The sequence below is a fragment of the Podarcis filfolensis genome, assembly GCF_964270895.1.
Source record: "Podarcis filfolensis genome assembly, chromosome: 14".
Classification (NCBI taxonomy): Eukaryota; Metazoa; Chordata; class Lepidosauria; order Squamata; family Lacertidae; genus Podarcis; species Podarcis filfolensis.
In genome coordinates this window covers 473,944-595,961 of record NC_139616.1, presented here as the reverse complement: position 1 = coordinate 595,961, position 122,018 = coordinate 473,944, and the positions used below count along the sequence as shown (strand labels likewise).

General features: G+C 44.2%; 2 protein-coding genes across 9 annotated transcripts; one reads left to right on the top strand and one right to left on the bottom strand.

Moving 5' to 3' along the window:
- Window positions 1-15,080: 15,080 nt before the first annotated feature.
- Window positions 15,081-25,350, top strand: CRABP1 (cellular retinoic acid binding protein 1). Its single transcript, XM_083587131.1, has 4 exons — window positions 15,081-15,387; window positions 17,195-17,373; window positions 20,398-20,511; window positions 24,986-25,350. The coding sequence occupies exons 1-4, from the start codon at window positions 15,318-15,320 to the stop codon at window positions 25,034-25,036; spliced, it is 414 nt and encodes a 137-aa protein (XP_083443257.1). The 5' UTR covers window positions 15,081-15,317; the 3' UTR covers window positions 25,037-25,350.
- Window positions 25,351-34,668: 9,318 nt separating this feature from the next.
- On the bottom strand, window positions 34,669-105,559 carry SIN3A (SIN3 transcription regulator family member A). Of its 8 annotated transcripts, none has more exons than XM_083586252.1 (22): window positions 103,655-105,081; window positions 102,612-103,298; window positions 78,938-79,159; window positions 78,173-78,349; window positions 75,600-75,706; window positions 73,715-74,003; window positions 72,902-73,150; window positions 71,263-71,415; window positions 70,567-70,725; window positions 69,465-69,548; window positions 68,624-68,742; window positions 67,976-68,186; window positions 48,640-48,756; window positions 47,687-47,925; window positions 45,701-45,884; window positions 44,545-45,109; window positions 43,074-43,243; window positions 42,468-42,641; window positions 41,188-41,280; window positions 39,343-39,437; window positions 38,135-38,342; window positions 34,669-37,684 (listed from the first exon to the last, which is right to left on the bottom strand). In XM_083586252.1, the coding sequence occupies exons 3-22, from the start codon at window positions 79,124-79,126 to the stop codon at window positions 37,454-37,456; spliced, it is 3,813 nt and encodes a 1,270-aa protein (XP_083442378.1). In that variant the 5' UTR covers window positions 79,127-79,159; window positions 102,612-103,298; window positions 103,655-105,081; the 3' UTR covers window positions 34,669-37,453. The 8 variants fall into 8 exon arrangements, with proteins under 8 accessions (XP_083442378.1, XP_083442379.1, XP_083442373.1 ...); XM_083586253.1 differs by having other exon boundaries at window positions 102,799-103,298; window positions 103,655-104,112; XM_083586247.1 differs by lacking the exons at window positions 102,612-103,298; window positions 103,655-105,081 and adding an exon at window positions 105,535-105,559 and having other exon boundaries at window positions 38,135-38,447.
- Between the last annotated feature and the right edge of the window lie 16,459 nt (window positions 105,560-122,018).

The window sequence follows — 122,018 nt, the reverse complement described above, 5'->3', positions numbered from 1 at the left end:
AAGGAGGAGGAGTTTGGAAGCTTAATTCACAATTTTTTGTTTCATCTAAACCACAGTTCCTTGAGTTTGGCATAACAAGGAACTGTGGTTAGTTCAAACTCAGGAGTATGAGCTGCTGATTCCCTCCTTGCACAAAGAAGAAGAAAGGAAGCTTGAAATCTAAGAATCAAGGTTGGTTTGCATGCAATGGGTTCCATAGTTTAGCAATAACTATAGCTAGTTTCACCTAGTCAGCTCCATGATGCCTGATTTGAAACTGGCTTGTTTTGAAACTACCCAAAGCTCCTGTTAAATGATGATCCCCAGTTTGGATGAAAATGACAAGATGCATTTAAGGGAAAGCAAACCCCAAACCTTCCAAACTCCCCTTCCAAGTCAGGTGGGAGAGAGAGCAGAGAGGGGAGCCCAGCAAAGGGTCATTCATTCACATACTACTAAACTCAGGTGACGTTCCTTGTAAATAAGTTGGGAATTGGGAGGAGGCCCTTCAGATGTTGGTGGACCATCACTTTCATCAGCCCCAGTCAGCCTGGGACCAGGGAGAATGAGAGGGCACCACACGGCCTGCCTCTGGCGAGAGGTGAATAAAATATGATGTCTCTGGAAGAGCACTTGCTTTGCCTGCACAGGCTCCCATGTTCAATCTTTGGCATCTTCAGGTAGGTCTGGAACTGTCCCTTTCCTGAGACCCTGGAGAGATGCTGCCAGTCAGTGTAGACGATACAGAGTTGGGTGGGGCAATGGTGTGGCTCAGTTTAAGCCAGCCCCCTTTGTTGCTACCTGAAAATAATCCAACCATTCACTTCCCATGCCTCAGCAAGGTAGGCAGCTTTGCACAGCAAACTTACATTTCTATTTCTGCTTAATGTGTTGGAGCAGACCTTGCTTTAGGAGGCAACAGACGGCATTTTCCTTTCTGAGTCATGTCACATTATGACGTTGCCATCCAACCTGATGCGACAAGTCCCAGAGTTGCTGCATGTTCTGCCAGAGCCATCTCTTCCCTTGAAGGAATGAAATCATATGGAAAATTATTTCTTCCACCATTTGAATATGCTTTAACACCTGAATTTTCAGCAGTGTCAGAAAGATAATCTGGATGCATTTGCTTTCATTTCATCCCATTCCCCAGCTAATGGCCCAGTTTACACTGGTTTTCCATTGTAAAAACAAGCTAATGTGAGCTTAGACACTTCAAGTATGCAAGAAAAAGATTGGAACATTCTGCTTTTGAACTAACCACCATACCCTGTTACATCATATTTCAAGGAACTGTGATTATTTAAAACAAGCTAGGATCAAACCATGGTGTGATATTCTAGTTTGTTAACTAATTATGGTTGGAACAAACCACAGTTCCTCAAGCTTGGATGTAACAGGGAACTGGGCCAATGACCTGTCTGGCTATAAGTCCAAGACTCAGGGCAAGTTCATTACTGTGATGTAGATGATGTAGCTACCTCTTGCATCGGAAATGGCCAGATGTGTTGAGCTGCTGTGGTAGCCAGTATCTGCATTTCTATCATTCTGCCATTGAATGGTTTTGAAATGCCCCCCTTTCTTTGTTGTAAGCAGCTTTGAGCATGTTTGTTTTGTGGGAAAGTGGCATACAAATAAAATGGTTAGGTTGGTGGGTGAATTAGAGGATTAGTCCCCTGGAGTACCTCAGTCTCTCCAGCCTTGCAAAGCCAAAGACTGCAAAATGATGTGAAGACCCTTTAGCCTGGTGTAATATGCGGTTACTGACTCCTACTTGCCTGCATAAACAGACTTAACCGGAACCCTGAGTTCATGCTGCTAGTGAGGGTGGCATAACTGGTTTCCAGTAGCTTTTACCTCTTTGCCCTTTTCCCCTGTTTGTGCTTCCTAGAACAAGCAAGGAGTCAGGCGGCCGATGACTCCCAGCTGCAAGAAAAGCCAAGTGAACAGAACTCCCCAAATGGAGATTTTAAAGCCTGTATCTTTGCCAACCCGAAGATGGCACGATCCTTTTTGTAAGGAAACCAAACCTTTTCTTTTTAAGTCATTTAGAACCTGTTTCCATCCTTGTTATACTGCCAGCAGATGGAGACTTGTTTGCTGTAACTTCTGGAAACTATCTCATTAAAGCATTCACTTATTTGCAAAACTAAGTGTCTGTGATGTGCATTCTAGCCCAAGTATTTTCATGGGGAACATTAGTTTCAAGGTGGGTGAGGGCAGATGTAAATCTAAGTTTTCATATGCTTGGAGCAATCACCATTGTGCTTAACTCTGCAAATGGAGAGTAGGGATCTGTCTTCCAAGCCTCTCTCTCCAACATTGCCACCTAGGCAGCTCTTCCAGGACGGTGGAGTCCAGCCCCTCTAGGTCTGGACAGTGCGCTCAAGGCTTTTGTTGCCTCTAGATCACTGCAGAGGAAACAGCTCTGGCAGATGCCTCTGGCAGGGTCCCTTTGAGCTGTCCAAGGTCCTGCACCTGCATGCTCTCCTCTTGACTTTGACTTCCTTGAGAGCTCACAGAACACTCACAGAGCTCTACTTTAAATGGTTTGGCTTTTGAACGAAGGAAAGGCTTATAGGACACACCAGTAAGTAGAGACAAGAACTTTTCTCTCTTAAGCAAGGACAGAACAGCCACAGAAAACTCCTGGCTTCATCCAAGCTCTGTGCCTTCAGGAAGGACTGAAGCTCAATGGTTGAGGGCTTGCTGTCCACACAGAAGGTCCCAGGTTCAAGTTCCAGCATCTCCAGGTAGGACTGGAAAAGGCTTCTGCCTGAACCCTGGAGTGCCAGTGCCAGTCAGTGTAGACAATGCTGGACTAGATAGGCTGATTAATAGTCTTAGACAGCTTCCCATGTTCCCATTAGTGACTAAGCCATATAAGGACTCTGTCCACACACCTATGGGAGGCATCTTACCATTTCTAAGGTCAAAATAAAGCTATGCAAAATAATTCAGAAGTGTAGAGTTTGTGCATCTAAATGTCAAGCATGCCCCCCCCCCGATTGCAGGGAAAGAGACAAGGACCAGCTTCAGACTAAATTCTACATTCTGAGTGTCTTAATCAAGTCATCCAGGATAATGGTGCCTCTTTTCCTCCACTTCCAGGCTGGAGGATGCATCCGGATCCTGTTTTTGTATAGCCAGGGGCAAAAGCTCTGTAGGAGGCCTGCTAACCAGATAAGCTACTTTGCATCTCTTTGTTGCTCCTCTCCCTTTCTCCCACCCACCCAGCACAGCTGCTGCATTTCCAGTGGCTAATTGTAGTCATTCATGATAATAGCAGGGCCGTCTTCAAAAACGAGCATTAACGAGCTGTTCATTAATTGTCATTGACAAGAGTCACAGCAGCCGCTGCAGCCCTCATGAAGCAGCTGAACACGAGGTTATTACAAGAAGCCATTCTTGCTGGATGAAGACGGTCCCATGGCGACCGTGGTCGGTCTTGGCTTCAATGAAGTTGCAGCTGAAGTCCTCTGGCTGGGGATGGGGGCGGGGGGAGACATATGTGACCATTTCATTGTTCTTTGCTCTCCTGCAATTTCATGCACCTCAACGGTCCTGTGGACCACAGACTGCCCCATGTTCTGCTCCCTGGGCCAAAAGGAAGGGCCATGAATCAGAGAATAAGAGAATTGTACAGTTGGAAGGTGACTAAAGGGTCTTCCCTGCAATGCCAAGTTCAAAGTGTTGCTACTTGCATACCAAGCGCTTAACAACTGGGGACCAGTTCACCTGTGAGACCCCCTTGCCCCATACAGGCCCTCTCAGCTGAAGTGACACAGGTGCATTTGTAAGAAATCAATATTTTAGTATGGTGATACCTGTGCTTTGGAACTCCCTGCCTAATGACATTGCTGTGTTCTTCTCAATGCCTGTTTAGATGAGCTGACCCAGAACAGTTTATTGCTGGTTTTACTATTCTGAATGTTTTAATTGTTTTCACTAATAGTTTTATTGTTTTCTTCATTTTGCAAACTGCTTTTGGGGGGGGGGTTAAATAAAAAAAAATACTCAAGCGGTATATAAATTTTATGAAATAAATAAAATAAAAATAAACAGGCATAGCCAAGCCCTGGGTCTTTTATGGAATATAATGTCTAAGAAAAAAATGTGATCCATTTTCACATGCTAAATTGGCTTTCTGGGGAAACTCAACTTTAAAAATTAGGAAAAGATGGGAATATTTAAAAATTGGATGCAAGCGGGCAAAATGAGGAAGATGAATTTTATACGCAGAGTGGTTTAAGAGACAACTATCTATCAGATGCATCCCAATGGCAATATCTGCAGTTACAACATGTTGTAACAACAATGTTTGGACTGGCAGCTTTTTCAGCCTCTGAGACACCAGAGATATTAGAACAATTGATAAAATCATTTTGAACCAAAAAACCAACTATCATTTTTATAGATATTTGTTATTAATAAATTAGTTCGATATGCAGACTTTGCAAAATGATTGGAATGAAGAATTGGTTGTTCCTAGAGTACCTGAGACAGTGTCCCACTGCCAAGGTAGTATTGTTGTTGTTTGTTGTTGTTTAGTCGTTATTTGTGTCCGCCTCTTTGTGACCTCTGGTCCATGGGGTCACAAAGAGTAGGAAACGACTAAACGACTAAACAACAACAAACCTTGGCAGTGGGACACTGTCTCAGCCTCGATAGCAGAGATATTAATGGATCTAAAACTAAGACTTATGCAACAGAAAGTAATATTTAGAATCTATTGGATTCCATTATGTTTGTATAAAAAAGGAGTGTCTGGTGTATGTAGCTCTTTGTTGGAGATGGAATAAGGATAATGTCTCTTTGAAACATATGTTCTTACAGTGTCCTATTCTCACCAGGTTTTGGGAGAAAGTGTTGGACTGTATAAATTTGAGTGTATGGGAAAACTTAAATGTTTCAGAGGAAAATATTATTTTGAATTATATACCTATTATATGGAAATTGGAAACAGAACAACAAAAATGGATTCTATGCACCCTAACTGTAGCCGAAAGCCTGGTACTGATGAACTGGAAGTACAAAACTATGATTCCCTTTAACCAGTGGTTTAGAGACCACAGCTCTACCCACAGCTCTTTTACAGAATACAGTTGGTTATTATATAGGCATTAGCATATATAAGAATCATATATATATTAGCATATATTGTACCTTCTTCTCTCTTCTTTCATTATATTTTGCACAAACTTTTAAAAACTTTAAAATAACAATAATAAAAAGTCCTGCAAGTACAAACAGGCGACTCTTGATTTCCTGTGTCCCACTCCAAAGGGCATTAGACATCAGAATGTAGGAGCAACCCTGTCAAAATTGCTCTTTTCAGAATATCACAGCCTCTTTGATATTGGAAACCACTCATTGGTTGGTTGGTTGGTTAGTTGGTTTATACTCTGCATTTTTCCTGATGGGACACAAGGTAGCTTATAGATAAGAACAAGACCTGTTAGAAAAGCATAGAAAAATCAATCATTAAAATACAATTAAACATTGATAGAATGAAAACTATATACATCTATAAAGGTAAAGGTCATTAAGTCCAGTCGCGGACGACTCTGGGGTTGCAGCACTCATCTCGCTCTATAGGCCGAGGGAGCTGCCATTTGTCCTCAGACAGCTTCCAGGTCATGTGGCCAGCATGACTAAGCCGCTTCTGGCGAACCAGAGCAGCACACGGAAACGCTGTTTACCTTCCTGCCAGAGCAGTACCTATTTATCTACTTGCACTTTGACGTGCTTTCGAACTGCTAGGTGGGCAGGAGCAGGGACCGAGCAACGGGAGCTCATCCTGTCGCGGGGATTTGAACCGCCAACCTTCTGATTGGCAAGCCCTAGGCTCTGTGGTTTAACCCACAGCGCCACCCGCGTCCCTATATAAAAATGTGTTTAAAACATACCAATAATTACAGTAAAAAATATAAAACGGGGATTAGAGATGGACAAATGTGTCAATTTTGGTTTCTTTCAGGTTTTCATTCTTCCAATCTGAAATTCAGTTCTACCCATTTCTTTTTTAAAAAATGAATTTTATTAGAATGTATAAAGTAAAATCAAGAAGCAAAAAAGATAGAGAAAGTCGGGGGGGCAAAGAAAGAAGGAAAGAGGAAGAGATAAAGGAAAGAGAATAGAAAGAAAAAGTGGAACGAGGGAGAGAGAGAGAGAGAGAGAGAGAAGAGAAAAGGGTGGGGGAGAGAAAAAAGTTAAGAAGCTAAAGAACTTCCAATTCTTCATCTGTCTGCTATATATAAACATTATTCACTTCACCCTCTCCAGTATAACACCTAATAAAGCTACTTTCTAGAAACCATTACCTTCAATTCTCAAATCCAAATGTCATCTTTTCCGCCCACATAGTTCTACCCATTTCCTGATTGTCATGATCAATAGAATTTTTTTAAATTGCAAATCATGCTGAGTTTACAGAGGAATGCCCCATCGCGCTTGTCTTATTACGCACTGAACATGGATGCTTAAATCTGTGTAATTCAAATTGCTTCTAACAACTGAGTTGGTTGGGTTATTATTATTAATTTTTAAGACATTCCTCCCTCCCTGTGGGGATGCAGCAGATCTTTCCAAATGCACAATAATTGAGATAATTGGCTGATGTGGTTTCTAATTAGGATGGGACAATCAGCTAACCTTTCACTGACAAACCTCATTTATGGAGCTCAAACATGAAGGGGCGCTTGGCATTAGATCTGCTTTTTATAGTAGATTATCCTGTTTCACATCTGCATTCTGTTTGTGCCTGGGCTCCAGAAGACAAAATTATTATTTATTAATATTTATTAAATTTCCATACCACCCTTCATCTGAGGATCACAGCACAGTTTACAATATAATAACAGAAAAATGCACAACATAGTAACAAACAAAAACAATGCCCCCTCCCCAGTTTAAAATGCCATAGATTGCTTAATTAGCCAAAGGTCTGGGAGAAGAGGAATGTTTTTGCCTGGCACCTAAAGGCACCCACCCCTAGTTTGGAGTGTCATTCCAGAAGGATACCATGGTCGATGGTATTGAAAGCCACTGAGAGCTCAAGGAGAATTAACAAGGGCACATTTCCCCTCTTTCTCTCCTGACAAAGGTCACCAAATAGGATGACCAAAGCAGTTTCTGCACTAAAACTGGACCTAAATCCTGACTGAAATGCATCTAGAAAATTGGTTTCCTCCAAGAGGGCCTGCAAAGATTTCCAGCACTTGATCTGATCTCCATCTCCGCCCCCCCCCCCACCAGCTGGACCTGTGGCCTCAAGTGGACTTCCAGACCAGGACCTGCCTGCAGCTGTGCAAGTAGGGCAGGAACCAACACCCTGGGCGGGTAGCCAGCATTGGAAACACCTGCCTGCCTGCCCAAGGTTGGGGCTGCCCCGAAGGAGTTGTCCCTTTGGGGGCTGCCCTTTGGGGGTGGGATGGGGGGTGTTGTTTTATTGGGGATGGGGTTGTTTTAAATTGTTGTTAAATGTTATATGTTAATTTGGATTTTGTATCTGGATTTCACATTAAACATTTTTAAAAAACTTCCCTATACAGGATTGCCTTCAGACAGCTTGGAGGTCAGATAACTCCATAGCCTCCAACATTTCTCCAATAAAAATAAGGACATCCTAAGGAAAAGTGGGACATTCCAGGATCAAATCAGAAACCAGGACTGCTTCTCTAAATCAGGGCCGTCCCTGGAAAACAGGGAGACTTGGAGAGCCTGGTATTTGTGGGCTGGGGTATTGTTATTTAGGGGCTTTGCTGGGGAATGGTTTTGGGGTTTTTTGTATATATTAGTATTGTTAACTGTTTTAATTATTTTTATTATGTACCTTGTCCTTTTTACATTGTACTTTACGTTGTGAACCACCCTGAGACCTATGCGTATAGGGTGGTATATAAATTCAGTAAATAATACTATGGTATAAAGGTGGTTTTCGTTGTTTGACCTTCAGTTGTTCTCAAATATTTTGAGGCCACTCCTCCTTTGGTTCCATAAACTCAATCCCTGTGCCCACTCCCCTATCCTATAAAAAACATGAACCAGAATAGCATGTTGCATGACCCACTAAGGAACATAATAACATCATGAAATTCCAAACACTAACAATTGCATATTGATTCAAAATCCAAATAAATCTATTCAGTTGAATTAATTCAAAAAAACTGATGAACTTGCCCCAGTGACACCAGCTTTTCAAAGCCTGGTAGTCATTTATACCTCCAGCCCTCCTGCTACCCCTTTGCCTCTTAGCAGCCCCCTAGGGACACCACTCACCCGTGCAGTGCTGCTCCTACCTACTTAACTAAATGTCTTCAGGGATATTGAAGGAAGAAGTGCAGTATAATGGTTAGAGCGTTGGGCTTTGACCTGGGAGACCAGGATTCGAATCCCTACTCAGCAAGTAAGCTCACTTGAGGTGAACTTGGGCCAGTCGCTGCTTCTTAGCCTTGCCTGTACACCACCTGGACCTCCTTGAAGAAACCTGTCCTAGCATAGTCTGCAAATTTTTCTTCCCCTAGAAAAGTGGATTCCATGTTTCCACCTCATTCTCAGGGCACTTAAGTTTTTTGTTAGCACTTATTCATATTTCCAGAGAGTGCAAGATCACGCTTCCTTTCACACAGTCCAGAGTCCAGGGATGGTCTGCATGGATGGATGAATCAGCCCCTTCCAGTTTCTCACCATTTCTCATTTTCCTAATCTTAAGCCTTCCTTCCCCACATTTCCAAATCAGTTTGGGTTCATTATTATCATTATCACCCTCATCCTCATTAAAAGCACTCATGAAAATTCATCAGCATTTTAGTGCTAACTTCCTGTAATCTACATGCTTTTATATGCAGATTTGTCTAATATAGCGAAGCTATATTTGTCCAAATAGCAAAGCTATTTCCCCAACTGTAATCTTTATCTTCTCAAATGTTATCTTCTCAAATATATGCATTTTCATGCACACCTAGTCTGAGCATTTTTGTACACACAAAATTCAGAGGAGTGTGAGGTTTGATGTATGTATGTGCTGTAGTCTGCATGTCTTTTTCTGAACGTATGGATTAGGTAGGTTGCCTTTGGATGCAAACTTATTCAAATTTCTCCACCACCTGCTAGTAGTCTGGGTTCATTTTTTGTTCCTATGGGAGGGTCAGCTGGCAGCATGCTCAGCCAGGCAATGCTGCAGCCTAAATGGCCCACTCCAAGCCCAGAGCTTTGGCCTGGTGAACTGCTGGAAAGAGGCAAATGGAATCCCACTCCAAGGCTGCCTTCCTCTGTACATGTTCCTGGATGAAAGCCTCAATGAACACGGTGGGACTTAGCCCCTGAGTAAACATGCATAGGATTGTGTTGCGAATCTGGAAACGAGAGGATGCAATTTGTTCTTTTTTGTTTTCTCTCTCTTTCTCTCTGTGTGGTTATTTATGACATCAAATGGGAGGGTTAATAATGAAAATAAAACAAACAAACAAACAGAAAATAAGAATGGGGGAAATATGCTTTGCAAACAAAAGGGGGAAACTGGGGCATTTGGGTGATGTTCTTTTCCACAGATGTCCCCTGAATGTGTTTTGTGACCAGTGAACCATATGCAAGATCAGAGTAGGATGTTGCACATTGGAAAAGAGAGAGACGAGTCACCTTCCTTCCTCCCCTCCTCCTTGCCTGCAGCCTTCCAGTCAATTTTGGGGAGTCTCAAGACACAGCATTAAGGGTAGTCAGTTCTGTTTAAACATAGACAGTGTCCTTTATGTTCCCCCAGCCCTGAAGGAGGCAGCAGAATGGTCCCATTTCCTCATGGATTTGTTTTAGGAATACTGGGGTCACTTCTTTCCTTACGGGAAGAGGAGATGGGAAGGTGGGGGCAGGGGCATTACCATATTTGGCATCATCTGAGCCAAATGAAAAAGTAGGGTCTGCCTCCCTCGCTCTGAGATTTCTTCTCCCCCAATTTAGTTTCTGTTGCACCATTTTTAACAGATGAACAAAGCATTCCTGATGAATAAAATATATGCAGAAGCATTGCAATTTATTTATTTATTATTATCACCTTTACAAGATCACACATAAGAAGATTCGCAGATTCTGGGCGGGGTCGGCTAACGCTTTCTCTGGTGCTTTGAGCGCAGGGCCCCCTGCTCTGCCTGATGCCCCAAATGCAAAACCTAATGATGCGGTGACATTTTAATGAGTGTCTAATAGACCATATGAAGCATGAGTGTGGCTATGCTCTTCCTTCCTCTCCCATCGGGTTACATTTCACCCATTGTCACGTAGGGAGACCCACCGTCAATTTAATTTGGCAGCTAAATTTACAACAGCCATTTGCTTTCCAGATGTATAATTTATTTGTGTCACAGGTTATTTATTAAAATTCTCCTCCAGAAACCCCACCCCCGGCAGCCTTTGCACCTTAATAACTTACACATGCTGTTTTCTTCTGACCCTGCCTCCCCTTCCAGCACGCACACGCACGGGCACACAGCCATCTTAGGCAGTTCCGGGATGGTCAGTCAATAGACACAGGGGGATACTTGGGGTCCCATTATTGGCCGCTGATTTGGATGGATGATGGAGTGTCCCTGGCTCCATCTGTACATATGCTCCTTTCCTTTGTCTTTGAGACACTTTTGGGAAGATGGATGAGATCCATCTGTGGAGGAAAAGGATGGCCTGAGGGGATTCAGGTGAATAAAGAATGGCAGGGAAGGGATAATTTGTGGAAAGCAGAGTGTTCCTAGGGAAAGTGGAAGGGAGGCCATTTGGTGGCCCTCAGAGAGACCAGTATCCAACAGTGGGCATCTTGATAAAGATATAGCTAAAAATTAGATAAATGTCCTCACGCTCCTGAAGAATGGCTCAATGCATTGGTTAGAGGTGGGGGGGGGGGAGTAGTGAGAAAGGAACTTGATCCAGTTCACATATAAAAGCAAATCAACCTAATTTGCACCTTCCCAAACAAAATCCTGCAAAATCTGCACTTTTGCAATGCCTTTCTCCAGCCAAGTAATGAGTATAAAAATGCATATACTAGGGGTAAAAGTGGGCCCTTTTAGTGAAAATAATAGAGAGACAATCATTATATTAGGGGACATATAACTGTTAGGTACTGTTATAACTGTTATAACTGTTAGGGATGCGGGTGGCGCTGTGGGTAAAACCTCAGTGCCTAGGACGTGCCGATCGTATGGTCAGCGGTTCGAATCCCCGCAACGGGGTGAGCTCCTGTCGTTCGGTTCCTGCTCCTGCCCACCTAGCAGTTCGAAAGCACTTAAGTGCAAGTAGATAAATAGGTACCGCTTTATAGCGGGAAGGTAAACGGCGTTTCCGTGTGCTGCACTGGTGCTGGCTCGCCAGCTGCAGCTTCGTCACACTGGCCACGTGACCCGGAAGTGTCTTCGGACGGCGCTGGCCCCCGGCCTCTTGAGCGAGATGAGCGCACAACCCTAGAGTCGGACACGACTGGCCCGTACGGGCAGGGGTACCTTTACCTTTACTAACTGTTAGGTAAATATGCTTTGCAAAAATACATATAGTAGACAGAACTGCATACAAAAACCTGCAATCAGGAGAAATTTGCACTAAAATGATGATGAATTTTCAAGTGAACTTAAAAAAGCTCATGTGGAAATGTGAACCAAACTTAAGATTTCAAACATGAGAAACAGAGAGAATGCAAAATTGACAGCTTTACTCATTTCTAGTGTTGGTGCAGGGAGAAAGCAGCTCTCTGTGCCAAAACTTTCAAGGGGGAGGAGCGGTTCCATCCTTGATTGACAGCACAATGGTATCAACCGCTATGGCTAAAGTTTCTTTTTCTTTCTTTCTTTCTTTCTTGCTTTCTTGCTTTCTTGCTTTCTTGCTTTCTTGCTTTCTTGCTTTCTTCTTTCTTTTCATAATTACTGCCCACAGATCTTGAAGAGGTTTACAATAAGGAAAATCTAAGTATGTTATAAAAAATGCTCTTCAAGGGCAGCCCCAGGAAGAGTGCATTGTAGTAATCTAGCTGGGAAGAAAACCTAAGAGAAAACAAGCTTCTGGAAGTCATTAGCACTGGGAGGTTGTTTGGACAGTTGCTGCTGAATTGGTCCAAAGAAAGGAGAGGCCTGTAACACTGTGGAACAGAGCATGGAGATTTGGCTGTGGGTCAGTAACTAACGTCTCCCCTCTGTCATGGATCCAGGCCTGATTGGCACATGTTTCTTGCCTGCTGACTTCATTACTGCCTTTTCCTGTGCGTTGCTCTGCTCTATCCCAGCCGCCGCCACCATCATCTCTGCATATATTCTGACTTTCAGAGGATGTCCTATTTAATTAATGGTAATTTCACAGTCAACAGCTTTTGCGTTCTGCATGAACAGGGATAAGCATTGCCAGGCCATTGGGGGGGGGGGCTCTTTCATTATGGTCAATAAGGACATTCATTAGTCATGGAATCATGATTCTATCATCAGATGCTAGGCCTTTGATGCGTGCTTCATATTATGCTCAAGCAAACCCTCTCTTTGTGAAATTCATTTCCCTCTCCACCCAAATCTGTTAGCAATGTTTAGAAAACCAATTAGAGCCATCTTTGTTCTTCTCTCATGCTGCATTACAACTATTTGGCTCAAAGAGGCAGTAAATCTTGACTTGTTGATGAAATGTCCATGCAAAATGCTCTGGTATTTTCTGGGACCTCATATAAGGAACAGACAGATCTCAATCTTGATGTGTGCAGATGATTTAGTGCTCTTCTCTCTTTCCCAATTGGACCTCAAAAATCTTTTGGAGATGTCCAGCAAATACTGTAAACAGGAAAGCCTACCTATAAATTGCTCTATGACAAAGTTCTTCATTTTTGGCAGACATGGATCAGCAGCCTATAGAATAAATTCACTCATTTAAATAACTGGGTGTACTCTTTAATCAATGCCTCTCTGGGAAGTGTTATACGGAGGCAGTGGAAGTCAAAGCACAGAAAACCATAGGAGCTTTCCATAACTGCTTTCCATAACTGAACTCTGCCTTGCTCTTGAATAAATGTCAACTAAGGTATTGGCTCTTCTGGATAGAATCCAGATGGAACCTGTAACTAAACAGAAACATCCAATTTCCCCCCATGTTATCCATTATTGAGAGTATTTTGGAGCTAGTTATCTGACCAAACTCTCAGCTGCTTCCTTAAGAAATGCCTTTATTGAGTTGTGCTTCCAAGTCATGCCTATTGCAGTCTTGGATGGTTTCTACAAGAAGGTTCCATATGCAGGCAGACATTGCATTTGTGGTCAACCTCAGGTGGAACACATCACTCAACATCTGTTAGCCTGACCCAAGAGATTGCTTTCTGAAACCTATGTTCACACAAGCAAGCGGGTACACCCTGGCAGAAATGGTCCATTTTCTTTTGAGTGACAATAATAGCTTCATAACACAGAGAATGGCCCTCTAAGCACTGACTGCAAAAAAAAAAAAAACCACAGGAAAAAGGAGTTAGGTAAAATCACTATATACTGTGGTGTTGGTTCAGAGGTTTCATTTATTTGAGTTTGTTGGTGTCTCTGGCAACCTCTGTCTTACATCCTGGATGTTGGCTCATATTATGGATATATCATGATCTATATTTTTTGGTGTGTTAGGGGACGGGCAGTATCTCTGACATTGTGCTCATTCTTGGGGTAGTTTGTCCACCTTTGGCTCCTACCCTGCACTTAGCTCACCTGTGGCTCCTAAAGCTGTCAGCAGCCACACCCTGGGAAACGTTGACTGGCTGACTAATCCAGGTGAGGGGAGCTGATGGGTCTCAGACCTTCAGTGATGTAAGGGCTTCCTTTGTGTGTGAAGACAGGCTCCAGGGGATTGATGGAAGGAGACCATTGGTGGACCCAATGGTCAAGCAGGCGGTTTCTGCCCATGCTGTAGAGGGAAGAGAGGGGCAGAAGGAAAACTTTGATCCTAAACCTCTGCTGCCTTGCAGCTATACTCACTCATGAGAAAGGCTTTGGGAGTAAACCCAAGGAAAAATCTGCACCTGCTGCTTGGCAGGAGATCTTCAGGAGAAGAAAAGCCTAAGGAGTAAACCCTGTGAAAGTCCCTAAGAAGGTTGGATGGTGCCTTGTACGCTTCCTTCCAGCAACTCCTGCAGCCAAGCGGGTGCCCAACATCTTGCTCTGCTTTCCTTTGGACAGTGAGGCTGGCAGGAGGGTCTGGTGGCCTGGGGAGGTCACTCTGGTGCTGCACACGCTGCAAAAACAACAGAAAAAACAGTGCAGGAGGCAGCACTCACGAGGTTGTTTTATTAGTACTGGTGTTGTGTATTTGTCATGGCCTTTGGCTAGAACAATAAACTGATAATGTAGTTTTGGCAATCCACCCCTATAGCCTTCTATGGGAAGAGCCCTGCTGGATCAGAGCGGGCCAAGGAGCAGGACCTGAGCGAAAGGGCAGCTCCACAGTCGCCATTCACAGCACCTGATCTTCAGAAGTATACACTGCCTTTACTTTTATTTTATTTATATACCGCCCTTCATCTCAGGGCGCTTCACAGAATAAAATACAAGGTTAAAACACAAGTGAATAGTTAAAACGAAAACAACAAAACAACAAGCCTCCCACAAACACGTTGAAAAGCCCGCTGAATATGAATCCGCCCAAGGCTTCCGACAGCCAAGGCGGCCCAGAGCCACCAGGGCTAGGAAGCCCCCTTTTGCCCTCTCCTCTGCGGAAAGGCCGTCGAAGTTCGTGGCATCTCTCGGCATCCATGGTCCAGTCCTTGGGGAGGGGGAGGGCAGACACCCACCTCTCCTGCCCCTCCTGGATAGTGGCTTCCCCTCGGCTCCCGAACCTCCCTGCCTCGGTCTCCCAGCTGCAAAGGCAGCCACGATTGGCGGGGGGGGGCGGGTGCTGGAGAGGAGCGAGCGACTCTCCTTTCGGGGAACCCCCAGGCGGCAGCTCCCGCGCGCAGGCTGGCTGCCCGAATGGCGAGGGGCAAGGGATGATGGATGGGGTGGGTGCTTCTGGGAACGGAGGAGGAAGGCTGCGGGTGGGTAGGTGGGTGATGGATGGGGGGGTGAGGGGAGAGAAGAGGCAGATGGATGGGTGGACGGGAGGCCCCCTGGGGGGGAGCGGGGGGGTGGGCAGAGCGGAGAGGCGGGGAAAGCGCAGAGACACTTGGCCACCTCGCAAGGTGCCTGCACAGAAGAGGGAGAGAGGCAGAGAGAGAAGGAGGCAGAGAGAGAGGGAGACACTCAGACAGACACAGAGAGAGAAGCGCCCGACGCTGCCTGCCTGCCTGCCTGCCTCGCTCGCCTGCCCTTCCCCTCCTTCGTCGTCGGGTCTCCGGGGCAGCTTCTTCCCCAGCGATGCCCAACTTCTCCGGCACTTGGAAGATGAAGAACAGCGAGAATTTCGACGAGCTCCTCAAAGTCTTGGGTGAGCAAGGAAGTGCAGCCTTGGCTGCTGCGCCCGGCGCTCCGGCAGCGCTTGGAGGGGCCGGGGGGCCGGGAGAGGCTTGGCCGGGGGACTCCAGGGGGCGGAGGGGCTCACCCATTCCCCCCACCCCCAGAACACCGCCCCCAGGTCACCGGCCAGGCGGACCCTCGTGCACACGTTTACACGGGAGTCAGCGGCGCATTGGAGAGCGGGACGCGACTGGAGTCCCTCGTGGCCGCCGGGTTCCGGGTCTCCCCGCGTCCGGGAGCGCGGCATCGGATCCGGACTATCTCGCTCCCGGGTCGGGGAGAGTAGCTGCCACGCCCCGTGGGGCTTTACTCCCAGGTAGAAGGTGAACGCGGTGGGTTGAGGCGAGTTTACTCAGAGGGATCGCCGCTGTGCTCACCGGGGCTTACTCTCAAGTAAATGAGCGCGGGGAGGGGCTCAGGGGGAAAATCAGCGCGGGGGGATTCTCTCTCCCTCTCTCTCTTTGGGGATCGTTTTAGAAAGGGGGGGGCAGGCTGAGCCTGTGTTCCTGCAACGTTTACATGAACACGTTGAGACTTACTCCTGCGAATGGGCGGATCTGACAATTTTTGTTTCTCTCGGTTTTTCCACTCTTAACTTCACATTTCCACATTTTTTTAAAAAAAAGTCGTCTTGAAAATTCATCCTTTTTTTACTGTGACTTTCTCCTAGTATACTCATGACTCTATGCTATTCTTGCAAAGCAATTTCCCTTAATACAATGCCTTTTTGTATATTAGATACCTGAATACATGCCTTTTTAACACACACTGGACTCTGGGATCCACCTCTTTGGGTTCAAATCCCCAGTCCAGAGAACCACAGTGGAGATTCCCAAGGATTGCTTGTGTTGTGGTTCTTGCATTGTTTCGGGAAATGGGAATTAAGGCGGTTGGCCTTAACAGGTGGACTGAATTACATGTCTGCCCCATCCCCACTTTCCCCAACCCCCATGTCCACAGCCTCTGCTCGCAAGCCATTGGGGAAGGGCCCTAGTTAAGCCTTAAAGTACCTGCCTGGCAGGCAGAAGTTTGCAGGCTCAGTCCCCAGCATCACCAGAGAGGGCGACGAGAGACTTCCTGCCTGGAACCCCAGAGAGCTGCTGCCAGTCAATACATGCAGTACTGAGCAAGATGAACCAGGGGTCTGACAGGGTCGGAAGCGGCGGTGCTTCTGGATGCCAGCAGCTGGAAACCACAGGGGAGGAGAGAGCACTCTTGTGGGTTTCCCCCAGAGAGGCATCCGGCTGGCCTCTGTGTAGAACCCTACACAGAGGAGGAACAGCCAAGGGTCATCTAGTCCAACCCCCTTCAATGCAGGAATCATAACTAAAGAATTCCTAGCAGATGCCCCAACCCCTGTTTGAAAACCTCCAAGGAAGGAGAGCCCCCCACTTTTCCAGGGAGTCCATTCCATTGTCAAACAGCTTTTATTGTCAGAAAGTTATTTCTGATGTTCAGTTGGGATCTCCTTCCTTGTCATTTGAATCCATTGGTTTGGGTCCTCCCCTCCAGAGCAGGAGAAAACAAGCTTGCTCCTTCTTCTGTGTGACAGGACTTCAGATATTTGAGGCTGGCTATCCTGTCACTTCTCAGTCTCCTCTCCTCTGAGCTAAACACACCCAACTCCCTCGACCATTCCTCATAAGGCCTGGTGTCAAGACCCTTGAGCATCTGGGTTGCCCTCCTGACCCAGCAGGCTCTTTGTGGTCGTCTTATGTTCTTTCGGCAGTTAACTTTGTGTTCAGCATCATGGTTCCTCCTCCTTGGTTTTTGCCCAGGGGTCAACGCCATGCTCAGGAAAGTAGCCGTAGCTGCTGCCTCGAAACCACATGTGGAGATCCGCCAGGAGGGGGACCAGTTCTACATTAAGACCTCCACCACCGTCCGCACCACCGAGATCAACTTCAAAGTCGGCGAGAGCTTCGAGGAAGAAACCGTGGACGGGAGGAAGTGTCGGGTAATAAATAACCGCTGTGTGTTACTGCCTTATTCATTTAAGGATTTTGTACTCTGTTTCCCCACTCTATCAATTTATTTCACTATAAAAGTATTCCTATACCACCATCTCATAAAACTTCAGGGCAGTGTGCAACAATCAAAAACACTATTAAAAACACAAATGATTATTCAATGGTTGATTTAGCAGCAGCCTAGGACTCAAAGCGGCTTGCAGGTAAGAAAAAAAAACATGCAAAGCGCACCATTTAAAACAGGTTAAAACTTCAGAGAATAGACATGCTGAAACAATAGTCACAGGGCAAAACCCACCTGAAATCGAGCCATTTCCACCTCACCAGAGCTGGGCCCCCCCTGAGGTGGGTGTGAAGCTCCTCCGTCAGGCAGCGGAGGCACCAGAGGAGCCCAACCCTTGGGGTGTTGCTGCTCATCTCCCCTCCCCTGGGGCAGAGAAGGCAAGCGGCAGTGCCTTGCAGAACAGACTGGCAAGGGTGGGTGTGTTCTGGTGACAACAAAAGTGGGGGTGAGGGGGGGCACGGGGGCACATTCCCCTTTCGCCTCAGGTGGCCAAACAGGATGGGCCGGCCCTCCTCTGAACATCTGGAACTCAGCAGGGACAATGCCTTCCTGATTTGTAACAGGAGGCGGTTCCACAGAGTTGGGCCCACTGCCCAGGAGGCAGGATACTCTGCTATTCATTTATTCGTTATCACATTCTTATCCCACCTTACCTCCAAGGACCTCAAGGTGGTATATGTGGTTGTTGCCACTCCCCATTTTACCCTCACAACAACCCTGTGATGTAGGTTAGGCTGAGCTCCCAGCAGGACACTCAAACAACAATCCCACCTTAGAATTGTAGTGTTGGGAGGTACCCCAAGGTCTATGATTTTATGACTCAAATGTCATGTATTAATGTATAAACAGAGATGCAATTCTGAGCTGGCTTTCAGAGGTGGAAAACAAGCTCTGGCTCTTTCCATCAGGGCTTACTCTGAGTTGTGGGGTGCTGACGTGATTTTCTGGGCCTAATGCATTAATCGTGTTCCCAGCAGACTAGTAGAGACTGTTCACTGCCTCTTTGCTAACCTACTTAACAGGGTTATTGTGGGGGTCAAATGAAGAGGGGGAGAACCAGGCACACCACCTGGGAGGAAAGATGACATATATGCAAAGCTGAGAGGCGTCTTGTCATCTGGGCAGTCCAGGACCTCCAGACACCCTGCCCAGGCTTGCACCCCACCTTCAGTGCTGCTAAGGCAGAGATTTGACTTCACCCTCGGAGATGCCCTCCTTTGCCTCTTGAGACAGACCGATGCCAACAAGAGTTGGCATGCAGTCCAACACTATGCTGCCCAAATCAATCAACATCATCATGGGGGGAGGACTAGATGACCCTTGGGGTCCCTTCCAACCCTAATCCAGGGGTTCCTTGCTCTTGCCATCAGCCACATAAGATGGGTCCTTTAGAGAGTTGGGACAGATTTCTGAGAGATCATCCTGATTCCAGGGGCAATTAAGGACCATAAAGGCATTGCTGATTGGGATCTCTCCAGTCCAGAGCATTTCTTATTCTAGAAAAGTATTACATCCTCAGGCTGCTACATTTTGATGTGCCGGGATGTGTTTTATCTGTTTGTCACTCAGGGGTGCCAACTTGAATAAAATATTGTGGGGACCAGGTAAGGTCCACCCCACATAATGGATGGTATGAGACAGCACTTGAATGGCAATGAACGTCAGCTTTGAGGGGGCCCAGCCCCCTAAAATATTTTGTTGGGGGAGGCAAGTCCCCACAGCCCCACTTTCTCTTTTGTGTTGCGGGGGGGGGGGAGGAGAACATCCTGTTATCTTTTATAGCCTTGAATTGATGAGCCTGGATCACACCGCCCTGCATTTTGTTCTAGTTTCCTCAGCAGCAAAGTGTCCCATGAATATTAGGACAAAGGCATTGCTACCCCCAGCCCCCCCGCCTCGCCCCTCCCATTGTTGTCTCTTGTTTGTTAATCAGAAATTCCTTTCCTTCTGGTGTTAGCCTTTCGTGGAGTCAAGTTGAGAGGTACAAAATAGTAACAATAATAGCCGTTAGGGAAAGTGGATGGCTCCTCATGGATCCTGACATACAAGAGGCCATTTGCTACCATTTCTCTGCTTCGGCTGTTTACACAAATAAATTTTGCCTGGTTTTTGGGACTGTTTATCCAGCCCTCTGCACCCACCACTTTGAATTGCTGGCTGTCTAGTGGTTTGAGTGGCGTGAGGTGACTGGTGGGTTTTAGGGCAGGGAAAGACAACCTCCAGGCTGCTGCACTTGGGGGCTTTGTAGCTGACCCCCAAGCCTCTGTCCCTCCTCAATTTCCACCTTGGTTGGGGTGTATATGTGTGTGAATAGTTTTGGAAGGCTGATTAGGACCCTACCCTGGCAAGCGGGTGGGTAGAGGGGTCCAATCCAGTTTGGCCCCATGCACCTACCAATTGCACTACCAAAGGAAAAAACAGTTAAATGGATCAGGAGTGCCCTCTGTGACCAATCTGCTGCACTGCTTGGGAAGGGAAGTCCTGGCAAGTGAAGCCTTTTCCTTGCTCTGTTCACTCTCACCTGCATGCATAGCACAGGTGAACCGTAGCAAGGAGGAAGAACAGCTTTAGGATATGGGCAGTGGGTCCCTTGCTCTGGTGTGGGCCTGGCCAGGTGACCTTCACACCTGCAAACATATCAGACCAAACCAAAGCCCACCCCAAATCTGTTTCATTCAGCTGGTAGTGGCGCCTCTGTCACTCTCTGACTGAGCAGATGGAAGCCCGCAGAACTGTTTTGGCATCACAAATGAGCAACTATGAAATGGATGACATCCAGTTTCTGTGAGGGAAGGTAGCATTGAGACTTTGATGGGGGCAAGATGAAGATTGAGAAGACAATGCTGTTTAATATGGATTCTTTAGGCTTGTCATGAAATAATGCAGCTAATCCCTCCCCCCCCCCGGATGTGCGGATTGTGTGTGGGGGGGTACTCTTTGCTTGCAGAGTTTAGCCACTTGGGAGACTGAAAACAAGATCTATTGCAAACAAACTCTTCTGGAGGGAGAAGGCCCCAAAACATACTGGACGAGAGAACTGGCTGGAGAGGAGCTGATTTTGGTAAGAAATTTTAATTTTACAAGGTTGGGTCTTGATGGTAAGGGTGGGCTTTCCTGGTACATAGAGAAACCCCCTTTCCCCTGTTGTATTCATGCACTGATGGGAAATGTGTGACCCTCCAGATGCTGGTGGACCCCAATTCCCATCAGTCCCAGCCAGCATGACTAATGGTCAGGGGTAATGGAAGTTGGAGTCCAACAAAATTGAAAGGGCATCATAATGTCTTGGAGCAATGCTGCATTTTTTTGGGGGGGGGCAATTAACATGAAAGTCTTTTGCCAAGGGACCCACCAAACCCAGGGTCAGCCCAGTAGGGAGTGGCGGGAGTCCCGCTCCCCTCACCTACAGAATACCCTTTGTTGTAAAAAAAAAACAGACCCAGAACCCTCTGCATTAGAAGTGGCTCCATCATGTCTCTCAAGATCTTCAGTCCTAACCTCCACTTTATTTATTTACTTAAAATATTTACAAGCCTCACTTTCATAAAAAATATAACAAGGCAAAGTACAGCATTCAGACACAATACAACAGCCATAAAAACATCAGAAATACAGCAAGGGGGGGAGGTTGGTTAAAAAGTTAGATTGCAAAAAAAAATATTTTAAAAATTGTCTGCACAGTTGTTGATAAAAGATTCCAAAATGAAAAGCAGGGCTGACTCCTGCTGGACGGGAGTTTCACAGGACAGACGAAGTTTGGTCTTTGGTAAAAGCCAAAGGAACCTCAGCCTACACACACACACACACACACACCCCGCCACAAGTGCTGCATCAGAAAAATGCTGTGGTTGAGGAGGAGCAAAAGGACTCAGGCGAACCTCCAAGGTCCTCGGAAGCTCTGCTCTTGCAACTTCTGTGTCAGCCATAGAAATCTAAAACCTTTGGGAGAGGGAGTTTTTGCGGATTTTTATTTATTTATTTCATAAAAGTTATATGCCACTTGACTGAAAAGAAAAACACCCTTAAAACAATCTACACTAAAAACAAGAGCAATTTACAACAATAAAACATACAAAAAGTTTTAATATGAAAACATTAAAATTCACACCAGCATTTCTTAGCACCTAAACAAGCATCAGCAGGCAAGCGCCAAAAAGAATACAGTGAAGGTGCCTGCCTAAAATCAATAGGCAGGGAGTTCCAATGTGTAGGCACTGCCACAATAAAAGATTCACAGTATTATGTGGCACCTGCAGGAATGCTAATGCCACTGACTGAAGCAGCTGAGTGGGCAAATGTGGGGGCAAGGCCACCTTGTAGGTAAACTGGTCTCAAGTGGCACAGATTTTGGAACACTCTCCCCCCCCCACACCCTCCGAACTCTACTATGACCCATTTTCACAGGAAAGAAACTACCACAGGTTGCCAGGTATTTGAATATTGAATGTTTCCTTAGATAAATTACAAATAAGTTCTCCTTCCCCACCCACTACACACACAGACTTTACTTTCCTGATGAAAGCAGCCTGAAGCCAAATTTTGCAGAGTTCGTTCATTTTTTTAAAAAATAGTTTTATTAATTTCCAATATATAACAACCACAAAAAAGAGGCGGGGGGGGGGAATACAAAAACAAAATCCCAACTCTCCCCACTTCTCCCTTCAGAATGGATCAATTTAGTTAAATTTTGCCAAAGTCCAATCTGTGATTTTGGTAGTTGCTATTCTTCAGGGTTATCAGTAAGGTGTTTTATAAAAGAATGCCAATTGTCTACATAATTTGTATTATTCAGTGCATGTAATCTCTTTGTTAATTTTTCCAATACAGCAATAATGAGAGATACAGAGATGGTTCAATCCTTTCCAATTCTGTGCCTCTAGTAGGCGTGCCGCTATTAAAAGAAAAATAATTAGTTCTTCATAACAAAGTTCAGATTGCCCTTTAAAAAATAGTTAACAATCCCAAACTTGAAGTACATTCCACATGTTACAGCTTATTTCTGTAAATCCCCTCTGCCAGGAGGGCTTTCTGTGTTCACACATCCACCACATGTGAAGTGTGGTACCTATACTACTGCAGCCTCTCCAGCACAATGGTGGGGTAGTTTTATTAATATAACTACACCGTAATGGTGTAGTAATTTAAATGTATCCAAGTTGAAACTGATTTAGCCCACAAATTATACCAATCCACCTCTGCAATCTCTATCCCTGGATCAGATTCCCTTTGTTGTTTCACGGAGTTGCATCCTCCAATTGCTAACTCATTAATTATTTGATAGAGTATACATACATACATACATACATATATAAAATAAAAAAATTCAAAGGATGTTAAAGGTATTGTGGCATGCGCTTTAATTTTGGTTTGATATGAAATACTTTATTCATTGACCATAAAGCTGTTCCCATTTTTCTTGTTGTTTGTTAGCTGAAGCATTTTCAAATAAATAAATTAGTCAATAAAGGTCTTTCTCTCTCCATTTCTGAATAACAGTCTTTTCCTGTTGTATCAAAATTGGGTGCAGTACAAAAGGTAACAATGGAGAGACTGAGGGAGTTAATGAAGGTGCCCACATCTTCTTGCTTTCAGAGCTGACTTTGTGCATGGATTTATTAGAGAATCAAAAATGTTTTTATTATGTATTAAACACGGTAGACTCAGTACTCTATATATTTCTATCAAACTCCATTTGCTGCCATAGTTTCTCATTTGTGTTGTGTATTATTCCAATTGCATTTTGAATATGACATTTTTATAAATGAGGTAGAGCAAGCTCCCTACCCCCACCCCAGACTGCAGATAGATCACAGCTAATTGTAATCTGGGTCTTTTACCCTGGTGTACAAAGTTTACTATCATCTTTTGCCTTTTAAAAAAATTCTCAGTTGAAATACAGATGGGTATAGTCTGAAACAAAAAGAAAAATTTTGGTAGAACCATCATTTTCACTGAGGACCCTCTTCTCATCCTTTACTTTCCTGATGAAAGCAGCCTGAAGACAAATTTTGCATAGTTCACAGATCACACCAAGGGGGAAGAAAGGTATCTCCAAATCAATTATCATCCAAATCCAGAGGCTTTTGAGCAGTTTGAAAGAAAGATTCATAAGCCCCCTCCTCTCTCTCTCCCTGAGGGGAAAAAACCATGCCTCAGCTGATTAAAGCCAGTGAGCTGTGGGGCACGGATGAATGAGTGAACATTTTTATAAATGGCATTGCAGAATTGTGAAATTGAACGCGGCTGGTGAGAAGGTTCAACACACAGTTTAGAAGCTTTGATCTCTAGTGGCTGTGACTTTTCAGACTTTGTCTCAGCTGAGCCCAACCCTAATCCCTTGAACATTTCCACACCCACCCACCCACAACAATCTTAAGGATGATATAAAAAGCAGAAGTAGCCATGCTGGCAAATTGAAAAATCCATATTCAGGCAACACGTTATCCCAGATCCACATCAATGCAATACCTTTATTAGGTCACTCAAAACATTACAAAATAGGGTGTCGGCTTCGGGGTCCCTGAGAACTCTTCTTGATGTAGCAGCCATGGAGTGTGCTGGCATCTAGCCAATCTTAAGAACTTCCGATGGTCGTTTTCCAGGCACCTGACTTCAGTGGGCCCTTGTCAGGGGCCGAGTCTTTCATGTGGCAGGTCTGCACTGTGGAACTCCTTGCCAAGTGGGAATCTTCCCTGCTTCCTTTTAAAAACTGTGCTCTTCAGAGAGGCCTTGGGGGTTTGCACTTGTTTTTAACAAGTTTGCTAATATGCTGTTGATGCTTTCACTGATATTGTTGTAGTGCTGTGTTTTCACAGCACCATTATTTTTCTATGAAAGACAGAAAGAAATAAAGGGAGGAGGAAGGAGTTTCAAGTTGCCCTCAAGATGACTGAGAAAAACACACAGTAGTAGCTGGTCCATGCCTGAAAATTCTGGGTAGCATTCAACTAAATTTTACTCAGTTACCCTACTTAAATTAATGGACCCAACCTAGCCATCTTCATTAATTGCAATTGGTCTACTCTGAGTAAAACTTAAGTTGAATACTGCCCATTAAACCCAGGTGTTAGTCAGATCTCTCTAAGAGGTCCTAATTCTATGGGTTAGCTCAGTATTAACATGGGTGTAGCATTTAGTGACGCGGGTGGTGCTGTGGTCTAAACCACTGAGCCTCTTGGGCTTGCTGATCAGAAGATTGGCGGTTCGAATGAGTGCCGCAAGCCCAGAGTCGTTTGCAACTAGACGTAACTGTCAGGGGTCCTTTACCTTTACCTAGCATTTGGTGAAAAGTGCTTGTGTTTTTCTAATGGGGAGCAGACAATGATGATGCTATCATTCCTTGCCCTTTCTGAGCAGACCCCCCTTTTCCTCATTGCTCTTGCCTATCCTTGTGCCCCAGTCCCTCTGGGCCCAATCCATGTCACTACCCAAAGCAAGAGAGCAACACCCTGCCACTTCCTGGCAACAGAGGGAGTCTTGCACCCTTTCTGCTGTCTGATTTGCTTGGAAGTGTCTCTTTTTCTGTTCCCCTCCAGACTTTTGGTGCGGATGATGTCGTATGCACAAGAATTTACGTAAGAGAGTGAAAAGTACCAGCCACCATCGAGCGGGTGGGGGATGAAGAGATGGATTAACAAGCAGATGTTGTGTAAGAGAAATCCTGTGCAGTAAACATCCCTGTGTGTGGCCTACAGAGCAGCCTCGTACGTGACCATACATGTCATCTTGAATCCCAGTCGACCAGCCCATGCCTTGGGCTTTTCACTCTGATTACAAACCCTAGTCCCATTAGAATTGTGTCTCTCTGTGTGCTCCTCATCTCTTTTCCATTCTTTTACTTTGTGTTTTGTAGTTTACAAATTTGTATGATTTGAGCAGTAATTAAATTTATTGAACATAATGCCCAATGCTTTGAAAGGGTTCCCCTCCTCTTCTTTTCCCTCAGCACAAGGAGCACAGCATTCCAGCTAGCCAATGGGATGTCGTGGCTATTGTGGATGAGGGTGGCCCAAGGCTCAGGCCTCTCCTTGAGCTGGAGACCCCTCAAACCTGCAGGGTTTCTGAGCAAGAAAATGAACTGATCAGTCCTAGGAAGCTCTTAGACTGAGTCAGGCCAATGGTCTCCCTAGGATCAGCATTGCCTACTCCGACTGGCAGCTGCTCGCCAGAGTTTCAGGCTGGGCTTTTCCCCAGCCCTGCCTGGAGATGCTGGGGATTGAACGTGGGGCCTTCTGCATGCCAAGCAGATGCCCTGCCACTGAGCCAAGGTCTGTCTCTTGTCCGAAGGCTTTCAGTTCCCTCCAGCAATGAAAACTTCCAGAGTGAACTCTGCAGGGCTTTATCAATAGTGAGGCTGGTGGCACCTTAGAGCAAAGGGTGCCAATGTGGAAACCTCCAGATGCTGCTGGACTCTTCTTCTTAGGCGATTACTCGTAGCTGAGTAAGATTGCCTTCCATAAACACGGTTTTAACAATGAGTCTGTGACTGTGGAGGCCAATTCTGGACCCGCACGTCCTTCCAGTGGGGACTACAACTCCCATCAACCCCAGCCAGCAGGGCCAGGGCTCAGGGATGATGGGAGCTGTAGTGCAGCAACATCTGGATGGCCACAGGCTTCCCATCCCTAGGTTTACCTTGGGCTCCTCCAAACCCTTTGGCTCTGCAACACTTCAGGCATGCTCTACCCCAAACGAGAGACCAGAGTAGCTTATCATAGCCCAGCTGGGGCAGATTGAATGTCCCTCTGGTCCAGCATCCTTGACCCAAAGAGTGTCCAATCAGATTCCTCCTGGAAACCCACAAGCAAGGAAGGCAACATCTCTCATCACTGACTTGAGCCTCCTACGTCCAGGGAGCTATCACAGCCAACATCATTGACAGACCTACCCTGAAGCGGCCTACTTCCCCATTTCAGAGGCATCTCTGACAGCAGCCACTGCCCCATCTAATGCTGAGCTAATTGTGCCTTGGATGGAAACAGGGTTGGGAACCTGCAGCCCACCAACGCTCACCTTGGGCCTGCAACTGGGGCAGATGGGAGTTGGGAATCCAGCCACGCCTGCTTCCCATCACCGAGGAAGTCTTTCTTTGCACAGTCCACAATTAACTTAAGGAATTTGTTGTCAAAAGGCAGTGCTGGAAACCTGTGGTCCCTACAGACAAGATAATATTTTTCATCCCTGTTGCCTAGAAGATTACAGCTCAGCATTTAGAGTTTGAGAGCATTTAAGGACAAAGCACACTGCTCATGCAGTCACTGTACTTGCCAGGGAGCAGCAGCACACAAGCTTTTTTCTGATAGATCCACTTGCTTTTTTCCATGGATTACCAGCTGCTCAATTGTGCTTAATCTCCACAGCTTAGTTCTTGAAAATAACTAAGATGCAATCCTGAGGAGGTAAACTTTAGTCAGCAGCTGGGGGCTTGACACAACAGACAGCGCTGCCATATGAAAATTAAACAAATCCCTGCATGTAGAAATCTATCCCATGAAGAAGCAGCAACCTATGTGTCATGTCAAGAAGCACCCAAGCATCACCGTCTCTCTCACACGGTCTTTTCTCTGGGAATCTCATTAGTGGTACCATGGCAGAGCATTTGGTCGATTTAACAGCAATGTGAAAATGACTCTGCAAATGTGAAATGATGTGAATATCTAGAATCATAACATACTTGTTCCCATCCACTGAAACCTTTGCACCTCTCCATGGATAAAAAACATACATTTAATCTGTTATCAGTTTCAAAGCCATCCAAAATGTATGCCTCATGAAACAAAATGAAGGAGAGGGAATGGTTTCCTTGGGTAGTTACCCCACCCAAACCCATTTTGTTAAGTGTATTTTATTACTTTTATACATGTGCTAAACATCATTTAAAATACAACAAACAAGAGCAGCTAATCTGTCCTCTCTTGAAAGAAGGTGTAATAAATAGCAGCTTAAAGTTGGAACCATACTGAGATCCAGTTTATAATGCACGTTAGAGGCTCTGATCCAGCAGGTCTGGGGAGGGGATTTAGAAACTCACTTTGATGTAGGAGGGCAGGGCACAGCCTTCTGCAGACCATTGTGGCCATCTAGTTCAGTACTGTCTGCACTGACTGGCAGCAGCTCTCCAGGATTTCAAGCAGGGTTCTCCCCCAGCCCCCATGATGGATGCTGGGGTCCAAACCTGGGACCTTCTGCATTCAAAGCAGGTGCTCTGCACTGAGTTGTGCCACTTTCCCACTGTGTGAAAATTGCTGCACAGCTCCTTAAGCCGTTTGACATTTTCTCTTGTTAGGGCAAACTGCTGCCTCATCTACTTTTGACCCTGATCCCTTATGCAAGGGGAAGTGCTTCTCCACTAATTCCAAACAATGCTGCATACTAAAACACTCACAATAGGAGTACTGGCCTGTTAAATTAAGTTTGAATTCATTCAGAGTATGTTAATTTATGAATACTTCAGAGACAGCAATTATTAGGGTTTCCCCCCTTTCTTTTTTGCCCAATGCTTGCTGTTAGGATGTCAGCATAATTAGGGGCTAGAAGCAAGCAGCTAATCTTCAAGCATGCTGGAAAGAGGATTGTTTGATGAAGTGCTGTGTAATCGGGCACAGCTCCTAAAAATGCCTAACACCTAACGAGTTTAAGGACTTAGGATACTCGCTGAAAACCACTGCCTGTAATACCCCAACTGCGAAGCACAATGGGACACAGGAAGATGCTGGCTGAGGCAAAGCAGGCAAGGTTTGGCTAGAGTTGCAGCTCTCAGACTTGAATAACATGCTGACAAAAGGCATCTCTTTTTTAACACACAGCACAGAAACAACACAATAAGCCAGGGGTCCCCAAACTAAGGCCCGTGGGCAGGATAAGGTCCAAGGGGCTCGTTTATCCGGCCCGCAGCAACCCCGGCCACCCACTCTTACTGGCGCTGCGCTGTGCGGCTGCCCACTTCCGGGTCGGAGGAGCACTGGAAATAGCTTGTGCGCATGTGCAAGCGTTGTGCACATCCGGGTTGGAGGCCCATTTCTGGTGCACATCCGGGTTGGAGGCCCATGCACATGCACACAAGCTATTTCCGGTGCTCCTCCGACCTGGAAGTGCACCAGAAATAGCGTGTGCATATGGGCACGCGCTCCCCCACCCTCCACGCAATTGGCGCTGGAGACACAATCGTTTTGAGGTCACAATGAAATACACAATCGCTTTGAGGTCCTCTCCCCTAGCATGGAAGACGAAGAGCAGACTCCATTTGAGGATCTCTCCCTCATTACAGTCGATCAGGTATATGAAGACGAGCAGCAAAGTCAGTCCTCAGGGAATGTGCAGGCGACCTTGGAACGGACAGCTCACGGAAGAACCCCGACCAAACCTAAGAGGAGGCATGTAGTGGTGATAGGGGATTCCCTACTGAGGGGAACAGAAGCAGTGATCTGTGGGCCTGACAAGATGTCTCGGGAAGTGTGCTGTCTCCCCGGGGCTAAGATCCAACATGTAACTGAACGACTGTGTCAGGGAACTGCCGCGCAGGGAAGGTAGGTGGAGACTAGGCGTCAAAGAGCTTCTTTGCTGGAAGAAGTTCAAGAAACGCCCACTGACGGATTCTGCCAGCAATTGAGACAGCCACGGGCGAGTGGCTGTCCGGACAGAAAGGGTTCATTCAGGCAACCCAGCCAGGTGTGGCGCCAATTTACGCACGAGCAACCCCTAGAACCATTACAGACTGCAAGGAATCATAAAACCCACTGACAAATACCCCTTCCTCTTGGTTCATGTGGGAACCAATGACACTGCAAGCAATAGCCTCCAGAAGATCAAAAGAGACGAGGCTCTGGGCAGGAAATTGAAGCAATTAAATGCACAAATTGTCATCTCATCTGTCCTCCCAGTTGAACGACGTGGCCCAGGGAGAGAGGGAAAAATAGTGGAAGTGAACAGCTGGCTTCGCAAATGGTGTAAACAGGAACGGTTTGGATTCTTAGATCACGGACTGCAGTTTCTTGAAGATGGACTTCTGGCAAGCGATGGGCTGCACCTCACAACGGTTGGGAGGAATGTTTTTGCCAAAAATCTCAGAAACCTCATCAGGAGGGCTTTAAACTGACTAATGTGTTGGGAGGGAGACAGTGCTCCTGAAGGTAGGAGTCTATCAATTGATGAAGATGATCATCCAAATGTCATAGACCAAATGGAGCAAACAGCACGCAGACCTAGTGGTGGGAGGAAAAAATCCTTAAATAAGAGACACGGGGGAATGATTAATGAACTTCAATGTCTGTACACTAATGTGCAAAGCATGGGAAATAAACAAGATGAGCTTGAGCTCTTGGTACAGCAAACTAAATATGACATAATAGGCATCACTGAAACCTGGTGGGATAAGTCCCACGATTGGAATGTAATAATGGAGGGATACAATCTATTTCAGAGAAACAGACCAGACTAGAAAGGAGGAGGAGTGGTGTTATATGTCAGGGATGTGTATACCTGTGAAGAGATCCAAGATTTAGAACCTCAAAGCCAAAGTGAGAGCATTTGGGTCAAAATTAAGGGAGAGTAGAATAACAGTGACCTCATTGTGGGAGTTTACTATAGATCCCCAAGCCAAACGGAGGACATAGATGATGCCTTCCTGGAACAGATGGCCAAGCATGCAAAAGGAAGGGAGATAGTAGTAATGGGGGACTTCAATTACCCGGATATTTGTTGGATGTCAAACTCAGACAAGAGCATAAGGTCAAACAGATTCCTCACTGGCCTTGCAGACAACTTCATTGTCCAGAAAGTGGGAGAAGCAACAAGAGGAACAGCCATTTTAGATCTGGTCCTAACCAATGTTGATGACCTGGTTAGTGGGGTAGAAGTGGAAGGATCATTAGGCGCGAGTGATCATGCACTTCTGAAGTTTACTATACAGCGGAAAGGAGCAGCCAAGCATACTAGGACTCAATTTCTTGACTTTAAGAAAGCCGACTTCATAAAACTTAGGGAAGTGCTGGGTGAGATCCCATGGACAGTAATACTAAAAGGAAAGGGAGTTCATGATGGCTGGGAGTTTGTTAAGAGGGAGATAGTAAAAGCACAACTTCAGGCAATACCAATGAGACGGAAACATGGAAGGTGCCTAAAGAAGCCAGGGTGGCTACCTAAAGAACTTTTAACTGAGTTAAGATTAAAAAAGGATGTGTACAAAAAATGGAAAAGGGGGGAAACCACCAAAGAGGAATTCAAACAAATAGCCAGCACGTGTAGACACAAAGTCAGAAAAGCTAAAGCACAGAATGAACTCAGGCTTGCTAGAGAGGTTAAAAGCAACAAAAAAGGCTTTTATGGGTATGTTCGTAGCAAAAGGAAGAACAAAGAAACAGTGGGGTCACTCAGAGGAGAAGATGGTGAATTGCAAACAGGGGACACAGAAAGGGCTGAACTCCTCAATGCCTTCTTTGCCTCAGTCTTCTCCGATAAAGAAAACAATGCCCGACCTGAAGAATTTGGAGCAAATGATTTAGCAGAGGAAACACAGCCCAGAATAACTAAGGAGATAGTACAAGAATACTTGGCTAGTTTAGATGTATTCAAGTCTCCAGGGCCAGATGAACTGCATCCAAGAGTATTAAAAGAACTGGCAGATGTGATCTCAGAACCACTGGCAGTCATCTTTGAGAATTCCTGGAGAACAGGCGAAGTCCCAGCAGACTGGAGGAGGGCAAATGTTGTCCCTATTTTCAAAAAGGGGAAAAGAGAGGACCCAAATAATTACCGCCCAGTCAGTCTGACATCAATACCAGGGAAGATTCTGGAGCAGATGATTAAGCAAACAGTCTGTGAGCACCTAGAAAGGAATGCTGTGATCACCAATAGTCAGCATGGATTTCTGAAAAATAAGTCATGTCAGACTAACCTGATCTCGTTTTTTGACAGAATTACAAGCCTGGTAGATGAAGGGAACGCAGTGGATGTAGCCTACCTTGATTTCAGCAAGGCATTTGACAAGGTGCCCCATGATATTCTTGTAAAGAAGCTGGTAAAATGCGGTCTTGACTATGCTACCACTCAGTGGATTTGTAACTGGCTGACTGACCGAACCCAAAGGGTGCTCATCAATGGTTCCTCTTCATCCTGGAGAAGAGTGACTAGTGGGGTGCCACAGGGTTCTGTCTTGGGCCCGGTCTTATTCAACATCTTTATCAACGACTTGGATGATGGACTCAAGGGCATCCTGATCAAATTTGCAGATGACACCAAACTGGGAGTTGTGGCTAACACCCCAGAGGACAGGATCACACTTCAAAACGACCTTGACAGATTAGAGAACTGGGCCAAAACAAACAAGATGAATTTTAACAGGGAGAAATGTAAAGTATTGCACTTGGGCAAAAAAAATGAGAGGCACAAATACAACATGGGTGACACCTGGCTTGAGAGCACTACATGTGAAAAGGATCTAGGAGTCTTGGTTGACCACAAACTTGACATGAGCCAACAGTGTGACGCGGCAGCTAAAAAAGCCAATGCAATTCTGGGCTGCATCAATAGGAGTATAGCATCTAGATCAAGGGAAGTAATAGTGCCACTGTATTCTGCTCTGGTCAGACCTCACCTGGAGTACTGTGTCCAGTTCTGGGCACCACAGTTCAAGAAGGACACTGACAAACAGGAACGTGTCCAGAGGAGGGCAACCAAAATGGTCAAAGGCCTGGAAACGATGCCTTATGAGGAACGGCTAAGGGAGCTGGGCATGTTTAGCCTGGAGAAGAGGAGGTTAAGGGGTGATACGATAGCCATGTTCAAATATATAAAAGGATGTCACATAGAGGAGGGAGAAAGGTTGTTTTCTGCTGCTCCAGAGAAGCGGACACGGAGCAATGGTTCCAAACTACAAGAAAGAAGATTCCACCTAAACATTAGGAAGAACTTCCTGACAGTAAGAGCTGTTCGACAGTGGAATTTGCTGCCAAGGAGTGTGGTGGAGTCTCCTTCTTTGGAGGTCTTTAAGCAGAGGCTTGACAACCATATGTCAGGAGTGCTCTGATGGTGTTTCCTGCTTGGCAGGGGGTTGGACTCGATGGCCCTTGTGGTCTCTTCCAACACTATGTTTCTATGACACCGGCCCGAGGCACGGTAAGTTTGCTGACCCCTGCAATAAGCTGCCTTGGAAGAAGGGAGCAATCTCTTCTCCCACGTTAAGCAGCCTCATCATGCATCAGCTGGGGTGACATTCCAAAAGGTCTGTCAGCTCCCACTTTCCATGCTGGCTACGATGAAGAGCAGGCATTGAGGAATGTGAGGTCCTTGGTATATATAGGGGGGGGTGCTGGTTCCTCAGGGAAACCTGTTCAGGGGGTTCCATATTTGAAGGGAGTCATAAGTTTGGAAAGCTGTCTCAAGAGGCTCCTGACTAAGTGACTCCATCTCAGACTTGGCTTTGGGACCAGAGTTCAGAGTCTCTATGACTTGCAACTTTGCTCTTGCTGAGCCATCCGGCCTTTCCTCCTCCATGTCACAGTCTTGGCTCACAGTTGGTGTCATGACCCAGGTATGTAAAGTGAGAAACACCAATAACATGAAGTGTCATAGAATCATAGAGTTGGAAGAGACCACAAGGGCCATCGAGTCCAACCCCCTGCCAAGCAGGAAACATCATCAGAGCACTCCTGACATATGGTTGTCAAGCCTCTGCTTAAAGACCTCCAAAGTGAGAGGGAGCAACAACAAAAACAGGGAAAGCAAAATACTGATTATCAAATATTGCATTTTTTAGATTGTGCACAAATGATTTCCTCACCATAAGAGAAGCAGCATCTATAGACAGAGTCTGGCTTAAAACAAATTGGAAATTTACAACTGAGCACAATCCCTCTTGCTCCCTCCTTTCCAGCTGTTGGGGGCCCTCTGCTGACAGTCTGAAAATCTGCAATAATGAGCATATCCCAGCCCAGTCATTTCCATCCTTGCCGAATATGGAGTCAAGATGGTGACCAGCTTAGTGATGAGGTGCAACAGGGAGAGTAAATGGCTATTATGTGCTGCTTGCTGAATATTAAACCTTTCCATCTAGGAGCAGACACTTCGGACGCAAGAGACAGCAGACTTGTTTGTGCTGTGCCAGAAAACTTCCCAGATAAATCTGCCTGGCTGCTACTGAAGACGATGGACCAGAAAATCCTGGTCTAGTACCAAGGGAGGGGGTGGGGAAGAGAGATCTTTTGAGTTGAACTGCCCCATGACAGCACCTCCCTATTCCAAATTTTAATCTAGACTAGACAACTACTTTTAATATTTGCAGCTATGGGACCTCCACGTTAGAGAAAACAGGCTAAGAGTGCTGAACTGAAGTGAGAATCTTCCACAGGCTACTTTGTACCTCCAGTAACGAGATTCTACCTTCCAGCACAGCACGTAGCACATCTACACAGATCTCCATTTAGTTGTCTTTTAAGGACGTGAAAGCCAAGTGTCCAAGCTAAAGGCTCAAAAGGGTGGGAAGGGATCTGAATGGAGGGACTGCGGAGAAATTCTTCAGGAACCTGTTTCGGTTGCACTTCCTGATTCAATACGCAAACCAAAACACAGTTAATATTTGAAATCTGCACTTCTTCCAATTTTGCAATGCAGTTCCTCCAACCAAAAAAGAAAATTTGTACAAAAAGGGTACATTTGGGGAAAGTGCGTACAAAGAGAAAGTCAGTGAAAATAATGTACACAATGCATTTTAGATGGGAAAATTGCTTGCAAAAATGCATGTATTAGGCAAAATCATGTACAGTCAACCATACATCAGGAGAAATGCACACAATTTTGTGTGTGAACTTCCTAAAAAAAGAATTACAAAACAAATGTAGAAATGGAACAAATGGAACTTTGAAAAATGAGAAACAGACTGAAACTGAAAATTGCAATTTGCCAATCTGTACTTAGATGAGGCCATACTTCCAATTCTAAAGGGGACAGGCCCCTATCAAACTTCTTCAAATCAGAATCAGAATCAAGTATACCAGCACCTTTGTACCATATCTGACAAAAGGGAATTACAATCCCAACAACCGAAAACATTTTTGCTCACTGTTGCGCTTGTCTATTGAAGAGAACCAACCCGCTTTGAGCAGTTTTGCACACCAGAGGCAAATGCATGCAAGTCAAGAGCCCAAACAGCACTTTTCAAGTTCACCCAATCAAGACCTCACCAATGTTTTTGGCCAAGTTTGATCAGGAAGGACCACCAAATCTGTACACGAGTAGCCCTGATATTTTAATGGAAATACTGCACTACAGTCAAGTTTACAACATCTGTATAGAAATCACATGAATAGGTGGCAAAAAGGTTCACATTACAGAATACAAAAAGCAATTTAAAATAAGAACGAAAGTATTTTGCTATTTGTACAGGCCAGGACTAGGAGCTTGGAGCTCAGATGTCAGACATCAGGGTTGGGAAGGTCAGGGGGTGGGGAGAGAGAAATGCTGCATTCTGAAATCCTGCTACAGGAAGGGCAGTGGCCTCCTTTATTTTGCAGCTGCAGGGGTTTTTCTTACCCTCAAAAACACTGGGTGAGAAAAAAATCCCACCCTGCTCTACCTGTCTTGTTCAAAATGACACTTGGGCAAAGTGTTTTATCTTCTAACTTGGTAAAAAGGTCTAAACTGATAGTTTAAATATACACAGAAGAGGTACATCTGAGAGGCTGTCGAGAGTGAGGAGCAGGGGAGCAGCACAAGCAAAATGGAACAGGACACAGTAGTGTTGTCATCCCCCTCTTTTAAAAGGGCAAGGGAAGGAGACATGGGTAAGTTAGCTTATTGCTGGCATACCATAAGAACTCCCCAGCTGGGCTCCACTCCTTGCTTTTACCGCTGCAGGTCACATTCCCCTGTGCAAACCTGCCTCTTACTGCAGAGGCCCAACCTGCGCTTCTACACTGTTCTCTTAAGCTACAGGGAAGAGAGAGATACTTGCACAGGTCCTCTTTTTCTCCTCTCTAATTTCTTTGCCTTGGACCGTGACAACACTGTTCTGAGAGTGTGGACAGCTACTTGCTGGGATACCTGGAGAGATGTAAGTTTGGCAGATTTGGGGAGAAGACAAATACCAGCAAGCCATATTTTTAAAGGTCTCTTGGCTTTGTCACTTTGTACAAGCAACCAACGCCTCCTTGGAGGAGGGCACAAATGTTAGGTTCATTGCCATTTACAAAACCCACAGCAACTTTTTTTAAAGAGAGACCTTTATATCTTCAGTTTTTGTTCGTGCCATCTATAGTAAAAAAAAAAGTCCCTGCTTGTGTATGTTACTGGTGAAACCACAAAAGGCCACCCCTCTTTTTTCCTATGGTCTTGCATGTGCGCTCTCTCGCTCTCTCTCTCTCTCTCACACACACACACACACAAACACTCTCTCTTCTCTCTCTCTTGAGCAGCTCTGTCAAATACTGGTTTGGTATTTAGGATATTTTCTTCAACAATGAGAAGAATCACACAAGAAAGCACAATCAACCCCAAACTAGGGAGCTCAGCAACACTTTCAAAAAGTGCAAATTCTCTGAGCTGGAAGACTAGGTGGATAATAAAAAAACTACCCAGCAAAACAATCTCCCCAAAACAAACAAACAAAAAGAATTTAAAAATTCTGATATATATTATCATTCATATATCACATAGGCTGCTTAAAATACGAGTCATGTAATCCCACTACACACAAATTCTCATTCTCTCTCACACGCATATCCTTTTTTCCCTTTCCATGAAGAATTTTTTTTGTTGGGTTGGATGCCTCCCTGCCCGCAATTGGTAGCCATACATCTCTCAGAACAGAGTGAGGGAACCAGCAAGAACACATCTTTCTCTGGTAAGAACCAAGATGTATTATTATTATTATTAATAATAATAATAATATTTTTGTATTTTTGTATTTATTTATTTTTTACAAAAAGGAACAAGTTTCCACACAAAGCACTACAATGATAACTCCCTTTGGTAGAAAGTGTAATAAAAATGTCTCTGTCACTCTCATCTGTAGGTACTAAAACCTGAACCTGAAGCCACCTGGTACTAAGGTACACAAGAAGCTAGTATAGTTATACTAGCACATCAAGCATACTTTTTCTTTAATAAAAAACAAAAAAATTGACAAGTATGTACATTTATTTACAAAAAAAGAGGGGGGAAACCAGTTTAATATAGGTTGTTGCTATTGTGAAAGCTTGTGTTGTCTGTATAGGGGTACTGTGTAGGTGAGAGGAAGTGTTTGTGTGAAAAGCTGGTGCATGGCACTAAGAGATACTAGTAAACAAGCAGGTTCAAAAAAACAAAACAAAAAACAAACCCCAAACAAAACGATCGTTCCACTGGCACTGGAAAGGACTGACCGATCTTAAATGGTTTGTGTTAAGTCAGGCACCCAGATAGCAAGGAAGGAACTGGAGAGAAAAGAGAAGAGGGCAGCAAACTCAAGAGCCAATGTTTCCGCCATCTGGACTGCTGAGCCCTGAGAGCCGATGGAAGGTTCCAGAAAGTCTGCTGCCTACTCCTGTTGAAGCTGGGGACTGGGCATTTTGGAGATTCCCAACCAAGATACTCTGGCTGCAAGACTTTTTTTCCTTTTTCTTCTTGGGGAGGGGGTGTTCAAACGCACCACATCTTGTCAGGCTATTCAAAGCCCCCAGTTGTCACTGATGCCCATGTGGCTGGGAGAACGCTGCTGGTGTGTGTACAGGAAAGATGGGCTTCTCTACAGCGACTTGGACACCTCAGCGCCCCTCATGGCATAGAGCATGCGTGTGATCTCAGCCTCTGGGCAGCAGTTCCAGCTTCCGTTTCTCAGGATGGACATTTCCAAAAGTGCCCCCCCAGGGCAACGAGATGTACCAGCTATGAATTAGTCCAGAAGTGGCTGTTGTTACGGAGATAACAGCGAGGGGCTGGGGAGGAGGCGGGAGGAAGGCATCTTCCTTGTTTTCCTTGATGAACCTGCACGAAATGTGCACCCACAACTCGACCTTTTCCTATCCCCCAGAAGTTTAGGGCGTCTTGAATATTGTGCCATATTTGACGCGGTACTTGTTAATGCTCACGAAGTGCAGGTCCTCTGTGTCGCAGGTAGTGGTGCAAGGCACCAAGCCTTCCAAGCCCTCCCCCATTAGCCACTTGCTAGTTTCAGCTGCCATTTCACGGGTCACGTGCTCCTTGGTCCACCTGTCAACCCAGGCCTGGAATCGCTGGTGCAGCCTTTTGCTCACCCTTTCATGGGACTACAAGGAAGGGAGAAAACAAGAGAAAGCTTTAGTGACTGGCATTATGCAGTGAGGCCTTGGTCAGACATGCATGCCTGCTTAGCACATGTACAACCCTCTTTCCCCTCCATGTCACAATCTGCATATAGTCTAATGGACACAGGTTTTCTGCCAGGAAAAGTGGCTCCCATTACACATACTAAGTGTACCATTGAAGTGATCCCCCTTTACTGGCAACAAGGCAAGCCAGTGTATGCAGAATACAGTGAGTTCCCAGTTGATCTCCCAGTAAGATACGGACCAGACCCTGACACCTCTGGTCATAAACACAGTTGCTTTGATGAACAGTGATGCAAGCAGAGGGCTGCAGGGGGAATGAACCAAAACACCACTGTATCCTGGCTGCCTGCAGCTTTCCCTTGAGGAGAAGCCACAGCTGCTCACCCCACCCGCTTTGCTCAGGCCTACCTGATGGGCACGCAACAGAGCAGTCCTCCTGTACATGTAATCCTCCGATTTGATCACGTACACCATCTTGTAGGAGTTGAGCTTGAATTTGCACTCCAGTTTGTCCAAGCTCTCCACGTTCTCCAAGGGCTTCTTGCTGATACCCTCCTTCCCGTCCTTCTCCTGCTGCTCCCGACCCCGCTGACACTTGCGGATCCGCCTCAAGTTCCTGTAAAGCAGAGAGCCCCTGCTGGAATTAGCACCCGCCTCCCTCATCGGGCTGGACGTTGTGGCTCGCGGGGCCTGCTCCTCAAAATCCATCACACTGCTCGTGCTGAATGACGATAAGAGCGTAAGGGATGATTAACACATTTAACGTTGCCGTGGTTGCCTGCATCCTCCTCCACTTGCTGAAAAACTGCTGGGGAAAGGAGCAAATCCCCTCGCAGCAGAGTTCAGCCCAAGCTGAGAGGGGAAGGGTGATTCCCAGGCACTGGCTAAATTGGTGCTTGACCTGCACTGCGGAGGAGAAACTCCTGCTATACATAACCATCCTTTTTTCCTGACCAAAAAAGTGATCTTTGATATGCTACCAAGGCACATTCATTCAAAGAATTGCCACAAAAGCTCATGATGACATTTGCTGGCTAGTTTTTCCTCCTCAGTACAGGCAAGCATTAGATCAACCAGTCCTTGTAACCCACTCCTTTCCTCTTTGCTTGCGCCAAGCACTCGGTGAAGGGCCTTCCACCACAAGGAGAGGGAGACATAGACAGACAGCTACGGCTGTTTTTAATGTGTGGATCAGCACTTAGCCACAACCATGGGAGAGCTTCAAAGCTGTTTACAAAGTCTGTACACAGTGCAACTGCATGAAGCTGAAGCAGGGTTGTCCAAGTACATATTAGTGACCACCCCGATCTGAAACATTTCCTATTTCTGCTTTGTTGAGGTTTTTTTTCGGGGGGGGGGGAGCAGCTAAAGTCACAAGAGCAGAGGCCTACAAGGAACTCTCAGACTATTATTATTATTATTATCATTATTATTATTATTATTATTATTAGCAGCAGCAGCAGCAGCAGCAGCAGCACACAACTGCCACCATGTTCTTTCCAGCTGCCAGTTTCCTACAGTGACCCAAGGCAATGGGGCTATGATCTCCAGAGGAAATGCATGCCTCAAAATGACCCATTAGTTCTTAGAGTAATGTGCAATATCATTTCACTCACCTTGGCAGAAATACTGGCTTCTGGGCCAGCTGTTCCCGTAGTTCAGGAGAGGTAGAATCAGAATTGACATACCGATCCACATAGTCGGTCCAACGCTGAAATAGAACACAGAATAAAGAGATGCACCAATGAGCTCCCTTTAACAGAGGAAGCTTTCCTACGCTGGTACCCAAGGATGAAGGACCATGCACGCAGGCCCACTTCCGAGGAGCTTCCATTCCCCTTCTGTGTCCAGGGCAGCTGCCTACCAGCTTCATCTGGCTGAGACCCTACCTGCCTGCAGACTGTCTCGCCAGAGTGGTGCATGCTCTAGTTATCTCCCGTTTGGACTACTGCCATGCACTCCACTTTGAAGGTGACCTGGAAACTACAACTAATCCAGAATGCGGCAGCTAGACTGGTGACTGGGAGTGGCTGCCGAGACCACATAACACCGGTCCTGAAAGACCTACATTGGCTCCCAGTACATTTCTGAGCACAATTCAAAGTGTTGGTCTGACCCTTTAAAGCCCTAAATGGCCTCAGTTCAGTATACCTGAAGGAGCGTCTCCACCCCCATCATTCAGCCTGGACACTGAGGTCCAGCTCTGAGGGCCTTCTGGCGATTCCCTCCCTGTGAGAAGTGAGGTTACAGGGAACCAGGCAGGGCCTCCTGTGGCGCCCGCCCTGTGGAATGCTCTCCTATCAGATGTCAAGGAAATAAGCAACTATCTTACTTTTAAAAGACATCTGAAGGCAGCCGCCCAGAATGGCTGGGGAAATAATAAATTATTATTATTGTTATTATTGTTATTATTATTATTATTATTGATGCGACACTCATTATTTGTAAAAACAGAGCTGGGGAAACCCTGTCTTATTTGTTTTAGAACAGCAGAGGTATGTGCCACTTGGACTTTAAAGCAGGGATAGAATAATCTGCTTAAAATTACTGTTCAATGGCACAAATGTTACAACATTTATAAGTGGCAACTCACTGATCTTGGTAAGCCAAGATTTTATAGAATTTTGTTAGTGCAAATGCATCTGTAACTTTCAGGATCAAACTTAGTTCCATTTTTTAAAGAACTCACACTCCTTTTCCCTACATTGGTCACAATGAAAGCAGCCTGAACCATTTCATGTTAAGGACAATATATTGCTCTTTCACTTGTATTGCTAAAAATATTGCATTACTCACCCCAAACTTGAGGGACAAAGGGCTATAAAAAGAAATAAGATTAGACCCTTCTGGCTTTGGCAGTGATCTTTGGCAATGCACAACAGTATCTTCTATGAGTAGCCTTGGCACTGAATAATTATGTTGTGTGAACCTAAATATTTTGGAAGGACTTTTTGTTTGCTTTCAAGCCTAAGAATGCATGCAGTCATTGTTCCGCATGAAGACGTCATAGAAAAGCAATGGGCAACTCCAACTAAATATTGGAAATTGTTTGAGGTTCACCTTGTCTTGTTGTTTGTATGTAATGCTTCAAAATGCAACGTTTGGAATTAGGCACCTACTATGGCTAATGTTTTCAGCTTGCTTTTAAAAAATCAGTTATCTAGCGGTCACGAATGTTTCTGACCTGAAAGCACCTAATCAGATGAAGCCTGAATATACTGACTTGCTTGCCTTTGTAAGGAGTTGTGCACACATATAATCTACTCATATTCTGAAGATAAACAGCAGCATCTGCTTACTACTATACACAGAAAAACGATACATGGTAAAATCTGAAAAAATCCACATAATAGAACCTGGACCTATTTTTACTGCACCTGAAGCGCTTTAGTAAAAATGCATATATGTTCCTTTGATAGCTGAAATTAAGAACCACCAACCAACAGCAGTCCTTTTCTTACCTCAGCCTCAACAGGGTCATCAGAGTTCTCCTCTTCTGTGTCAAGCAACTCAATAGTTAGCTGAACATGGTCTCTGCTCTGAACAAACATCAACTGCACAACAGAAGACAGTACTTCAGTAAGGAGCTCAATAATCCTCAGAGTTTTTATTAGGTACCCAAAGCCATATACAGGCTGAACTTGGCCCAGCAATGTAAAGCCACCTTGTTAGAGATCGAAGAAGGTTCAGATAAGCAGAGAGCTCACTTGAAAAGTTCTCTGCTGGAAGTCTACAGATGAGTCAGCCACTATCACCATAGCAACCATGAATTTTCTTTAGGCTAGCAGCCTCCATCAAGAAACTGCATTATTTTGCCCTTAAGGTGAAAGTGAGGGAATTGCCCTCCCGGCTGCTAAGCCATGCTGCAAGACCAGGCTGGACTGCTGAGTCACTAATCCTGCAAATCCTTCGATTCACTGAGCTCTGGGTAGTGTGAGTGCAACTAAAGAATGTCCATGTGCAAGGGAACTAGAGAGTTGTAGAGGAGAAAAATAATTGTGAGGAGCTGGTGGAAAAAACTGGGACAGTCTATGTATCTGCAAGGGAGGTGGGGTGGGGGACAACATTTACTTAATAGAAAGAAAAGTGTAAGGGATCAGGACTATAGTTAAGCCATGCTTAAGTCTGTCTAGTGTAGCATTTGGGAAAGTGATGAAGGTGGGGGAGAAGCGAAAGGCACTCTACTGACACCCAAGAAACCAAAATGAAAATGCTAAGAATAGCAATTCAGGGAAATGGAAGCCTCTGCCTGCACACAGGTGAGGCAGTCACCTTCTTTCTATGCTTGTTCAAAACAGAAAGAGCAGCTAATTGGGATCTGACTAAATACTGCTTCTGCCAGCTTGCGTCAAATGTACTATAAATCATTAGAAAAACAACTACATATATTTCACTAGTTAGGTGCTTGTTTGACGGAGCACAACAGCTTACCTGCATGTGGCCAAGAGCATCATTAAGCAACCACTGCTGCATACAAGCCTATAGCACCTTTTGTGATTTGTCTCTATGGCACTGGAACTGGTAGGTGGTTACGCCAATTGTGGTTGCAAGGGGCGATGGCAGAAGCCAGGTGAAATACCTGGTGAATTGCTCAGTAAGCATAATGCAATTTGGAAACGTGTACATCCTTGGATGTTTTGCTAGCGACAAAGAAGATCGTCCCCATTCCGTTACCCCCACTCTAAGTACATCAGGCTCTCTCTTCCTAGCTTTGTAAAGACTCCAAGACTTTTTTTTTTACCTTAAAGCAGTTCTCATCTTGCATTAGCTGCTCAGCTTTGCGCTGGTATGCTGTCTCTACAAGGGACCGAGATGACTGTGATGACAGCAGGCCTCCGGTAGCTCCATTTCTGTTCTCAGCCAGGTACAGTTCTGTCACCTGTACACAGAGTTCGTCGCTCACAATGTGCTGAAGCTGTTGATATATCATATACAGGAGACATTACAATGCTTTCTGGTAACCAAAATTATCAAGTGCAAAAAACCCACATAAAATTGCAGCCTAAATCGTGCCAGAGAGAGAATTAACTACAGCTCACAAATGGCACATCATCCAATAGCAATTCCTTCTACGGGTAACAAGTGTGGGTACAAGTTAATTTTTGTGTAACTTGATAAACCACTTAGAGGCCTACTTTGGCATTAAGTGCTATATAAATCAATCACTCGCTCAAAATAGTTAAGACAAAAAGGTAACACAACTTCCTGGATTTCTCATCCCCATCTCCTCTGGTAGACAGATGAGGTTCAGCAGTAAGTGACTGAGCCCTGAACTGGTTTTCTAGAGCACAGCACTGACAAGGCCTGTTCTTTTTTGAAAGCCCCAGATCCCCTGTCCCCTCCTCACCTGTCTAACAATACTCTGAATCAGCTTGTCCATGGTGAAGGCAATGTAGGCATGGATGGTGAACATCTCGCGAAGAGAGTCCTCATATTGCGAAGAGTCCATGTTGCCGTCCAGCAGGTTCCGCACCATGTCTAGGAAAGCTGGGTAGTAATCTTCCACATCGATATCCACTAAAAGGGGAAAGAAGGATGCTCCACGTGAGACCTGCTTCTCCCTCCCTCTCACCACCTGGCCATTAAATGTTGATATGGGCCAGTAGGAAGGTGGGAGATTATATTGGAGTTTGAGAAAAAGATTTCGAGGGAGAGACTGTGATGGAGTTTGGCCAATTTTGGGCAGAGTTTGGCTTTTAGATGGTGTTCCCCACTCTACGCAATCACATGTATACATGGAGCATACCCAGGAACGTAAAGAGGGAGACACCTGTCATTACTTAAAAATGCTTGAAGGGGGGCGGCTGGGATCGATCTATCTATCTATCTATCTATCTATCTATCTATCTATGCATGCCAGTCCTCTCTTGGCCACCTATACAGTCATACCTCGGCTCCCGAACGCCGAGCTTCCTGCAGCCAATCAGAAGCCGAATGGACTTCCAGAACAGATTCTGTTTGACTTCCGAGGTACGACTGTATGTGTTTGGGATGTCATATCTTCCTTCCTTATCAGGTAGATGCAGAAGCCCATTTCCTTCTCTTCCCTAATGAGATACCTATTACTCACTGCTTGCTAGCAATGAGTTACCAAGATTTGAATCTTTCCATGTAACTGCTGAAACTTGCATTTTTTTAATATAAAAAAAATACTTTGTCCAGTTTTATTCAGTACCCTTTTAACTTTATTCTTGTCTGGGTCCTTCACTGGACTTAGCATTGTATCCTCTATTTCTTAGCTCTCAACTTAAAAAATAAACAATAGTTTGAACCATTTATTGTTGTTTGGGTTATAATCATCAACCCATCCGGTTGAAGTTTTGGGGACATCAATCTCTGGCAGCAGAGGCAAACAAGCAACAGGGAAAGGAGAAGAGCAAGAGAATAGGAGTTATCCCTCTTGACTGCAGAGGAAGACCTATCCAGCATTCTGCTTGCAGGCAGTTCAGGAAAGCTTACTGGCTGGACAGAAAAGTTACAGTCCCTTCCATTCCTTGCTCCCAGAGCCTGGCATTCAGAGCTATACACCTACTGCATCTGGAGCCTCCACATAGCTATAGTAGCTGATAGCCACTGGTGGATAAATTCATTGAGCGCAGAGCTAACACTCATTCTAAAGCCCCTTAAGTTATTGCCATCACTCTAGGTTGTAGCAGTTGACAAAGGCCTTTCTTGGCTGGAGCAAAAGCCAAACTGTGCTGATGGGAAGGAAGATGGCTCTTTACAACAGAAAGCGGCCCCACCACTTCTGCCTTGGAGACCATTGTCAAAGACCAGCACCTGCCACACTAGCCCCAGCCAAGTATGGGTGTACTCACTTGGCTCTTTCAACCGCAGCTGGATGGCAGGGCTGTCACTCTTGTCACGCTTGACACCCAGCACATCCCGCTCCCACTCCCTTTCCCGATTCTCCTCTTCAATCTGCCGTTCGGCCTGGTTGTATATTCGCAGCAACCGCAAGCAGAGGATCTGGTGGAGACGGAGGAAAATGTACCAGTTGTTGTTGACATAGAACAAGTTGTAGACTTCATCCATTCCACGCAGCTTCTGGGCTGCCGTGTTGCTGAAGAGCAGCTTGGCTTTAGGAGGGCTACTACCCCCCACACCATTGTGCTTTTTCACAGCCCCTGAGCCTTCGTCCACATCCATCTCTTCCTCTTCCTCCTCCTCCACATCAGACAGCTCGCCTCGCTGAGCAAAGAGCAGGTCTGGGATGAAGTGATACATGATCTGCTTGATTTTGTATTTGTCCTCTTTCTGGATGCCTGTCTGCCGCTTCACGTGGTGGATAATTAGAGAGGCAGCGTCATCCAGGATCTGTTTATCTTCGTAGGCTAAGGACAGGTGAGGGCCAATGTTATCTTCAGAAGTCTGCTCCTGCCTCTGAAAATCAGGAGAGAAAGAGCATGAAATCCATCTCCACATGGCTCTCTTCTCTCATCAGCTGAAAATCACTGCCTGGGCTGGACAGGAAAGTGCTCTACCCCGGTAAGTATAAAAAGATCTGCGCAACTAATTAAGTTTATACCAGGGGTGACCAACTTCCAAGAGACTGCGATCTGCTCCCACTATAAATAAACTGGCAGTGATCTACCCACTGGATTGACCAAAGTTGCTGAGCTTTTTTTTTTAGGGGGAAAGGCCAGAGTTGTTTTCATGTGATCAACCAGGATCAACCCACGATTGACCAGCAGCTCGCAATCGACCACTTGGACAGCTCTAGTTTATACAAAGCCACTCATCTGGAGGCCAGAGCAGACTTCATGGCACCCAAAAGGACCAGTTTCCTTGAAAGCTTTCCCACCATCGGTGCAGCTATTTCTCCTCTCTATCCGAAACCCTTTTGCCCACCTCAGATTATAGTACAGTGGTACCTCGTGTTACAAATGCTTCGGGTTACACAACATCCTTTCCATCAATTGTCAATCAGGATGAAATAAGGTTGAAACAGAGAGGGCAAAGCCTCCAACCTACCTCATCGTAAATAGTCTCAATCTCGCTAAGAAGGCTCTTTGATCTTAAGACCTTGGTGTCATTTTGTTTAAAGTTGATGCCCTGGTGGTCAAGGGACTTCAGGTAGTATTTCTCATTCTGTTCCCGCCATACTTTGTTGAATCCTCTCTGGGCTTCTCTCCACTCCTCCTCTTTCATTTTTAACCTTAACAGAAAGAAAGGCAACATGGCCTGAGAGATGAGTACAGCCACGAGGACTAGCAGGAATAAAGCATCCTGCCTTTGACAGACTTTAACATTCAAGGGATATTCAAGGCATTCGTGATTTGACCACATTCAGCATGGGAGAACACGAGCAGAAGGTGATGTAACACTGAAAATGGGCTACTTTGGTCTTGATCTCTACAGTCATACCTTGGGTTACAGACACTTCAGGTTGCGAGTTTTCGGGATATGGAGTGCCAAAACCTGGAAGTACCGGAACGGATTACTTCCGGGTTTTGGCGCATGTGCATACGCAAAAGTACTGAATCGCAACCCGTGCGTGCGCAGACGTGGTGCTGCGGGTTGCGGACGCTGCGGGTTGTGAACGTGCCCCCCGCATGGATCAGTTCGCAACCCGAGAGTCCACTGTATTATAACTCATGACTAGATCAGAACATTCCAGATTAATCACCATTGTGGATCTTTCCCTGTTTAAAAAAACATTCTCTGCCATGAACAGAAGTTTACCATCCACTCTCCTGTAGCAGCTGCTTTGCTGTAACTTCATTCGAATCCACAGCTAGCATGATGGACTTAGGTGCAGGAGATCCATGTTCCAAACCTCACTCAACTGTGCAGCTCACCACATGCTCTTGGTCTAACCTATGTCACAGGGCTTTTGTGAGGATAAAGCAAGCTAAACCCCATCCATGTATGCCACTTTGAGCTCAGTGGGGGGCGAGATACAAATGTGAGTGGTCACCAGCGTTGAGCTTCTCTGGGCCATAAGCAACGTGATGCAAGGGAGGCTGCCTTTGAGAATGGCCTGGAACTTGAGTGACTTTTGAATACAAACTGCAAGCTGGGGCTGAGTGCCCTGACTGCTGCACAGGCTCCTGGTCCAGCTTTGACTTTATATTTCTTTACAGATTGTGACCAGGTTACCTTGTAAGGACTGCTCTTTTGCATATACCTACCCAGCCAGAGATCTTTGTATGTGACCCTCAACTATGAACTCCTGTCAACATGACAGATGGCATTTTCCTTGCCTAGCTTTGGAATGTCCTCCCTGGAGAAGCTGACCTGGTGCCTTCTTTGGCATCTCTTTGGCACCGGGCCTTTTAATTTATTGTATTGATTAAGTTTTTGTCTCTGTTGTGGAATTTGAGGCTGTGCATATATAAGAAAGAGCTCTTTGATATTGGAATGGTCTCACCTGGGGGGCTGTGGACGCTCATTTCTTGGAAGTTTTTTAGCAGAGGTTGGATGGTCATCTGCCATGGATGCTTTAGCTGGGATTCCTGCACTACAGGTGGTTCCAGCTCTAAGCTTCTATGATTCTATAATTCTATATATAGTACACACACTCACTTAATGGATATGTATTTTTATATTGCCTTTTAAATTACAGGCAGCCTCCCTTCACACTTGTTCAATATGTGTGCAACCTTATGCTCGTGAATTGTGCCAAACACAGAAGGGACCCTAAAACATCATAAAGATGTCACTGAAACGTCACTAAAAGGGCGGAACGGGGGGTGGGGCGTTGCAGGCTTTTTCAATGTGTTTCAATTATATACAGTTTTAACTGGTATTTGCAGTGCCTTGGAATGTAACTCCCACGTAGGCAAGGGTCTACCTGAAATTGCTTTTTAAATTGTGCAATGAATCATCAGTCACACTGAGAACCTTGCTAAATGACAGGACAAAAATGCCACCCAAAAAACCATTATTAAAAAGCAGCACTTGGGGAAACTGAAAAAGGAGGGGGATGAGGGTGCTCCACCTGCATTTCCCAGTTACCTTTTCAACACAATAGGGACTGCGACGGCTGGGTTCTTCCTAAGCCCATCAATGATGTCAGCTGCCTTGTCAGCATATATCCTCTGCAATGCCTTGCGATGAATAACTTCTGAGGAGCCGCCCAAAGTGTTGTCTAGCCGGAATTTGGCCTGCTCCTCAGCTGATAAGCGTGAGAGTTTCTTCTGTATCGTCTCTAGGACTCTGATGGTTGCTAGGTTGGTCTCCAAGACAACATCCAGCTGAAATGGAGAGCATGCATCAGCCATGGCTTATAGCAATAAACTATAAAAACTATAAAAAATAAACAAATTCTGGCATATGTGGGAATGGGGTTCTTACATATAGTACAAAAGGCTTTTCAACACTGTGTAAGATGGTGGAAACTGAGATGAAAAGCAGAGCAATAGATCCAAACAAAACCCTTATTCACATCCAATAGTCTTTAAATCTAATTTTTTGATGGGTGGAGGGTGCTATTGTAATAGGTAATTTAATTTCTATGTGAAGCAAAACATCAAACCTATGAGCCTGCAGCTACTCACTTTCAGGAGATGCACATGGCAGCAAGCAAAGTTTTGACAAGTATTACATCTGGGAGGGTACGATAGGAAGACTATAGCAAACCACCATGATATTACTATTGTGCATTTATACAGCACTGAGTGCTCAAAGCACCTCACATACACAACCATAGTCAATCCTTACAACAACCTTGCAAGGAATGCTGGTATTATTACCCCATATTACAGAAGCAGAGGTGAGTCTTTTAGGCTCCTACTCTGTTTGTTGTGGGAGCAAGGTTCAAATTGGTGGCCTTCCTTCTCACAACCCACGCTCTTGGTTAGTGCTTTACACCAAAGCTATCAAGAACTATTCATTCATCAAAGCAGATATTAAGTCAACCTAACATAGTATCACAAGCTTCCCATGACATTAAGCTCTGATACAGCTACCTCAAATCGTTCATCCTCACACCGGTAGATGTGCTCTTCATACTGAGTCTTCTTGGAGCTCACAAACGTGGAATCTTCAGACCAGGATGGAAAGGAGACCCAGGTGTCATTCAAAACCTTAGGAGGAGAGAGAAGCATCTCATTTTAGAGTAGCCAGATACCGATAATTCTAGCTCCTACAGAAAGTAAATTCTTACAGATTTTTGGGAACTGTCATAGATGTACAAGAAAGGGCAACAACAAAAGATTTTCTGAATTTTTGATCCATTGGTCAGTTTAGTTGTAAGATTAAAAGTAATAGAAACCATCATGCTTTGAGCAAAACTCAATAGGAGCGCTTGAGCTCCACCTGCAGGACCACAGTAACAGTCATTTCTATTTCTGCCTAACACACTATAACGTGCCTTGGATTTTAAGAAGACTAGAATTTGCAATCCACACATAAAATCACATGACAGTACCTCAGAGTGGCTCTACACTTTATGAGGTGAGCACAGTTGCTATGGACGTATCGGCACTGACACTGGTGTTTCACAAAGTAAATATGCAAAGTGTAGATAACATGCACAGATCTTTAAACCCAAGTGTGCCCACGCCTGCACTTTATGCACGTTCTGTAGAAACCACTCAAGTAACACCAGTAGACACACAACAATAAAATAAGCTTTACTGTACTTGCCAAAGGCCATGACAAAATCATACCAACACTGTGAGGAAAAAGAAGTATCTATATAATTATATATAAAAAGCAGAGCCACTGCCTGAAACATCAAGATCATAAAATGCAAATGCTCGTGTAGAATGGGGGCGTCACACAGCTTGCGAGAGTTTCCTATTTAGGCCTCTGAATCTCCCTTACAGTTTACTGCAATTTTGTCCAGGTTTTTCTTACCAATCTTTCTTGCCACCAGCGCGAAGAGGGCCACGTTATAAGTCACTGGAGCATTAGCATCCCTGAGCAGCCATAGACCCCTCTCTGCCAGGGAGAGACAGCTTTCCTGGACAACCAAGGGATTTAGAAAGTGTCTCCTAGGTTCTGAGTATAGTGGGTACTGTAATAAATAATGCTGGGTGTCCTCCACTTGCAATTGCCCACAAATAAAATATCTATCTGTGTATGGAACCCTATTATAATGCCCATACAGGACAGCAGAGGGATTCCTTGGAAACACAGCTCAGCAAAGGAAGATCCTAATGAAGCTGGCCAAAGTTTAGACAGGGAGTTGGCTCTCAAATGCACCGTTTATAAGAGTAGAAACCACAGGGAACTTCTGAGGATTTGATTACTTGAAAATCCCGTTGAGATTCTGTCCAGTAGCACCAGTCCCTTAGTTGACACTTGTCTATGATCATGATCTCATTTAGCTCGTGGAAATGATAGTAATTCAAGTTACACTGAATGTTTGATTTCCACCAAAGTTAAATGTGGGACCATGTCATTGATATAGAAATAAAAAAGTGTACAAATTTGTGTTACTCCACTGGTCAATTTAAAGGGCTTAGACAAGAAATATGCACACAGACAGAAATTAATTTTTGCAACTTGAAGAAAGGTGCATACAGTTTAAGTTGCATAAGGCTGACCAAATTTGCAGTGCAAAGAATTCCTGATTTGGAGGCCTAAAATGAGACACATGTTTTTCTTATCTTAAAGCACTATGTAGATATCAACCCAGAGAAAATAACCTAATAATGATGCATTTTATTGGTCTCCATGCTCAACTCTAACATTCTTTCTAACCTCAATATAGGCCATGTCAAACTTTTTTTTTAAAGGACCCAGTACAGGTAAGATAAAGGTAAAGGACCTTTGGACAGTTTAAGTCCAGTCAAATTCAACTATGGGGTGCAGTGCTCATCTTGCTTCAGGCCGAGGGAGCTGGTGTTTGTCCGCAGCTTGGTCTCTTGAAAATGGGCACCATCTTGCCAGGGGGTTTTTAGGTGCATGTAGGCTCTTGACAAGATGGAGACCCCTGCCATAATGCCATTTCAGACACGCCCTTGACATCATATGACTTATCTTTCTTTTCCCCAAAAATTTTGTATTGGGTTTTCACAAAATTAAAACACACACAAACAAACAATCAAACAAACATATATCATATCCTTATTAAAACTTATCTTCTTAACATTGTTAACTGACGTCCTCATGTCCCCCTAGTTGGGTTTCAATGCAAATCATTTTAACGGTTTTCCAAATAAAAATTCTTAAAATCTTAACTTAATCCCTTAACATCAGTCAATCTTCCCAATTCAGCATTAAACATAATAATTCCTCACATTACTTATTTAAATCCTAGGCCTAGTTGGTAATTGCAAGCTTTTTCCAATTATTTTAACTTGATGTATTTAGCTAAATAGTCATTGAATTTCTTCCATTCTTCCTGATACTCCTCCTCATTCTGATCGCAGACTCTTCCGGTCAGGTCAGCTAGCTCCGAAAAGTTCATCATCTTCATCTGCCATTCTTCCACAGTTGGTAGTTCTTGCGTTTTCCACTTCTTAGCTAATAGTATTTGAGCAGCAGTTGTGGCATACAAAAATAATTTAACATCTTTCTTGGGCAATTCCAAACCTGTTATTCCAAGAAGAAACGCCTCTGGTTTCTTTATAAATGTATATTCCAACTTTTTTTTCAATTCTTTATAAATCTTTTCCCAGAAGTCTTTCACCTTGGGGCAGGTCCACCACGTGATAAAATGTTCCTTCTTTTTCTTTACATTTCCAACATAGAGTATCATAGTTATGATAAATCTTTGCTAGTTTAACAGGGGTCAAATACCATCTATACATCATTTTCATTATATTCTCCTTTAACATTGTACATGCGGTGAAGGTGAACCTGACCCCTTTCTTCCACAGTCTTTCTCAATTCTTGAACATTATGTTGTGTCCTACATCTCTTGCCCAATCTATCATTACTGATTTAACTTGTTCATCCTTTGTATGCCACTCCAACAGTAACTTATACATTTTAGACAGATTTTTAGCTTTAGAATCCAACAACTCCGTCTCCAACTTAGATTTTTCCGAGGCAAAACCATTTTTCTTGTCTATTTTATACAATTCATTAATCTGGTGGTAATGTAACCAATTTAACTTATCTTTAACTTGATCAAATGGTTTTAGTTTGTAGCCTTCATTATCTTCCAATAATAAATCTGAATATCTCAAGCATTTTATTTCCATATTTAACTTTTTCTGGGCCTTCGCCTCCATTGGTGAAAGCCATCTGGGCATCTTCCTTTCTAAAAGATCTTTGTCTTTTATCCAAACATTGTACAACGATTTCCTAATTACATGATTTTTAAATGCATTATCGGCCTTTACCTTATCATACCATAAATATGCATGCCATCCAAATACATTATCAAATCCCTCCAAATCTAATACATCTGTATCTTCTAATTGTATCCATTCTTTAATCCAACAAAGCACTGCTGCCTCAAAATAGATTTTCAAATCTGGCAGGGAAAATCCCCCTCTTTCTTTAGAATCCGTAAGTAATTTCTATTTTATTCTGGGTTTTTTCCCCTGCCAGATAAATCTAGATAAAGCTTTCTGCCATTCTTTAAAATATTTCACATTATCTATAATTGGGAGAGCTTGAAACAAAAAAAACATCTTTGGCAACACATTCATCTTAACTACTGAGTTCCGGCCCATTAATGACAATATTAGCTTTGACCATATCTCCAAATCGCTCTTTATTTCATTCCATAATTTCTCATAATTATCTTTGTACAAGTTCAGATTTTTCCCAGACAGGTTCACCCCCAAATATTTAACCTTTTTCACAAAATCTAGGCCTGTCTTTTCTTGTAAAGTTTTCTTTCATCATTGTCCAGATTTTTCTCTAATACTTTGGTTTTCCTCTTGTTTAACTTAAATCCTGCTACCTGCCAAATTCTTGTATCAGCTCCAGAGCTTTTACTGCACTGGAGTCTGGATCTTGTAATGTTAATACTAAGTCATCAGCAAAGGCTTTTAATTTATATTGTTTGGATCCTACTGTAATACCTTTAATTTGTTCATCTTTTCTAATCATACTTAGCAAGACCTCATAATTTCTCATAATTATCTTTGTACAAGTTCAGATTTTTCCCAGACAGGTTCACCCCCAAATATTTAACCTTTTTCACAAAATCTAGGCCTGTCTTTTCTTGTAAAGTTTTCTTTCATCATTGTCCAGATTTTTCTCTAATACTTTGGTTTTCCTCTTGTTTAACTTAAATCCTGCTACCTGCCAAATTCTTGTATCAGCTCCAGAGCTTTTACTGCACTGGAGTCTGGATCTTGTAATGTTAATACTAAGTCATCAGCAAAGGCTTTTAAATTATATTGTTTGGATCCTACCGTAATACCTTTAATTTGTTCATCTTTTCTAATCATACTTAGCAAGACCTCTAGGACCGAAATAAACAGGTCCTGGAGGTTTTGCTGAACATGATTAGAAGGGACCGGCTGGTTAAAGGCATACAGGTCGGAGCCAAACAGTATAAATTGAGAGCATTTGCAGATGACCTAGTTTTGACGTTACAGGAGCCAGAATCTAGTACCAAAAGAGTTTTAGAATTAATTCAAGAATTTGGTCAGGTGGCAGGATTTAAACTGAACAAGTCCAAAACTAAGGTTTTAGAGAAAAACTTAACATTGTTTGAAAAAGAGAAATTTCAGAATGAAACAGGTTTGACTGTGGTGAAGAAAGTGAAATATCTGGGGATTAATATGACAGCTAAAAATGGGAATTTATTTAAAAATAACAATGAGAAATGCTGGTTAGAAGTGAAAAAAGATCTTGAAATATGGTCAAATTTGAAGCTTTCCTTGATGGGTCGAATTGCAGCTATAAAGATGAATGTATTGCCTAAAATGTTATTTTTGTTTCAAACATTACAAATTGTGGACAAGATGGATTGTTTTAAGAAGTGGCAGAAAGACATTTCTAAATTTGTCTGGCAGGGCAAGAAGCCCAGGATAAAATATAAGATTTTAACTGATGTAAAAGAAAGGGGTGGATTTGCCCTGCCAGACTTCAAATTTTACTATGAATCAGCAGCATTCTGCTGGTTGAAAGACTGGCTGCTTCTTGAAAACACAGACATTTTGGATTTAGAAGGTTTTAACAACGTTTTTGGATGGCATGCATATTTGTGGTATGACAAGGTTAAAGCGCATAAAGCATTTAAAAATCATATTGTTAGGAGATCTTTGTTTAATGTTTGGATCACATACAAGGATTTATTGGAAAATAAGACCCCAAGGTGGCTGTCACCAATGGAAGCGAAAGCCCAGAAAAAGCTCAATATGGAGGCCAAATGGCCAAAATATTGGGAAATTTTGGAACAAGAAGGAGACAGATTGAAATTGCAGAGCTTTGAGAAACTAAAAAACAAAGTGCGAGATTGGCTTCATTATTTTCAGATAATGGAGGTTTACAATTTGGACAAGAAAATTGGCTTCCAGGTGGAAAAATCTAAATTAGAAACAGAAGTGCTAGAACCTAAAACTAAGATCATGTCAAAAATGTATAACTTGCTGCTGAAATGGAATACACAGGATGAAACGGTTAAGTCAGCTATGATTAAATGGGCACAAGATGTTGGAAATAACATTATGTTTGCTGACTGGGAACAGTTATGGACCACCGGTATGAAATTTACGGCATGTAATGCCCTAAGAGAGAATATTATGAAAATGATATACAGGTGGTACATGACCCCAGTCAAGCTTGCAAAAATATATCATTTGCCTGATAATAAATGTTGGAAATGTAAGGAGGTTGAAGGTACATTCTTTCACCTTTGGTGGACGTGCCCAAAGATTAAGGCTTTCTGGGAAATGATTTATAATGAAATGAAAAAGGTATTTAAGTATACCTTCTTGAAGAAACCAGAGGCTTTTCTCTTGGGCATAGTCGGCCATTTGGTGCCAAAGAAGGACAGAACTTTTTTTATGTATGCTACAACGGCAGCAAGAATACTTATAGCAAAGCACTGGAAGACGCAAGATCTACCCACTCTGGAAGAATGGCAGATGAAGTTGATTGACTGTATGGGACTGGCAGAAATGACCGGCAGAATCCGCGACCAGGGAGAAGAGTCGGCAGAAGAAGATTGGAATAAATTTAAGGACTATTTACAGAAATATTGCAAAATTAATGAACTTTGAAAGATGCTGGATTGAATTTATGTGGTCTCTAGCTGTTATGATAAAAAGAACTGGGATAAATATTCTTTAAGTTATAAAATTTAAAAAGTTGATTGGAAAATAAGGTGTTAGTTAAAAGGAATGTTAAGAGATTAGGATTTGCTGGATTAACAATTTGAACTAGAAAACAAGAAGGGGAGGTATGAGGAAGTCAAAGAAACATGTTATTGAAAATTGATATTGAAATTGATTTGTTTTTAATATTTTTTTTCTTTTTCTTTTTTGTCTGTATAAAATTGAAAACTCGAATAAATATTTATTTTAAAAAAAGGACCGAAATAAACAGCAGAGGGGAAAGTGGGCACCCTTGCCTGGTTCCCTTCTCTATTCTAATTTCCTCCGATACCACATTATTTACAATAATTTTAGCTTTTTGTTCTTGATAGAGCGCTTTAATACCATTTAAAAAGTCTTGACCAACCCCCATGTTATCAAAATTATGTAAATAAAACTCCAAGATACATTGTCAAAGGTCTTCTCTGCATCGATATACATTAACATTGCTTTACAGCTCTTTCTTGCTTCCAATTTTTCCAAAATATCCACAACATTTCTAATATTATCTTTAATATGCCTTCCAGGCAGAAATTCTGCCTTGTCCTTGTGGATATACTTAGATAAAACTTTCTTTAGCCTGTTGGCCAATATATTTGCAAAAATTTTGTAATCCACATTAAGTAGGGAAATTGGTCTGTAGTTCTTGACATTGGATCTATCTTGACCCTGCTTGGGAATCAGAGTAACATATGCTTCCTTCCAGGTTTCAGGTGCTTTGCCCCCTCGTACAATCAGATTACATAATTCTACCAGAGGTTGGATAAGCCAGTCTTTCAATATCTTATAGTATTTCGTTGATAGACCATCTGGTCCTGGTGCCTTGCCAAGTTGCATTGCGTTTATTGCCTGTTCCACTTCCTGTCTTGTGATTAGACCCTTTAGTAGGATCTTTTTATCTTCTGGAATCTTCTGCAAACCATTAATCTTAATAAATTGCTCAATTTTTACCAAGTCCTCTTTATCCTTTTTATACAGTTGTTTATAATTTTTATAAAAACATTTCTTATGTCTGCAGGGTTCTCTACAGATTTTCCATCTGTTAGAATATTTGTGATAGTACTTTGCTTTTGTCTCTTCTTTAATTGCCAGGCCATTAGTTTCCCACATTTATTTGTGGATTCAAAATTTCTTTGTCTCATCCTTCTCAACGTCTATTCTATTTCTATTTACTAACTGTGAATATTGAACCTGTAAGGCCTTAATTCCTTTTTGTATCTGCAGATTCTTTGGATTTCCTCTGAGCTTCTTCTCTTTATCTTTTAACTGGTCCATAATTATATCTTTTCTCTCATTCTGTAACTTTCTCCTAACTGAATTTTGTTGTATCAGAAACCCTCTCATTACTGCCTTGCTAGCGTCCCAAATAACCCTTGTTTCCGTTCCCTGGTTCATATTAAGTTCAAAATAATCCTTTAGGGGTTTTTGGCCTTATTAACAATTGATGTACTTCTCAACAAATCATCATTCATTCGCCATCTGAAGGAACCCTGTACAAACATTTTCAGGTCCATAAAAACTGCATTGTGATCAGAGCAAGTTTTAGGGCAAATTTCCGTTTTTGTTACTTTAGGAACCAAGTCGCTGGATATCCATAAGTAGTCTATTCTCGAAAATACTTGATTTGCATCTGAAAAAAGGGGAAGTCTTTTTCCATTGGATTTCTGATTCTCCATATATCTGACAAATCAAATTTATCAGTTAAGTCAAAAAAAGTCTTGGGTAATCTGCCAGAATTTTATACCTTTGATCTCTGAGTCCTATCCATCAAAGTAGATGCAACTCCATTCAAGTCCCCAATCAATATTAATTTGTAATCCATATATTCCAAAAGACTTGTTTACAAATTCATGAAAAAGTCCGCTTTGCCATCATTAGGTGCGTAGATTGCTAGTAACAAATATTTCTCGCCTTGTGCTGTAATTTCAACTCCTACATGTCTTCCTTCCTCATCTTTAAATACCAATTTTGGATTCCATTTTTCCTTAATATAGAAAACCACTCCTCTTTTTTTAACTTTGTCAGAAGAAATAAATTATTGTCCCAATCTTTTGTTTATTAACATTTTTCTATGTAGTCTTGTGATGTGGGTTTCCTGTAAACAAATTATATCCAAATTCTGTTTTTCCAAAACATGATAAATTTGTCTCCTTTTCTGAGGAGAGTTCAAACCATTTACGTTCCATGAATAAATTCTCAGCGCCATGATGTCAAATTAAGAGGGTGTAGCCTCTGCTCCAAACAGCAGTGGGCTCTGTAATCCAAGTTCCACCGAGTGCTTTTGCAAGAATCTGTCCTTTTCTCCAACAGTCTTTATCTTTTGCTTTCTTCCTTCAAATTTGAAGGATAGGCCCTCTGGAAATTCCCACCTAAAAAAGATGTTCATCCTCCTCAAGATGTTTGTCAAATCCGTATATTGGGATCTCAGGTTCAAAAATTGGCGTGAGATCTCTTTAAAGAGCACCACAGATTTATCCTGGATTTTTAGGCCTTTTCTGTAGTGGTGTCCCAGAATGATATCCCTTTGCTCCTTGGTCTTAAAGACCACTATACAATCAGAAGTTATTTTAGTATCCTTTTTGGGTCCGAATCTATAAGCTTTCTCTATCCAAGCTTCCACTTCCTCTTTTTTGAGGTCCCAGCATTCCACAAAAAATCCTATCAGAGACTCCTTGAGTTTTTCCTCTTCCAAAAAAGGGACCCCCCCCCTCAATCTCAAATGCAATTCTTTTCCCTTCAACTGCAGAAAGGCAATTGCATTGGCATTTTCATATCGCATCTGTTCCAAATCTGGCACTCTGTCTCCAGCTGTGCCATCCTTGTGTCATGCGTGGTTATCTCATCTTTTACTTCCTTTAAGTCAGTGCTTAAAAGCTCAATTCTTTTATCCAATTTATCAATACTTGCTGTATTACGATTAAACCTTCTCTAATGCCACTCAAGATTGCAATCACTGACTCCTCAAATTGCTGGGCTTTAGAGCCACGTCTTGTTTTTTCTGGGCGCATAATAGCTTAGGAATGTCAAGGTCAGTCCCACAGTCTGGCGCAGTGGTGGAAAATAACAATTTCCCTCCACCAGTCCCACTGCAGCCGGCCCAGAGGCTGTGTCCCTGTTCTTTCAAACAGGCTGGAAACCAAAAGCCAGGGTGGCAGAAAGAAAAATCTCTGGAGTTCCCCTTTGTTCTGAGGGAAGAAGACACTTTTTATCAATTTAAAGTATAGCCAGGCAGCTCCAGAAAGTTTGTAACAAAGTCAGTGGAAACGGAGATTGAATGCTTCCTCTTCCATTGTGAGATCACAATGGAGACTAGTCTTCCCTCCTGGGTGGTCCGCTGCAGAATGGGGAAGTCTCAATCAAATTCACAATCTTCCTAGGTTAAAGTCTTAAACACAAATACCCCCTCTACCCTCGAGGAGGGGGAGTAAAATTGCTTGCAAAGTTTTAAAAACTTTTCACTTCATTAGGGCTTTGGTCTTTGCACACCAATTCTCTCTTTCTCCAACAAAATGGGACCGACCTCCATTTTTAAGTCTCCCTTCTCTTCCAAATTCTTTTCAAATTATTTATTGTAGTTACTTACAGTTCCAACTTTTTAAGTCTTTTTTTTTCCCCTGAAGGAATTGGCCGCTCACGATCGCCAGTCTCGGAGCTTCGCTGCTTTGAAGGAAGCGGTTGTTTCCGCTGTGCCACGTCTCCGAACCTGCTTGCTTTCGGGGCTCTTACGAGCTTACCGGGGAGCAGGGGAGTGGCTGGAAGGCACCCGCCGGAACACCAGGTCCTCAGAACGCTTGATCTGAGGTTTTTAATGGGGAACCACAACGCTCTCGTGGTCTCCCCAATTTCAAAGCGCTGGGGCTCTTTCAGCCGAAAGAGCTCCCGACTGCCATTATTGGGCGACCAACCGGAAGTGACATCATATGATTTATCAACTGTGAGGTGTAACTCTTGAGGCATTTGTCACTACGGTACCCTTTGAGCGAGTGAAGACTACAATGGTACCTCAGGTTACAGACGCTTCAGGTTACAGACTCTGCTAACCCATAAATAGTACCTCGGGGTAAGAAATTTGCTTCAGGATGAGAACAGAAATCGTGCGGCAGTGGCGGGAGGCCCCATTAGCTAAAGTGGTACCTCAGGTTAAGAACGGACCTCTGGAACGAACTAAGTTCTTAACCTGAGGTACCACTGTATTTAAGGCAGGGAGGGTTGCTATTTGTGGGATAACAACTCCCATTGCCTCAGACTTTTGGGAGCTAGCATGATGTGCTGGTTAGTGTGGAGGACACTAGTTCAGAGCATGATGGGAGTTGCAATCCAAATCCTAGAGGGCCACCGGTTCACGGCTCCTGGCATCAGGGACCATATACAATATATTCCCCATTTGGAGACTTCCGGTCAGCGCCAGCGACTGTAATGGCGGATTTCCTCTGAACTCCGGAGGAAATCGGCTTCGTGGAGCTGGGGTTCTACCGCTACGGCGAAGCGGGGATCCGAAAAAAATCACAGGCGGGGAAGCCTGTGAACTGAAGGCTCGGCGGGCTCCATTTGTGCCCCCCCGCTGCAAAGGAGCCTTTTTAAAGGCTCCGGATCGGACCGAGGGTGAGGGGTGCGGAGCTGAGAGCTGTCTACCCGTCTCCGCAAAGTGAAGCCGCACAGCCAGGGTCGGAGAGCGCTGATTTCTTTACTGGATAATTGGACTTGAAAACAACTACCTGTGAGTAGGATTTTGACATATATTTGGAAAATTATTAAAGAATTCGGCCGAAACGGGAAAGGTAAAAACAGGAAGTCTGCCTTCCCGGACTGTTAACAGATCAAAAGCAAAGAGACTGTAAAGCTGTGACTAAGAAAGATGAGTTCTTGGAAGGATTAAAATCCAGCATTAAAAAGGAAAATTCCCCCACTGTTGGCAGGAACAGTGGGGAGACACTTGAAAGATATTTGCCCTGCAAGGAAAGGAAATTTTAAAATATATCTGCTGACTTTAAAACCTGGGAACGGACTGCCTATGACAGGGAAGCCGATTAGAGGGAACTGTCAAACGGAGAGTGAAAAAAAAAGTTTGATTTAGCTCTGCAAAGGATACAGTGTGGATAAAATACTTTGGAAATGAAAGTAACCTTTTGGGACTGAAAACTTGATACTAAGATACTGGGACTTTATTAGAACTTTATTTGTTATAAAGTTGCAACAAGAAGTTGGACTTGTGACCCCTAGAGGTGACTATGTTGCAATGACATTCTAGACAACAAGTACTGCTGTGGGAAAATTTCTCCTTTCCCCAAACAAATTCTCCAAGTGTGTGACTGACCTTGGGAGTGTATGTGAGTGTTATGGCAGATGATAAAAAAACAGAGTTGACACAGGAAAAAACTACCAGGTCTGGTAGACACTACAAAGCTGACACTACAAGAAGGCCTTCAACAGGGGGTGTAGCGGGCACAGCAGGAGCTGTTGCCCCACAGGTAAAATTAAAGGTTATGTCAACTGATGAACTTTTGGCCCAAGCACTGGGTAAGATTGATGCATCTTTGGAGAAGTTGGCCAATAAGGTGGAAGAGACAAATAGACAAGTAGCTGAGGCTTCTGCAAAAATTGATGTGAACACCTCAAGTATTAATTTGAATACCTCAAGTATTAATGAACTAGGGAAAAAGGTGAACTTTAATACACAGTCTATTGAAAAACTACTGGAAGAATCGGTTTCAACTAGAAAACTGGCTGAAGAGGCCAAGGAAATTGCAACTGCTGTTCAGGAACAGATTCCACCGGTATATAAAAAGTTAGAAGAGCATGATTTGACACTGTCCATGATAGACCTTGAAAGAAAGGCGAGAAATTTAAGAATAAGAGGTGTGCCAGAAAGTGAGAAAGATAATTTGGCAGAATTTCTCACAAAGGAATTGTCACAATTTTGGCAGAAGGATTTGGGGGAGGAAGAATTTAAGATAGTGAGTGCATTCAGACTCGGCAGAAGACAAGGAAAGAACAAAGCAAGAGATTGTCTGATTACCTTAAAAACAAAGGAAGAAAGGGATAAAATACTGAACCTACATTATCAAAGAACCTTGGAAATTGAGGATACCTTTGTGGAAATCTTCAAAGACATACCTAAATACATTCTGGAGGTAAGGGCCTACTACAGAGACCTGGTTGCCTTGCTGAGAAAAAATAAAATAATTTTCAGGTGGGAATTCCCCCAAGGCCTATCTTTTAAATATAGAGGAAAGAAAATAAGAATAAGGACAGTAAACGATAAGGACAAGTTTTTGAAAGATTACGAAGAGGACCTACAGAAGGAAGTGGAATCTGGTGAGGACTTATTGGTGCCAGGAAAAGGACTCTTGGAGATTAGCAAATTTGATATCTGGACGCTCCGGCTTAGGGAGAGACAAGCCACGGACAGAAGAAGAACAACAACTTGGTGCAGTAGGAGGGAAAACTAATTAACCAATCATGTCTCTGCAACTTCTAAGTTGGAATTGTAATGGACTGAACTCTCCTAGAAAGAGAAAAGAGATTTTTCATATATTAAAGAAAGAACATTTGGACTTGATTTGTTTACAAGAAACACATGTTACGAGGCTACACAGGAAAATACTTGTTAATAAAAGATTAGGGCAAGAATTTATCTCGTCTGATAAAGTTAAAAAGAGAGGAGTGGTGATCTACGCAAAGGAGAAACTTTCACCAAAATTTATTCTCAAAGATGAACAAGGAAGATATTTGGCTATTGAAATTCAGTTTCAATGAGAGAAATTTTTGATAGTAGGTGTGTATGCACCAAATGAGGGGAAGTCGGAATTTTTCAAGAAGTTGCATGAGACTTTGATGGACTTTATGGACTATAATATAATTTTGATGGGGGACATGAATGGAGTTGTATCCACTAATATGGACAAGGCGCAAAAACAGGTAGTCACCAAAGATGGTAGACTACCAAAAACTTTCTTTGAAATGACTGATAATATGGACTTGATCGATATTTGGAGAACTAAGAACCCTTTGGAGAGAGAGGGAACATTTTTCTCTGAAGCCAAGATGACATGGACCAGAATTGACCAAATTTGGACTACTAGAGGAATGGCACCAAAGATAAAAAAAGTGGAGATCTGCCCTAAAACTTGCTCTGACCATAATGCTGTAAAGATGGAGATGAAGCCAACAACAACCGGCACCTTCAGATGGAGGATGAATGACACCTTACTTAGAGATGAAGAAGTATACAACAAGGCCCAAAAGACTCTAAAAGACTACTTTGAATTAAATTTGCCAACAAATGTGGAAAAAAAAGTAATCTGGGATGCTAGTAAAGCCGTGATGAGAGGGTTTTTGATACAACAGAATGCATTAAAAAAGAGAAGGCAAAATGAGAAAAAAGATAAAATTTTGGAGAAAATTAAAGAAGGTGAGAAAAAATTGAGAGCCAAGCCAAAGTCACAAGAGATTTTGAGAGAAATAAAGGTCTATCAAATACAATATATGGAATTGATGAATCAGGAAATAGAATGGAAAATTAAACAAATGAGACAGAAGACATTTGAATCGGCGGACAAATGTGGGAAGTTACTGGCTTGGCAACTGAAAAAAAGACAAAATTAAATACAATTACAAACCTGGAAGTAGAAGGGAAAGACATAAATAATCCAAATGAGATCAGAATCTGTTTTCAGAAGTATTTCAAGCAACTATACACACAAGGGCCACAGAACGAAAGGGACATTGATGGATTTTTGAAAACAAATGGACTACAAAAACTTTCACAGGAAAGTAAAATATTGTTGAACTGTAAAATAACAGATCAGGAGATAGAAGGTGCCATTTCAAATATGCAATCGGGCAAATCTCCGGGACCGGATGGGTTGACTTCCAGATACTATAGATCTCTGAAGAACTGGTTAATCCAACCTCTGAAGGAAGTCTGCAACGAGATTTTAGAAGGGAAAAGGGCACCAGAATCGTGGAAAGAGACCTACATTGCACTTATACCGAAAACAGAGACTGAAAAGACCCAACTTAAAAACTACCGTCCCATATCCTTATTAAATGTGGATTACAAAATCTTTGCTGATATTTTGGCCAAGAGACTGAAAAGAGTATTGATTGAAGAGATACATAAGGACCAAGCGGGCTTTCTGCCGGGAAGACACATATCGGATAACTTGAGGAATGTAATTGATATTTTGGAAAAGTTAGATGTGAACATAAATACTAAAGCTGTTCTGATATTTGTGGACGCGGAGAAAGCCTTTGACAATATTTCTTGGAGCTTTATGAAAAAGAACTTACAGGGTATGGGGGTAGGCCAAGGTTTTGAAAATGGTATAAGTGCAATATATTCTGAACAAAAGGCTAAATTAATTGTAAATAATGTAGTTACGGAGCAATTTAAGATTGAAAAAGGGACACGACAAGGGTGCCCAATTTCCCCTTTACTTTTTATATCGGTCCTGGAGGTTCTGCTGAATATGATTAGAAGGGACCGGTTGGTTAAAGGCATACAGGTCGGAGCCAAACAGTATAAATTGAGAGCATTTGCAGATGACCTAGTTTTGACGTTACAGGAGCCAGAATCTAGTACCAAAAGAGTTTTAGAATTAATTCAAGAATTTGGTCAGGTGGCAGGATTTAAACTGAACAAGTCCAAAACTAAGGTTTTAGAGAAAAATTTGACATTGTTTGAAAAAGAGAAATTTCATAATGAAACAGGTTTGACTGTGGTGAAGAAAGTGAAATATCTGGGGATCAATATGACATCTAAAAATGGGAACTTATTTAAAAACAACTATGAGAAATGCTGGTCAGAAGTGAAAAAAGATCTCGAAATATGGTCAAATTTGAAGCTTTCCTTGATGGGTCGAATTGCAGCTATAAAGATGAATGTATTGCCTAAAATGTTATTTTTGTTTCAAACATTACAAATTGTGGACAAGATGGATTGTTTTAAGAAGTGGCAGAAAGACATTTCTAAATTTGTCTGGCAGGGCAAGAAGCCCAGGATAAAATATAAGATTTTAACTGATGCAAAAGAAAGGGGTGGCTTTACCGTGCCAGACTTCAGACTGTACTATGAATCAGCAGCATTCTGCTGCTTGAAAGACTGGCTGCTTCTTGAAAACACAGACATTTTGGATTTAGAAGGTTTTAACAACGTTTTTGGATGGCATGCATATTTGTGGTATGATAAGGTTAAAGCTCATAAAGCATTTAAAAATCACATTGTTAGGAGATCTTTGTTTAATGTTTGGATCAGATACAAGGATTTATTGGAAAATAAGACCCCAAGGTGGTTGTCACCAATGGAAGCGAAAGCCCAGAAAAAGCTCAATATGGAGGCCAAATGGCCAAAATATTGGGAAATTTTGGAACAAGAGGGAGATAGACTGAAATTGCAGAGCTTTGAGAAACTAAAAAATAAAGTGCGAGACTGGCTCCATTATTTTCAGATAATGGAGGCTTACAATTTGGACAAGAAAATTGGCTTCCAGGTGGAAAAATCTAAATTAGAAACAGAAGTGCTAGAACCTAAAACTAAGATTATGTCAAAAATGTATAACTTGCTGCTGAAATGGAACACACAGGATGAAACGGTTAAGTCAGTTATGATTAAATGGGCACAAGATGTTGGACACAACATTATGTTTGCTGACTGGGAACAGTTATGGACCACAGGTATGAAATTTACGGCATGTAATGCCTTAAGAGAGAATATTATGAAAATGATATACAGGTGGTACATGACCCCAGTCAAGCTTGCAAAAATATATCATTTGCCCGATAATAAATGTTGGAAATGTAAGGAGGTTGAAGGTACATTCTTTCACCTTTGGTGGACGTGCCCAAAGATTAAGGCTTTCTGGGAAATGATTTATAATGAAATGAAAAAGGTATTTAAGTATACCTTCTTGAAGAAACCAGAGGCTTTTCTCTTGGGCATAGTCGGCCATTTGGTACCAAAGAAGGACAGAACTTTTTTTATGTATGCTACAACGGCAGCAAGAATACTTATAGCAAAGCACTGGAAGACTCAAGATCTACCCACTCTGGAAGAATGGCAGATGAAGTTGATTGACTGTATGGGACTGGCAGAAATGACCGGCAGAATCCGCGACCAGGGAGAAGAGTTGGCAGAAGAAGATTGGAAGAAATTTAAGGACTATTTACAGAAATACTACAAAATTAATGAACTCTGAAAAGATGCTGGATTGAACTTTTGTGGTCTCTAGCTGTTATGATAAAGATAACAGGGATTAAAATTGTTTAAGTCATAAAATTTAAAAAGTTGAGTGGAAAATAAGGTGTTAATTAAAAGGAATGTTAAGAGATTAGGATTTGCTGGATTAACAATTTGAACTAGAAAACAAGAAGGGGAGGTATGAGGAAGTCAAAGAAACATGTTACTGAAAAATTGTTATTGAAATTGATTTGTTTTCAATATTTTTCTTTTTCTTTTTCTTTTTGTGTTTGCATAAATTTGGAAAACTCGGCATGCATATTTGTGGTATGACAAGGTTAAAGCACATAAAAGTTTCAAAAATCATATTGTCAGAAAAGCACTACTAAATGTCTGGGTCAGATATAAAGACTTGCTGGAAAATAAAACTCCAAGGTGGCTGTCGCCAATGGAAGCTAAGGCAGTTAAAAAGTTAAATATGGAGTCCAAGTGGCCAAGATACTGGGAAATTTTGGAAAAGGAAGGGGACAAATTGAGATTGCAGAGCTTTGAGAAATTAAAAGGGAAGGTGAGAGACTGGTTCCACTACCATCAAATAAACGAAGCGTTTAAACTGGACAGTAAAATTGGCTTCTAGGTGGAAAAATCAAAATTGGAGACAGAACTGTTAGAACCCAGTACTAAGAATTTGTCCAAAATGTACAATTTGCTGCTGAAATGGAATACACAAGATGAAACGGTTAAATCGGTCATGATTAAATGGGCTCAGGACATTGGTCATAATATCTTGTTTGCTGATTGGGAAAAGTTGTGGACCACCGGGATAAAATTTACGGCATGTAATGCCTTAAGAGAAAATATTATGAAAATGATATATAGGTGGTACATAACCCCAGTCAAGCTTGCAAAGATTTACCATGTGCCTGATAACAAATGTTGGAAATGTAAAGAAACTGAAGGTACATTTTTTCATCTTTGGTGGACTTGCCCGAAGATTAAGGCATTCTGGGAAATGATCTATAATGAACTTAAAAAGGTATTTAAATATACTTTCCCCAAGAAACCAGAGGCCTTTCTCTTGGGTATTGTCGGCCAAGGGGTGTTAAAGACGGATATAACTTTCTTTATGTATGCTACAACAGCAGCTAGAATACTCATTGCGAAGTACTGGAAGACGCAGGAACTACCCACACTGGAAGAATGGCAGATGAAGGTGATTGACTATATGGGCTTGGCAGAAATGACGAGCAGAATCCGAAACCAGGGAAGAGAAGCAGCGCAAGAAGAATGGAAAAAATTCAAGGACTATTTAAAGAAATATTACAAAGTTAATGAAAGTTAGAATGATGTTGGACTGGAAAGTAAATGGTTACTATTAGTAATGGTTAAGACAAGGAGAATAAGGAAGAATAGTCTAAATTTAAATTAAAATAAGGGAAGATTTGCTGAACAATCAATAAGAATTTGGAATACAGAAAGGGGAGGCATGAGGAAGTCGGGGAAGATGGGATATGAAATTAGGATATGAAATGATACATGTTTTTTGTTTTGTTTTCTGTTTTTTGTATGTTTATGTTCGTTGTATTGTGTTTATATGGAAAATAAAAATATTATATAAAAAAAATAAATAAATTTGGAAAACTTAATAAATATTTATTTAAAAAAAACCAATATATTCCCCATTTGAGCCTGCTCACATCCTGGGTGCTTGAAATAATGTACAGCTGACTCCCAAGTTACTCAACTTGGGAGTCAGCTGTACATTATTTCAAGCACCCAGGACCATGAGAGCTTATCTCAAAGATCAGGGAGACTTGGATGGAGAATATAGGGGGCAGAAAAGGCAAATGCATCCCTCAAACACTCTGGTGGTACCAGGGTGGCAAATTATGCCACAAGCACTGTTTGCTCCCTCTCCCTGCCAGAGTCTAAGGACTCTGATACAAGCAGGAGAGGCAAGGGGTGGATGGACATCTCTGCTGACTCCACTGCTGAAAAGCCTCAGAAGCGAACATGTAAGCAGCTGGCTTCCTTATAAATTTGATTAATTTGGCTTAAAGTAGAAGGCACTCTTGTCCATGTGGGAGGTGACAGCAAAAGAAGAGATCTAATGAGAAATCTTTTGTGGAAGAATGAGATCCTTATTTGGACAATTTGGGAAATATCATAGTTAAATGGAATTGCAGGCAGGATTAAAATATGAGCAGCAGAAGATGAATGATAAATTTGTAATGAAGGGAATGTGGAATAGATAAAGGTATAATTGCTGCAGGAATGGGTGGGAATACAAACACCACGGAAGAAGGGTGAGGAGTCAACTTTTAAAATGTGTAGAAATTTGGTGTAAAATTTGATGTTAATTTGTTAAAATTGTGAAAATTAAAATGAAATTAATTGGAAAAGAAATTATGTACATTTTATAATAATCTGGATATTTATTCGGACATATGGACTGCCTACATTAATTTATACATTTAAGTCAGGATTGACAGAATACTTTAATTGTTGGTGCTAGCTGCTGTTTCTTCTTTTCCTGTTATTTTTGCAAAAAGAAAGAAAGCTTACGACTTCAGTCACTTTGGCCAAAGTTGCGCCATTTTCCTCCTGCCTACTTAAGTCTCAGGGTACTGTCATTCCAAGGGCTCTTCCTCTGAACCTCATCCAAGGAAAGAATGACAGCCCAGTGGTAGCACACATGGCTTAAAGGAATGTCCCAGGCACCTCCAATTTATTATGCTGCAGCAAATGATGGGAAAGATCTTTCCCTGAGACGATAGAGAGCCACTGCCATACAGAGCAGACTCTCCTAGGCTAGGCAACTGTCCAAGCTGATGCACAGCACCTTCCTATTTTCCACTAGCATCATTTACTTCAATATGAAGAATGCTGCCTTACCTCCTTACACAACGGAGTCCGACCAGTGCACTTGGGCTGCTGGTAGCTCTTCGGCAAGGCTCTGTAGCTAGAGCCAAGTCTCTTACAAGAAGCGTAGTCTATTTCCATTGCTATCCCTTCTGTAGCCCGTTCCTTAGGGAAAGTCTCCATGTGTGCAGACTCTTTGTAGCCCAGAAAGTTTTTAAACCAAGTGAACAGCTCTGGGAATTTCCTAAAAAGAGGGGGGGAAATGGGAGAGGAAAGAGAAAAGATTATAGAACTCAATGGTTGCAGGAAGATTATCTAAGTCTTTTGTCTAAATGATTTACACATTTAGGACACAAAAAAGGACAAACTGCATTGCCATAACTTATTCTTGTTTGGAATTGTGGTTTAAGCATGCCACATTTTGCTGTGTGGATTCAGCACCACAACTATGGTTTGCAACCAACTAGAAGCAGAAGCATCTAATCTCTTCGCCTTGCAATTGGAGGAAGAAGGAAAGCAGGGGAGGGAGCAAGTGAGCCCAATGTTCACTGCAGCTAATTCCCAACTTTCCAAATCAAGTTGACTCAATGCAGCCAGTAAATTCATCTCCTTTGTCAAGCACCCCAATGTACAAACAGCTGGCAATGAATCATGCAGCCAAGTATCATTTATTTCACTTACCCCAAAAATGGAGAAACTAACTGCACAAGCTCAGCTCGGGATATCACCTCCTGATTAAAAATGACCAGGCAACGGAGGAAATTCTCATATGCTTCTGTGCTTCGCAGAGCTTTCCGAACCTTGTGGGAGAAGGAAAAATATGATTAGCAAATTGTTGAGAAAAATGAATGACAACACCGTCAATACACTGTACTTAACACCATCTCTTTGGGATGCAACATGGGAAACAATTCATAAATGGAATAAACACCTATATAAAATTTTACTGATTTAAGAGCTAATGCTCCAATTTAAACAAGCCTTGAATCCACTTTGGTAGATTATTATTATGCTGTTTTAAAGCTGGTTAATCTTAGTATCTGACAAATGAAAATGTTGTTCAGTTGCATCTGAAATTGTTTTTAAACATGAAACTCTTTTTAATAGTTGCAATTGTTTTCATTGCTGAAAATTATAATGCAAAGCCGCCTAGTTCACTTCTACTTTTGTACAGAAGGGTACTTTTTTCAAAATTTGCTGGGGTTTTGCAAATTTTTAAAATGTCATTTAGTCTCTGAAACAGTGGCTTCAAAAGGTATCTAGAAATCAGAGATCTCACCTAGTCAGGAGAAATATACAGCCGGCTGAGGTGTGAAAAGGGGCAGTGATGCAGAAGTTGTGTGAGAAGGTCAAAAGCCCCCCCCCAAGTTAGATGCTGAGACTGACAGACAGGTAACATCTGGGAGGCTTAAGGCTGCTTTCCTAATGCACACTGATCTGGGAGTAGGACTCAAATAAAAGAAAGCGCTAGAGCTGTTTGAAAACCAATGGCTGCTTCAGCAGATGTCATCCAAAGCCTCACCTTGTCAAAGAACAGAGACTCTGTCCCATGTTTTCCAGCTTCTACCACTGAAGGGTCCTTCAAACTGAGCAGCTTTGGTTTCTTCTGCAGAAAGAGAGAATGAGCCACAAAAGAGTTTCAAAAACCAGAGTCAAAAGATAATACTTGGGCTGATGCCTATTGCAAAATATTTTAGTTTTGCTAAGCTGCTGCAGAGAAGCCAGAGAAGTGGAGAATGGTATACATTACTGTTGTTTTGGTAAGGTTAAACAATGGTTACTGAAGTCATATGAAGTAGGCATGTAAGAAAACCAGTCAGTAGATACATACTACTAACTCTTCCCTGGGTTTTCATTATCAGCTTGGAAAGGCAAAGCATTAAAATAAGAATGGTGAATTACAAACACTGTTTCATTTGCAACAAGTTAATTTATCAACAAGAGTTCAACAACCTTCCTTATTTGCTGGCATACCATCCCAGGTCTCAGAAAAGATTATATGACTGCCTCCTCCTCACCCAGGACCTCAACCTTTTCTTGCAGACCTCACACAAGGGCTCCCAGATGCCATGGGACACCTTTACTGGCTGTTCCCTCACTCTCACCAAGGTTAACTCCCTGCTTAAGAGTATTTTCTCCTAGAGCAGCACAGCCCCTCCATTCCCTTCAGAAGAATTTGCATCCTGAAATGTTATTGTAATAAATAAATATTAGGAAGACAATGATTCAAAAGCTCTGATAGGCTCTGATGAACAAATGATTTTCCAGCTAAAATGAGCCCATTTGTAACTTACAACTAAGCATACAGTCAATCAGGGACCGCTGTCCCACTAACAGCTCACTCTGTTCTTGCTTTGGGCTTTATGCAGAAATGCAGCAGACCTTCCGTGACCCTCTTCATGGTCTCCTCCTCCAGCCCAATCCTACTGTTTTCAAACATAAATATGTGCATCTACCAACTAATGAAACACCTTCATGCATCCGATCCAGTGGCCTCTAGTCCACAGAAGCTTAGGCCACAATACAACATTTAAGGGTCACAAGGGACTCTGTTGCTTTCATTGCAACAGACCATTGCAGTATCTGGTATGAGCCTATTGATGAAGATGATGATCAATGCTCACCTTCACTGGAGGAGTTGTCCCAGTTGCGGCATGCCGCCGGATCTGACAGCCATTCTGATTAGGTCTTTGCTGCTTGCTGTTAAGTTGGGGCTTCTTGACTGTGCCCCCATGGTCATTTCTCACAGACTCCACTTTCTCTGCAGTTGTCTTGCTTAAAAGCTTGTTTAAACAACAATATACAAACACATTTATTGATCCCAGTATCCCATACAGGCAAATGTATTTAATTGTAATCACCCAGGCAAAGCTCTAGAGCTCAAGGAACTTGATATTAAAATGGCCTTGTTAACTGGGGGGGGCAGGGGGGCGGGCGTAGAGAACAGGACTCAGCTCACATCACGCAAGTATATCCTTTCCAGAAAGGAAACTAAGAAAATTGGCTCTTTGCCTGTGATCCTCTAAAAGGGAATCATAAGACAATTTGTTGTTTAGTCGTGTCCGACTCTTCGTGACCCCATGGACCAGAGCACACTAGGCACTCCTGTCTTCAACAGAAACCCAAATTAGGAACTCTTGCTCTGAAGTCCAATCTATTTTGTTTATTTAATTATTATAATTAAATATCCCCACCTCATTAATTAATCCCTATCCCAGTACTTCAAAAGTTACACTATGCCATAAGGAGTAAGCAGAACAGGATAAGCAATGCTCTCCTTCAAGGTGCCCCGTAAGTAACAACGTTAGGAGCAAACTCACCACAGAGCTGTTTGCATCTGGCAGGAACTGCCCAAACTCCGAGAGCAGATCTTCCTGGTTCTTGAAAAGACGGGCCACCTGGGCATAGACCTCCTGCTCAGTCAGTGCCGGTGTGTAGTTGCCTCCTGCTTCCTTGGCATTCCGCTGCTCTTTCTGTCATGAGATGGAAGAGAAAGGAAGAGCTCAGAGCAGCTGTTCTAACCAGTTTCATTCTCCTGGTTCTTTAAAGAAAATCCACAACACCTAGCATGAGAGCTCAAGAGAAAAGCATCAGATGACAAGATAAAAAGGACACTGGAGAAGTTTCCTTCCTGCCCCTGGAAGGATTCCACGGAGGGCCAGACACTTGAGAGGCACATCTGGCTGTTCTACAAGAGTTGCACCCTTTGTATGACTCATCTCCATTAATGATGGCTTTTAAACAGCATCTCTGGAGAAAATTTCCTGCTCTGCAGGTAGGAACCTTGAAGGTTTTTTTTGTTTTTTTTTTAAAAAGATATTTATTGGAGTTTTACAAAGACATGAATTTAAAAGATCATATAAAAAGAAAGAAATACAATAAAAGAAACATAGAAAAATACATAAAATAAGAAAAGGAAAATAAAAACAAATCCATTTTTGTAGCCCTAACTCGTTACCTTATTTCCTTGGCCTCCTCGCACCTCCCCTTTTTGTATTCCCATTTAAATAATCAAATCAGCAAATCCTTACCCTTTTTCGTTTATCTTAACTCTATATCTTAACATATTATAACTCCATATTTTCATCCATTTATCAATTCATTTTTGCATATTCTTATTAACTTTGTTGCTAATGCCACTTATTTTCAGTCCAACATCATTTTAACATTCATTAATTTTACAGTGTTTCTGAAGGTAGTCTTTAAATTTCTTCCAGTCTTCTTCCACCAACTCTTCTCCTAGGTCACGGATTCTGCCAGTCATTTCCGCCAATTCCATATAATCCATCACCTTCATCTGCCACTCTTCCAGGGTGGGTAGATCTTGTGTCTTCCTATACTTTGCAATAAGTATTCTTGCTGCTGTTGTTGCATACATAAAGAAAGTTCTATCCTTCTTTGGCACCAATTGGCCGACTATACCCAGGAGAAAGGCCTCTGGTTTCTTCAGGAAGGTATATTTAAATACCTTTTTCATTTCATTATATATCATCTCCCAGAAAGCCTTAATCTTTGGGCACGTCCACCAAAGGTGAAAGAACGTACCTTCATTTTCTTTACATTTCCAACATTTATTATCCGGCAAATGATATATTTTTGCAAGCTTGAAGGTTTGAAGCAGGTAGGTTTGAAGCAAAACTGAGCTGGTGTCAACTGGCTGGGGATTTACTACTTGTTATGCTTCACCCAGTCAGGACTTTTTTTAGGCAGAACTTGCCGGAACTGAGTTCTGGCACCTCTCAGGTGGGCGCGTTCAGGGTGAGTTCCGGTACCTCTTTTTCTCGAAAAATAGCACTGTGTTCAGGGTGAGTTCCGGTACCTCTTTTTCTAGAAAAATAGCACTGCACCCAGTAATCACCTTTTCCTGCTTTGCTTGACAAGCCACTCTTTTCTTCTATATAAAAGTGAATATTGAAAAGGAAAAGGGTGTCATTAAGACTTGTGCAGTTGCCCACTCACCTGATAGGTATGGAGGATCTCCAAGAAAGCCTTGTAAATGTCTGGCTGTCCCTGGAAACGATTCTTGATCTTATTGACGTAGTTGATTGCATGATTAAACTCAACCGGCTGGTTATTCTGGAGGGATGGTGTGGATCCAAGAGAGATTGTCACAGGTGCATGGGGCTGGACTGGTGGAGAGCGAGGGGATGCATAGGGGATTGGGGGAGTCTGCTGGCTGGTTGGTGTATGTGTCTGTAGCTGGGATGGCTGGGAATGAAAAGCAGACACTGGGTTACACTGGTTCCTGAACAGCCACGTATTGAGTGAGCCCTTAGTTAGCCCTCCAGAGTGCTGCTTGACTATGCTCAAAAGCAAAACAAACGGCAAAACATATTATTACCTCAGGATGATACAGAGCTTGCCCAGAATAACCATGCAGCAATATAGAGATGAAAGGAACGAGACGCTCATCTACTTCAACTCCTTTCCCAAAGGCAGTGCTATTCCCTTGTGAATCCACCTAGCTAGATCATTTACACAACACCAACTATGGTATGCTAACAAAACAGAGCTGCAGAAGCTTGGTTGGCCCAGAAATTTTTGTGTCTGAAGAGGGAAATTCCAAACAGATATTGTGCTCGTGCAGTGATTCTTGCACAGATTGTGCCCCAAAGGTCAGATATCTGTCTCTGACTCTCCACTTTGGCAACATGCCTCCTTGACAAAACCCCAAATCAACCTCACTTTGTCCCTTGAGAGGGCTTTCTCTGTCTGGAAACCACAGGTGTCCCTACTTCTAAGCTAGAGACTACCTGTTTCATTTGAGGTTACCTTGCTGATCTTGGCAGGTGTCGGCTGTGGTGCTGGCTGTGCTGGGGCTGGGGCAGACTGTGCTGATGGCTGAGACTGATGCTGGGGCTGGGGCTGGGGCTGAGGCTGGGGCTGGAGGCCGTGGGTCGGGATCTGATGAACCTGCCCTGGTGTCGTTACATTCACCATGTCATTAGTCTGCACTTCAATTTTGTAGCCAGGAGGCAAGAAAGTGTTGAAACCCATAATCAAATCAGGATGGCCTTTGAACAGCTGAGACACCCGGCTAATCACTCCTGGAGTATCAATGCTGTGAAATCAAAAGACAAGGAGGAAGAGAGAGATCAGGTCTCCTCTGTGGATTTGACACATTTCAGACATGCATAGCACTACATTTAGAGAATGCTGTTAACACACATCCCCCATTATAGCTACTAGCAGAAAATAAGGCAGGCAAGCTGCCAACAAAACATGCTGCTTGGGGAAATAAAAGTAACCAAATTCTTGAACAAGCACCTCTTTCCTTTCCAGCCTGCCCACGCCTGAAGAACTTCTGGAATGGTTCTGCTTCAACTACCCTCTTTAGCAGAAATATGTCATGCTTCTATAAAGAAGAGCGCCTTACCTATGGTGTCACCTCAACTGTGGAATGCCCCTCATCAGGAGGCCCACCTGGCATGATATCACAAGCTGTCAGAGCCTGATGAAGACCGTCCTATTTGTCCAGGCATTTATACTGTAGATGGGTTTTGGAATTGTTTGTTCTGTTTTTAGCTTTATTTTTAATGCTTATTTGCTGGTTACAAATTGAATTTATTTGTTTTATGAATTGATTTTATTAACACTTTGGAATTTTTTTAATGAAAGGCAGATAATATTTAATATAAATAAAGAAAATATATAGGCATGGGCATTTCACAATAAGCAAAAAGGTGAACAGGACAAGTTTGTCTGATAATCTATTGCTAAAACTCAAGATTCTAAATCTCATGGGGGAGGGGGTGAGAAAGAAGAGTTCTCAGGGATTGTATTTTCTTTTTCTGCCCCCCAAAAGCACCTACTTCTTTCCCCTTCCCCCAAGAAACAATCTTTATACAAGTATCAAATCTGCAATGACAAGTTAAGTGGCTGTTGGTAGTATTTATCATTTCCTTTTTATTTTGATACTTTGGCAACTCCTGTTTGCTTTATTTTTCTTTGGGTATATTAAAAAATCTAATAAAAATTCATTTTTTTTCTTTTTAAAGTGCAACATCAGAAAGTAAATCATGGACTTCTTAATTTTGTTACGTGCATTTCTTCCACAGTGGAAGTCGATGAGACAGGTTCCAAGTGAGTCTTCAAAAGCAAAAAAGGCAGCTGCAGAAGTGAACATGAAGCATAAAAGCCTCTCCCTGAAAGAGGAGTTTTCTCAAAATACATTGAGAACCATATCTAGTGATGCAGCCACTTTTTCACATTTTACTTGTGTTTTCCTATGGCTGCTATTGATTCTCTTCCTATGTATTCAGACAGCCTCCTATCAAGACACTAAGCATGCTCAGGCCCTACCAGTTTCAGCAACTTTGCTATATCAAGCCCATCCAGACTATGATTTGGACCTTGGATAAGGCATACTTAAGAGCAAACTTTGCTTTTTTGGGGCCCACTATAGATGGGGGTGTTAGGCATGAGGGGTTCTAACCAGATCAGGGGCTAAAAAAGGAAGTTTGGCTGCGAGCAGAATTATGAAAACAAGCACAAGAAAAAAACAGTAGGCAAGATAGGACTGTGGTGAATTTAGGGCAGACAAAGGGAAAGATTCAAATGTGTGATATTGTCAGGTATTTGATTTTGACCTTACTAGTGAAATACTACATGGCCCAAAGAAGCATCTGTTAAAATAAAGCACACAGCAGGTTCGCACCTTTGAGATTTAAACTCCTTCATGATGTCCAAGAAGTCGTTGTAGACTTGAGGCTGGCTGCCAAATTGCAGCTTCACTTGGTCAAGGTAGGAGAGGGCATCTTCCACCTAGGACCAACAAAAGCAACTTAGGAACATGTCTTTCTGTCACCATTTTATCTCCATTCTTGCACATGCACAGGGAATGCAACCCCTGAGATACAAAAAAGCAGTTAAGCAAAACTTATTCTTCCACCAGAAAGCAATTCTGCACTGTGTATAGCTCTCTCTTCTGTGAAGCCCAGCCGTACATAAGAGATATAAAGGCCTGGGGGAAAACAGAGAACTGGGAAGAGTGGAGGAGAATAGTCTGTCCCACACTTCTACAATTTTTTTTTTTTTGGGGGGGGTGGCCTTTCTGGAGCTTCACATCTCTTGTCATGCAACACAACAGTCCTCTCAAGAAGTGAATAGTGCTACTGCAGCCCAAGGCAAAGTTCCAAGGAGGGGCACAGTAAGGGACCTGACACTACTTTCTTGTTTTACGTTGTGATCGGTGTGGCCGTTTTGTGATGTGCATTTTGCTTTTGCTTTCCGGGGAAATTTACAAATTACAAAGGGTTGGATAAGAGCGCCCAGAAGAGTGATGGATCCAGGGCTCCCAAGCAGGCTTTTAAACAAATGTCTAGTGGACAAGCCTGAAATTGCAAACCCTTCATAAGCAGGGTGCTGTGCAGAAAAACAATATACTGTACCACAGCCACTCTTCAGGCTGGTTATTTAAGCAATATTTCAGCCTGAGTGAAAACCTATTTTTTAAAAAGTTTTTTTTTCTGCAACAGCTGGGCTATGCATGTGCTCTTTCCTCAGACTTACGTAACAGTTTTCCTGAGTTCAATGATAGAAACTTTTGTTCACTTTTTTGTTCGACAACCAAGGCACAATTGCTGGTTGGCAAATTCCTTTTAAAAAATGGAGAAACACGCCTCAGAGGGCTTCTCTCCCCGCCCCCCGCAGGCCATTTCTTGGCCACAGCCAAGAGCTATACCAGAGATACTTTCACAAAGTAATACTCACTGAGCCTGACAGTGGCAACAGCACATGCTGCAGCAGAAAACAAGTACAGGACAAAGAAACACCCCCCAAAAGTAGATATTTACATACATATAAGAAATAGGATGTATGTAAAGTCAGCCTTACTCAGAATAAAAGTTAATGAAAAGAACTGTCTTAAGTTCATTAATTTCAGAGGGTTTACTTTGAGTAGGACTAGTATTGAATACAGCATAACAAAACAACCTATAGAAGAGATGATCAGAGGCTATCAGAGTTCACACATCCCCTTGTCAGGGACATGCCCTCCTTGGCCAAGGACAACCATAAAGCTCCCTGGGAGACCTTGGGCCCAACACCATCTCCTAACCTAACCTAACCTACCTCACAGGGTTGTTGTGAGGGTGAAATAGGGAGGCAGAAAACCATGTACACCACCTTGAGCTTGTTGAAAGAAAAATGTGGTATATAAATACAATAATTTGTCCAGGTGAACACGCAAGAAATCAAAACGTCCTAGGCCTGCACAAAATTTTAGTGGGACAGCAAGTGGCCTTAACCAAAAGATTGGGAACCTGTGGCCATCCAATTGTTTCTGACATACAACTCCCATTATGCCTGACCACTAGTGTGGTGACTAAGGCTGATGTGAACTGGAGTCCAACAAGAGCTTGGGGGAGGGAGTGTCACAGCCCCTCCATCACTGACTTAAATGCTGTTTGACTTCTGCCTCCCCCTCTGTTGCTGACCTTTATGTAGGGGTGGCAGTGGGAAAGAAAGCCTTTAACACCCAAGATATGAGATCCATGCAGTTAGATTAACATCAATGTAAGAAGAAGAGAGAAAACCATAACAGTACAGTTCAAGTTCTTCAGTGTTACTAAACTATTGATAAAACAGGGTATGTATCTTATTTCTGCTATTCCTCAATGTACACCACTATAGCTTATCTGGTCAGGTTTGCAGCAAGGCACAAAAACAAACCTTGATTAGTTATTCCAAAAGCTGCTAGCAAAGACTCATACAAAAACTGCATACCATCCCCTAGATAAAACCAGGATTCTCCTACTTCATGGGTAGGCAAACTAAGGCCCGGGGCCCAGATCCGGCCCAATTGCCTTCTAAATCTGGCCCACGGACGGTCCAGGAATCAGCGTGTTTTTACATGAGTAGAATGTGTGCTTTTATTTAAAATGCATCTCTGGGTTATTTTTGGGCCATGGGAATTCGTTCATTTCCCCCCTCAAAATACAGTCCGGCCCCCCACAAGGTCTAAGGGACAGTGACCAGCCCCCTGCTGAAAAAGTTTGCTGACCCCTGACCTAAAAGTTCTAAAAGCCCGCAGCCATACAACACTTTATTTTACATTTTTATACAATATGTTAATTGTTTTATGTTGCCAACGGCAACCCAAAGCAACTTGCAATCAAGTAAGTGGATATCCACTTGAGCTAACAGCGTAACTTTCTCATTTCCCCAAGCAGTCTGTGCTTCTCTGAAGAAAGGTTAAATGAAACCAAGTTAATCTACCTCAGACCTTACCTTCAGCCTCTGGAACTGTTGCTGCCCCTGCACTGGTGGTGCAGGGGGAGTTGGGTGAGCATGACTCTGCACCACTTGGCTGCCATGAGGCTGGGGTGGGTTGGGATGGTGATGCCCACTATGGGCAGTTGCGAGAGTGGGCCCATGACTGCTGGAGCTCTGTGGCACAGTGGACACCTGGAAAGGAGAGAATAAAGACAAGCCACTAGAGTTAAGCCTTATGCCAGCATGGGTATCTCCAAACAATTGCTCTGGAGGTCACCTGGGAATGATGACTCCAAATAACTTCCATCAAAGCAACATCTGTGGCAAAAAATGAACTCATATTGCTGAAGCATCTTTGGTTGTCCAGCCTAGAGCTTTGCTTTCAAGTGCTCCTTTGAGAAAGCTAAGCCTGGCCTGGAGTGACATGTCTGAACAACAATGGTGCATCCCTGTGCAGAGTCCCCACAGTTGGGCACAGGAGGAGCATGGCTAGAACCCTCTCACCTATTTAAACTGATACACCCATCCCCATTACTGACAGTACCAGCTTGACCAAGAGATTTACTTCCAAACGAACATGCTGAGGATTGCACTGTTAAATGATGGGCCTCAAGACTGTATCTATTTCCAAGGGAAGGAGGCTCGAGTCTCACACACTGGGAGGTGGAGGAGAGAGAAAACATGCTCTTTATTGTTATGTTATTGTTTGCCCACAGAGCAATGAAGATTGATGAACTTCCTGAGAGGACATAAGGTTAAAAAACATGACAGCAATTCTACCTGGTAGCTGGGTGTTACAGAGTACTGTATCCCAGTAGCAGATTGCATGGTCTCCGAAACAGATTCATATACAGGAGGTGCTGGAGCAAGAACACGATGCTGGTGTTGGAATGGTTCTGTGTTGCTGGCGATACGTCTCTGCTGTGACGCGTACACAGGTGACTCCTGTTCATCCAATCGCCGCTTCATTCTGAATTCATGCTCAGGAAAGCACTATAAAACCTGTTAGAAAGAGGAATGGACAAATAGAAGCAACGAATTGTCAACCTTAACAGTAAAAATTGTATTTCAAAATCAAGGAGACAAAACAACAAAGATTCTAGTTATGCATTTAAACAAAGGCTGCTCTTTGTAGGAATTTAGAGCAGTGTTTCCCAAACTTGGGTCTCAGCTGTTTTTAGACTACAACTCTCATCATCTCTCACGAGCAGGACCAGTGGGGTCAGGGTTGCTGGGAATTGTAGTCCCAACACAGCTGGAGACCAAAGTTTGGGAAACACGAGTTTAGAGGGTATAATGTGACTAGACTGAAGATTTATAGGTGGACAAACATTACATTTTAGTTTCACCTTAAATGTATCATGATAAACTTGACAGAAACTGGATGGCTTCATGAGTGCAGTTATGCCAAACTATAGAACTAAAGCACCATATACAAGATAAATGCTACCATATCTGCTTGTGCGGATCCTAATCCACCCCCACCCCACCCCACCGGAAGAAAGACCAGTTTCAATCCAAGCTGAGTTAGCAAAGTTCTTCTGAATGGCCTTTGGCAGACCACTCTTTTAGCCTAACCTATTTCTCAGGTTAACCTGCTTTTTAAAAGTTTCCTTAAGTGTTTTTGTTTGCAAATATTAATCTACTTCACAAGGGTTGTCTGCAGTGTTAGAAACTGAGATATAAAAGCTAGGAGCCATAGCAAAACAGATCATAAAGAGAGCACAGTGGGACTGAAATTTAGGCACGTGTGGGACAATAACAACTAGTGAATTTCATGGCTGAGTGAGGATTTGAATTCCAGCATCATAATATCCTTTAAGAGTTGTGGTAACCAGGATTGTACACAATATTTCAAGTGCAGCTGCACCATAGGCTTGTATAAGGCCATTGTGATATTTCCAGTTCTGTTTCCAATCCTTTCCCTGATGATCCCAAAAATATAATTCCCCATTTTTACCGCTGCCACAACCTGGGTCAACATCTTCATTGGGCCCTATGACCCTATAATGGTAGGGCACCACCAGCTCAGCCCTCAATAGCATATATGTAATGTTAGGATATGTTGCCCCTTGCGTGCATCCCCTTACACTTATTAACACTGCATCAGATTTATCATTTTAATACTCATTCACCCAGTTTGCAGAGATCCCTTTGGAGCGATTTACAGCCTCTTTTTGTTCAAAACTACCCTGAACAACTTGGTGTCATCAGCAAACTTTGCTAACTCATCTCCAGGAAGGAATAGAAAGGCGTTCTGCCTCATGCTGCAGAGTTGGGTTCAAAAAGCAGGTAAATCTCACTCACTGTCACAGGACCAGAACCAAGAACAAGACAAAAATGGTTCTCATATCTATTTCAAGATATAAGAATATTTATTCTACTTGGACTCAGCGTTCAAAATTAGCCAGGCGCTGGTTACATTTTGCGACTGACAACCGGCCTTTAACGAGTCAGTGGAGATGTCCAGGCGCCATGTTTGGTGCCTAACATTTCCACCTGACTGGTGTAGCTGCAATGCCACGTCAGTCAGTTGGTCTGCGGGGCAGCAGCGCACCAAAAGATACGCCTCTTTTGCTGCTGCACTGCTCTGCGAATCACCTGGTCCGCAGGGTAACATGGCACCAGAAGTGCTGCACAAGCCAAGTGATTCCCCACATCCAGCCAGCCAGTCCAGCTCACTGGGCTTTAGCAGCTCCGCAAAGGCCACCTGGGTCCAGTTTTGTTGGGGCCAAGGCAGTGACTTTTGAGCCCTGGAAGTAGAGGGCTGCTCCTTGTGGTGACAGGCAACAGCGGGATGCGGACGGTTGCAGCAAGAGGGTGCAGACACCCGAGATTGCTCTGCTGGGGATGCTGCCGAGGAGCCTTTGGGGGCTGTTGCCTGGAGCCCCACCAGCGCTGCAAATGCAGACCTAGCTGCTCGTTTTGCTGCTCCAACTTCTTAAGCAGCTCCTGCAGCTTCCAAACATTGGTGTCAGTGCTACCGCAGCTCCAAAGAACCCTGTAACCCTCTCGCCCCACAAGGCAGCTCCAGGAGTGCTCCAGTTGCCGCCTACTCCTCCTATTCTCCCTGTGTCAGGTGAAGCTTCCCCCTCCACCCCCTTATCCCCCTTCCCCAACACAACCTGGCCGTGTAGAGGGGGCCCACCTTCCTTAGGCCAGCTCTGCTCTCCCCACCCCCATGCTCAATATGCATTCCTAGAAAAGAAAATGATGCAGCAGAATCCAAATAAAGGGGGCAAACCTTCCAAGCGAGCCAGCAAAAATATTATTATGGGAAAAAATGAAAGGCAAAGCAATTAAAGAGGCACTGCTTAACTGCTAGAGTCATTTCACTTCTGAGAAGCAAGATCACCATTAGAAACTCCTTAAATAATCAGCCAGCTCAGGAATCAGCAGCAGAAGCCCCACAATAAAAACCAGTCCTTTTTCTGTCAAGGGTATGCAGTACAAGCACCTTTCCCCCCCTAGAAAAAAGGCACTGGTTAAAAGCGTGGCACTTGCTTTAACAGCTTCATGGCACCTTTTTTCTAAGGCCCTGAGTAAAACCTATTTAACTGTCCATAACTTGCAGTCTCACAGAAAGGCTGAAGGGGTGGGATCGGCCAGCTCTCCCTTTCTGCCCCCCCCAAGAGAAGCAATCTATTTAACTGTGTGAAAGAGCTTCTTATGCAAATTGTACAACAATGGAAAAGACATCAACAAGCGTCCTGGAAGGCATCTCCTGCCCAGCCAGAAGAGTTCTCTGCACCATGTGCAAACCATGTGACTGCAAATCTCAACTTGGCCACAAGGGAGCACTCCTGAGTTGCAGAAAGCGACTGGCAACTGGTTAATTTCGAACACTGGTTGCCTGGGAAAAGGAAAATATGTTCACAAGGCAACTAGTCCACAGAACCATTGTAGTCTGCTATCCACATGATGCCCAGCTAGCCATTCTGGCTCTGAAAGGCACAGAGGACCAACTTTTTTTTACACCTCCCTTACCTGCTAGTCTAAATGAGATTGTTTCTTCCCAAGGATGACCAGATTATGTGGCCACTTATAAACATCAGTGAGGAATGAATTGTTATCCAGACAAAAACTTTGAAAAGGAAAATGAAGAAAAAGAGGAGAATGCGACAAATTAAAAAAACAAAAATAGCCATACAAAGATAAAGGTTAGGGCCAGAGGCCCAACTGGACTGCAGTAGTGGATACTTGGAGCTGTCTCCTAGCTACTTTTTCCAACAATGTGAATGCTGAATGTTGACTGTGACATCCTTTTCACAACAAGAGCAATGCCATACAATAGTTCACTCCAGGGATCTAAATTCTCCCCCTTATCATACCCCAGGTGTCACCTGTGGATCATTTAGGCAGTTTAAGGCAGGCTTGCAGAATAATGCAGCTTCATTTCAAAGAGCTTCACATGCATTACCTCCCTGATCCTTACCACAATCCTGTAAGGTAGGCAAATGCCAGTCTTCTCATATGGGAGATGTGGGGCTGAGGTGAAGAGAATGTTGGCTTGCCTAAGACCACCTAAGAGGGTTCCACCAACTGGGAATGTCCCAGGCTTCCCCATTCAATAACTGTGCTACACGAGCCACTTCAGCTATACATACACTCAGGTAACAAAGTAGAGATGTTTTTACAAAAGCTGGGTGCTTTTAGTTTTTTTGCCCTTAAAGCCACTAATGACAAGTTAAATATGATAGCTTTGCACCTTTTAAGAATTATTTGCAAGGGTGCTCTAAGGCTACCTAATATTTCATGGTATTTCAGAAAGGCAATAAAAAGGCTCATTCATGGTTGTGAGCTATTATATCAGTGAGTCAACATATCAGTTCTGTTGAGTGACACTTGAAAGGAATCTTCCCCAAACTGGTGCCCTCTGGATGGTTTGGGCAACATCAGGCCCAGCCAGCACAGAAAGGAAGTGGTGGACATAAAACACAGTGATGATGTCCATCTTTTAATATCTTGCCTTCTGCAACAAATCTGTCCCCAAAAATGATGGGATGTGTATCATGTGCAAGGCAGAACCACAAAAACCAGAGATCCTCCAGTTTGTTGCCTAACCTATGGATGATGATTAAATAAGTCATCAGAAATAACATACAGTGGTACCTTGGGTTAAGTACTTAATCCGTTCCGGAGGTCCGTTCTTAACCTGAAACTGTTCTTAACCTGAAGCACCACTTTAGCTAATGGGGTCTCCTGGTACCGCTGCACCGCCAGAGCATGATTTCTGTTCTCATCCTGAAGCAAAGTTCTTGACCTGAAGCACTATTTCTGGATTAGCGGAGTCTGTAACCTGAAGCGTATGTAACCTGAAGTGTATTTAACCCGAGGTACCACTGTATTCTACCCTATTTTTTAAAAGCTTTCCACAATGGAGATTTCAGTTTCCATAATTAATTTTCCTCTTGAAAATATTTATGAACGTTTGTTTTTCTTTCTACACAATCTCCCTAAATGACAAAAATTAGAGACAATATTCACTCCGTTATGGAATATATTTATTTGATTCTTGTCTATTGGAGTTCTACTGGAATTGTCTATTCTACTAGAACTTCATTTGATCAAGCTCTGCAAGTCATATTGACTTTGATCAAGCTCTGCAGTTCATACCTGCAGTTCTCAATATCATACCTTTTCGATTTGGGAGACTTGGTCCAGGGATGTTATGTCAGTGAGGGGATATCATTTCTTTACAGGGGAGGCTAGCGTGGGGGCTGGGATTGCCACCATCGAAGGGCATGGGAGGAATGGCGGTGGGGGGTAGATATTATCGGCGAAGGGTTTTGAGATGCAGTGATCCTCGAACCCCTTCCAATCTATGCCCCATCCCAAGGGACGTGGGTAGGGTGAGCAGGGATTACCCACTTCCGTCATTGGCCATAGGTAATAAAACCGCCACCTTGCGAGACTTCTTTATCTCGCAAGGGGTTGACGTGGTGTGCGTGACGGAGACCTGGGTGTGCGAAGGTGAAGTAGTCACCTTGCATGAGATGACACCACCAGGTTTCTCCGTCCTCCACCAATCGCGGACTGTGGGTCGGGGGGGGAGGGGTAGCGTTGTTAATCCGGGAGAATCGCTCTTTCAGGGCTGTACCATCACCTCCAATCTCCAGCATTGAATGTGTTGGCCTAGTGTGGGGCACCAAGGAGAGCTTGGCTGTCTGGCTGGTGTACCGACCACCTAGCACACCAGCAGCCACCCTGTCAGGCCTGTTGGATGTGGCAGCAGGCTGGGCCTTGAAGTTCCTTAACCTACTGGTTTTGGGTGACTTCAACGTCCATACTGATGCCACCCCCCTCCTCACGGGCTCTGGACCTGGTGTCTTCCATGGCGACACTAGGGCTCTCCCAGTTTGTTTTGGGTCCCACACCAACAGGCCACACGCTGGATTTGATTTTTGGTGCGGGTATAGATGTGATCACGTCCTGACTTGTGGAAGTGCCATGGTCTGATCACTATGCTCTGAAAGCCAGGATTGACTTCCCGCCCCCACCCCGCTTGAGTCGTGAGCCTATTTGGGCTCAGCCGCGAAAACTGATGGATCCTGATGGATTTCGTCAGGCCTTGCGGGACCCTGCTCCCCCAGCGGCTCACTAGACGAGCTTGTTGAGAACTAGAATAACTGGCTCTTGGTGGCCATCAATGAGTTCACACCTAAGCGCCCTCTGTGACCCCGCTGAAACCCCCTGGTTTACCGAGGAGCTCCGGAAAATGAAGCGGGACCTCAGACGGCTAGAGCGAGTATGGCGGCGTGCTCGCGACAGAGCCTCAAGAACATCTTATAGGACGTTTATGAAAGCCTATGAGATGGCAGTGAAAGCTGCAAAGACGTTTTACTTCTCAGCTTCCATCCACTAGCTCTCGCCAGGCGCAACTTTTTAGAATAATTAGGTCTTTAACAACCCTAGAGGAACACCCAAATATAAATACGAATTTGACCCATAGCTGTGAGGCATTTGCGAGCTTTTTTGCAGAGAAAGTCTTGCTGCTCCACCGTGACCTCCCTGTCAATTTGGATACAGTAACAGAACTGGAGGCCCCTCGACTGTCCCCAGGTCCAGTATTGGACCACTTTGATCGGATACTCCCTGCCGATGTAGACATATTCCTTCGAGCTGGAAGGCCCACCACTTGCCCTGTGCCCATCCTGGCTGATTAGAGCATGTCCAGACGAGGTGCGGGCCCACCTGGGGTGAGATCATCAATCAGTCCCAATCAGGGGACTTTCCCAGGGGAGTTGAAGGAAGCAGTGTTGCATCCGCTCTTAAAGAAAACATCTCTAGATCCTTTAGATCTATCCAATTACCGCCTGGTTTTGAATCTTCCGTACCTGGTAATTGAGAGAGTGGTTGCCGGACTTCCGGGTTAGCGCCATCGCCTAATGGTGGATTCCCTCCGAGTTCCGGAGGGAATCGGCTCAGTAGGGGACGGGTCCTGCCGCGGTGGCGACGCGGGGACCCTCAGAAACCACAGGCGCTGAAGCCTGTGGACCTGGTGACTCGGCGGGCACCATTTGCGCCCCCCAACCCGCGAAGGAGCCTTTTTAAAGGCTTCGGAACGGGGGACGGGGAGCGGCGCGGTGCTGAGAGTCGACTGCTTCCCCTACAGAGTGAAGCCGCATGCCATGGTCAGAGAGCGCTGACTTCTTCCTTTGAACATTTGGACTAAAAGTAACAACCCGTGAGTAATACGGAAATTGGACTTATAAGAGGGAAAATTTTTCTTTTGGATTAGGCACGATCGGGGAAGGCGCAAAGAGGAAGTCTGTCTCCCCGCCTTGTAAACATCTTAAAGCAAGGACTAGATAACTAAGGTTGAGAGAACACCTTCTTCCTTAGTGGATAAAAGCAATTAATTTCACGTTTTGGCAGTATAAGTGATTTTGCTGGAGGATAAGAGTTAACTTTGAGAGCGGAACTGTCACCCCCCCCCCAGGACCCAGGAGCGATCCGTGAGAAAGCCTGTTGAAGAGACATAGAAGATTTTGACAGCTGTCAAACTAGCTGTCAAAGCTGGGGAAAAAAAGAGAGAGAGAACTTTGTTTCTGTTGTCTTTGCTGGTTATATTTGTTACAATCTGGTAATAAATTGTTGAAAACAAAGAAGAAAAAGCTAATTTGACTTTTGGGTTGGAACTGGAAGGAATACTAAGTAACCAGAACTCCTCTAGAGGGGGTTCAGGGACATTACAAGAATGGCTGCAAGTGGAAAAATACTGACTGAACTGGAGAGGGTTTTCTTTCTCTTGGGAAAGTTACAAGAACAAAGTAATGTTTTGGCTACAAATGTCACAACATTGAATGAAACAGTAAATAAACTTACTGAATCTGGAAGGGACTTAACTCAAGTCTTTGCATCTGAACAAAAAGTTGTTGTAGCTGAACTAAAAATCTCTGCAGCTGAACAAGAAAAGAAACCTGAGAAATTTGAGAAAGTGGGGAAAGAGATATATGATGATTTGGAGGGAAAGGAAGGAGGAGCTACAATGCCGCATATGATTAAGGAGAGCCAGAGGCCTGTTAAGATGGATATAAAGGAAAATAAGAACGGGATGATGAAAATCTGGTTTGAATTGAAGAATGAAGAATGGAGAGATCTCCTCATGTGGAGATCTGAAGACCTATGGATTACAAACTTGACTAAAGTGGAAGCTGGAGTTTTTGGGACATTTGGACTTAAAAGAAGTAAGAAACAAGATTTGGGCTACACTTTTAAATATGGAGGTCTGGCTGGAAGAAACATGGACCTTATTGGGACAGAGCTTCTCCGAGATTTGGTGTCCAATACAAAGGACTATCAAAAAAAACCGGCAGGGAGGAATTGAGAGAGAATTAAGAGCCTCGGACGTGAGGTCACCGGGCTGACAGCAGATAGACTGATGGACATTTGTTGGGGTTCGAAACCGGGAAAGGCGGGGGGTGGGGCTTTGGGAATCCAAAGGGTGTACAACTATACTTTGTTTCTTTTTATTCTGTTTTGCTACTTATATAAAAATGGGGAATTTGTGGAAGGGAATTGGGGTCGACCTTAGAAAAAGATTTTAAGAATAAGTACTGATGTATAAAGACTGAGGTTTATGTTAAAATTGGTTAACTAAAATGAATTGAATATAATAAGGTAAAATTTGGGGATAAGAACTTGCTGAACTAAAAATTGGAACTGGAATACAAGAAGGGGAGGTGTGGGGAAGTCAGGGAAATATGTTATTGAAAGTAAGGAATGTAAATTCTATGTGTTTTGGTTTTTTTTAATTTCTCTTTTGTTTTTTCTCTAGTTTTTGAAAACTTCAATAAATATCTTTTTTTTAAAAAAAGAGAGAGTGGTTGCTGAACAGTTTGGTAGGTTTCTGGATGAAACATCGGCTCTGGACCCATTTCAGTCCAGCTTTCGCCCTGGTTACAGGACCGAGACGGCTTTGGTTGCCCTAACAGATGATCTCCGTAAATAGCTGGATTGAGGCGGGTCAGGACTGCTGATTCTCTTAAGACCTGTCAGCAGCCTTCGACATGGTCGATCACAAACTTTTGGATCACCGCCTTGCCAACATGGAGATTCAGAGCACAGTCCGAAAATGGCTGCGCTCCTTTATCTCAGGTCAGGGACAGAGGGTGGCGCTAGGAAGGGAGTTGTTACCGCGGCACTCCTTGGTGTGTGGAGTCCCACAGGGTGCAATCCTTTCCCCGATGCTTTTCAATATCTTTATGTGCCCCTTGCCTAGATTGTCCGGAGCTTTGGGCTGGGTTGTCATCAATATGCTGATAACACCCAGCTTTATCTGTTGATGGACAGCCACCCTGACTCGGCCCCGGACACACTGACCTGATGCTTGGAAGCTGTGGCTGGATAAGCTGCATGGGAGCCAGTTGAAGTTAAATCCTTCAAAGACGGAAGTCCTCTGGATGGGTCGGGACGACATGGGGTTGGGGGGCCAACTCCCATCTCTTGCGGGGGCTCAATTAGTACCAGTGCCTTCTGTCAAGAGATTGGGTGTAACCTTCGATGCCTCCCTTTCCATGGCGGCGCAGGTTGCGGCCACAGCAAAGGTGGCATTTTCCCATCTCCGCCGTATTAAGCATTGGTCCCTTACCTTTCTTGCCCTGATCTGGCCACAGTGATCCATGTGACGGTCACCTCCAGGCTTGATTATTGTAACTCACCCTACGCGGGGCTGCCCTTGAAGCTGACCCAGAAACTCCAGTGGGTGCAGAATGCTGTGGTGAGGCTCCTTACGGAGTCCTTTCCATGGGATCACATTCATCCAGTGCTTTACCAACTGCACTGGCTCCCGGTGGTGTACAGGGTGCTGGTTTTGACCTACAGGACCGCCTCTTCTGGTATGCCCCGCAGAGGACCTTAAGGTCCACAAATGACAACATTTTGGAGGTCCTAAGTCGCAAGGTGGTTAGATTGGGCTCAACTAGGGCCAGGACCTTTTCAGTCCTGGCCCCAACTCGGTGGAACACTCTGTCACAAGAGACTAGGGCCCTGCTGGACTTGACATCTTTCCGCAGGGCCTGCAAGACAGCTGTTCCGCCTAGCTTTTGGTTTGGACTCAGTCTGACCCTTATGTTTCCCTCCCCTTATGGTTTTGATCTATGGGCTATTATTAAAATGAAGCTGCATTTTAAATTGTATTTTTAACCTGTATTTTAAATTGTTGCGTCCCCCCCCCCGTTTTTATTGTAATTTTACTGGTGTTAGCCGCCCTGAGCCTGGCTCTGGCCGGGAGGGCGGGGTATAAATGAAAATTTACTATTATACAGCTTCCTACTCAAACATATACTGGTCTTGTCAAGAATTCTTTACACGTTATTATTATTTCCTGTGCAGATCATAATTGTTAAGGAGAAAAAGAATGCCACTATCTGAGCCCTACATAGGGAGGTTCAGAGAGAGCAAATATCAAATGCTGACAAAAACATAATCACCTTCCTCCAGATGATCTGGTTGTGCTGTACTGGTCTCTGCAAACGTCTTCACTTTAGCCAATTTATCTTGTTTACATATAATCCGCTTGAACATTTCAACAATGCAAAGTGGCTTATCTCTGGAAAGTGATATGCTTTACATTTTAAAATAAAAGGGCATATCCTCTTTATTTTCCTTTTTCAACCAAAGTGCCAATGAGAATTTGAGCCAATGTAATAGGGGGATTTAAAATTAAAACAAGCTTTTCAGTACGACAATAACATCAAAGTAGCCCAGTGTGTGGCTGAGAGTTGAACTACCATTCCATGAACTAAAGGCTGCCTTTTGTTCACCAAAAGAACTGGGATTCAGTAGCAGTGCATTCTGCATTGTTCATGAATTACCTCTCATGCAGCTCTGGGGAATCTCCTAACCCTCTGGAGCAATTTTTCAAGAGGCAAAGGGGCTACCGAGGAAGGGATAGAAAAATGCTGCTGTCCCAAAAGCAGAACTCACAGGATTCATCCACCAGTGGCACCATAATCAGAACCTACAAGCTCAACACTAAGAATGCTAAGCTTCGCATATGCTAAATATTCCTGTTTCTCATTCCAGATCCCTTCAAGCAACTGAAACAATTTTGTCCTAATCTGCATGGTCTAAGCCTCAGGAGGCTAAAGGAAACTATTGACATACATAACCTTCCATTAACTCTGAAGATACATACATGTCAGTTGATAGTGCTAATTAGATTTAGGTCACTTAACTATAGGAAGTGATGCTCCTATGTATTGTTCCCCAAGACACGCACTCTCTCTCTCCTTCTGCATCCATTAGAACACATGCTGTTGATTTGCCCAGAGGTTAGGCAAGGTCAGACAGCTGCTGTAATAGTCACCATTCAGAAGTAGATCCCAAACTTGTAACAGGGATTTGGGAATTGCTTGAAAATGAAAAACAGCAAGCAACCAAGCAAGCAAACAAACAAACCACCAACTGTGTTTTTCAAAGGAACAACACAAATTTCTAGTTAAGACAACAAAGAGTAAAATTTCACCCAGAAGATTTAGTACCATAATTTTAAAAATATCAACTTCTAATACTTAAAATGTAGAGATAGAGATAAGGCACACAGTTATAGAACAACATAGTATATCCAGCATCATTTGCAATACAACTCACCCCAACCTTAGCATGGAAAAGAATTGTAGCATCAGCAATTAGCAGGTGGAATTAGCTTAAATTCAAATGTCATCATTACACAAATCAAACCTTTTTCATCAGCCAAAAGCAGATTTTTTCCATTCCCCATTGCATATGATTTGCACTCACTAGAAAGAATGAACTTTATCCACTGATTTCAAACCACTACTCAGGAAGAAAGATATGTAAGAAATGGAAAGGAGAAAAGGACAGTTTTAAGAGGACACCATAGTCTGGCAAAGTACAGTAGCACATATGAGGCACACTCCCTGATCAGGCTCCTCACAGGGTCCCTGCCATGGGAGCATATTCACCCACTGCTTTTCCAGCTGCACTGGCTCCCGGTGGAGTACAGGGTCAGATTTAAGGTGCTGCTTTTGACCTTTAAAGCCCTTCACGGCCTAGGACCCTCGTACGTACGGGACCCCTCTCCCAGTATGCCCCACGGAAAGCCTCAAGGTCAATAAATAGCAACACCCTAGTGGTCCCGGGCCCTAAGGAAGTTAGATTAGCTTCAACCAGAGCCAGGGCCTTTTCAACTCTGGCTCCGGCCTGGTGGAACGCTCTGCCTCATGAGACCAGGGCCCTGCAGGATCTGATTTCTTTCCGCAGGGCCTGTAAGACAGAGTTGTTCCACCTGGCCTTTGGCTAGGAGCCAATTTGATTCCCTCCCCCTTTCTTTTCCTTTCTCCTCCTGTGATGAGGCTGCATTTTAATGTTTCAATATTTTAATGTTGTATTTTAATCTTGTTTTTAAGTTTGTATTCATTCAGCTTGTTTTTATTATTACTTGTTAGCTGCCCTGAGCCTGGCCTTGGCTGGGGAGGGCAGGGTATAAATAAAAACTATTATTATTATTATTATTTAAAATGACCATTTCCCTAACAGGCATTTCAGACTGATCCAAATATAAGGGCACAAACATTTACAAATTAATCAAGGGCAATGTCCTCCTACTCAAAAGATATACACCAGGGTTTTACAGGTGCAGGTGCCAGATTGCCCTCTTCCTGGCAACTGCATTTGCCTATGTCTGTGAAGTGAGAGGCCACTCTCCTCCACCAAATAATGTGCTTCATGCCACGTAGGGGAGAAAAACAGCTATAAACCTGTATGGTGAAGTGTCAGGTTCAAGCCACTCAGATATAAAGCTCAATAGGTGACATTAACCTAATTCTCTGACAGGGTTGTTGGGAAGATTAAGATTAAGTTGGTGGTGGCGGGAAAATAACCGTGTACCTGAGATTTTTGGAGGAAGGGCGCAACAGAAACATAATAAAATTAAATAACATTCTGAATCTTGTCCTCTGACACAGGCAAAAGAATCAAGAAAAGGGAGGAGTCAGCATCATCCTTTGCCACCCTTAGGCTAGGAGACACGCAATGGCTGCTCGCAGCGTGCTTGTGAGTAGCTCCAGTGCTAAGAAGGATCCCACAATTTGCCTAAGTTCCAAAGGGCAGCAAGGAGGGGAAAGGGCTCTTTTTTCACTCTGCACTAGGTTTTGAGAGCAGTCAGTAGCAGTAATACACCTTCTGCCCAGTATGAAGACAACCAGCCTCAATCCCAGGGGTCAGCAACCTTTTTCAGCCGTGGGCTGGTCCACCATCCCTCAGACCATGTGGTGGGCCAGACTATATGGGGGGGGCAGGATGAACGATTCCTATGCCCACAAATAACCCAGAGATGCATTTTAAATAAAAGGAAACATTCTACTCATGTAAAAACACGCTGATTGAGAAGGCAATTGGGCCACATCCGGCCCACGGGCCTTAGTTTCCCTATCCCTGTTCTATCCTGAAGCTCTAGCTGTGAAGCCTACTGGAAAGTCTAAGAATCACTATCTCCCCTGCAAGCTACCGCAGAAGGTTGTTGTTAAAAGGATAAAATGTCACTGTGGAATCCTTGAAGGAAGAAATTGATAATAAGCAATTCATCAGCAATTACCTTATCCCCTCTTGGATATGACCAAAGTAAAGGCAAGAGGCAACATACCAATTTTTTATAACCATTTCACTCATTTATAACTGTGGAATACAGTGGTACCTCGGTTTTCGAACGTCTCCATTGCTGAATATTTCGGTTTTCAAATGCCATAAACCCAGAAGTAAATGCTTTGGTTTTCGAACACGCTTTGAAAGTCGAACATGCCACGCAGCTTCCACTGCGTGTAAGATCCTGAGGCCTAGCTGTCAGCTATTGAGTTTTCGGTTTTTGAACGTTTCAGAACTTGAAAGGTCTTCTGGAATGGATTACATTCGAAAACTGAGGTACCACTGTACGGCTATACTGAAGTAAAATCTGAATTTTTTAAATTTTTAAAATGTAAAGTTTTAATTTAATTTTTAAAAATCTAATTACTTTTAAGTAGACAAAACCAACTTATGTAGGCTGTGGGTCCCAATGCATTTTAGAACACAGTTTTTCCAAATACCGTGGTACCTTGATTTAAGAACAGCTTAGTTTATGAACAACTTTGATTAAGAACGCTGAAAACCTGGAAGTAGGTGTTTTGGTTTGTGAACTTTGCTTTGGAATAAGAACATGTTTTGCTTCCTGTTGAGTGTGTTCCATTTGTAAATTGAGTCCCCCGCTGCTATGGGAAAGCACGCCTTGGTTTAAGAATGCTTTGGTTTAAGAACCGACTTCCACAATGGATTAAGTTCGTAAACCAAAGCACCACTGTAATAATTTTTAAAAATTGTCGTGAATTTTCAGAGATACAGAAGTCCCCAGCTTCATAGTTGCCGTCCACAAGTTGATGACAGGATGGGGGGCATGAAGCTAGCATGCTCATTCCCATCAGTCTCCCTTGGGTGATTAATAGACCGGGCAATAGGCTGCCTGAATAGGGCTATTGAGAATGAATTATCAGTAAAGAACTTCAGATTTCTGCATGATAAAGTCACAAGTACATATTCAGAGGTCTAAATCCTAGCCTTTTGCACTAGGAGTCAGCAAGTTTGTTTATAAAGCACAAACCCTGTTATATTAATGCAGCTGCACTGAAGTACTTTTACAATCAATATCACTCATAGCAACAAACCACTCTAGATTTCATTAATGCAGATAGAGGCATGAGATTTACAAATCAGAAGCATCAACATACAGTAAGAATTTTATTTCCTGTTTCCAATAAAACTATGTTTGTATGTTTTTGGTGATATTGTAGCACACCATTTGTGTAACTGACCACATAACGGCCAGTAGTAATTTCACATGATCCCTGATCTAAACCGCCTATAACACCACTCCCCTATATTTTTTTATTATAAGGTCCTAAGACTTTATGTTATTGTTACTGCTTTGTTATAAGCCCACTCAAGCATGGAAGTGAAGTAAACATAAAATATGGCTATGCAGAACTTATGTCAACATGAAAATGATATTCTATGCCCAACAATCCTGTATGTGCCTACTCAGAAGGCCAACTGAGCTCAGTGGAGCTTCCTCCCAGCGGATTACTCCCAGCCAGTGTGGTGGAGTGGTCAGAGTGTAGGACAGGACTGGACAGACCCAGTTTCAAACCCCAATTCAGCTGTAAAGTTCAAGAGGTGACTACGGACTTGTCGTTTTCACTCAGCCTAACTTACCTCATAGGGACGTTCTGAAGGAAAGACAAGGGAAACTGTATGCTAAATTGAGCTCCTTGAAGAAAGCAAGATGCAGTTTTAATAAAATGAATGAGTATAACACGTATGTAGATTTGAGTTGAGAAGTTTAATATCCTGACCCTATGCTGACCTATCCCTCCATCCCCCACAAAACCAAACCAATGGTAACTAATGACAAAATGCTTTTGGCAGGGATGGAGAACCTGTGGCCCTCCAGATGTTGCACTGCAACTCCTATTAGCCTCAGTTGGCATGGTTAAGAACACCTAGAGATCCACAGGTTCTCCATCCCTGTAAAAGAAGCACAAAACCACTCTGCCCTGAAACCATAGCATAGAATACGATGGAACCTTTAAGAGAACTAGTATGATGTATTTCTATAACTGCACTTCAAGTGGAGAGACATGGTTGTATCCATGACAGCAAAAAACTGAATAAATAAATTAAATTCAATAACATTGCACACAACATGTAAAATATTTACACAAGGTTTGAAGAAATCTAGAAACTTACACAGCAATTTTTTCAAAGGGAAAAACAGTCACTTTAAAAAAATCATTTTAATAGTTATGTATTATTTATATCCAACTCTTCTAGATATCCAATTGCATTCCTAAAATAGAGGAAAGTAACTGCCAGCTGGCTGCTCTCTAAATTCCACAATACAAACACCATTATTTTTAAACAGCCACTCTTAAAAATTGCACACTTTCTATTTAAAGAGCATATTTAATGGCAGTGAACCCCATTTAAGCACAACCCAGTGTCTGGAAAAGCAAAATGTGCTGCCTCTGTTCACACTCGGGCATCTGAGGACAAAAGGCATCAGTGTAAGAACTGAGTGATTAAGGAAGGATTCAAAGTGATTGGTTGCATTACAAGGGGCCTCCAGGGTCTGTCACCATCCGCTCTTCTGGCAACAGCCCAACTTCACCCTGATGACCTCGGATAAGGTCCTTTAAAGGGGGCTTTTACGACTGCCATAGCTCTCGCCTGGAAAGCCATGAGGTGGTGCCCAGGCAGCTACTACTTCCTGCAGCTGCTTCTCAGGCACGTGGAATGAAAGGGTGGCTGTTCCTGCGCTCCCGAGCTGCTAGCCAGGTTTTTTACCAGCCACATGTTGAAGAGCTTTGTGCCCACACTGACAAGAAGAAAAAGCAAATACATCCATTCATTTAGCCACGCTTCCTCATCCACTCAAGCTTTCCCTGCCTTCCATTCCTGAGCATTGGAGCTGAAGTGAAAGTGAGCCATCAGGATAGCGACATTCCTGGGATGTTCTCCCCAGGGAGGTTCGTCTGGCATTTTCATTATGCTTAGGTGAAAAAGTTCCTCTTCAAAAAGGCCTTTGGCTGGCTAGCATCCTATATTCTTTTAAATGTGCTTGCAGGAAGGGAGGGGGGATTATTGTTTTGTTCTGTTCTATTTCTTAAAGCATTTTGTGTTTTTATCTACCCGAGATCTACGGATGAAGGGCGGTATACAAATTTAATAAATGGTAATGATAATGTTAATAACAATGAGTCCTCTTGGTCTTACTCCCAAGTAATCGGGGCTAGGCTTGCAAGACAAGCAGCTCTCCTCCTCTTCGTCGTGAAAGTGAAGCAGAATTCCAGGAAGAGTGATAATTTTTGATTTTATTTTATTTTTAAAGGACCCAAACTCCCGACTGCAGCGACCACGGCCCGCAGGAGGGGCCGCATCACCCTAGGCGAAACTACCGAGGGGGGAAGGGGAACAGAGGCGGCGCCGGTGGCCGCGGAAGCGCCACCGGAGAGAGAGAGAGAGGGAGGCCCCGCCCACCCGGCGGCGCCCCTCGCCCCCCTCCCCGAGGGGGCGGAGCCACAATGCATCGCGAATAAGCAGGGTGGGGGGAGACTGAAGAGAGCCGGCCGGGAAGAGGAAACTTGGGGGCGGGCCAGGCAGCCAGAACCGCCTAGGATTGGCGGCGCGGGAACAAGAAGAGGGGCCGACACCGCCTTAGTGCCGATGACCGAACGAATCGCTTCCACTCCCTCCATCCTCCCTCCCTCTCCCGCTTTCAACGGATGGCGCGCGCGACACAGGCGCGAAGCCACGCCCCTCCACACACTGCGCGCGCACCACGCTCCCCTTCGCCCGCCCGCCCGCCACGGGTCTTGTCAGCGCGCGTGCGCGCGCCCAGCCGCTCGCACCTTCTGCTCACCTCAGCGCCGCCGCCGCCTCGTACTTGCCGTCCTCCTCGCGCTCAAGGCGCCCGCCGCCTCTCGCTCCCCGCCGTTGCCGCTTTCTCCTCAGGCGGCGGGGCTGGGAGCCTCGTCAGGAGCCGAAGGCCAAGCCAGGCCTCCGTCTGCCCGCCCCGCGTCCCCCACACCGAGCAGGGCGGCGAGGCAGCTCGCGGCGGGGGCGCCGCTCGAAGGGAAGCGGGCGAAGGGAAGCGAAGGCAGCAGCAAGGGAGCAGGTTGCCCAGACCAACCGCCTCAGGACGGCCGCCGCCGCCGAGCACTGCCCGCTTCTCTGTTCCTTGGGAAATCCCGCCTCTCCCCTGCCCCCGGGGCGGCCTCCCGCACGGCCATTGGGCGGCGCTGACGCCGCTCAGCCTCCCCGCCAATTGCCGCGCGGCGCTGGCCAGCTTCCGCTGCCTCGATTGGGCGACGGCTCCCAGGAAGGGGATGCGAAAGGAGGGTTGTAGGAGGAAGGGGGAGAAGGCTAAAAAAAATTCCGTATCGGAATCAAAGGCCCGCCCTTCCCGTTCGCCCATTGGATGGCGAAGCACGGCCCCAGGCCCGCTGGTGGCGGAGAAAGCCGTCGCTCGAGGAGGCGGAGAGGCAGCCCCGCCCACCTGGGTGGCTGCAGGAGCCCTTTTGTGGAATGTTTACATCGCGGCTCGTGGCGGCCAAAGCGGCCTCGGCAAAGGGCGGCCGCCCGGCCGGCAGGAAAGGAGGGGCCCGTGGGGCGCCAGGCGCGCGCGGGCCCCGGCCGGGAACGCGGCGCCGCCAACACGCCGCAGCGGGGCGCGCTTCGAGAACCCCCGGCTGACGCCGCCGCGCGCCAGACAAACGCAGGCGAGCAGCGCCACAGCGCGCGCTCTCGGGAGGAAGGCGGGCGGCCCCGGGGCAACAGGTTGCCAGAGCTACCATACGGCCGCGAAGTAGAAATGCCCGCAAAAAACAGTCGCCGGGAATAATTTCTGAAAATACTGGTGCGCAGAAGGTCCGACAGCTTGGGGTTAGGAAAAACATTTATCAAGTCCCCCTTGTGTTTACGGAGATTTCCAAAGGATTGTTAGCATTCAAGTTTCTAGCCTCTGGCAATAAAGAACTGTTGCAATCCTATGCATTCTTACCTCGGAATAACTCCTGCTCTGTTCAGTGGTCCTTACTTCCAAGGAAACATGTATAGACTTGTACCACCTATTTAAGTCAGTCACAGAATTTAAACTTCACAGAGTTTGATACCCTGAGAATACTCAATTGGATCTCCTGACTGTTTTCATTGTCACAGGCAACCAACCCCAGAAAATAGTGAATTCTTAAAAACATTCAGGACACCTTGCCAGCATCATGAGAGCCAATTCCCAAAGAATTGTCCCAAACCAAGTACTGTACAAGCTGCAGTGTTACATAGAAATTCAGTCCTCACAATGATCGCTATACATCTGCAGACCAAAAACAAAAACTACTTTGCTTGCTATCTGTCCTCTTTTTAATATATACACTGGGGAAGCACATTTTTAAGCAAAAAGAGAGCCCAGCCACCAAAACAACGCTAAGTATGTTTTAAAAATGTGTATAGTTAGCTTGCAAATGCTCTCCCCCACCCCCAAACTTTAATGCTGGTGCATCATCACACAAGAGATTTATGTACACAATGACTGGTTTGGGAAATTGCAGTCTTAGAAAACTCATTTGCTCTTACATCAGCTTTGCTTTCTTCCGGAGGTAAGACACCTGCCCATCCTAAACCTACACTCATGTACACTCACACCTGAACATCCAGTTTAAAGGGTAGCAACACAACCTGCCTCTCCAAGTCAATGATGTATGTCTTGAGTCGCAGTTCTGATCAAATGAAACGCATTATAGAATTGTAGAGTTGGATGGGTCCATGGCGGACTTCTAGTCCAGCCCCTGCAATGCAGGAATCTTTTTGTCCAATGTGAGGCTTGAACCCATAACCCTGAGAGCAAGAGTCTCATGCTCTACCAGCTAAGCTAGCCAGGCTCTGACATGTAGGAGTCCATTCCAAACCTTCAGGTGGCATGAGTTTATAGGCTGCTTTGGTAACAAAAACAACTTCCAGAACAGCAAAATTCTGTAAAGTACAGTTTATCTCTCCGTGTATGTATTATTTATTTATTTATTACATTTATATACCACCTTCTTCCAAGGAGCTCAAGGCGGTGTATGAAGTTTGTAACCACTGCATTAAACCAATGATTTTCCAGCTAGGAACTCCTTAGAAGAGGGCATAATGTTTCTGATGCTCCCAGTGCCATGAAAATATACTCAGAACTGTGTGTGAGTGAAAGTATCAAAAGACGGGGCTCAATATGTGTGTTTCTCTACAAAAAAAGAGCACAGGTGCAGCAAAATGCACAGACCACCAGTCACTGGTACGATGAACATTCTCTCCTGCTGTGTGGGTCTGGTTCCATGTCTTAATGCATCCTCTTGCCTATTTATGTATACATATACACACTACAGATGCAAAAGAAAACAGCCCATCTACATTATGGAATGGCAGAAACCACAGAGCAACAAGAAGAAATGGAATTAGGCAGCTCACTACATCCATAAGCCAGACACTTGGCCCACCAAGCTCAGTCCTGTCCACAGACGAGCAGCAGCTCTCCAGGGTTTCAGGCAGGGAGATGCCAGGGACTGAACCTGGTGTCTTCTGTGTGCAAAAACAGCAGCTCTATTGCTGAGCTATGGTCCTTCCACATTTGCATGCTCCCCAAAAAATTATTCTTGCAACTGCATCTTGTAGGGACTTGTTGAGCTGCTTGACATAGAATGGTCAGAAGCAATGTTTTTTCTGGGGGTACTCAAGGATATGCAGTACTGGCACCTATTTTCTTTTTTAAAAAGCACTGGTCAGAAGGGAAATGGGCTAGCACCCAAATCAGGGAGAAGTCTCTCCCACATGTGATTTCATGCAAAGCTTTGGTCTGAGAGAACCAAGGTACAGCTGTAATGGAATGGAGTATCCCAAGAGAAGGCATGGCTGGCTAGAACACTGAATACAAGCACTCCACAAGGCACAATTACATTACAGTTCCTGCTTAAAAACAAGAAGTGATTGTTTACTCCCCTAACCTAATGCTGTGGACATAGCGTATCTTGATTTTAGTAAGGCTTTTGACAAAGTCCCCCATGATGTTTTTGCAAGGAAGCTGGTACAATGTGGGTTGAAAGAAGTATCTGTTAGGGGCATTTGTAGCTGCTGACCAAACCCGAAGAGTACTCCTTGTCATCCTGGGAAAAAGTAACAAGAGCTGTTTGACAGTGGCACAGACTTCCTCAGGAGGTGATGGACTCTCCTTCCTTGGAGGTTTTTAAGCAGAAGTTGGATGACCGCCTGTCATAGATGTTTTTGCTAAGATTCCTGCATTGCAGGAGGTTGGACTAGATGACTCTTGGGGTCCCTTCCAACTCTGCAATTCTAGGATTCCACCCAGCTGTCACCAGTAGTTACATATTAAACTCACCCACTCCTTCCAACAATGATATCTGGGCCAGATCAAAGGGCAGGAAGGTGACACAGTCTCTGCTTATGCCCAAGTTCATCACAGCATACATGAGAGGAGGCTGCTTCTTGGATTTCAGATCCACTATTTGGGAGCATGATTTTATCCTGGAAGCAGCAAACACAAGCATTGCCCAAGAAGCTCCAAAGTGGTGCATCATCACCCAGCAAATCCCATAATTGTGAAGATGGCAGCCACACATGCTCAGAGCATTGCTTGTCCACACATTTTCCCACATGGATAAAGCTACTAGCAATTAAGCCGCTTCCGTCACCAGGAACACCTCCGACTTGCAGCTGCTGCACAGCAGACGTTCACATTAGCCTGACTCTTTAAAAAAAAGAAGTAAAAATAAATCAGCCAACATGACTGGGCTTGAATTAATAGAAACTCTGTCCCTCAGAAGACGGCGCCTAAGCTAAATGTGGGGAAATAATTATATTCACTTAGCTGGAAATCTCTAGGATTTGATTCAGTGTGATGGCTTTAAAAAGGTAGAGAAAAGTGGACTAATTCATGGATAACCAAGTCTGCCATCAGTGATTGGCCACATTAGCTACATAAAACCTCCACATCTAAAAGCACCTGTGAGTATCAGCTCCTGAGGAGGACCACTGCCTTCATGCCCTTCTCATAAACATGACAGAAAAAGCAGATCGACCCAGTGTTTGAAATTAGCCAGGCACATTTTGCACCTGGCTTTCAACCACTTGCAACCAAGTGAAGATGCCTGGGCGCCAGGATGGCACCTGTCATCTTAGTCATCTAGGGATCATTGGCTCTGAACTGTTTTCACACACTAATATCCCATTTTGTAGAATTCCGTTTTATCTGCAAAATCAGAATGAATTTCTGGAACCAAATTGCTTTTTCTGTTCTGCCTGAACAGGGTGGAATAGGCCAATATATATGCAGACTGTCCCTCAATCAAGTGACTTTTCTTCTTTAAGTTCTCCAAGCTCTTAACCTAGCTCAAGGTTGGCAGTGAACTAGCCAGATGGTTAACTGAGAATCATAGCCAGGCCATCATATGAAAAATAGGAAAAATGGCAACTATACATTCCGTTTTGGTGACCACAACCTTGGTTTAAGGCAGTGGCTTTTCAGCAAGTGTGCCATGGCACCCTGGGGTGCCTTGATTAACAGTCAGAGGTGCCGTGGGCAACACTGCCCTCTGTCCCTCCCTCCTCTGATGCCCTTTCATGTCTCTGCTGCCCAAAGGCTTGCACAGCTGTTTGTTGCAGCAGCCCTGGCTATTTGACACCTTGGTTATCTATCTAACACTATTGAAAACGCTGGTCCAATTCTGTGGGGGGGTTTCTCCCAAAAGCTGTGTTCTAGACCAGAGCTTTCAAAACTTTTCATGTTGGGGACACATTTTTTAGACATGCATCATTTTGTGACACGGTAATTCAGTTTTACTAGCAAACCGGAGGTTAAACTAACCTCTTTCCAGCCCCGGGAGGAGCGCAGGGAGCATTCGTGATACACACCTACACACTGCAGCCAACACAATGTGTCATGACACACACTTTGGAAAGCTCTGCGCCAGACAGTTGGGATCCAGACTGAGGAAACCTGCATCCAAATCCTTACACAACCATGAAATTCACTGGGTGTTACCTCAGCCTGCAATGGCATCGTCACACAACAGCTATCATAAAGTTACGAAGGTAGGGAAGACACGGATGAAATAATATTGTCCCACGGAAGCTTGTTTAGTTCTCCTAAGTAACTTTTGCCCCAAACTCTTGACGTTTTATTGCCTCCCTGCACCGTACCGGTTCTGACACCCCAACACCACCAAGAGGAAAAGGAGATCCTTCAAAATTTTGCAGGCAGCAAAAGAAAAATGCTGAAGTCTGAAAGAGAGAAAGAGTTACGTATGATTGTCAAAGACCAGTGGAGCAAGAGTAAAAACCACTTCCTGTTGAGATCAAGGAGTTAAAAAACAACTTGAAACCTACCACTTGAACTTAACAGGGTTGGATTTGACTCCTCATAAAACAGTCCTCTGCTTTGATTTACAGACTGAACTCCAGAGAATTTACTGCCCCTAAAGACTAGAAAAGATTGCTTTGAAGAACAGAAGACACACCGTGCTGGATCAGGCCAAAGGCCCATCCCGTCTAGCATCTTGTCCTCCTCGCAAGAGCCACCCAGATGCCCATCAGGGGAAGCCCACCAAAAGGGCATGAGGAGCACTCTGTTCACCTGCAAATCCAGGTAACTGATATTCAGGAGATGCCGCCTCCAAGAGGGTCATTGTAATGGTCATTGTGGCTACTAGCTACTGAGAGCCTGCTCTTCCCCGAGTTTGTTTAAACCCCTTTCCTTTGCAAAGCCTCCATCCAAGTTGGTGGCCACAGCCCCCCACTCAGCCACAAAGCTCCCTGGGTGACCTTGGGCCAGTCACCTTCCTCACTAGGTTGTTGTATGGATCAAATTAGGAAGATAACCATGTACAACCACCTTGAGCTCATAGGAAGATAAAGGTGGCATATAAATGCAGTACATAAATAAACAAAGTGTGCTGTGTGAACAAGTCCTCTGTCTATCCTGAATCCTCCAACATTTGGCTTCATGGGACAATCCCACTGGGTTCCACTTTCTCCATGAGATGCATAATTTCATATACAGTCGTACCTCGGCTCCCGAACACATTGGGAGTCTAACGTTCTGGCTCCCGAACGATTGAAAACCAGAAGTGAGTGTTTCAGCTTTCGAACGTTCTTTCGGAATCCGAACATCCGCTGGGGCTTCTGCAGCTTCCGTGCTTTGGAAGCTGAACATTTCAGAATTAGAACAGACTTCTGGAACAGATTCTGTTCCACTTCCGAGGTACGACTGTACCTCTATAATATGCTCCCTAATACTCACCTTCCCCCACAAACCCCCAAATGTTGCAACCCTCCCCCATATGGGAGTTATCTGCCAGGCTTCGTATTATTATTGTTGTTTTAAAGCAGCCTTATGGGTGAAGACATGCCTCACCTAGGAGCAAAGGATGACAGAGACTCATCAAGTGCCTTCTCAGGTGTCCTGGAGCTGGTGAGGAAACACAGGGGCAGGCAGGACAATCACTGAGGGGGAAATGAAAGGCGCCCACAGCATTCAAAGGTATTTGGCATTCAAGTCATGATGGAAGAAGGCAACAGAGCAACCAGCAAAGCTGCCTTACATTAAGTCAGACTGTGGGTCCACCAAGCTCAGCGGCTCCTCAAGCATCTCTCCCTGCCCTTCCAGCAGATGCCAAGGATGGGACCTGGCCCTTCTGCATGCAAAGCAACTGTTCTCTCCAGGAACAACTTTTAATCCAGAGCCCCCAAGACACACAGGCAGAAGCCACAATGCTGGCTGTTCAACAGCCTCCACCCCTTTTTCTTGTACAAGGAGGAAGATGTGTCCTAGCCCTCCCTGAGGTTCTGCACAAGGCAGGATGGAGAGATGAGCTTTGTTGTGGCAGCTCTTGCAGGAAGGTGGCAGAGAGTCCCAGATTCCTCTTCTGAAAGGCAAAAGCGCCAGGAGCTGTGCTCCATCCCACCCCAAGCCCATCCGTCTCTGGGTATCCCACAAGCTTTCTCCCTGGCCTCTGGGGTTCCTATACCTGCCCTAAATCTGGGTGCTTCCTATCTTTGCGACAGTCAATAGTGAATTTTCCATGGCTCTAACTAACCCCCTCTGTGGTTTAACTATGTGGGTTAAACCACAGAGCCTAGGACTTGCCGATCAGAAGGTCGGCGGTTCGAATCCCCGCAACGGGATGAGCTCCCGTTGCTCGGTCCCTGCTCCTGCCAACCTAGCAGTTCGAAAGCACGTCAAAGTGCAAGTAGATAAATAGGTACCGCTCCGGTGGGAAGGTAAACGGCATTTCCGTGCGCTGCTCTGGTTCACCAGAAGTGGCTTAGTCATGCTGGCCACATGACCCGGAAGCTGTACGCCGGCTCCCTCGGCCAATAAAGCGAGATGAGCGTCGCAACCCCAGAGTCGGCCACGACTGGACCTAATAGTCAGGGGTCCCTTTAACTAACCCCCACCCATACCATTTCTACTCCAATGGGCAAAGAGAGACGCTATTTGAGCCAATGGTATAGCAGAACTGATGGCGAGAGAAACCGGCTCTGCTTCTACCTAGCCTTCGCCAACCTGGCGCCCTCCAGATGCACTGAACTATAACTCCCACATAGTTCCATCTGGAGGGTGCCAGATTGAGGAAGGCTGAAGTACCTGCGATTCCACAGGTCGGATGTTCCCTTTCTGTTTCCTAGAGGCACAAGAGCAGCCCTGCAGGATCAGCCACTGCACCGGACGCCGGGCAGCCAGATTCCTCTGCAGATGTACTGCTTCTGCACATGGAGGACTCAACGGCCTTTAGCGCACCGACCCCTCGTGCAACTCAAGCCTGCCGAAATGTCGCGAGGGAGCACGATCCCTGGGACCGGCTCCTTAGATCGCTCTTATTCTACTCCTCCCCTGCAACCGAATTTCAGTTTCACTTCCGGGATGCTTTCAAACAGCCGTCACCTCCCCCCCCCCCGCCTCCCAACCATAACAGGGAAGGAGGCGGAGCCCGTTTTCCGCCCTGCCCCAATCCGCTTCAAGGAGAAAGGCGCGCTCCCTCGCCGCTCCCCTCGGGTATTACGAGTCACATTCTTGACCAACGGCACGATCCGAATTGCGGCGGCGCCTCCCCCGCCCTGGAAGCTCGGCCCTCTTCGACGAGATGGCAGCGGGAGGGGCCATCCCGGCGAGAGCGCGGCGTCCCGCCTCCAAATCCACGCACTTCGGGGGGGGGGAGCTGCCCGTCAAAGCTGCGCCGTAAACAACGGAGGCCGCCGTCCCTCTTCCTGCCCAGCCCCGCGAAGCGCAGCGCCGTCTACTCCCGAGCAAACGGGCGCGAGGGGAGGGGAGAGAAAGACCTCCGAATGGGCCGCCCTCCCGCCCGCTTCTCTGCCCGTTGCCTTGGTTGTTTTCCCAGCACCCCGTTCACACGCACACCCAAAAAGCAGCCAAGCCCCGCGTATGATTTAAGTGATTAAAAAAATAATACGGAGATCCCCTCGGCAATCGCACGCCAGCCAGGTTTTTGTGGGAGGTTTTGCGCCTCCTCTCGTTGTGGGAAAATCGGGACGCCACGTTAAAGAGACTCCCCCCCCCCCGTGGGAGCGGGAGAGTTAATGCGAAGGCGGCCGGCGGATCTGGCAAGCGAGCCACCCAGAAGCCAGCCGCGCGAGGAGGAGACGAAGTGCCACAACTCCGCGTTAGTTGCAAGGAGGGCGCCCGCCAGCCAGGCGAGCGAGGCGCGCCATCCCGGCACAGGCGCCACCGGGGGAACCCTCGCCCGCCCGGCAGCGAGCGAGGATGGAGCGCGGCGGAAAACGAAATCGGAAGCGAGACTTCCCCGCGGAGGGGGAGGGAGCAGCCGCGGATGCCCAGACACGCGACACACGCGCGATTCGGCCACAGAATGACGCTCCCCGGCTAGTAACAGCCGTCCTCCCGCCCCGCCAGGAAAAGGGGCGGAGGGAGCAGCGTCGAGACCACATCCGGCCCGGGAGCCGGTGCGCGGCGGGCTTCCAACTCTCCCCGCCGGCCCGAGGCCAGAAGCGGGCGCTGCAAGCCCGCCCTCGCCCCTCTGACCCCCGGCAGCGCTTTTGCTTCGGGGGAAAGAGGGGCGAGGGGGCGCCGAGAGGCGGAGGGTCCCTCGCTCCTCCCTCGGCCGCTTTGGGACAGAGCGGAATCCGGAGCCGCGCCGGAGAGAAGGCGCCGCGCCCGGCGGGCAGGCAGGCAGGCGAGCGAGCCAAGCCCCCGCCGCCCTCCCCACCTCGCGGCCCGGCTCCGCAGCCCCTCCCCCGCCAGCCCCCCGCTTTCCAAAGGGCACCTCGGGGGGACGCGCTGGGAAGCAGCTGTTACATACCCTCCAAGCCGGACGAGGAATCCTGAATGGGAGGGAACGCCCCCCGAAGCGGATTGGCTGCTGGCGGAAGAATCGCGGTGGTTGGGGCGGGGACTGACCCGACACAGTTAGGCCACGCCCCCCGGAGCGCTCGGGCTCCGCGCGGGAAGGCGGCTTCCGGCCGGTGAGCGGTCGAAGGAACTCCGGGAGGCCCCTGGGCTGCAGAAGCGCTTTCCCGCCTGCTGCAAGGGCGTCCAGCTGGGCTCCCCGAGAACAGGAGCGGAGCGGCTGCCGGATCCTCTGCCCACCGCAGCCAAGCAGATGCCCCCGGGGCAACCCGCCGGCAGGATGCCGCCCAAGAGCCCCCTCCCGCCCCGCCAACAGCCTCTTCCGCCAGTTCGTCGGTGGGGAAAGTGCTGCACTTTCTCTGTCCTGAATCTTTCACCGTTCAGCCTCGTTGGGTGTCCCTGAGTCTGAGTATTGTGAGAGACGGAGAGCAACGTTTCTCGATCCACTTTCTCTGTACCATGCATAACTTTATAAACTCTAGGACTGCAATATCTGATTTTCAACATGATGATATATCACCAATCAAACACCATGATATACTGATATATCATGATGTCTGAAATAAGAATGGAGCTATGTAGAGGCATTGGCTGGTTTCACGGTTTCCCCCACATCATGATTTTTGCATAGCACACCATGATTCACAATATTGCCAACTCAAAAATTATAAAACTAATATCACAATATAGACTTTGAACCAGTTCTGGACAATAGATTGCCCAGTCCTAACACACATTAGGAGGGACGCGGGTAGCGCTGTGGGTAAAACCTCAGCGCCTAGGACTTGCCAATCGCATGGTCGGCGGTTCGAATCCCCATGGCGGGGTGAGCTCCCGTCATTCGGTCCCAGCTCCTGCCCACCTAGCACTTCGAAAGCACCCTTAAAGTGCAAGTAGATAAATAGGTACCGCTTTATAGTGGGAAGGTAAACGGCGTTCCGTGTGCTGCTCTGGCGCCGGTTCGCCGGAGCAGCTTCGTCACGCTGGCCACGTGACCCAGAAGTGTCTGCGGACAGCGCTGGCTCCTGGCCTCTAGAGTGAGATGAGCGCACAACCCTAGAGTCTGTCAAGACTGGCCCGTACGGGCAGGGGTACCTTTACCTTTAACACACATTATTATTTTATCACTATTAAATTTGTATGTCGCCCTATACCTACAGGACTCAAGGTGGATCACACTCATTTGTTGTTGTTTAATCATGTCCGACTCTTCGTGACCCCATGGACCAGAGCACGCCAGGCACTTCTGTCTTCCACTGCCTCCCACAGTTAGGTCAAACTCATGCTGCTGGCTTCGAGAACACTATCCAACCATCTCGTCCTCTGTCGTCCCCTTCTCCTTGTGCCCTCCATCTTTCCCAACATCAGGGTCTTTTCCAGGGAGTCTTCTCTTCTCATGAGGTGGCCAAAGTATTGGAGCCTCAGCTTCAGGATCTATCCTTCCAGCGAGCTGGGCTGATTTCCTTAAGAATGGAGAGGTTTGATCTTCTTGCAGCCCATGGGACTCTCAAGAGTCTTCTCCAGCACCATAATTCAAAAGCATCAATTCTTCGGCGATCAGCCTTCTTTATGGTCCAGCTCTCACTTCCATACATCACTACAGGGAAAACCATAGCTTTAACTATACAGACCTTTGTCGGCAAGGCAATATCTCTACTTTTTAAGATGCTGTCTAGGTTTGTCATTGCTTTTCTCCCAAGAAGCAGGCGTCTTTTAACTTTGTGACTGCTGTCACCATCTGCAGTGATCATGGAGCCCAAGAAAGTAAAATCTCTCACTGTCTCCATTTCTTTCCCTTCTATTTGCCAGGAGGTGATGGGACCAATGGCCATGATCTTCATTTTTTTGATGTTGAGCTTCAAACCATATTTTGCGCTCTCCTCTTTTACCCTCATTAAAAGGTTCTTTAATTCCTCCTCATTTTCTGCCATCAAGGTTGTGTCATCTGCATATCTGAGGCTGTTGATATTTCTTCTGGCAATCTTAATTCCGGCTAGGGATTCATCCAGCCCAGCCTTTTGCATGATGACTTCTGCATATAATTTAAATAAGCAGGGAGACAATATACAGCCTTGTCGTACTCCTTTCCCAATTTTGAACCAATCCATTGTTCCATATCCAGTTCTAACTGTAGCTTCTTGTCCCACATAGAGATTTCTCAGGAGACAGATGAGGTGATCAGGCACTCCCATTTCTTTAAGAACTTGCCACAGTTTGCTGTGGTTGACACAGTCAAAGGCTTTTGCATAGTCAATGAAGCAGAAATACCGTAGATGTCTTTCTGGAACTCTCTAGCTTTCTCCGTAATCCAGCGCATGTTTGCAATTTGGTCTCTGGTTCCTCTGCCTCTTCTAAATCCAGCTTGCACTTCTGGGAGTTCTAGGTCCACATACAGCTTGAGCCTACCTTGTAGAATTTTAAGCATCACCTTGCTAGTGTGTGAAATGAGTGCAATTGTGTGGTAGTTGGAGCATTCTTTGGCACTGCCCTTCTTTGGGATTGGGATGTAGACTGATCTTCTCCAATCCTCTGGCCACTGCTGAGTTTTCCAAACTTGCTGGCATATTGAGTGTAGTACCTTAACAGCATCATCTTTTAAAATTTTAAATAGTTCAGCTGGAATATCATCACTTCCACTGGCCTTGTTATTTGCAGTGATTTCTAAGGCCCATTTGACTTCACTCTCCAGGATGTCTGGCTCAAGGTCAGCAACCACACTACCTGGGGTGTACGAGCCATCCATATCTTTATGGTATAATTCCTCTGTGTATTCTTGCCACCTCTTCTTGATGTCTTCTGCTTCTGTTAGGTCCTTACCACTTTTATCCTTTATTATGGTAATCTTTGTACGAAATGTTTCTTTCATATCTCAAATTTCCTTGAACAGATCTCTGGTTCTTCCCATTCTGTTGTTTTCCTCTATTTCTTTGCATTGCTCGTTTAAGAAGGCCTTCTTGTCTCTCCTTGCTGTTTTTTGGAAATCTGCATTCAATTTCCTGTATCTTTCACTATCTCCCTCGCATTTTGCTTGCCTTCTCTCCCTTGCTATTTGTAAGGCCTCGTTGGACAGCTACTTTGCTTTCTTGCATTTCCTTTTCATTGGGATGGTTTTCGTTGCTGCCTCCTGTATAATGTTGCGAGCCTCCATCCATAGTTCTTCAGGCACTCTGTCCACCAAATCTAATCCTTAAACCTGTTCCTCACTTCCACTGTGTATTCATAAGGGATTTGATTTAGATTGTATCTTACCGGCCCAGTGGTTTTTCCTACTTTCTTCAGTTTAAGCTTGAATTTTGCTATAAGAAGCTGATGATCTGAGCCACAGTCAGCTCCAGGTCTTGTTTTTGCTGACTGTATAGAGCTTCTCCATCTTTGGCTGCAGAGAATATAATCAATCTGATTTTGATGCTGCCCATCTGGTGATGTCCATGTGTAGAGTAGTCTCTTGTGTTGTTGGAAAAGCGTGTTTGTGATGACCAGCTTGTTCTCTTGACAGAACTCTATTAGCCTTTGCCCTGCTTCGTTTTGATCTCCAAGGCCAAACTTGCCAGTTGTTCCTTTTATCTCTTGATTCCCTACTTTAGCATTCCAATCCCCTGTAATGAGAAGAACATCCTTCTTTGGTGTCACTTCTATAAGGTGTTGTAAGTCTTCATAGAACTGGTCAATTTCAGTTTCTTCAGCACCAGTAGTTGGTGCATAAACTTGGATTACTGTGATGTTAAAAGGTCTGCCTTGGATTCGTATCGAGATCATTCTATCATTTTTGAGATTGCATCCCAGCACAGCTTTCGCCACTCTTTCGTTGACTATGAGGGCCACTTCATTTCTTTTACAGGTTTCTTGCCCACAGTAGTAGATATGATGGTCATCCGAACTGAATTCGCCCATTCCTGTCCATTTTAGTTCACTGATGCCCAGGATGTCAATATTTATTCTTGCCATCTCATTTTTGACCACATCCAACTTACTCAGGTTCATGGTTCTTACATTCCAGGTTCCTATGCAATATTTTTCTTTACAGCATTGGACTTTCCTTTCGCTTCCAGGCATATCCGCAACTGAGCGACCTTTCGGCTTTGGCCCAGCCGCTTCATCAGTTCTGAATCTACTTGTACTTGTCCTCCGCTCTTCCTCAGTAGCATGTTGGACGCCTTCCGACCTGAGGGGCTCATCTTCCAGCGTCATAATTTTTATATGCCTGTTGTCTTTGTCCATGGAATTTTCTTGGCAGGGATACTGGAGTGGATTGCCAGTTCCTGTTCCAGGTGGATCATGTTTGGTCAAAACTCTCCACTATGACCTGTCCATCTCGGGTGGCCCTACACGGCATAGTTCATAGCTTCTCTGAGTTATTCAAGCCCCTTCGCCACGGCAAGGCAGTGATCCATGAAGGGGCTCACGCTCATAACAAATAGCAAAGGTCCCCAAAATACTGGCAGACTCTAGAAATGTTTCAGCACAGATATTAGCATCTTTCCCAGAACCCATATCTGAAAATGAACAATAAAATTAGTTCAAACAATTGTTTTACTAACTAAGCAAATAAAGGCATATATTTTCATTGGAAAAACGGATCAATGCAGCTCAAAGCATTGCAGGGTTGGGGAGGAGCACAGCTAGAAGTGTGCACAGCTTTAATTTAAGGTTTGTGTCTATGTCCAAAAACAATTCTTCCAAATTAACCTGCTGAAAGAAAGGTTGGTTTTTATGCAAGCATCTATACGTGAACACTACAATCTAAAACCTCTTTAATTACTTATTAATTGTTGTGCCTAAAAGACTTCAATATACAGCAACCATACTCAAATTGTCAAAATATAACAGTGAAAACTCTAATCAATGTTTTAGATATTAGGCAACTTCCAGAGGGAAAACCCATTGCAGTTCCAACATGAAATAAGAGTCTTGTGACATCTTAAAGGCTAACAGATTTATTGTGGCACTGGTTTGCAGATAAATGAAGTGTTATCCTCAGCTGGCAAACAGATTAGAGTAGATAAGAGAGAGAAAGTATAAAGAATAACATCATGATTTGCGATATATTGCCAGGTCAAAAATTATGAAATTATTATTTTTTTAATTATTTAATCATTTTTTCGATACAAACAACAACTGCAAAAGACACTTCAACAAAAACCATAATATCAATAATAACACAATTTGACAATTCAGATTTAAATACACTGATATACCTATGACTGCACCTTTTAAACAATATTTTCCCACCTCTCTCTCCTCCCCCCACTTCCCCCCACTATCCGCCTTATCGCTTAAATATTAATTCCAGATTTCTTCATATTTATCCATTCTTAATTTGCGTCGACATGCAATTCATTCACATGTAGCTAATCTGTCCATATTATCAATCCATGTGCTCAATGGAATTGTTTTGCGGCTCTTCCAATTCATCAAAAAAGTTTTTTTGCTTCTAATATAGCACGGTACACCCATTTTTTTTGACCCCTTGAAATCTCCCACGTTTCCAGAATATAATTTAAAATTCAATTCAATTCCCCTAAATAACAATTTCTTTTTATTACTCTTACTATAAGTATCCTCACGTCGCACCAAAATGATCCTATCATCAGGCGGTTAATCATCTTAGAATCATAGAATCATAGAGCTGGAAGAGACCACAAGGGCCATTGAGTCCAACCCCCTGCCAAGCAGGAAACACCATCAGAGCACTCCTGACATATGGTACTAAGTACTATGGTACTAAGTAGTACTAAGTAGTATAGTACTAAGTACTATGGTACTCTTATGTACTAGGTTCGCATTTTTACTCCCACATCTCCAGCAGTTGTCTGCACTTGTTATTTTCTTCTGCTATAGTTTTGCTGGAGTCTAGTGGACTCTGAATATTATTTTCTGCTGAATAAGTCTTAGTCTTAGATCCATAGAGGCTAGTTCTGTTGATTTTATACTTGACTCCAATATATCATTTGTTATATGTACCCCTAACTCTTCACTCCATTTTTGTCTATCATATTCTAAATCATATTTCTTCCTGTTGAGTAGGGTTCTATTTAGTGCAAGTGTAGAGTTTTTTGTTTTTGTTGCAGGGATTAAATCTTGTAGCAGCATGGGTGTTTCCAATGCTGCTATAGCCAAACTGCCTTTCCAACATATGTTTCAATTGGATGTATTGCCATTGTGTTTCACTGGTTAATCCATACTTTACTTGCAAAGTCTTATATTCCACAAATTTGTAATTTTCATCAATTAATTGATTCAATGTCAAAATACGTTTTTTCATCCAATTTTGCCAAATTATTACTTTATTTCCAATTTTTAATTTTGGGCTGGCCGATATTGTTAATTTCTCATGCTGATAGGGGTCATCTTTATTATTTTTATTTATATTCATCCAAATTTTTATAGGTGCTTTAATAGTCTCCAGGATAATAGGATATTTCATAAAATTGGAGCCAAGTTTAGTCCACCCTATAAGAGGTTCAAAGAAACTATACTCGAGAGTAGCCCAATTGGGATTCCTGCTAGTTCTCCAGTCATTAGTCTTACTCAGCAGGTAGGCCTCGTGATATAGTTCCCGATTTGGGAGACCAAAGCCGCCTTCCTTAGTTGGCAGTTGCATTTTATGTAGTGATATTTTTGGTGGCTTTGTACCCCACAGGCACAATCTAAATAGTTGATTTATTTTTTGGAAATAAAATTTGGGAATATGTATTGGTAATCCTCTAAGAATGTATAAAAGCTTTGGAACAACATTCATTCTGAGGACGTTAACCTTTCCCCAAAGGGAGAGGTTTAGAGGTCACCACCTTTCTATATCAAAAGAAATCTCATTTATAATTTGATTCAAATTTAATTTTACAATTTGGTCTATATCTGATGAAATCATTATACCCAAGTATTTGATAAAGTCTTTGCACATCCGAAATTGATGGTTTCTATACAATGTAGCCCTTGGCCCAATTGGTAAAATCTCTGATTTTGTCCAGTTTATAGAATATCCCGATATTCTGCCAAAGGTTTTTATTTTCTTCATAATTTTTGGAATTGTATCTTCTGGTTTTGTAATAAATAAAAGGTTATCATCTGCAAATAATAGAATTTTGTAATTATGTTTGTTGTGTTTTACACCCTTGATATGCTCATCCTGAATTATTGCTCTTGTTAATGGTTCCAGGCAGAGATTAAATAGTAATGGGGAAAGAGGACATCCTTGTCTCATTCCTTTATTTATACTAATTAAATTTGAAATTCTTCCATTTGTCCAGAACATTGGGTTTTTATAAATCATTTTAATCCAATTACAGTATTCTATAGGGAAACCAAATTTATGTAACACAAACCCTATGAATTTTTGTGAATCAAAAGAAGTGCCATGGTCAGATCACTTCCTGGTGCAACTGGACTTCTCCGCGACCCTTCCCCTCTGCAGGGAGGTGGGACCAATTCGGATGGTCCGCCCCCGCCACTTAATGGATCCAAATGGTTTCCAGAGAGTGGCAGGGGATGCTATATCCCATGTTGATGGCCTTTCAGCTGGTTCCCTGGTGGCCCGCTGGAATGCGGAGTTAACCAGGGCTATTGACTGTCTGGCTCCGAAGCGCCCTCTCCAATTGCATGGACCCCGGACAGCCCCATGGTTTTCTTCGGAGCTGAGGGTGATGAAACAATCGCTGAGACGGCTAGAGCGTCGGTGGCAGAAAACTCATTCTGAATCACAGAATGATTCTGACACAGGTTAGAGCTCAACGTCAAGCCTACCAAGTGGCGATAGCGATGGTGAAGAAGACTTTCTTCACCGCCTCTATTGCATCTGCAGAAAATAGTAGCAGGAGACTCTTTCAGGTGGTCCGGAATTTAACTGAACCACCTTTACCACCGAGGCCTTGTAAAGACCCCAAGATCTCCTGCAACGATTTTGCAAAGTTTTTTGCAGATAAAATCACTCATATTCGGAAGGAGCTAGACACCACTGTGGGAGCAGGGCTGGGGCGGGAGAGTGCTAGAGCCCTGTCTGGTCAAGTTGCATGGAATCAATTTCAATCCATTACCCCGAGGATGTGGACAGGCTGCTTGGACGCGTGAAACCAACTACCTGTCTCCTTGATCCTTGCCCATCCTGGCTAATAAAAGGAAGCCGAGAAGGGCTGGGTGATGGGCTCTGCGGGGTGGTGAATGCCTCCCTCTGTGAGGGAACATTCCCAGATCCGCTGAAAGAGGCGGTCATTAAACTGCTTCTTAAAAAAAATCTTTAGACCCGGCCAGTATGGCCAACTATCGCCCAGTCTCAAATCTTCCATTCTTGGGCAAGGTTATTGAGCGGGTGGTTGCTGAACAACTCCAGGCACGCCTGGAGGATGCGGACCATTTGGATCCCTTCCAATCGGGATTCAGGCCTCATCATGGGACTGAAACTGCCTTGGTCGCGCTGGTCGATGATCTCCAGCGAGCTAGGGACAAAGGTGAGAGCTGTTTCCTAGTTCTGCTGGATCTCTCAGCAGCCTTTGATACAATCGACCATAACATCCTTCTGGACCGTCTAGAGGGGCTGGGAGCTGGGGGCACTGTTATACAGAAAATAGGGACAACATTTGCCCTCCTCCAGTCTGCTGGGACTTCGCCTGTTCTCCAGGAATTCTCAAAGATGACTGCCAGTGGTTCTGAGATCACATCTGCCAGTTCTTTTAATACTCTTGGATGCAGCTCATCTGGCCCTGGAGACTTGAATACATCTAAACTAGCCAAGTATTCTTGTACTATCTCCTTAGTTATTCTGGGCTGTGTTTCCTCTGCTAAATCATTTGCTCCAAATTCTTCAGGTCGGGCATTGTTTTCTTTATCGGAGAAGACTGAGGCAAAGAAGGCATTGAGGAGTTCAGCCCTTTCTGTGTCCCCTGTTTGCATTTCACCATCTTCTCCTCTGAGTGACCCCACTGTTTCTTTGTTCTTCCTTTTGCTACGAACATACCCATAAAAGCCTTTTTTGTTGCTTTTAACCTCTCTAGCAAGCCTGAGTTCATTCTGTGCTTTAGCTTTTCTGACTTTGTGTCTACACGTGCTGGCTATTTGTTTGAATTCCTCTTTGGTGGTTCCCCCCTTTTCCATTTTTTGTACACATCCTTTTTTAATCTTAACTCAGTTAAAAGTTCTTTAGATAGCCACCCTGGCTTCTTTAGGCACCTTCCATGTTTCCGTCTCATTGGTATTGCCTGAAGTTGTGTTTTTACTATCTCCCTCTTAACAAACTCCCAGCCATCATGAACTCCCTTTCCTTTTAGTATTACTGTCCATGGGATCTCTCCCAGCACTTCCCTAAGTTTTATGAAGTCGGCTTTCTTAAAGTCGAGAAATTGAGTCCTAGTATGCTTGGCTGCTCCTTTCCGCTGTATAGTAAACTTCAGAAGAGCATGATCACTCGCGCCTAATGATCCTTCCACTTCTACCCCACTAACCAGGTCATCAACATTGGACCAGGTGCGCAGCCTGGGAGTCATTTTAGACTCACAGCTGTCCATGGAGGCGCAGGTCAATTCTGTGTCCAGGGCAGCTGTTTACCAACTCCACCTGGTACACAGGCTGAGACCCTACCTGCCCGCGGACTGTCTCGAAAGAGTGGTGCATGCTCTAGTTATCTCCTGCTTGGACTACTGCAATGTGCTCTACGTGGGGCTACCTTTGCAGGTGACCCAGAAACTGCAATTAATCCAGAATGCGGCAGCTAGACTGGTGCCTGGGGGCGGCCGCCAAGACCACATAACACCGGTCTTGAAAGACCTACATTGGCTCCCAGTACGTTTCCAAGCACAATTCAAAGTGTTGGTGTTGACCTTTAAAGCCCTAAATGGCCTTGGCCCAGTATACCTGAAGGAGCGTCTCCACCCCCATCGTTCTGCCCGGACGCTGAGGTCCAGCGCCGAGGGCCTTCTGGTGGTTCCCTCATTGCGAGAAGTGAGGTTACAGGGAACCAGACAGAGGGCCTTCTCGGTAGTGGCACCCGCCCTGTGGAACGTCCTCCCATCAGATGTCAAAGCGATAAACAACTACCTGACATTCAGAAGACATCTTAAGGCAGCCCTGTTCAGGGAAGTTTTTAATGTGTGACATTTTAGTGTATTTTTGGTCTCTGTGGAAGCCACCCAGAGTGGCTGGGGAAGCCCAGCCAGATGGGCGGGGTACAAATAATAAATTATTATTATTATTATTATTATTATTATTAATTCTTTCAAAAGCCTTTTCTGCATCTAATGACAATATCATAAACTCCTCTTCATCAAATCTTTGTTAATCTGATATTATCTGTAGCTTGTCTTGTTTTTTATAAAACCTGATTGATTATTAGGTATCAAGTCTTGAATAACTTTTTGTAATTTTGCCGCAAATATTGCATTCAAAATCTTTGCATCAACATTCATTAGTGATATTGGTCTATAATTTGCACATTTAGTAGGGTCTTTGTTAGGTTTTGGAATAATTATTATTAAAGCTTCATGGAATGTTGTAGCAGATATACCTTTATGAGCTATTTCCTCATAGAAGTCTGGGAACTAGTAGATTTTTGAATATTTTATACCATTCTATAGGAAAACCATCTGGTCCAGGTGATTTCCCATTCCCCATTGTTTCTATTACATTCTCAATATCTGATATATTTAGGGATGCTGATAGCATATCTTTTTGATATTCTTCAATAGTTGGTATTTTAATATATTGAAAGAAGTTCTCCACCTCATCCTTTGATATATTTTCTGGCCCTAAATATATTTTTTTTGTAGAATTAAAAAAATTCATTATTGATATCTATTGATGAGGTCGTTGCGATATTATTTCATTTCTTATTAAGGGTATTATTTGGTTCGCTTTCTTTTATTTTAGACAATTAGCTAGAATTTTTGTCGGTCTTTCTCCCTGTTCCCAATATATTTGTCTTAGACTTAGTAGGCTGAACTCAATCTTTTGAGCTAGTATATTATTCAGTTCTAATGTTAGTTGTTGTATTCTTTCATATGTACCCGTAGATGGGTCATTTGCCATGGGGTGCCATAGTGTTTTTAAAGAAATTTTAATATTATTTTCTTTTAATCTTTGCAGCTTAGCATTGTTGGCAGAGAAGGATATTATCTTCCCTCTGATGTAAGCTTCTGATGTACCTCAGGTTACATACGCTTCAGGTTACATACGCTTCAGGTTAAATACTCCGCTAACCCAGAAATAGTGCTTCATTTTAAGAACTTTGCTTCAGGATGAGAACAGAAATTGGGCTCCGGCGGCGCGGCAGCAGTGGGAGGCCCCATTAGCTAAAGTGGTGCTTCAGGTTAAGAACAGTTTCAGGTTAAGAACGGACCTCTGGAACGAATTAAGTTCTTAACCTGAGGTACCACTGTATATCCTTCCCATTCCATCAGTCTTGACGTTGAAGATTTGGAGTTATTTTTAAAATATATTTGTGTTTCTTGGGTTATATTTTGAATGAAGTTCTTTTTCATTTAGTAATGATATATTAAGATACCATATCCTCATACCTTCCTGGGTTTTAGATAAATTATATTCCAGTATTACCGCTGAGTGATCAGCTATCATGGGAATGTCAGTGTCACATTGGCACTGTGTAATGATGTAATGATGCTGATGTTAGAAAAAAAAATCAATTCTATGCTGGGTATTATGAATTCTTGCAAAATATGTACGGTATATGATTTTTCCTTAGGATGATGCAGTCTCCATGAATCCACTAAATTCCACTGTATCATATATTTATTAATTGTTGCTCTAACCTTTGTCCTTTTTTTCCTGGCTACTGAGGTGATATCCATCTGTGGATCTAAAATTTCATTAAAGTCTCCACCCATTATCAAGTGCTGATAGGATAGAAGGCTTAATCTCTTAAAGCAGTTGTGAATAAACTTATGGTCATCAGTGTTAAAAATTATGAAATTATGATTACCACAATATGGACTTCAAACTGGTTTTGGACATTAGATTGATATATTGCCCAGCCCTAGTTGTGTCTCCTCTTCCTTGCCTTTTCTCCAAACTAAAAAGGCCTCAAACTTCAAACTTTCTTCACTGGGGGGTTCACCATCCCCTTGGTCATTTTGGTGGCCCTTTTCTTAACCTTTTCCAACTCTATAGTATCCTTTTTGAGGAGAGGTGACCAGAACTGTGCACAGTACTCCAAATGTAGTCATACCATAATTGATATAATGACATTATGATATTATTGGCAGTTGTATTTTCAATTCATTTTCTAATGATTCCTAGCAGGCAATGTGCCTTTTTCACAGCTGCTGCACACTGGATCAGCATCTTCATTGAGATATCCACTGCAACCCCAAGGTCTTGTTCCGGGTCTGTCTCCTCCAGTTTAGACCCCATGAGCCCCCCAAAATTAAGATTTTTTTGCTCCAACATCCATCACTTTACACTTGTTTACACTGATTTGCATGTGCCATTTTGCAGCCTCTTCACTCAGTTTGGAGAGGTCCTTTTGGAGCTCTTTGCAATCTCTGTTTTAATGACTCTAAACAATTCAGTGTCGTCAGCAAGCCTGGCCACTTTACTGCTCCCTCCTAACGTGAGATCATTTATGAACAAGTTAAAAAGCACAGGTGCCAATACTGATCCTTGGGTAACTCCACTTTCTACTTCTCTCCATTCAGAGAACTATTGATTTCTTCCTGATCTTTGCAATTTAACCGGTTCCTGTTCCATAATAAGACCTCTCCTCTTAAGGCGTTGCTGAGAGGGGGAACGCTCATCCTCAAAGCAAGAAGCTTCCCCCCACCCCATTTCTGAACTGCTGTCAGTACATGCTCTTACTTTTTTATTTCTTGCTCACCCAAAAATATATCCCCACCATTTTTCCCCTCTCTGGTGCCAACACTTCACCTATTTGTTCCTAAACCTGCTTTGCTAGGGATTAAAACCCACTGAGTTTAAAGAGTCCTGCTTCTGAGTTAATGATTACACATTAATGATTACACATTTTTTTAACATATACTTATATATGTAAGGGGTGTGTGCAGTGATTATAGTGTTGAACCGTGACCTGGGAGACCAGGGTTCAAATTCCCACTCAGCAGTGGGTTCACTGGGTGCCCTTGGGCCAGTCACTGGGGTCCAATTTGGCAAAGGAGGCCATTTCCCCAAACCATGGCCACCTGCCTCTCACCTGAGCACATGGGTCAGGTTGAGCCATGACTGGATCAGCTGTGCAAAGCGAGTTCCCTGTGGGGAGGGCGCAGCCAATCCCTGCAGAAAGTGAAGCCACCTGCCATCAATGGCGAGGCTGAGGTGGGCCACCCTGGCCACCTGTCACAAGGGGTAGGGAAGAATGGTATCTGGCCTGATGCTTAGATGAGTTCCCTTAACCTTAGTTTATAATGAATGGCAGCAGTTCTCTAGGATTTAATAGACTCATAGACCTGTAGAGTTGGGAGAGACCCAATAGGTCCCCTAGTCCCTCCCCCACCTGGAGGTGCAGGCTGTACCCAGATGCGTGTGTTGCAGCTCTTTGCAGAGATGGAGACAAACCAACAAAAGACATTGGGATTGCACATGGCACCCCAAGGGCACGTGGAGGTGCGGAGGGGGCAGAGATGAGCCAGCACAACCAGAAATGGTGCTCCTCAATTGCTTCCCTGCCTTACTTCAGGAGGTTGCGGGTCTGGAGAAGGGCTTTGGGCAAACATCTCCATGCAAGCAGGAGGAAATCTACTTTGTATGCAGAAGGTCCCAGGCTCAGCCCCCTGCATCTCCATGGAAGGCAGAGACCGTCCATGCCTGAAGCCCTGGAGAGCCTCTGCCAGTCCATGTAAACAGTAGTTAAGCTCAATGGAGCAATAGCTTGATTCTGTGTGTGGCACCTTCCAATCGTTATATTTAAACCATCCCTCTATTTAGAACCACAAGAACCAGGATCTTGATTTATTTTTATGGCAGGAGCCAAAGTTCCCAACGCAGAGGAGGATCCCAGGTTCAGGCCCCTGCCAACTGCAGGTCCAGGGGGGACAACGGCTCCCACTGGAAACCTTGGAGAGTTGCTGTTGGCCATTGTAAGCCAGGAGGGGGAACCTTCGTTGATCTCCATAACAGTTGCTGGAACCTTCAGGAGAGGAGGGTGGTCTTGTGCTTGAATCCTGCTTGCAGGTTTCCCACAGAATGCTGGACCAGAAGGGCCATTGACCTGATCCAGCAGGCGCTTTTATATCCATCTCCTCTGACCTTGACTACGCTGTCTGGGGCTGATGTGGAAGGATGTCCAGTAACATCTGGGAGGGCCATAGGTTCCCTATCCCTGGTTCACATTGACTAACAGGTGGAGCAGAGGTCTGATTTAGTAAATTATTATTACATTCATACAGCACCTTTATCTTCCAAGGATCTCAAGGTGGTGTAAGTTCCCCTCCTTCCCATTTCATCCTCACAACAACCCAGTGAGATAGGTTAGGCTTCTAGCCTAAGGTCACCCAGTGAGCTCCATGGCTGAGTGGGGATTTCCCTCCCAGGTCCTTGTCCAACACTCTAGCCATTATGCCACATAGTTTCTCACATCCATCCATATTCCTGGGTTCTAAGGCATATAAGAAGAAGAGGAGTTTGGATTTGATATCCCGCCTTTCACTCCCCTTCAGGAGTCTCAAAGCGGCTAACATTCTCCTTTCCCTTCCTCCCCCACAACAAACACTCTGTGAGGTAAGTGGGGCTGAGAGACTTCAAAGAAGTGTGACTAGCCCAAGGTCACCCAGCAGCTCCATGTGGAGGAGCGGAGACTCGAACCCGGTTCCCCAGATTACAAGACTACCGTTCTTAACCACTACACCACACTGGCTCTCATAGGATTGTAAAGCTAAACACTTGAATTGTGGTTGGAAATGGAAGTGTTTAATTCATTTTTTAGGAAGGTGGAGGGGGAAATCACAGGTACTGAGATCTGGGATTCCATGCCGAGTTACTGATTTCACTTCACAGGCTGGTAAGATGTGGAGGCAACTGGGAAACCCTCTGTGCTATCAAGAGACAGACGTATTTCATCTTTTGCCATTGCTATTTCACTGCCCCCGACTTGTAGCCATGGGCCAAAGAACTCGGTGGGTGTTTTGGTTTCAGTAATTATGACTGTGATGTAGAGAAAAAAAAGGGCTGCCTCTTTCCTTGCAACAAAGGCAGCAACTAAATATTGGACAAATATAACAATCCTTAATGCAGCTCAGTCAAAGGTGCTGCCAAAGACAGGTAGGTCACAGGATTTGCACGAAGCAGAAGAGTGAGTCATTTTATTGCCAACAAAATGCCTGCAATTTTGAGCTGAGCTTTAACCACCCAATTACCTTGATTTATTTCTTTTTCTTAAAAGAAAGAAAATATAATCAAGTAAAGAATAGGAGAAACCAGAATCAATGATCCTCTTTCCACTCCAGCAAAGGTGGTGTCTAGTAGGTCTCAATAAATGAGATAAATTGCTTATGTTTAAAGGGCTTTTTGTTGTGGTGCGACGGGTGGGGTGAAATACCAGTTTGTGAAGGACTTAAAGAAAAGAAGCTGGACTGATACTAGCTACTGCCAAGTAACTCTTGTATGAGAGGAATTTATCTGTTATAAATTTTGGAAAGTTGTTTCTGTATTTGCTATGCATTTGGACTCCTCTTAGCTTTTGTAACCCAATTTTACCTGCTCCCAAGGAGCAGGTTTTTGTATTTTGCTTGGGTACAATTGGATGCCATTTTTAATCAATATGGCAGACTGAACTTTCCAAAAGCACGGATTTCAAAAGTGCAATGATTTTGTTTGGCTTCTTAGAAAGCCCAAGCACTGCTGGCAGAGCATTTCCTTTGCATGTAACAGGTTCCAGGTTCAATCTCCAGCAACCGCAGAAAGGGCTGGGAGAGATCCCTTCGGACATCCTAGAGAACTTCTGCCATGGTTTGACTCCTATAAACAGCTTCCCACTTTCCCATCTTCTGTGAGCTGCTTGGAGCACAGTGGGTTTGTAGGAAATGAGGTATGTAAATGATCTGACTGCTTCTTGGCCTTTCAGCTAGGATCATGCAAAAACATTATCTATGCTAATTCATCGGTTCTTACCAGATCCAATACAAATCCAATACAGCCTGGATTTGAGGACTATATATTAACTGGATTTTTGGAACTCGGAGATGGAATAGGGGCTTCCTCCATCTGCTCCACGCATCAATCCAGTACAGTGGTACCTTGGGTTAAGAACTTAATTCGTTCTGGAGATCCGTTCTTAACCTGAAACTGTTCTCAACCTGAAGCATCACTTTAGCTAATGTAGCCTCCCGCTGCAGCCGCACTGCCGGAGCACGATTTCTGTTCTCATCCTGAAGCAAAGTTCTTAACCCGAGGTACTATTTCTGGGTTATTGGAGTCTGTAACCTGAAGCGTCTGTAACCCGAGGTACCACTGTATTGCAGTACACCTCCAAGAATGGCTCACCAAAAA

Bases quoted from the DNA above. Each gene is read 5' to 3' on its own strand.
- CRABP1 (XM_083587131.1), top strand. From the start codon at position 15,318: ATGCCCAACTTCTCCGGCACTTGGAAGATGAAGAACAGCGAGAATTTC. The intron at 17,374-20,397 runs GTAATAAATAAC...CTTTGCTTGCAG, and splicing joins TGGACGGGAGGAAGTGTCGG to AGTTTAGCCACTTGGGAGAC. The intron at 20,512-24,985 runs GTAAGAAATTTT...GTTCCCCTCCAG, and splicing joins CTGGAGAGGAGCTGATTTTG to ACTTTTGGTGCGGATGATGT.
- SIN3A (XM_083586247.1), bottom strand. From the start codon at position 79,126: ATGAAGCGGCGATTGGATGAACAGGAGTCACCTGTGTACGCGTCACAG. The intron at 74,004-75,599 runs GTGCGAACCTGC...TTGATTTCACAG, and splicing joins AAGGAGTTTAAATCTCAAAG to CATTGATACTCCAGGAGTGA. The intron at 37,685-38,134 runs GTAGGCCTGAGC...CCTTCCTTGTAG, and splicing joins CTCTGTTGCGTGCCCATCAG to TCCCATGAAAGGGTGAGCAA.